The sequence below is a fragment of the Tachypleus tridentatus genome, chromosome 11, assembly GCF_004210375.1.
Source record: "Tachypleus tridentatus isolate NWPU-2018 chromosome 11, ASM421037v1, whole genome shotgun sequence".
Taxonomy (NCBI): Eukaryota; Metazoa; Arthropoda; class Merostomata; order Xiphosura; family Limulidae; genus Tachypleus; species Tachypleus tridentatus.
In genome coordinates, this window is record NC_134835.1 from 61,191,112 (window position 1) to 61,292,290 (window position 101,179).

Sequence of the window (101,179 nt, forward strand, 5' to 3'; positions counted from 1 at the left end):
GTTATTAGAAAGCACTATCTTTAAATTAAAAACTTAAAGATAAAAAACAGTTCATTCAACTGTCACTATTTTGATAAAATAAACAATCTAAATTTAGTTTTAATATTAATCTATTCTTACATTTCTCAACAAACGTAATAATCCAATAACTTAATGTTTTATACAATAATAAACTCACCAAAGAATTGTACAGAACAACACTTTATTTCTCTCTTATTTACAGTCAATGTTCCTGTTTATTTACGTAGAATATAAAATCCATATATTTAATAATATATTTTTATTATGGAACTTTCTTCCTTTCACTGGACGTTTTCGTAACACTTACATTTTATTAGATAAATATTCTACCACAATAATAAACAATGCTCGACACTTTACATTAACTAAATATATAACTGAAAAGTTAAATTTCCACATTTTCATTAAAACAAATGCTCGCCCTCGTTAGTTCTTCAGATATTATAATTTTTGGATAAATTATGATTATTTATACCTTTGCTATATCAAAAATGCTATTCTGGTACCTACTTATTCAGTATTAACAATACAAAATAAACATTTGGGACATCTGATATTCGAGAGCACAAATTAATCAATTAGTAATCACTCTCTTATAGCAACTGACGTGTCTGGTTTTTCCTTCTTGACATTGGTCTTTTATCTTCTTGACAGTTTTACAAACATCAGGTTGCGATAACAAAAGGCTTATCTATCAGCTTTTTGATATAAATAAATATAACACTTTTCATAACTCACTATACAAAAATGTACTTGCAAGTTCAACACGTAGAACGTGAGAATTTAATAACATTCGCTAAAAAGACAATTTTCATAACTCTTTCATCATATTGTGGCAAATAAATATGAAAAAAAAACTTATTTGATGTTGTATACATATTGTCAAAACTAAAATTTGAATTATAATTTTCAAGCAACTAGTTATTAACTTCTGAGCCAATCATAGGCTGGTTTCTGCATGATATTACCAACAGTTGGATAAGAAAGCGTATTTGATATTTGAAAAAAAACAAACAAACAACTTTCTACTGGTAACCAAAGGCGTTTCCTAAAATTAAAAAAAAATCTGCAAAGAGAGAACAGGAGACATCTTGCTAAAGCGAAAGAAATGAAGTGATATTAGATAGTTTTGCTGTTGTATTTCAAAACTGTAATTTTCCTTTCAAGATCTGTTGAGAGAGAAAATTTAAGAATTTCACTCTATCATTTAACGATATGCCTGAGGCCTAAACGAGATTAAAATACTACTAAAACAGTGTTCAGTACATTATTAGAATTGAGAACAAACTTACTATTTCAGTTAAAATGATAAGCTGAGTTAAGCTGGTGAAGTATTCACTTTTGTCTAACTGGAACAAGAACTTGTGATGTCAGTTAATTTTGTATTAAAGTGAATTCAAACATGGTGATAGATAGATTAAACGAATTTTCCCATTTGTACGGTTGTTTTCGTCATTATTATTCAGTTAACAGCCAACTAGTGTTAGAAATAATACACGTAATCTTTTAAATAAATCACCTAGTGGTTTATTCATAAGAACAGTAACGTTAAAGCATTTTCATTCATTTATTATAATATATTTCTAAAATATCGATAACTTGTTTTGTTCTTTCCTATTTTTTCTATCACGTCTATTTATTTATATATTTTTAACTGTAATTATGTAAACAAACATGAACAAGCAGTAATGAGAGAAGAAACTGAAACAATTATAAATATGTACATAAGTAAATACCCATTAATGAAAGATATTCTGTTTTTGTCGTAAAGTATATTTATACAACTTGTGTTAGTGTATGACTTGTTTCTTTTATAATAAAATAAATACTTATATAAAAATCACAAAATATTTGTAAATAAATATAAAGTTTAACTCTATTTTTCTCTCATCTTTAATGTTACTTGTTTACATTACACAGCAACGTATTTCAGCATATTCATAGAATTATTATATAGTTTTGGCTTACATCCAACCAACCAGGTTAACTTCTTGTTTCTTCATTTTTCTCCAAAGTTTTCAAGCTTCAACGTTTTAAAATTCAACATTTGCTTTGTTTTCTCAGCGTGAATGACATACAAACGTCAGAGAAAAAGAACCATATTAATACATAAAAAAATTAATGAGAGTGAACTTACTACAGAGTAAAGTTAGTGACAGTGAACTTATTAGAGAATGAACATACTTGATATTGAACTTATTAGAGGATGAACTTAGTAATAGTGAACTTATTAGGCAATGTACTTAGTGATAGTGAACTTACTAGAGACTGAACTTAGTGATAATGAACTTACTATATAGTGAACGTACTAGAGGGAACTTACTGAACTTTCTTGAAAGTGGATAATTATTAGAGAATGAATTTACTTCACGGTGAACTTATTAGAGAATGAATTAGTGATAGTGAACTCTTTAGACAATGAATTTAGTGGTAGTGAACTTAGACAATGAACTTACTAGAGAGTGAACTTAGTGAATTTACTTCATAGTGATCTTATTAGAAAGTGAATTTAGTGATAGTGAACTTATTAGAGAGTGAAGTTACTAAGAGTAAACGTAGTGAACTTACTTGATAGTGGACTTACTAGAGAACGAACTTAATGATAGCGAACTTACTGGAAAGTTAATTTAGTGATAGTGAACTTAATGAACTTACTTGATAGTAAACTTATTAGAGAATGAATTTAGTGATAGTAAACTTAGTAGAGAGTGAACTTTGTGAACCTACTTGATAGTGAACTTAGTGAATTTACTTGATAGTGAACTTATTGAGAGTGAACTTAGTTGATAGAGAACTTACTAGAGAATGAACTTACTAATAGTGAACTTAGTGCGGTTGTTATGTGTACTCTGTTGTACATCATCAACAGTTTAAGCATGTTTTTAGAAATGAGAGTTCAATTTCGTTCTACACCCCACGTTTTTTCGAAATGGCATCACTGTCTTAGTGTATAGTGATTCAATTTCAGTTGTAAAAACCTTTAAATCTTGCACTAAAAGATCAAATTCAAAACAGTCTTTATGATGTGGTTGTCCACTAGAATAAAAAGCACAAAACATTGCAACTATGAAGATTGTTTACAGTAGTTACACTTCTGTGATTAGAGTGTTCCAGTCAAATTTGTTATTTTGACACTACTAATAAAGCTGTATATAAGAAACATTCAACAAGTCGTGAAAACCCAATGTTTGTCACCTGAAGTTAGTTTAACTTACTTTCAATTGGTCAACTCTTTTCTCCTGAAATTATGTTTATTCAGCGCATTACTCTTCATTTTTATAGTGAAGCATCAATATTTCCTTCATCATATTTTCATATCGAAACGAAATCGAGAAATTATAAAAAAATTGATTTAGAGAAATTCTGTTGGTAATATAACAAAGTGTTCTATGGTAAAGTGAAACAAAATTTAAGGGCTACTCAATAATTAAACGCATTTTAAAACTTATTTGATACGTTTTCAGTAGATATTAACCAGGGACTGAAGCTAGCACAAAATGTTCTTTAGCCTCATAACAATTCTTATCGTTAAAGATGGTTCACTTACTAAATCTTATCACAACATTAGCAAAAATTAATTCCTCATCATAGTCATATTTTAAATTTCAAACTTGGGCTCATTTTTAAGCCTAGAAGATTAAAAAAAGTTTTAATTATAAGAACAGAACCAATTAATTAAAATACAATAAAAACTAGAACTAAACAGTTTTCTAACGTAGCCATATTGGTTGTAAACTTTTGAACTGAATAACAAGCGTCATCAAGCAGTTCTTAGTTTAGAGGTGGCGTTTCAAAGTGCTTGTGTACATCTTCATTAGTTCTACTGCGCGAACATTTCGAAATATTGTCTGCAATCTAGAACAGGTTGATGACGCTCGTTGAAACGTTTCAAATAGAATTATATTAATCATCAATGTATCGACTAATTATTATAAATAAATAATACGAGTATCATAACTGCCTGATGGGATAAATATTATAACATAATATTCAGCAGATATGTGCTACAGGTTTGAATACATCAATTTATCGTTGTAAAGCTACATAAAGACGTCCTCCAGTTTCCACCGTCTTTTTAAGAACGTTGGCGAGAAAACTCGTTGTAGTCAATTTCCAAATTGAAATGGAATTTCCGTCTAAATTTATAAGATATGTAAAGAGTAAGCCAACAAAATAATTTTATAAGGATGGACTGATTGTATGACACGCACAACATGCAACATGAACTTAATCTGCACCAATTCCAAATCACAATATTAGTTGTTGCTGTTTTTCAATATGCTGATTTAGTCGTATCTTGACGAAGACAAATGCTACGAAACCATTTTTGGAACTTCGACAGCTTTGACTGGTTCATATATAGTTCTGCTTATAGTTATGTGTATATGTGTTTTTTTATAGCAAAGCCACATCAGGCTATTTGCCGTGTCCACCGAGGGGTATCGAACCCCTGATTTTAGATATGTAAATCCGTAGACTTAACGCCGTCCCAGCATGTTCACAATAATAGCATGGCTGTTACAACTGATCCATAATCAGTATTAGTTGTTGTTTTTTATTTACATCCGTCGTCATGTTCCACAATTATTGAGAAAACAGACTTGGTAGAGTTCTGTATTAGCTAACTCTTTCTATAAAACTTTGTTCTAAGACAGATTTTGTTGCTAAACAAACCATATTATAGTATTATCTATCGCTAATATTAATCTATGTCTCTAATTTCGTTCCTTTTTTCACACCTACTGAATTAAACTTAATGTTTGTTTTGTTTGTTTGTTTCTGAATTTCGCACAAAGCTACTCGAGGGCTATCTGCGGTAGCCGTCCCCAATTTAGCAGTGTAAGACTAGAGGGAAGGCAGCTAGTCTTCACCACCCACCGCCAACTCTTGGGCTACTCTTTTACCAACGAATAGTGGGATTGATCGTCAAATTATAACGCCCCCACGGCTGAAAGGGCGAGCATGTTTGGCGCAACCAGGATGCAAACCCGCGACTCTCAGATTAGGAGTCGCACGCCTTAACACGCTTGGCCATGCCGAGCCATAGATCAACGGATAAACTCTTACACTGACACTATAATTAAATTAAAAAAATGAACCTTCAATTAAGAAATAGATCAGTTAGATAACTGATAAACATAAATTCATGTTCAAATTTGAGTATATGAACGATATATAACGTTGCAATACGTGAATAAGGCGAAACTGTTTACCTTTAAAAATAGAAAGTTCATATGTTTGTGTATATATATATATACATACATACATAATGTTAAAAACAAATTGATTTTTCGACATGTCTTACTTGACTAACATAAATGACCGTCGTTCCATTTCAAATCGGAGTTAAAAGTGTTTCGTATATCTCTTGATTTTTCACATAACACAAAACCTGGGTTGTGGACCGGAAATGCTTATATAAATGCTAACATCTAATCATTTAAAAATAAAAAAGGAGTTAGACAACGGTAGGATTTTTTAATGTAAGTTAAAGAAAACTAGGACAAGTTTGATGTAATCAGTTCTTGACGTCACCCGACAAGTTCCTTATTATAAGTAAGTCATGTCAATTGGAAATTCGTCTGCAGGTTATTTTGGCGAAGAATTTTGTCGCTTTCCTTTATATAAACTTCACACACACACACACATTAAAAATTATTGTTCTGCTAAGTGGGTTCTCTTATATGGAAACCCGTTTTTTTTCTTTTCAGTCGTTTTATCGTCAGCTACCATACAATGTATAGGTAGAAAGAAATACGAGAACACATATACTACAAAAAGCAGTAGAGCTGAAACAACACAAAACTTGGAGCCACTTATCGTACTACAAGAGGACATAACCTGTGCTTTCAGGGAGGAGTTCAGAGTGGACACAGAATAATTTGTTTTCAGAGACTCTAACAGGTCAGATACTTTACACGATGAATGACCTGTGTCCAGAGATAAGTGACAAGGCTCGTAACAACTCCCAGGTTGGCCATAAGGTGAGTCAGGAGTTATGGCAGGAATGTCTGGGACATTTGGATCTAAAACAATCAAATTTAAAATACCTGTTAAGAAACGCAAATCAAATGCAGTCTAAATTTAAAAAAATAATCTGACAAAACAGCATGAAATGAAGGTTGTCATTAAATTACAATCACACAATAACAGTAAAACTACATATAACAATAAAACTACACATAACTCCTAATCTAAATTAAGAAAACGAAGAAGTTCATAATCGATTATTAATGTATTAAGCTTCAAATCCTTTGAAACGAGTATAAGCAGAACTCAATTATTGTAAATCAGAGAAATAGTGATACAATTTGTGCTTTTGGGTATTGTATAAACTTTATAGAACTACGATAATGTAAAAATATATTTCGTATTTATGGAAAAGCCAATAAGAATATGTGTTGACGTTCGTAATTATCGAACAGAGAGAAAGCAGCCAATCAGCAACACCTTCCCACTATACACTATTGCCACTCTTATTACACCTTTACAGCTTAAAGTATGGGAAATAGTTTGTGGTACAACAGATTCAAATATGGCGTACCTAAAATTAAGACTTCTACTACAAGAATAATTCGCACTATTAAAAAAGTTCTCTATCTTCAGATGATTTCAATGAAATAATTCACAACTGTAGGTTACCAGACAGTAGCATTAAAATTTACAATAACCGTGCCCTTTTAAAACTACGTCCCCTGGTGACTCGATGATGACTTTGATGGCTTATAAAGCAGTAAAATTGGGGGTTTTAGTTTTTGAGTAAGACACAACCCATTGAGTAGCTTTGCACTAAAACACAAATAAAATTATAAAAGTATACCACTACTAAGTACCAACACATTACAGGAGGATAAAATCAAATAATTTGTAATCAAACACATCAGTTTTCATTTACAATATTTAATCCATTTATACCGCCGCTAGGTTTCATCTCCTGTATCAGATTCAAATATACCACCGCTTTATCTCATCTCCTGTATCAGATTCAAATATACCACCGCTGTATCTCGTCTTCTGTATCAGATTCAAATATACCACTGTTGTGTATCATCTCCTGTATAAGATTCAAGTATACCACTTCTGTGTATCATCTCCTGTCTCAAATTCAAACACACCACTTCTGTGTATCATCTCCTGTATCAGATTCAAGTATACCACTGCTGTGTATCATCTCCTGTATCAAATTCAAATAAATATTTGCTTATATACCCTTTCAATATACATATGTTCAGCGCTCTTGTTTCTCAAGACGACTGGTATGGGTTATCAAAACTTTTATTAAAATAAAGTAGAGAACAACGTAACGACCTTCTTAGGTCATCTTCAGGTTAATCTGAAAATGACCTTAAAAGATCGAACCGTTGTTCTCTACTTTATTTTAATAAAAGTTTTGATACCCATACTAGCCGTCTTGAGGTACATTTTTATTTGAAGTGGGTTTCTGATCATCACGAAGCGCTCGTTTTTATTCTGAATTTTGTTCGAATACTGTTTGTTCAAATGCTATTTTCTTACGCGCCTTTTCTGAAACATCTTCATATTCTGAGTACGAATAACCATCTGGATTTACGCAAGTTGCTGACGTATACGATCCACAATGGTACTATATCAAAGATCACAGTTTCTCGGTATGATTAACTTTATTTGTCAATTTGGTAAAATGCTTACGTGCTTGCTATAAATGACCATTTGTATCTTATATCTCGAGGATAATTTATATACTCTTGATGTATGACCAATGATGTTTGCTGTATATCTTTTGTGTATAACACTCTGGTTATCATAAATTTAGCTTGGGTAAACTCCGAGTACACAGTTACTGGTCACATTTTTTTGCTTATAATTTTCGCCCAAAGCTATGTGTACAATGGATATATGCGCATAACCGTCCCTAATTATTAACTGTTAGACTGTAGGCGAGGAAGTTACTCAGTAGTACCCGACGCGAAATCTTGGTCTACTCTAGTCTGACCGATTAATGATATTTGACTGTCACAAGTATAGTACATCCCCGACCCCAAAGTGTAACAACAGCATTTTTTGCGTTAATGAAATGCCAACTTTAAACCTTCGATTTCACAGTACAGGCACGCTAGCTACTACTTTAAACACCCAGTATACCCTGAGTAAGACTAAGCAAAACAAGCACTTATTTAGAATCTAGCATTTTGCTATCAAAGTTTGTTCAGTGATTTCCGATACATCGAAAAATCTTCGTATTCCCTGTGATTATGATTAGTGATATTCATTTATTTATTTGAGCTGAGTAACACATCTTTTTAATGTAACAACTAAAGCATCTTGAAATTGAGTTACTAAATCAGTGGCACGTATTTCTTCGTGAAAATGTATGTACAAAGTAGAACAGAATTAGATAAATTTCGGTTTCGTATGTGGCAGTACCGAAGTAGGACGTAAGAAACCGTGTCTTATTTCAAAGTATCCTGGAGAAGATACAGGTCTAATCGTGTTAAAGTAATTATGTCTTATTTCAAAGTGCTCTGGAGAAGATACAGATCTAATCGTGTTAAACAGTAAACCATGTATCAAAACGCTGCAGATTAAAATATTCTTTCACCAGTTTCAAAAGTTTGATCAGGAAACTCTAAGTTATAGTTAAAGTTTATTACTCACACCATGAAAATGGTGTTAAATTCATAGCTATCTGCCAAAATAAACCAAAGCATATTTTTACATGCTTATTACGGTACACATTCAGTTTTTTTCAATCATTTTACAAAATGTTACAGCTGTAAAATAAAAAATAATGTCAGTTTTTAAACTAACGTTACAATGGAGTGAGTAACTGTTAATGGGTTAAACAAATTTCAAATTACTACATTAGTGACTTAAACATTATTCAAAAATACAAATGTTGAAGAAAATAGTACTCTGATAATACGTATTTTAAGATAAACCCTATTATCGTGTTTCTAGTTCTGTTTTTGATGCTTCGCTGTTAAATGTCAATATACAAGGTTATTAAAACAACACTAAAAACTGGTTAATGTTTCATGATAAAATGTCAACAACGTAGTATTATCTAACGTCTAAACAATATTAAACATATCCGATCGAAAGTATAATGTCATGAATAAATATGTGAATAGTGTTTTTTTATCTAAACGAACGTTAATATGTTTCACCATACATTATCTCAAGATAAAATGCCATCAAAATACAGATATTTAAACACAACTGAACCTGCTAGCAGGTATTATGTTCCAAGGTAAAATGTCAACAACATACAGATATCTGCTGGGAAGACTTGTTTGCTTGTTTTTGAATTTTGCGCGAAGCTGCACGAGGGCTATCGGCGCTAGCCGTCCCTAATTTAGCAGTGTAAGACTAGAGGAAAAGTAGCTAATCACCACTACCCACCGCCAACTCTTGGGCTACTCTTTTACCAACGAATAATGGATTGACCGTCATAATAGAATGCCCCCACGGCTGAAAGGACAAGCATGTTTGGTGTGACAGAAACTCGAAACCGCGACCCTCGGATTACAAGTCAAGCGTCTAAATCACCTGGCCGTGCAGGGCCTGAGAAGACTTGAGAAGATCTGTGTAACGATCAGCATCCAACAGTTTGTTCTTTCACAGACACAAAAACAAAAAGAACATAGAATTATCTTAAGCAAATTAAACCTACATTGTATCTAGATACCTTGTGTATGATTGTTATAATGTATATTTTTGAAGTAGTGACAAAATACTTACATATCTGTGGAAATTATTGTTCAGAAACAGGTCTAAGTTCTATTCTTTTTAATTCCCATATGTTAATCTTTATCTCTTTAATTGGCTAAGAGCTTCGTCTGCTATTTTATGAGATATTTCTATTGTATTCTACGCCAGCCTAAGTGTGGGGTTATTTTATGACTATCAAACTGGACATTGCAGCTGGGATCTACTGATCAAACTCGTGACTGGCCAGCCCAAAAGGGAACGAGAAATGTGAGAATTCTTATAGTTTCAGGCACATCCAATTATAGTTTCTTGGATACAAGCTAATTTGCTTTGGACCACATCTATGCGTATGTTAACAAAATATTTGCTTTACTTTGCCTTTGTACAGAGATTTGTTTTCCATTCAATAGGAGACAAGATCACAACTATTGTCTTGTTACATACTAGGTTCTCGACCCTCTGTTTCTTCGATAGTTTGGTGAGTGTATAATTTTATTCTTATATCACCTTGAGCAGTAACATAATTTTGTGCTAGCAATGATGATGTAGTTTTTGTGGAAATGACAGCCGACATATACTCCGTTTCTTTTCAGTTGTTTTCTCTGTCTTTTTTCTTTCACAGAATGTATTCTGAAAAAATGCCACATGGAAGAAAAAACTTATACTTATCTGAGAAAAATATCTGAGAATCCTTAATGAATTCTGAGAAATCGTCTTTTAAATACTAAGTGCTCTCCTGCCCACAAACAAAGACAACTGAACCATGACAAGAGAAATGTTTTGTCACTTATAGTGTCAGCATATTTCAGGTAAGGTCAGTGAAAAGTTACCATGGAGGCTGCCAAATGCATACATGTTGAAAGAAGCTATATCATTCACCCTCTAACACTCCTAAAACCCCACATTAGGTATATGTTCCAATAAACAATTTGTCGTGGCTCGCTCATGCACTTGACATTTTATGAACCACCCAGACCTTCCTTTCTTCGAATAAGAAAAAAACTGTTGATGTATTGTGTATATATAAGGATCTCGTAGTTCAGCAACTCCAGATGAGGATGTTATTACCACTATAACACATCATTAAAGTGTATGTGAGAGATATCCTAATGCTCAGAAGAGCGTTAAGGTGGCAGAAATGTGGAATCCGTATCTTTGTTGACATTAATTTTACAATATGAATGTGGTTAACAATGGACAGATACACTTGCTGCATCAGGAAATAAAAACAAAATGAAGTATATAACACCAGCATAATTTAAATTTATGGAAAACAACATTAAAATTCCTTTTCAAGTAAAAGGTCAAGAACTTGATACCATTGAATATTAGAAGCCTTACCAAATCTAAAGCTTATAAGTGCATCATTACGTGGAACTAAGAAAAGAGGAAAACTCTCATAGCAAGAAAAATTCTAGGCTCATAAATGTGCACCAACAAAACTTTATCGTACATGTTAAAGTGATGCGACGTTTACATGGTAAACATGGTGACAATCCATAGAAAATCTATCCTTGTTGATACGCTTGTGAATGGACTTCCTAATAAATCCAGGTGGCACCATTAGTATGCTAAAGATAGAATTTCTGAAAACGTGTCTGTGTTTGTAGTGACAGAGATAAAGTGATTACTTCTGCCAAGCTATCAAAATAGAGAAAGCCTTCAGTAGTTTCTGATGCAGTTCCGCCAAAGGTGCCAGCACCACTTTACATGAGGCTCCATCAGTTGGAACTGGATTTTCATAATTATGCGTGTCTTAATGAAGTTAAAAAGGCACTCTGAATTTGTTACTCCATGTGTGTTGATATTGCAAATAAAGAAATCCGGGTCTTTATGGATATTAATAAATAATAGATGTGTGATACAGTTTGGGTTTCAGTGGTGCAGGTGTCACTTTCATCTAAGTAACTACACAAGACGCCATGAATCAACCACATTAACTGAATGGCAAATAAGAATTTATGCAAGACAAGTGTACAAGCTTCAGATCAAATAGAGCCAAGTACAAATCGTCATTTGAGTACTACCTTTGTAGGTTTAGATTGTCCCGCAGACGTCATCTACTACTATTATATCTTGTTCACAAGGTTAATTGTAACCCTAGTGTGAAACGTAACTGTTGAGTGAAAATACAAGAAAAATGGACTGCACGATTTTAGATAGGTGATAACAGTACAATTATGTATAATAAATAAATTGTTTTATGTTAATGAACAACACTAACCGTTTTGACATGTACTCTAAATGATTGCAAATAAAAACACTATTAAAAGTTATCTGAGCATATCCAAACCTTTACAGACATAATTTTTACGTAAAAATACTTTCTAAATGTATTTGTCTAAACAATGTAAGGCCCGGCAGGGCCAGGTGGGTTAAAGCGCTCGACTCGTAATCCGAGGGTCGCGGGTTTGAATCCCCGTCACACCAAACATGCTCGCCCTTTCAGCTGTAAGGGCGTTATAATGTTACGGTCAGTCCCACTATTCGTTGGTAAAAGAGTAGCCCAAGAGTTGGCGGTGGGTGGTGATGACTAGTTGCCTTCCCTCTAGTCTTACACTGCTACATTAGGGACGGCTAGCGCAGATAACCCTCGTGTAGTTTTGCGCTAAATTCCAAAACAAGCAAACGAAACAATGTAAACGTTTAATAAGTATAATTTCGATGTTTTAGAAATAAAAAACAATTGAACAGAAATATACACGTTCACAGTTTCATATATTCCAAGACAAAATCAGTTACTCCAATGCATTGTCGTAATTTCATTTATTTCAGATAAATATACGAATACACGTGGAACGAACAGACAAGGCACAGATTAACGAAGAAGCAATAAATCTGTATTTTTTTAAAAATTGACAGTAATCCATATACGTTATGGCTAACTGTGGAGTAACAAGTTTTCAAAACACTATATATTACAGTTTTATTTCCAAAAACAACTTAAACTGTTTCTTTATTTTCATGACGTAAACTCAATTTCTGACAATATTCTGTTGTTTAAAACATCCTTATGTGTGAAGATGAACTGTAAACTTACCTGTACAAAAGAATACTGGTTCTCCAGCGTATTGTTCGAAGACAAAAGGATGGAAATACGGACACTGTCGCTCGACTCGGTGACAAAAGCTACGGCAGGGCTTCACGAACTGGTCTTCAACATGAAAAGGAACCATCATAGCACATATCCATTCCCGATACACTTTCTGAAGAGGAAACACTAAAACTGAAATTTTACCTTCTAATTGAAAGTATTCGTTTTTGTTTCATATCTTAGAACCAGAAATTAAATTACATTAATCATTAATGGACACTGACCAGTATCGGTGCCGGCTTCTTTACGGGCAAAGAAGGTATGGGCACTTCAGTTGTGTATTTATCTTGTGATAGTCGCACAAAGCTATTATATAGCTATACGCGCTAGTCATTTTTAATTTTCATCTGACAGAGTAGAAGGTAAGCTACTAGTCAATAACACCCACCACCAATTCTTGTCTGACTAGATAATTTTCCAACTGTGGAAAAGATATTTCCAACTTCATGAGCAAGTAATTGAAAACAAGAAGTAATCCTCAATAGCTAAGGCACTTGACATGATTTTAGACAGGATTAGAGTAAATTAATTTATGAGAACTTTCTTTCCTCTTTATTTGCTATTATGCACCAACAATACCAAGTGTGGGACGCGTGTTTATTCCATTCGATTTCATTACTCATCAGCATTTCTATTAACCTATTTTCGAATTAAAATTATATTAGGCAAGATTAGAGTAAATTAATCTATGAGACCTTGGGCTTGTTCAAATAATCAATCGAAATATTTTGACCTTTTGAGTCGGAAACTGTAATTAGATCTCAAATCATCGGTCAAAAGATGACGGAGCTGAGAGCTGAAAGTTTGTACTTGAGAAAACCAAGAAACCTCAGAGTCATTCTATCATCCGATATGCCACAATTAATAAGAGGAAATCCTCAATAGCCGCGCACTTGAAATAACTTTAGGCAGAATTAGAATAAGTTTATGATACTAATTTTCCTTTTTAGGAACTAATTTTGAAACTTATGATCAAATCCCTTGTTTTATAAGCTTCAATATACGACATTATTCTAATATGAAATGAGCTCTCTAAATAATTTTGTTTAAACCAGCTGATTTGAACCAAAAGCTTTTAATCTTAATTAGCAAACTACGTCTTAGATGGCGAAAGAGTTAAGTGTTCAGTTCAGAGTAATCCGTGAAATCTTTTGACTGTTCAAGCCAAGTTGACGGTGAGATTAATCAGGAATTTGTTTGTTTGTTTTAGAGCAAAGCCACATTAGGCTATCTGTTGTGTTAACCGCGGGAAATCGAACTCCAAATATTAGCATCTTAAGTTTGGAGAGTTGCCGTTGTCACTTATTCTACTGAAATTAATTATGAGAAACTACTGAAGAGGGCACTTACGGTCAATAGTTAGCAAAATTGTAACACGTGTCTAAAATGCCAAATTCATTAGAGTGACTGCTTGATTTGATTTCAGTTGCAACAATAATAGCATTTCCAGTGTCCGAATTGGTAGTAAGGGATGTAAAGATGGCGCATACTTTTTGTCACGATTGTCTGGGAAAAGTACCAAAAAATTATAATTATGAGTGTTAAATAGTTAATCAGAGATACAGTAAATAACGCTTGCTATTTATCAATATATCTATATGTGTGCATAGTCACTGATAAAGGGGTTAAACAAGAATTACCCAGGCCCGTGGTAATCAGAAGGCCCGTACAAAAGCTCGCCATTTTGACTTTTGACAATGCACTAAAACTTTGCAATGAAAAAGGCTAGAAAGTTGTATTTTATAGTTAACTAATATTATGGCAACCTATATATACATGATTACCTCTAGGTCTGGATAACTCTCGGTGGCGCTGTGTGTGTGCGTGCGTATCTATAGCGAGCTGCTAAACTGTAATATTATGTATAGCGCATACCTGCAGATATATCCTAGTATGTTCTACTGTGTAAACAGACATCTTAATTTGAAAAAATACACAAAGATTACCTTACCTTAGAAAAGATAACAAATTATAATTTTGATTCTAAGATTGCAATCCCTCCTTTTCATCAACTGACTACCAGCCACGCTTAGAATTAGCAACAAAACTGTTAATTTTCTTCAACAGCAACGAGAAATGTAATAATACATAAGAAACGTCTTTTAATTTGCAAAAGTTAAAATAAATGATAAACGAAAAGCGACACTTATCTTTACACAAATCATTATGTTTAACATTAGATTTGAACACTTAATACAAAACTTGTATAAAGTAGCGTCCAATACCTGACTTGAACATTCCTCTTAAAGTGCTTGCGCACATAAAAAATGGTACTCAATATCAAATTTCAATACTTTTATGCAGTGTTTATATAAACATGTAAAGCGGCGTCTAACGCAAGATATTACCATCTTCACACAGGTGTTGTACAACACATACAAAAGAGAAGTAGGATTAATACCAGGTATCGACATGGTGATGTAATTCATGTTTAGAGGAGAAACATGACGTCTAACATCAAATCTTAACAACTTTCATGCAATACGTACATATAAGATTAGATTTGAACGTCTTCAAGTAACGCAAACAGAAAAGACGTCGTTTAAATATTAGATATTAATATATTTATACAGATTTCAATAGATGCTGTAAATATTAGGTTTTCCATTGTCACACAATATGTATATATTGGTTAAGAAAAAACATTCTCTATCGTCAGGTGGTTAGGGCGTTTGACTCGTAATCTGAGGGTCGCGGGTTCGAATCCAAGTCACACCAAACATGTTCGTTCTTTCAGTCGTAGGGCGTTATAATGTGACAATCAATCCCACTACTTGTTGATAAAAGAGTAGTCCAACAGTTGGTAGTGGGTAGTGATGACTAGCTTCCTTCTCTCTTGTCTTACACTGCTAAATTAGGGACAGATAACCCTGATGTAGATTTGGCAAAATTAAAAAAGCAAACAAACAGTCGCAATAGTAATACAGTTTATTGTAAGTTCTTAATATAATAATTATTTCTTGCTACTCCTCTCGTAGTTTGAAGCCCATAGTTCATGTTCTGTAAGACTTTCCTACCGTATAAACCAAATTCGACTTTGGTTTCGAATTTGCATTATTTTATAAATAATAATTAAAAGATAAGTGTGCGTTTAACTGAGTTAAACGTAATAAGGAGTTTGAAGCAAAGGCGATTTTTTTTTCTCTAAGCTATCGACACAGAGACAATTTTCTTATCTGATTAACTGGCGTGATTATTTCAAATTGAGAGTTTGCATAACAAATACATTCATAGTCAACTTGTATATCGAGATATATTTTGTGATTTGATGCATTTTTTCCTTTGCAGATATTAAAACCAAGGATCTTATTAATATCACCAATATTTAAATTTGTGTAACAAATAACTGTATATTACTAGTTATGAATGTGGTGTGTTGAGTTTCTGCGAATTTTTTGCATCAACAATATCAAAACAGATAACAGGTCTTCCGTTTTCCTTTGCTTGATTGTTTCAGAATTTAGCGCAAAGGCTACCTCTCGTATAGATGTTTTTAATTTAAAGCTGACAAACGAGATAGAAGGCAGCTATCAACAAAACTCTTTGCTAATTCTTTGGTTACTCCTGTTTGGTAGAATAATGAGATTTTATTGTCACTATTATAACGCATCTATGGTCATAAAGTGCAGAGTACGTTTTTGCAGTCATGGATCGCGAATCGTGAATCTTCGGATTTACATTCCGGGCACATTAATCACTAGGCCATACCTGGTCCTCATCCTTCTCTTTTTTTATATAAAATGAAAAAAATGGCAAATATCAAAACCTTTATCTTTCTTATAATCCCAAATTTTGTAAAGGCTAGAATGCCAAGTTACAGATGGTTCTCTAGTCTCTCAATGTTTTGGAATGGTAGCCTTTGATTTAATGTCGGATGTGGCCAAATACTGAATATTTAAATAACTGTTCTCATATAATGTTTGTTTGTATAAACTGAATTTATATTAAACATTCAGTATTTGATCACATGCAATATCAAATCAAAGGCTACCATTGATTCCAAGGAATTGAGTGATTAGAGTGCCATCTGTAACTTGACATGCTAGCCTTCACATATTTATAAATAATCTTACAAACACCTCTGACAAAAGAAAAGAGTTTGTGTACAAAAAAAAGTAAAATTTATGGAAGAGACTGTTTTATTAATAAAAACATTGAAATCTTTGTATGAATAGATATATGATCTAATTTCCGTGGCTTTTAGAATTCAAACTCTGAAATATATTAATATCAAATAAACACGGTACTTTGTTAAACAAATATTCACTTTTTGTATTTAACTACAAGCAATGATTTTGTTAACTATTGTGAAATTTATTTAAAACGTAAATTTTTAAATTAACTTCCAATTAGCCGCTATTTAAATCGCTCTTTCTTTAACACTGAAATATTATCCCCTATCATTTTGGAAGTGGCTTCATAATTTTTGTATTTAAAATGGGCAAAGTTCGGCTTATATTTTTTACAGACATTATTTCTTTGAAGGTAAAATAAGTTATTCCGTACAAATTCTTTCTTTATATATATATATATTTATGCAAAGATATATTTACTAATTAACAGTCGATAGCTCAGTTTGTCGAATTGTATTTACAAATAATTTTCTTTTTAATATTTAGTTTACCTTTATTACATAACCTAAGCTACTGTTGGCGTACATATGATCGACATGTTTGTTTGAATATTCGAGTTTGATCCATTGTTGTTATTTTCATCTCTACTGGACCCGGCATGGCCTAGCGCGTAAGGCGTGCGACTCGTAATTCGCGGGTTCGCGCCCGCATCGCGTCAAACATGCTCGCCCTCCCAGCCGTGGGGGCGTTATAATATGACGGTCAATCCCACTATTCGTTGGTAAAAGAGTAGCCCAAGAGTTGGCGGTGGGTGGTGATGACTAGCTGCCTTCCCTCTAGTCTTACACTGTTAAATGAGGGACGGCTAGCACAAATAGCCCTCGAGTAGCTTTGTGCGAAATTCCAAAACAAAATTCATCTCTGTTTTGATGTAGGCCTAAGGTCGAAACGTAACACTCATTTAAAATATTGAAAATGAATGAATGTATTTATGTGCCATAATATTTTTTTCATGAAGTAATACTTTCAAGTTTGTAGTTGAACACAAAGACATATGCTCTCCACGCTCCTAAATACTTATGATTAATCGTTTATTACTTATACTACATGGGGAACCACTCTGATTTTACGAACATGTTTTATTATGATTATTGGTCAATAATTAATTATATCACAGAGGGAAAGGGATGCTACTTTAAATTTACGAATAGATTTTTGTAACTATTAATCAAAAATTAGTTATATAACACGAGGATGGTACTTTAATTTGTCTAATATGTTTACTGTATATTTTGCAACAAAGATAAAATGAACATATTCTGCCAAATAATTTTCGCAGAAGTTTTAAGTTTTTTTCACATTCCCTGCTCTGTCTTTCAATTGAAAACTGTAACGCGATTATAATTAATGCTTGCCTTTGAACTGAACTTCTTGTTTTTACTATGATATATAAACATAGCATAATCTACCCTCTATAATAATTAATGTAAAAAGTTCAAAACTTATTTATAATAAATTTAGTTCAAAATTATGTTATATAATTTCAAATGTTTTTGCAAACTTCTTGCTAACTATTAATAGAATAATGCAAAAGGAAAAAAACAACTAATAACTAATTTTTCATGGATATTGAACACAATTATTGGTCTTTAATGGTAATAATTGTGCGTTTTCTGTATTTACGTTTTCTTGTTTTCTAAACAAATTAAACAACAATAAATTTAAAAAACTTTGCAAAATAATGCAAATATTTCGATCGGGGTTAAACAACAAAAATGTTGCAGTCACAGTTCCACTTTAAAGCAGGTCCATCGTCTCATTTTAAATGAGTCGCAATTTTAATTCAAGAGTAGAGCAGTATCTTGATATTTCTATCACAAATTTGATTTTACTTAAATTTATGAAATTTGAAAATTAGCAAATTGTTGATGAAATTTATAAGATGATTGTTCAACACTTTGAGCTTGAAATTGTGAATAGGTTCGAAAATACCCTTTCCCTCATTTAAAAATTTCACTAAATTCGTTTACCCTTAAATTAATCAATTTAGTGACAAAATCTTGGTATGTATTCAACTTTCGAACAAGAAATAATCTCGATTACAAGGAATAGGGCGATTAGAGCGCTATCTAACTTCACAAACTATGGAGTCAACACTGGAGTTTTAAATGCATTTTATTAAAATATTTATTTATTAAGTAGCTTTTAGATCAATAACTTTGTTGGCTACAGAATCCAATATAACAAAAATGTAAACAAAACATTATTCCTACATTTAAACATGAAATATTCGCAACAGAAAAGCTTAAATTAGATGTATGTATAACGCACTTTCAAGTCTTTAAAAAAAACATTTCTGTTTAAAGTTAGATGTTGAAAGTTAACAGAACAATGTTTATTTATTCTAATAATGGATGCCTGTTAAGGTGTCGTTTTAACGTTTTAGATTGCGGTTAGGATTGATAAGTGTTACCTAAATCTTGAAGAACGTGAAGAAATGTTTTCAGCATCTTCTGCTTACTTTTTGGTTGGAGACAAAAGGAAAAAGACTGATAGCAATTAGTGCATGACTTATCAAAATCGTAAAACGACTATAAACGAGATGCGTAAAATTACGAAACGAAAGTACACACGTTAAAGGCCGAAACGTTGTGTACTTTTAATCTTCGAGTCTCCGTATCTCGTTGATGGCAGTTTTATGATTTTAATTACAGTTTACTTGAGACTTAGCTCTTCAGAATTTTCGTGAATCACTATTTTATTTCATTGTCGTTTGGAAAATGTTTTGAAAATAATTTCATCGTGTGAGTAAATATGCAGTATGTTTTAAAAATGAAAGTTTATGATATTACTTCTATAATTATATGTTTCGATACGTCTTTATCGGCGTGTGGTCTGGATCTGTTACATTGGTTAATTAATAAAGGGAGAATCGTGTAACTGATAAGACACAAAACTAACTAAATTCTTGTATTTGTGAATAAGTGACAGCGATTCTGATCTGCATTTTATTCAGACTGTCTATGGTTTTAAATATAACAGGTCTTATTTTAAGATATATTGTAAACGAATGAAAAATTGGTAAGAGAGGCATACATAAGCCCTTGTGATAAAAATACCTGAATCAATATAATAAAGTGAGGTATTATATAAACGTGAATATTATTGTATGAAGAAAAGCGTGCAGTTAAAAAAATATGTGAAGATAAACGCAGGAATAAAGATAATAAAAGCGTCTGAAGAAATTTGTACAGATGCTTCAAAATATCTGAAGAAAGAAGGAAAATGGACCACTCGGAAGAAAGAAACGTGTAAATAGAGTAAAAGGCCCACAGCTAGAAAACAACCCTACTTTAATTAAGGACGTTGCACCAGTTTACTCTAGAATCACAACAATAATTGTTCCTAGACGACAACAGTATCTATTTTTAATATTTTGACTTGGTATTTCTCTGTCAATATTGCGTTTAGTTTGTTTTTTAATTTTCGTGCCCTTTAAAACAATCAGGCACATTTAAATCAATAACGATTTTAGCTACAGGGTTTATAATAACAAAAATGTAAATAAAAGCGTCATCAATATTGTGATTAATCTCATGGGTTATGGTTCGGGTTTCATATATATTTGACATAGAAAGTTATTCATTTTAGCTCATTTCATATTGGTAGAAACATAGAATTACTTAGCATGATTTAATGCATGAAGTAATGACTATATAAATAAGTCAGTACGATTAAGTTTACAGGTAGGGTTTTTTTGTTTGTGTTTTGAATTTCACACAAAACTACACCTGGGCTGTCGCGCTAGCCGTCCCTAATTTAGCAGTGTAAGACTAGAGGGAAGGCAACTAGTCATCACCAGCCATCACAAACTATTGGGCTGCTCTTTTATGAAAGAATAGTGGGATCGACGGTTTATAACGCCCAACGGCTGAACGGGTGAGCATAATTCGTGTGACGAGGATTTGAACCCACGATTCGAATCCTAAGAGTCGAGTGTATTAATCACCTCACCACATCGTTTGTGCACTAGATAGACATCATTTATGGAACATATCTATGTACCCTGGACATAATTTATGAAAAATATATACGTCCACAACATATATATCATTTAGGAACATATCTCTGCACATTAGACGTCATTTATAGAGCATATCTACTTGTGCTAGGTGTCATTCATCGAACATATTTACATTCAATCAACATCATTTATCGAACATACCTACTTGCACTAGACATCAGTTATGGAACATATTTATGTATACTAGACGGCATTTATGGAATTCCTTTTCTTTCAAACCACAATAACTGTTCCTAGACGACAATAGTATCTAGTTTTAATATTTGAACCTGGTATTTCTCTGACAATTTTGCATTTTTTAAAATTCTCATGTAATTTAAAATAGACACATACATTATTTGTAAAACGCTATAAAAATAATGTATTATTTTTTTACGCTATTAAACATCTAAATATGAGATCAATTAAGGTTTGGCTTTTATTAAAGTTATTTGCATTATTAAGACGCTATTACAAACTATGTCTGTCACTCTCATTAAAATTAATAATATTTTGATTTTGTCTTGGAAATACTTTAAGGAATTTATGAGTTATCAAATTCCTGTTTATTTTGCCTTCCAGTGGCATAGCGCAAAATCTAAGGGTTTATCATGTTGTTGAGCTCCTTAGCGGAAATCAATGTGCACTGTTGAAAAAACAGAAACTGCACATTGCTCTATATTTCCTTAGGCTACTGTAGCTTAGAGTTACTCACCAGGTTATGAGCTTCTTATAGCTGCCTGGTTTTCGTTTCAACATATCTTTGTCTTTCTATCACAATTAAAAGACACGAAGGTAAAAAAATACACAGATAAATCATAGAAACAATTAATGATTCTCATGATTAATAGAATATAAAGAATTTCTCCAAATTTAACTTTTCAACGGTATCTGAATTATCTATCCTCAGTTGCTAATAAGAGGAACACGGTTCCTTACCTAAATGAAAATATACAACTTTAACAGTGTCTCTATCACCGTTCCTTAATTACAAATAAATAAAAAAAAATATTTACTAACTGAAAACATTTAACTTTAGCAATTTTGTTACTGCTGTTCCTTAATAACTTATCAAGACGATTAAAACCCTTTTTCTATATTAAGACGCTTAAGTTTAACAATACATGTTTCACTGTTTTGAAATAAATTATTAAGAGTATAAAATCTCATTTTCAATTCAAGATTTAAAATTTTTTCATGTACTCGTATTTCCATTCCTTAGTAATCAAACAAGGAAATAAAAACATTTTTTTGTAATTCAAGATGTTTAACTTTGAGCAGTATTTGTATTTCTATTTCTTAATAAGTAATCACTAAGCTTCTTTTCTAATAGTCGGGCATGTATAATAGGTCTGCCTGCACCCCACCCATGATCCTCTGAAACCAACTTTTTATGAAAGTTTTTAGGATACTTTTGAAGATTAAATATGTCTCCGGTTGCGCTTTTATGGTATAAGGGGGTTTTCTGGCCCTTTTCAAAATGGCCGCCACCGAAAATCGTAAAATTACACAATATATATGAAATGATCATTATTTGCATCCACTTGGCCTATAATATTTAAAATTGTTGTTATTCACTTATGTATAAAGCACAAATTGGACTAAAATATGGAATTTTGAAATTTTGTGACATGGCAGAAATCCAAGATGGCGTCCAAATTTTGGTGCATTTTCGCAAAATCGCTCATAACTTTTGAACTAGTTAACGTATAAAGTTTATTTTGGTGTCTAACCATATGTTTTGCCACATAAGGAATTCAATAGAACCATAATTAGAATGATTCATCCAACCCTAGCCATATTAGCAACATATTAACTGTGCACAATGAGTGCAAAGTGATTCATGCCATTTTCCGAAAAACGCCCTATTATTCCACTCTATACTCAATGCCTTGTACATTTGATTTCCAACATTTTTCTGAACTAGGTACATAACAAATGACCTTATTCAGCAATTTTTAGAAATATTTTGTACAAGTCTATACTGAATAAACACTTGTTAAATAATATTTATTTCTTGTCACATATGGCACACGTATATACTACACATCAGTAAAACATATAAAAATAACATAGTAATCAAATAAGATATATAAGTTGCAATATATACATGTATAGTAAAAACACTATAAACATGACGAATAATGCATTGTAACATGTCATTTTAAAATATCTTTTTTTGTTATAGGTGGCATAATTACCAATCGACGGTGGTTAACAAGACTCACAGACTGAGAGCTTTCCCTATTCCTAGCGGTGCCGGTGATCTAATATTGTAGTTGTAGAGACACTTTAACATATGTCTTCATTACTATGCCCAAATCAAAATCTAAAACTTGTGGTGGTGGCACTGACTCTGGTGATGGTCCAGCTAAAAAACAATCACGCCTGCCAGTTTGTATTATACACACTGATGGCATTAAAAATGCAGGGAACCTGACTTTGATTTCCAGCCTTTCAGATCCACAAAGAAGGTACAATGAAATTTGTAACATAAGGGACAGGCGATTGTTGCTACCAAAAGATTCACCAAAAAGGAGAGAGTTGGCATGTTCCCTCATCCCAGAAATTTTTCAAGATCACCATGGGTATCACAGAAATTACTACCAGCGATTCATTAATCATCTGGACCAGCTTCCCTTGCTTGATCCTACCAGTGTATCACAAAACACCGCACGCCAAGACTCTGTGCAAGGCACATCAAATCCTTCTCGTAGATCCTTCACACAGGGAGATCACATTCTGTTCAAGAAAGACTGTATATTCTGCAACAAAGTTGGGCGTATCAAAGTCAAGATTGCAGGAAATTGGGAACAGCGGTCCACGTCAACGTTCGAGTGTGGTGGCGGTCAAACTGTTATTGATGTTGCCACAAGCCGCAATGATGACAGACTTCTAACACTTCTAACTTTGCTTGTGAAGCCCAGTATCACCTGAATTGCAGAAAGAAGTATACATCAAACCCTGCTTTATGGAACAGCAAAGACCCTGAGAACATCAAACAATAAGCAGGTCTGGAGGAGGCACATCAGAATGCCCTGCAGAAAGTTGTCGATTATGTTTCCAACACCATAGTATGGAGCAAAATGTTGTCATGTTATCGCACCTTCGACGTTTATATGCTACTGAATCGCAGCAAACACGCTATGACAATCCACACTACAGAGCTGAGAAACTCAAGGAGAAAGATGGGGTGATTCCACATGTACTTCAACGGTTTCTGGGTCTGGTTTTGACAGGTAGCGAAACGGTTAAGACATCACGAGCTGAACGCATCATGCTCTCCATTGGCCAGGACATACGCTGAGCCGTAACTAATGGAGAGTGGAAGCTGCCTAAACACCATTGAGTCCTTCTCCTCAAACGACGACTTGGACAATGAAGTATAAAGAAACAGTGTGGTTTCATGATATTGTTTTTTTGTTTGTCCATGTTCAAATGGTTATTCTTGTAACAATATAAAGTTTGATTACATTGATTAAAGTTTTATGAATACTTACTTGGTTTTTCTTTGTATGCAGTGATATTAATACCATATAAAATAGCGATATTACCTTATACAATAGAAGAATAAGGTCATTTGTTATGTACGTAGTTCAGAAAAATGTTGGAAATCAAATGTACGAAGCATTGAGTATAGAGTGGAATAATAGGGCGTTTTTCGGAAAATGGCATGAATCACTTTGCACTCATTGTGCACAGTTAATATGTTGCTAATATGGCTAGGGTTGGATGAATCATTCTAATTATGGTTCTATTGAATTCCTTATGTGGCAAAACATATGGTTAGACACCAAAATAAACTTTATACGTTAACTAGTTCAAAAGTTATGAGCGATTTTGCGAAAATGCACCAAAATTTGGCCGCCATCTTGGATTTCTGCCATGTCACAAAATTTCAAAATTCCATATTTTAGTCCAATTTGTGCTTTATACATAAGTGAATAACAACAATTTAAATATTATAGGCCAAGTGGATGCAAATAATTATCATTTCATATATATTGTGTAATTTTACGATTTTCGGTGGCGGCCATTTTGAAAAGGGCCAGAAAACCCCCTTATACCATAAAAGCGCAACCGGAGACATATTTAATCTTCAAAAGTATCCTAAAAACTTTCAAAAAAAGTTGGTTTCAGAGGATCATTGGTGGGGTGCAGGCAGACCTATTATACATGCCCGACTATAATATCTGATCACTATTACTCGCTAATAAATAAAATATAACAATGATCAGTAGATAAATTATAATTTCTCTCTAAGTGTTCAATCGATCAAAAACAATTTATTCTAAATCATTTATTTTAACAGTATTATAATTATAATTAATTTTCTAGTATCTTATAAATAGGTGCAGGTTTTTTTCCTTTCTCAGTTTTTGTTTCTTATCATAACCTCATCAACGTTACCACTAATCATTCTATGATTTTATCAGCTACATAAAGAAGTTCCCTTCCTTAGTCAGATTGTTTAATTTTATCGACTTTATTGTTCCCCATAAATTGATATAAAAATCAAGAAACCTATCTATAAATTTGGTAATATTTTCAGTTCATTACTATCTCTTCAATTCCACTAACTGGTGTAGTAGAGAATATAAAGTTTATTTCATAAGTAAGATAATTTTTTTATTGAACACTGAAGTTTATTTCCAGTTGAGCGTTTTCTTTCCTGTATTGAAAAACAAGTTTAATCAATCACTGGTTTTTCCACAGTATTATAGTAGTGTCAGAGAGAGAAAGTTGTCAATGATTTCTTTACTTTAATTACTTTTAGAAAATAGCTGAAAGTTCTACAGCTAGTACTTCTTTTGACAGTTTTAGTCAATAAACAGTAAATTCTCACAAACGCGTGACATAAAACGTGGTGTATGTCCCCTCTTTTTGTTTTCGCAGCTGTACTTCTTCCGTGTGTCTGTTTTTAAAGTTACACATTGTGCCGAAAGATCTGTTCCTTCTGGAAATCTTCCTGGTGTTGTTGAAACGACAATTTGACGTATATAAACATGTTGATTTAAAGCATTACCTTTACATGTATCAGACTTTGTGATACAAAGCTTAGCCCTTTTCGTGCTACTATCTGGCTCTTCAATGGTTCTAAAAAGATCCACAAAGTACCAGGTCTTATGTATGGAAGATGATACAAGTACATTAATCTACGTATATATGATATGCTATGTCCAATAAATAATTCCGGTTATTTTCTTGATAATAACTTTAGAAATAATTTTTATTGTGCGTATCATAATTTTGTTTAAATCACTATTTCAACTTCATATGAATACTTTTCATGTTTATTATAAAATAAATTCAAACCATAAGGATATAAAGTGTTGTATTTAAGAATGTCAAATGTTTTTTGATAATCTGTTTACGTCTGTATTAACGATTTCTAAAATTGTAATTACTACTGAAGCAAAGTGATTAATCCTGAAATGTTCCAATTCAACTGTATTTACCACATTATTTTAACTTTTATATCTATGCAAATTCATGCGACTATGTATAGGAATAAAAGTTTTTCACACATTTTGCATAATAAATATATCACATGTTAATAAATAAATTACGTTTCTTACCTTCAAAAAGAAATAGTAATGAGTAATCGGATAAAAGCGGCCTGGCATGGCCAAGCGCGTAAGGAGTGCGACTCGTAATCCGAAGGTTGCGGGTTCGTGCCCGCGTCGCGCCAAACATGCTCGCCCTCCCAGCCGTGGGGGCGTTATAATATTACGATCAATCCCACTATTAGCTGGTTAAAAGTAGCCCAAGAGTTGGCGGTGGGTAGTGATGACTAGTTGCCTTTCCTCTAGTCTTACACTGCTAAATTAGGGAGGGCTCGGAGCAGTGGGCTAACAACCTACTCACTTAAATACTTGTTGAAGAATCCGCAAGCGATTGCGACCCTATGTTTTTAGATGGAATCTAATGGTAATAACTAACTAACTAATCGGATCAAAAGAACTAAGTGAAAGACACGTGTGATATCGTTTACTACCACATTTTATGACACTTATAGCTAGAATAAGGGGAAAAAGCACAAACAACAAGATAGGCTTAATATATATATATTTCTTAAGCATGTGAGGCCGGCGCATTTGAGATTAAACTAGATAATGTTACATATTATAATTTATTTCGAACGAGTCTCCGCTTTATTATGTTACGTACTCAAATTCTAATTTCAATCTAGTAGTTAATTAACCATTAATATGTATCAAATTTATATTATTTGCTAACTAGATTGATACACAAAATTTCCCTTTTTAAAACAAATATATTTTAATATACGAATATAAAACAATACAATTTATAATAACGGTTATTACTAATAGTTATTTCAAATGATTGTTCATACACGACAGTTTTACAAGCTTACAAAGTATAAATAATCTTATATTTGGTCTAGAATTGAATATTTTATCCATTGCCCAGGTCCACGACGAGCAAATTTATCCTTAATTGATACTGTTATTATTGTTACACCTCGCCTAAGCTAGCCCTGTCTTTTCTTGGCTGGCCTCACACTCTTAGAAGCTGACTTTTTACCGACAAATATGTTTAATGTCATCGCAAAAGTACTAATGTCAGAAGTAATTCAATGAAGTTGAACGATTTATAATGCTCGAAATCTATAAAAAGTTCCTGGTCCAGTTCTGTAGTTTTCCGATTAATAGGCGTTAATCACAATTATAGCTTCCTGGGTCTACAGCACACTGATTGTAGTTGTCCAATAATATTCTCTTTTTTGTCTCTATGCTAGCCACTTTTTATAGGAATCAAGCGAGTTTGTAGAAATCTCGACAATATTCTTACACGCTTTTGTCAAACGAATATTGTCGATTTTTTTACCCTCAAGAACGTTCTACACATTTCGATGGCAGGCGAGACTTGCGCAATATACAGTTACGAATAAATGTCTCAAAACAAAAAGAAAACTATATAGAAACAAATGTATAACAGTAAATGTTTTTATAATACACAGTGTGCTTCCAACAGAATTTGGGTCTTACTTTTGCTAGTACGTAAACAAACCAGTCCATATTACATATGGATCCTCCTTATGATTTGTGCCCTGGTGTTGAATATTTGTAATGGAGGAGCAATTGTTTTCCCTATAACATAACGTTTAATTGTATTTTATCTAAGGTTTGGACATGCTACATAAACTTCGCTCTAACCTTCGCTTTGAGGCCCGTCATGGCCTGATGGTTAGGGCGCTCGACTAACAATCTAAGTCGCGGGGACATTATAAAGTGATGATCAATATCGCTATTCGCGAAATTAAAAAAACAACAACACAATAAATCTTCTTTTTGATGTGTGTGTGAGTAAGGAAGGTACTTAAAGTTAGATTAATTATGCTGAATATCCCGGTCGACTATATAGGCATATTTTCCTACTGAATCGTATACAAATGTTTGCACGATCACCCATGTTAAATTATTTCTTTATTCCCTCCTGTGATTCTGAAACATTTGCACAACCTTCTTTTTTTTCATTAAAATTTGTTTAGTTGTCACCAATATTAATTGTTTAAATTCGAAAAAATATATTTTCATGTTTTTATTTATTCTCTCAGTTAAATTAATTAAGAGTGTTTGTTTTTGAATTTCGCGTAAAGCTACACGAGGGCTATCTGCGCTGGCCATCCCTAATTTAGCAGTGTAAGACTAGAGGGAAGCAGCTAGTTATCACCACTCACCACTAACTCTTGGGCTACTCTTTTACCAACAAATAGTGGGATTGACCGTAAAATTATAAAGCTCCCACTGCTGAAAGTGTAAGTATGTTTGGTGTGACAGGGATTCGAACCAGCTACACTCAGAATACGAATTGAGCGTCTGAACCATCTGGCAATGCCGGGCCAGTTAAGAGGGCTATTTATTTGAATGTGGAAAATGTTTATTCACTAATTTATTCGTATTATTTTTATTTACCGTTTCTAAACAGTTTCGCCCACCTGTGGCACATCGGTATGTCAGTGGACTTACACCGCTATAAACTGAGTTTCGATACCTATGGTGGGCAATTTACAGGTAGTCCATTGTGTAATTTTGTGTAGGAACAAACAAAACAGTTTAAAAGTTAACCATTACATGAATATCTGTTAGTGTAATAACTTTGCAAATTCTACAATAAGATTTACTATTTCCCAATCTTACTGAAGTTAAATTAGGTCTTCACCTTTTATTTTTAGAAACAAAATAATCTGTATTTTTGTTAAAAGATATTCGTTTGATACAAATTTGTTTTGTTTTTTATCTAAACACAAAACTATAAAATCGACTATTAGCGCTGTGCTCATTGCTGGTTTTAAACCCCAGTATTTAGCGTTATAAGCCTTAAATCTTACCACTGAGTGATCCAGCTTTAAAAACTTGCAGGAAGGCTTACGTTGAAAATTATAATAATTTCTTTGTCGATATTATTGGTGTTAATTTTCATATGTTCGACATAGATTATGCTGGTCATTTCGAAAGGTCAAGCACCTAGAGAAACATCTAAGGTGTAAAGCTTTTACTATAAGAAACTGTTTCAATCGTCAGAATCAGATGAAGAAAAAGAACAAGTCCTCTATTGTATTAATACGCCGAGGTTTACACATTACATGTTAGTAAGTAGCACACGATCTGCACCACCAAATTGAAAATAGTAAACAAATCCAACATCCAATGTCCTATTATGTCGGATTTATACATTATATATCAGTAACTTACAATCTGCACCACCAGGTTAAGAAGCTTGTTTATTTGTTGTTTGTTTTTTTAATTTCACACAAAGCTACTCGAGGGCTATCTGTGCTAGTCGTCCCTAATTTAGCAGTGTAAGACTAGAGGGAAGGCAGCTAGTCATCACCACCCAACGCCAACTCTTGGGCTTCCCTTTTACCAACGAATAGTGGGATTGACAGTCACATTATAACGCCCCCACGGCTGAAAGGGCGAGCATGTTTGGGGCGACGGGGATGCGAACCCGCGACCATCAGATTTCGAGTCGCACGCCTAAACACGCTTGGCCATGCCAGGCCAGTTAAGAAGCATTGTTTGTTTGTTTGTTTTGGAATTTCGCACAAAGCTTCTCGAGGGCTATCTGTGCTAGCCGTCCCTAATTTAGCAGTGTAAGACTAGAGGAAAGGCAGCTAGTCATCACCACCCACCGCTAACTCTTGGGCTACTCTTTTACCAACGAATAGTGGGATTGACCGTCACATTATAACGCCCCCACGGCTGGGAGGGCGAGCATGTTTAGCGCGACTCGGGCGCGAACCCGCGACCCTCAGATTACGAAGCGCACGCCTTAACACACTTGGCCATGCCAGGCCGGTTAAGAAGCAGCAAAAACAAACTAGTTTTTCAAGGTCTCACCATACCGACGTTTACACGACTGTAATTAGTATAATTAGAAAAAACAGTATACATATTGCATTGTCAGAATGGTTGTATCTTTTGTCAGTGCATACCGAAGTCCTAATGGAAAGCGTTTCATCATTATCAACAATTGCAAGTCTGATCCAAAACGATTTTGTTTGTTTCTAAGCCCGTGTAACGAGTCCACAGACGAAGCGATTGTTTAATTTCTAACAATATACATTTAACTTGATTAAAAGTAATAAATACTTTCTAACAAAATACAGAAGTCCTGATAAAAATTATTTTATTATTTGTTGTAGACTACACGTATCAGTTAAAACCATTCCATCTTTTCTAATAATGTAGGAATGTCCTAATTAAAGTTATCGTGTAATTATACAATAACAATGTTCGTATGTTTGAATTAACGTCGTTGTATCATTTCCAACAGTAATCGCATATTGTAATTAAAATCGCTGTATTATTTCATACTAGCGAAAATAACCGGCTTCGCACGGGTTATCAGGTTGATATATTTAGCAAGTACATAAAATTTATCATGGAAGTAAAAATATAGATCCTATTTCAAATATAAATCGTTTTTGAATTAAGGTATTTTCTGTTCTATCATCAGTGTTTTTTAATAAAAGACAAAGTTCTTTAACAAACGGAGACTTACATTAAGGAAACAACAAATATCATTCCAGTTTTGTTGTCTGTACATTTCATTTTATACTTTCAGTACTACATAGAGCATCAACTGAATTAGGTTCTATTTTTGTTGCTTTAACATGACACAAAAGCCATTGTTGGAACACATTGTAACTAAAAGGCACTGATTTTTATTTAAATATCTATAATACGTAGCACAAGGAATCACTTATTTTCTAGATTTTTTTTAACTATCTTACTTCATGAAAAAGATGCACACGAACGTAGAAAAATAATAATATCCAGGTGCAAACTTCATCAGAGTCTACATAGTATGGGTGTAAAATTCCAGGTTTTAGGTTCTTTCCTCTTAGAGTTATAGTGGTCATAGATACACAGACACGCACTCGTGTGTCTGTCTGTCAGTCTGTGGTTTCTATTTGTAATATGAGGAACCATTTATTTTTTATATAATTTGTCTTCAATTTGTCTCATTAAAAATATACGCATACGTGCTCGCATGTAAATAAGTAATAATACCCAGGTGCACAACCTCAGAACTCATTTAGTATGGGTGCAAAATTTTACGTTTCTAGGTTCTTTTCTCTGGTAGATATGGCAGGCATATTTCTATATTGTTTTTCGCATATAAAACATGAGCACGCACACGCTCGCACTCTCATAGATAAGTAATGATACCCAGATACACACCCTCAGAGTTCACATAGTATGAAAACAAAATTTCTGATTTCTATGTTCTTTGCTCTTGGTGCTATGGTGGTCACATATATTTTCCTATGTAGTTTTTCAGTAGCTAGCATCACATAAAAAGATGAGCTCGCGCACGCACGTGGATAAGAAATAATACCCAGGTGTACACGTCCTTTTATTATTATAGAATATCCTCTAATTTAAAAAGCTTCAACATGTCTTGGTGGTTAAAACATTCGATAAGTATATGGGCCACAAGTTGGAATCTTTACGTCTAACCTGCTCCTCCTTTGAAACAAAGAGGTGCTATCATGTACGGATCAATTCCAATAGAAAGTTAGCGTTGAGTAGTGTTGAGTAGCAGCCTTACCTCTAGTCTATCTCTTTTAAATTAGGGATGACTAGAGCAGATAAGCACAAGTAGGTTTGCTCGAAATTCAACAAACAAATTAAAATATTTTATAACAACGTACGCATGTTCAAATAGAAATTACTGCATCATTTAATAACTTTCTTAATATTTCCGAATGATAATCATTCTACCATTACTGACAATGTATGTACACTTAAACAAAACACAGCATGTTATTCATAATGTCATAACTGAACTCAATGTATTATTTCAAACAGTGTACCTGAATTTTAACTAGCTGATTATATTAATTTTATAATGAAACATATCACATAACAGAATTGTGTCAATTCCAACAACGTACACAGTTTTACGTTAAAATACAAACTGTAACTGACAGAATGGAACACCTAGAAGTTAGAGGCATTTCCTAATATAGATAACTATTATTTTAATGGTGTATTTATTATGTAATTTAGATTATTCTATCACATTTCAATAGTATATTCATTTCTGTAAATATGTTGTTGTTTATAATTAAACACAAAGCTACACAATGGGCTGTCTATGTAAGTCTGCAGACATTGCGCTGTGCTACGACGGGGGGAATGTTAGTATGCTAAGTTTCTCATTTAAAATAATCATATTTTGTTTTAAGATATTTGTATTTTATTAAACTTTGTCATATTGAATACCTGTAATACTTTTTGACGTTGTTTAATAAACTTAACACTTAACTTTTAGTATGAGATTGAGGCGATAAATATTCAGCAGTTTAATAGCTTATATGTATTCAATAACCTTGTGGTCCAGAAAATTATCACCAAATACAGATAATATATTCTCTACTAACACAAGTTGCGCATGCAAGTGTTGCTTAATTACGTATAAAGACCTGATAGCCAATGTTTCAAAAACGTAGGCTTGTTTACTGCTGTGTCCGTTATTTCGAATTTTTTCTAATATAGTATAACAAGTAACAGACTGATGCTTATGAGCGATTAATTTGTAATTATAAGCGTTCATAAACTATATATCAAAAACATATAAAAATTTATAGAAAATATTTGTTTCCATGTTTTCAATCTACATTTATGTGAAATAGTAGGAACAAAAACTGATTTTATATTGTATTAGAAATATATGCTTTGATTAAAGTAACTCATTTATATATCATTATCTGTGGTTGGTGGGTGTATTTTATTATAGCAAAGCCACATCGGGCTATCTGCTGATTCCATCGAAGGAAATCGAACCCCTGATTTTAGCGTTATAAGTCCGTACACGTACCGCTGTACCAGTGTGATACTGTGGTAGGTTAACAATAAATTTATAGACTTATAGCGCTAAAATTCGGGTTTCGATTTAGAGGCAAACTGGCCACTGGTCCTGTCCAATGGGAAAATTTTGTTACCGAGCAGCTTTCTCTGGCAATTCTAGTTTGACTGTTTACCGACTTACAATATTACAAGTGTTCGATTCTCAGTGATTAACACAGCATACAGCCCAATGTGGTTTTGATCTAAAACATACACAAGCCTATCAATTTTATGATAAAAAGAGCATTTTGTTATTAAAATACCACAGACACACCAATTACAGTTTTATAAAAAAACGACTGGATAGATTTACGTATTTTAGACACAATAAATAAGATCTAAACTCTAAAATGATAGGAATTATTTTTTTTAAAAATTGTAAATCGTTTCACAACAAGACTTCCCAAAACTGACAAGTAAAATATTATATAATTTTCTTTTTCAAGCACAAATAGCTAATCGTATAGAAAGTGTGCACTAAACTTCATGCTATTTAGTTAACATTTTAAGTTTGTAAACAAACACACAAAAGCGTAGCACAGCGATGTCTAAGTGCTTATAACGCCAAAAATCATGTTTCGACGTTAGTGGTGGGCAAAAAACGGATAAACAATCGTGTAGCATTGTATTTAAAAACAAATAAACAAACAAAATACGAAGTGGCGTTGGTAGTCGGTAAAACACAGAAATGCGTGACCTTATTTCACAATAGCTAGTGAACGATAGAGTTCATAGATGTCAATAAACTTCAACTTGAATACGTTCGTAAGTGACATTTTGTTTTTAGTCTTGTGTCTGAATACAAACAATCAGGATAAAGTGATTGTACATAGTTTTAGAAAAGTTGTAACTTGACACGTAGTAAATAGTAAGTAGTGCCTTCTTGTTGTTATATATCAGATATATAACATATTGTATATGTTAATGGAGAGACTACACTAAAACGATTGTGTTTATTGTTGCAGTATATTTCATCACATCCAGTCATGCTCTCTCTGGTTATCGTGAATCTTGACAATAGCTCTGCAGTGTAGTTTCCATTCCAAAAGTTTCTCATAAAGCTGTTATGTGAAAAGCACATTGCTACCCGTACGAGTCTTTCGTAACCCTTTTAATATACGAAGACAACGGTTTCCAAGTGTCTTTTTCTATTGTCCCGATCGCACAGATACCCATAGATGCTGTGGCGAGCGAGTTGGTCAGTGTGTCTTTGTATGAAGTAGCATGGATGCTATTGCATTTTCTAGCTACTTGAGATATGCGACAGTTGAACGAATATGTCGTGAAGGAATCTTTTTCAGACAAAGTTTATGACACTTAATGTTGTGTGGGGCACGTGAATGGCTTTTGCCCCTAATCTTTTAGTTCATGAGGTCTCATCTATTTCAAAATACCACATGTTTCTTACTGTGATTAAGGTACGATTTGTTGTAGATCTTTTCCTGAATGGTCCGGTTCCCCAATGTGATATTTTTTTTTCACCGTCAGTGTACGAAGTTATATCCATCACTATTTTGAAGATTTTAAATCCTCAATCTGAACATATCTTTATGATCTGAGTGTATTAAAGTTTAGCGTCAATAAGGGCTGTTACACACCATTCCCAAAAAGAGATCAGTTTTTGATGGCGTTACAGTACCTAGATAACAAAACAATGTCAATATAGCCCTGATATAATTCATTGGTTGGTTTGGTGTTTTATGGCGCAAAGCAACTAGGCTATCTGCGCCGATATACTTCGTTCTACCACGACTTTATGTCAAATGTTTGTCACATAACTTATGATTTGCATATTCAAAATCGTTTGAACATAATAAAATTGAGGAAAACAATGACAGTATTACATATCACGTAGATAAATTTATTACCACCATGGTTTGCCTGTAAAGGAATCGTCATGTGCAGATTGAAACAAATATTTCAATATAACATACTCTGTAGCTCTGCTTCTGGTTTGTGCATGCAATGAAATGGTTGTGTAGATTCTCGTTCGTATTTCTTGTCCTGATTAAATGACCACTTATGAAGGATGTGACTAAAGGTATCAAGAACATAAATTAACAAAATCAGTCTGAGGCTTTCGGTGGTTTCACCACGTGAAGGATTTCAGTGTTTGTCTTGACAGGAGGTAGGATTTGTTGGATTGAATATAGTGTTTTAAGCCGGGCATTTTTTTTAAAATAAAATCTCTACCATGCCTAATTATGACATTCTAAAACATGTTCTTACTTAAACCAGTTTCACCTATATGAGCGCTTACGTACACAAAACCTGGTATCAGGTCTTTCGTGTTAAGTACAGAAGATTTTAAAGGATGTAATACAAAAAATCTTTCTAAACGTCGTCCTCTACAGTTGTGTTTTTTACACTAGGTAGTTGTTATCCATTTCAGTTTATTCGTCATGAATATTCTGCCTAAACAGTTTATCCAACAACTTTGTAAGTTGTTTGAGTTTGACTTTTACTGTCATGGCAAAAGTGATACAATGAAAAATAGCCCTAAGACTTGTTTTCTTTTATATTAAACACAAAGCCACACGATGAGTTATTTAAAAATGAAAATGTTTATACATGAAAGTCAGTAAGTAACTAATAAACAACTGTAGCGTAGAAAGTGGTGTTAACACGTGTAAATCTCTCTCTGTGATAAATGTTACAATGAATATATTCTCTTACTAAAGACATATAGAATGTAAACTGCATACAACAGCCGTGGGGAAACAAACACGAGGTAATATTTCACCTGCGTTTAAATATTGTCTGTAACGTTTTTGAATAAATAACTTTATGGCTGAAAAGTTATTTGGTACAGTCTCCGTGGCGATTCTCTAAGATTTAAATTTAATACACACTGGGAAACAACGTACGTCTTTTCTGTCGTCTAGCAACACGGAGTTGCAAGCGTGTTGATCGAGCTAAAATAATGAAATACAAATATCGAAGTGTAGGAGGTGCACGTGGACTCGTGAAGATGCGTTTGTTTTATTTTTTGTATAAAATACAGTTTAATGTGCTTGTTACTGGTACGTTAAAACAAATAAACAAACAGTGATAACTTGGAAAATATACCAGTCTGTTGAACATATCGTAGAAATAGAATAATTTGTTCACTTGTTTGTTTGTTTTAACGCAAAATCTATATAATAGACCAGCTACACTTTATCTGGTATCGTGAATCGAATCCTCGGAGTTTAGTGCTGTGCATCCGTAAACTTACTTCGTACGGCTCGGCATGGCCAGGTTGTTAAAGCGCTCAACTCGTAATCCGAGAGTCGCGGGTTCGAATCCCCGTTACACCAAACATGCTCACCCTTTCAGCCGGTCAATCCCACTATTCGTTGGTAAGAGATGGCGGGGGGTGATGATGAATAGCTACCTTCCCTCTAGTCTTACACTGCTAATTTAGGGACGGCTAGCGCAGATAACCCTCGTGTAGTTTTGTACGAAATGAAAACCCAACCTTGTTGTTAACAATAAAGCTACAAAAGAGACTATCTGTGCAATGTTATTCATTGTCAACTTATAAGCATAACGTTATTGTATTTTATGAAAGTCTCATAATTAAAGAGCATTTAGCGTCACGTGATATTAGTTTGATCAATTAACATAAATAATGGTGCTTCACACGTGTTTACCGAGTATATGCGAGTGATGATAAGAAATTGCTAATCTAGTTTCCATGACGGTGTCGTAAAGTATGTGTGCTTCATACAGCAAAGCCACACGGACTACCTGCTATGTCCACCGAAAGGAATCGGACATCTGATTTTAGCATTGTAAATCCGAAGATTTACCGCTGTTCCACCGTGGGATGACAACAAGGAAAGATAACGTAGGCATAATTTTGAGTTTCTATTCGATTATATAGTTTATGATATATGTATATAACTTTTCACCTCACTGGAATTCTGAAGCTTAATAACAACTTTACCCTTAATATATACAATAATACCTCGGATATTGACCCACACACAAACATGGATGTGTAGTAAGCACAAATGTCTCAATAACCAGTTTTTTCTCAGCGCGACAATGATCGTCTCGTATATAACCCACTCTTCATGATCGACCAGACCGTAGTATTGTGCCGTTATATAGAGATATATAATAAAGCATTCTGCATGTACAAAAACAGCTAAGTTAGAGTGTATGGGTCAGCCATATAAAAAAATAATGTGATATCAAACAAGAGCTGAATTATATAAAGGGGCAAATCCTGTAAAGATGCAATTTCAAAGCGGGTACTTAAAGAAAAGTAACAGGAAACTTTGTCAAATTCTAGTAATTTTTATTTATTATCAAAATCTAATTTGTTATCACAGTTCCATAAAACCAGATTTGAGATCTCAACAGAATACACTCACATTAGACCACCGTGATAGATAAATTACTTAGAGGTCAATGATAACAGTAGAACCTTTTTAATGTCACTTCTTAATACCTACAATTTTGATATCATATCTCGAGGATCAAACAGGATGGATTATTTACCTTTACTGTTATCAAATGATAAAGAGAATGGGATTGTTTACTTAGCCATTTTGCCTATCATTAACAATTTAATACATGTTTGTTTTACTAATGGACAGTAGTACTAGGAGATGCTTTTTTAAAAATTATATTTATCTTGCAACTTAACTGAAAGAGGGCTGCTTGTAGAGCCACATAAAATTTACGAGCTCAGCGTTATTTTTTAATTTTTAAATTTCAAATTCCCAAAACCTATTTTTTCAACTTCGAAATAAACAACAAAATGGGCAAATAATTACTATAAAACAAAACTATAAAAAAATTTAATGGAGAGACAAAAGTGTGAGTTTATTAGTATCAGCTGTACCAAAGCCGTGCACAGATTTTCATGGAATATGTTGAAAGTTTTGAGCTAAACCGACATTTTGTCAGCATATTTCCTTAAACACTAATTACATTTCTGAAAGTTCTCCAATATTCTGTTACATTACAATATGCTAATGATGAAAAAAACAGTCACTATTTTCTCTTTCTATTTTTGTTTTTCTTACAAATTAAATGATATCTTTATAAACCTCGAAGAATAATGCACTGGAACATATTATGTAGCAACTGTAGAGTTAGTAATTTAACTCACGTGGAGCTCCAGTGTTAAAATACGTTGTGCAGGAGTTGAAGACTAGTATGTTCGTTTTTTGAATTTCGCACAAAGCTACTCAAAGGCTATCTGCGCTGGCCATCCCTAATTTAGCAGTGTAAGACTAGAGGGAAGGCAGCTAGTCATCACCACCCACCGCCAACTCTTGGGCTACTCTTTTACCAACGAATAGTGGGATTGACCGCACATAATAACGCCCCCACGGCTGAAAGGGCGAACATGTTTGGCGCGACGGGGATGCGAACCGCGACCCTCAGATTATGAGTCACACGCCTTAACACGCTTGGCCATGCCTGGCCTCAAAGACTAGTCACGACTGCGCTTCATGTTTGTCTTAGTTTTAGAACGTATTTTGCTAAGAATTATTTCCATTGCGTAATATAGTTTTTGTTGTTTTTTTTCTGTAAACACGCGCACTTACAAGATATCAAAGTTGCACGCAATGCCATTTTAAAGAGATCTTAAACATGAATGAAGTTCTACGTATTAGTAACAATGTACCAATTAAATCATTTTAATGTAAACCAGTATTGTAACTACTATTACATTTATATTCCTGAAGGACCGCATATATAACGTAATCTTGCATAGGGATGCGGTCTTTGAATTTCATGGTTTTGCAACCTTTACATCATATACATCTGTAAACGTTACACTCTATGTACTGTTATGGATCAATGAAAGGACACTTTCTAATATAATATTTTAAGTGAAAAGATATTCTGGAATAGTGACTTGAAGTTAGGAACCCTGTGCAACAGAGTCAGTGCTCTGCACATAAGCTTTCCAAGAGCTCAAATAAGCTTTACACATGATATCTTAAATCCCGACCTAAAAACTGAAAGTTAAATTTGGTTTTGTGAAACACCGAGCTCTTACTGTTTTGAAATTTAAATGAAAATTTTATATTTTTCGTATCGTCTAAGAAACTGAAAGCCTTTGCACATATTTATTTGTTCAGGTGATATATTAATATATAAGATCGTACATTCTAATTATACACAAACAGGTTCCAGAAAGTTGCTAAGTAATTTGAAATAATATTGTTATGTATACACGATTGTACCAGTTTCATTTTAATGCGAATGTAAAATTTATTTATTTTTAGAAGCGGTAATTTATCGCAAGTTTGTTTACGTAACTGTTTATTAATCATACATTGTATAGTTCGATAGTTATGAACTGGTGATTTTTATATTATTGCACTATGTTACAAGAACATTTTGAATTGTTCTCATTATTTTAATCCAGTATTATTGCAATGTAATATCGAGTTGTATGTTGAGCATTCTTGACGTTCGTCGGGGTCTAAATACGCATCTAAAATATAGTTCGATAGATAGATCACAATTGAATGTTTGTGAATTTAGCCATAGATAGCGTATAGTGGTGGTTGTTAAAGAGAAGTTATCAAAGATTGTATGATAATAATAGAGTAAAGAAGGAATACTTTGTCTTGTCAAATTGTTTTCTAGAGTATTTAAGCCAGCCTATGTGGACTTTGACAACAAAAGAAAGAGACAATTATTTAAAATTCTGGATACAAATGTGATAACCAACACTGTAATAAATATTTGTATATATGTTTGATTTGTTTTAATATATTATTTTAAAACAAGTGGATTATGTGCTGTTTGCTTATTGTTGAGATTTTTCCCCAACAAGTAACAGATGCCTATTGTAAGGAATCCGGCATATACGAAAATGTGACAAATATACACTTCATTTCCGTTTAACAAAGAGTCAAAATACTCCCGAGAGTCATTTTTATTGATGACTCACTACCTCAAAGTGTTGAACTCCCGTTGGACCAAGGAGTTTTGATCCTTGAACACTCGGATTCACAGTTCAGGCATGTCAACGATAAGTCTTAAGTGTACATAAGTAAAAATATGTAAAGGCTATAAATAATACTAGATATATTGTTATACCAATTTGGTGTTTAAAACTGGTGGCTTACTCGTTAACCCTGAAATACTAAATCCAAATCATTGGGGATTCAAATATCTAAATTGATAATTTTCATCTAGAATAAAATACTTTAAATTACCATGTTTTCTTTGTAGTTAAGCTCAAGCCTTCTCAATGGGTTACCTGTGCTCTGCTCATCACAGGTATATAAGTCCAGTTTCTGGCGTTGTAATTCTGCAAACATACCGCTGTACTACTGGGGGGCTACTTTTTTAACATGTAATAAGACGTGTTCTTTCAAACTAACGTTATTTTGGCTAAATCAAACTGTTCTTCAGATTACAAGAACACATAAATGTTTATAATATATATATATATCATTTGGTCTTTAATAGATTTTAATACTAGGAACATATTAGCTTAAGTAATGAAAAGTAATACATTTGGTTAGGTTCCTTGAGTATTTCAATAAGAGGAGCATATAACCAAAATATTAAAATATTTACTAGATTTCGAAAAATTGATCATTTAATATGAAGAATAGAAATAATACAACTGATCGAATGTTTAGTTGCTTTGAAACGTAAGCTATGTCAGCTAAAACATGTAAAATATTTATAAGTTGGTGAAATGGCATATTTCAAGAAGTGTGCTATGTGTGCGGTAGTAATGGACAATGTTTACAACTAGCTGGGGTCTTAATATGTTTAATATGTTCTTCATCAAAGGCCTTTGATAAGTTGTTTGTTTGTTTTATTTCTGAATTTCGTGCAAGGTCAGTAGATGGCTATCTGTGGTAGCCGTCCCTACTTTAGCAGGAATAAACTAGAGGGAAGGCAGCTATTCGACACCACCTATAGCGAACTTTTGAACTACCCTTTAACCAACGAATATTTGGATTGACCTTCACAATATAACGCCTACACGGCTGAAAGGGCGAATAGGTTTGGAGATGTAGATTAAACTCGCAACCAACAGGTTGTGAGTCGAGCGTCCCAACCACTAGGCCATGCTAGGCACATCCTTGATGAAAAAAAGTCTACCTTTCTAAAACACTTGAGCTATAGGATTTTATATGTTTGTAACTAATTGACTTTTTAAACCTACATGTTTTCTTAACTATTGCAATTGGAAATATATCCAGCAAACAGGGTTCTTATTAAATCTCAATATGTGGACTATATCAGAATAAGCAATGGAAAATATTCGTGTGGTTGAGTGTTTAGATGTTAGGAAGCGGATTATGTGGTCATTATATAATTATGCGCACACAGCATATCCATTGTGGCGGTAGTTTCACTTAGTCCATTGTTGTGTGAGCATACTTAAAGATTATATGTAGAAGGTAAGTCATTCATTATAAAGATAGTCACAGACTGATAATATTTGAGATGGGAGGCACATGCCTTGTACGGGTATGCAAAGATTCTGATTATGGAAGGTAAACATAGCCGCAAAAATGCTTTAATTTTTACTGTGTGTGTTTTTGTTATAGCAAACATTTGGCAATCTGTTACGTCCACCGATGGGAATCGAATCCCTGATTTTATCATTGCAAACCCGAAGAATTACCGCTGTCCCAGCGGGTGGCAATACCTGCTGAACGACACGTTTGTATAAAATGTTTTATAAACAGAAATATAATTAAATCAATTACAATAATTCAATTTAACATTTTACAGATGTAACCCAACATTTAAACATCTTTTTGAAACTCGTAAGATGCCATCTATCTTATAATTGCTAATTAAAACAACATATAAAACAAATTAAAAGTTGAAGTCCATCAAATAACTTGCTTTTAGTTTCGCAGTGAAATAAGAGTAAAGACGTAATGACTGTTAACATAATGATTAACTGATTAAAAGCAGACATAATATGATACTGTGACGAAACTTGCATCATTGTTAAACAACAAGCGTTATTTAAACTGTTGAAAGAAATATTTTTGTTTTTTTTTGTTTTTCAAAGGCCCGACATTGCCAAGTGTGTTAAGGCGTAAGACTCGTGATCTGAGGGTCACGGTGTGAATCCTCGTCACATCAAATATGCTTGCCCTTTCATCTGTGGGGGCATTATAATGTTACGGTCAATCCCACTATGCGTTGGTAAAAGAATAGTTTAAGAGTTAGCAGTGGACGGTGATGACTAGCTGCCTTCCCTCTAGTCTTACACTGCTAAATTAGGGACGATTAGCGCAGATAGCCCGCGAGTAGCTTTACGCGAAATTCAAAACACTTGTTTTTTAAACAAAAGCTTCCTAGTACGGCGATTCCTTATCTACTCGAAGTATTTGAGAAATGTTAAGAAAAAATAACAGAATCTGGTTGGACTTTATTTCCAAAAATTATAGATATGCATTCCTCGAAATTCCTTCAGGTGCTTATGATATACGATCCTAGGTGTTGAAAGTAGAGCATCCTCGAAAGACGAATAATGTAGAAACATTAATATAAAGAGAAAAAGAAATTCTGCATCAAAACCCCAATAAATGTTTTAAATAAATCATTTTTATAGGAAGAGGCATTCAGATTGTTCACGGATATGGCATATAAAGAATATCCATGGTGATAAACCAATGATCTCAGGGGAAGGAAAAGTTAAAGATTCCTTACGTGTGACAAGCACTATAGCGAGAACGTCAACAGATAGAAGATATATACGTCATTTGGAAAGACTAAAAAGAGTATTTTCAAAAGATAACATGAATACAGATTGTTTAAAATTTCAGAAAAGCTCTAAAACAATCAGAATACTATCAACTGAAGCAAATTCACGATATTAATGAAAAACAGACAACATAGCCATAAATGGATGGACTAAAGAGCCTCTATTGATGAATAAACATGCGACATCTTTAGAGATGGAGTAAATCTATTTATTCATGCTTTAACACAGAACGGAAGAAGTTTCGTCAGACGGCGTTTATAACATTCTTTTAAATAAATAAATAAATATAATTTTAGTGAAAGATAAAGGCAAATATTTCAGGAGAGTGAATTAGTCAGTCAGTATTCCAAAGAATTTGTTTTGTTTTGAATTTCGCGCAAAGCCACTCAAAGGCTATCTGCGCTGGCTATCCCTAATTTAGCAGTGTAAGACTAGAAGGAAAGCAGCTAGTCATCACCACCGACCGCCAACTCTTGGGCTACTCTTTTACCAGCGAATAGTGGTATTGACCGTCACATTATAACGCCCCCACGGCTGAAAGGGCGAGCCTGTTTGGTGCGACCGGAATTCGAACCCGCGACCCTCGGATTACGAGTCGAACGCGTTTACACACTTGGCCATACCGGGCCATTCCAAAGAAAGAAAGGTACATAAAATCACTTGATGGCCTGGCATTGCCTTGTGGTTAGTGTACTCGACTTGCAATTTGAGGATTAATGGTTCGAGCCTCGTCATTGATCACGCTCGCTCTTTGAAACATGGAGCATTTATAATGTAACTGTTAATCATACTTTTCTTTGGTAAAGAATAGTCCAAGAGCTGACGGTGGGTAATGTTGACTATCTGTTTCCTCTGTTGTATACCACTTATACAAGAGGGATAGCTGACACATACGACTCTTCAGTAGTTTTGCGCGAAATCTAACAAAAACAATAAAAACTTTCCTAAAGTTCATAAAGATAATTGCAACAAATCAAATAAATACAAGAGCTTCACAAGAGACGTCGTGATTAAAAATAATAGAGCTTTCAGTGAAAATAATAAATTCATCATTTTTAAGAGAAGCAAAGTGCCAAAATTTTAACTGAACAAGATCTGTGTTTGTTTGTTTAGATTTAAGCACAAAGCTACACACAATGGGCTATTTGTGCTTTGCCCACAATGGGTATCGAAACTCGGTTTTTGGCAGTGGGAATCTGCAGACATACCGTTGTGTCACTAGAGGGCTAAAAGAATATTAAAGGAAAACTCAGCTATTACAGAATTACATAATATTCAAGAAATAAACAGCCAGAATATCAAAGGATAGAGTGAGAATTAATCTTAAGAAAGTCTTTGAATGACATAATGGTATGTCTGTGGACTCACACCGCTAGAAACCGGTTTCAATATCCTTGGTGGACAGAGCACAGATAACCCATTGTGCAGCTTTGTACTTAATTCCAAACATATAATCTTAAGAAGTATAGAAAATATAGCTCTCAACCCATTGTCGAAATACAGAATCTTTATTAGAAACTAATAGCGATATAGTGAATGTCTAGTCTTCATTAGGAACTAATATACTGAACAGAAAATCTTCATCAGGAAGTAATGGAATGAAGAGGGAGTCTTCATTAGGAACTAATAGCGTGAATAGAGAAACTTCATTACATGCTAATATAGTGAACAGAGAATCTTTATCAGGAAAGAATGGAGTGGAGAGAGAATCTTCATTGAGAAGTAAAACAGAGATGGAGTGAATAGAGAAACTTCATTGGGAACTAATGTGGTAAATAGAGAGCCTTCATTAGAAACGAACAGAGTGAGTATAGTAACCTCATTATGAACCAGCAGAGACGAGTAATTTCAATAGACTGAACAAATACGTTTACATTACCTACTGACGGAGAACGAGGATTTCAACAGATAATGCGAATTACAACATTCAACTGTACACAAACACTTAGGTGTTTCCATGGAAGTAAAGCCAAGACAATCGAACTACCAAGAAATTGTAAAACTATAAAATCTTCATTTTAAGCAGATGTAATGAAAAAAAGAAAACAACATTCATTCAGTTACAATATTGCTGGATGGAAAAGTTTACTTTATTTAAATACATTGATAATTATTACTAAAAGTGTGGATTGAATTTTTTCCAAACAAGCCATATTTAAAGAATTCAAGAAATAATCTGAAAAGTTTGTTTGTTGGTTTGTTTTGAATTTCGCGCAAAGTTACTCGAGGGCTATCTTCGCTAGCCGTCCCAAATTTAGTAGTGTAAGACTAGAGGGAAGACAGCTAGTCATCACCATCCACCGCCAACTCTTGGGCTACTCTTTAACCAACGAATAGTGGGATTGACCGTCACATTATAACGCTCCCACGGCTGAAAGGGCGGGCATGTTTGGTGCGACCTGGATTCGAACCCGCGACCCTCGGATTACAAGTCGAACACCTTAACACGCTTGGCTATGCCGGACCCAATTTGAAGAGTAAGTATCTTACTTTGCACAGGGACACTTATCATACAGTGTCCATGTACGTAGGTTTTCTCTTGTCAAAGTAACATAAGTGTTATATTACATATGTAAAAAGCGGCTGGTATGTATAAAGAAAGCACTATGTAAAGGAGCGAACAACGTTTTGACCTTCTTCGGTTATCGTCAGGTTCACAAAGTAAGAAAGAGGTAACTGACCGATAGATGACCACATGTTTAAAGGCGGTTTTCTAATTATACACCTGGAAATCAGTAAAATGAAGGAAAAACAACTTAGTGACAGAAGTGTATTTCTTCTTTTTTACATGAAAAGATAGCACAGAGTAAAATGTCCCTAATTACAGCAGTATTTAAACTAGTTTTTAATAAAAGCGACTAATCACTGAAACAGCGATGAATTTATGAACTTACAACATTAAAATCCGGGGTTAATGTGTAACCATAACCTATTAATCTTCGATGATCCACTTTAAGATAGTTTTTTTCTGTTTGTTTTGTAATTTTATTTTTGCACAAAGTTACACAACAACTGTCTGCATATGTTCGCCTCTAATTCTCAAGTGATAGACTTGAGGGAAGGCAGCTGGTCAACAGTGCCCACCAACAACTCTAGGGCAACTCTAGTCTGACTGAGCTCATGGATTTGATTGTTATTTTTATTATGCATACACGTCTCCAAAGTGTGCTGTTGAGGCAACGGAATGCAAAATTCAAACTCTAAGATTCCCGTCTGAGCATGCTAACTATTAGGAACCCGAGTTTGATCGCTAATGTGAAACTATAACCAATGACGCTGGATTTAAACCTATCAAACTATTACCGTCTTTACGATACGTTTTATCTTTAATTTGCAGTTATGGACAATTATCTGCGCATAAACTCAATATATTAAATCCCTACTATATTCTTCATGACGTGCTGCACGAATAGTTGCCAACTCTACTTACCAATTTTTTACTCTGTTATAAAAAAAGGGTAAATACACAATACCATGTAATTTACAGTAAACTGTAAATCCACACTGAATTTGCTATTGTTCCATTAGTGTATATTTACATTTTATTCTGTTACGTTATTCATGACACGTTTGTCACAACAATAAAGTTGTCGACAATTAGTGCCAATAAAATCAACCGATTAAATTTCGATTGCCCTCTTTATGATATGTTTGTCACTAATGCGTAATTATGACCAATTACAGTTGCATATAAATTTAATATATAGTAATCCCCAAATGCTCAACGTTTAAAAGGTTCACATAATATGCAGGTTTATTGTCTTGTTCGTAAAGTACTGGTGAAACAGTCGTGTTAACGTTTAACATCTGCATTGTTACCGTTCAGTTTCCATGGTTGTAGAGGTTTAATCAACACTTGTTTAAAGTGTTACAACCTCACCGAGGAAGCCTATGACGAGAAAGTTGACATATAGTATTACCTACTCGAACAAGTTAAAATGTTCTGGAACTTTACGCTTGCCTCAGACTTTCGAAAAATCAGCAATGTAAATGCATGAACTGTAAGACATTGCGAGGAAACAATGAGTCTTCAGGAATAGCTACAGTATCTAAAAATTGTTTTTGTAGACAGAAACAAAGAAATCAAGCATAAATATTGTAATAAATTATTAGTGAAAGTTGTTACGAGCCTCCGATTTATTAGGTGACGTATTACGATTGCAAATACAAGGAAATTTGAGTATGAATTTACAAGTTAATTGAATGTTGATATGTATCAATTTTATATTTGCCAACAAAACTGACGTACATAATTTTATTTCTTAACACAATTATATTTTAATGGACAAACAATAATACCATATGTAATAACGGTTATTAAAAACAGTTATTGCAATTAATAATTTATATACGAAAGTTTTACAAACTTCCAAATAATAGTGAGTTTTTATTCAGTCTGGAACTGAATATTTTATCGACGGTTCAAGACGAACGAATTAAGTCTATGTTGATATCAATACAGTTCACTTTACAGTTAAGCTATTTCTCTCTTCTCACAAATGAGTTTTTACACACGATGGAACGTAATGTCCTCGTAAAAATATTAATGTCCGAAGCTAATTCACTGAAGATAAACGGTTTGTAATGTTCGAAATCTATAAACAATTTTGGTTGAATATCTGTAGTTTTCCGATTTATAAGCGTTTATCACAGTTGTACTGGTTGTAGCAAACCAGCAATGCAAACTGTCTCTTCTCGTGTTGCGAAGGCTACCTTTTATAATGACTACGCGATGTTCTCGAAAGCTCAGTTGGCAATAATACTGGCAATCTATAGATAGTATGTTACATACATACATAATCCACTGTTGATTCTTACATTCGAGAATCTTCTACAAATTTAGAGAAGAGTCAGGACTTTCGCAATACACGTTTAACAATACAAATTACATGCATTTCTAAATATAAATTAAACAGAAACAAACATAGATATTAAAGTAAATATATAATAATAAATCCATTACAAAGTAAAGAAGAATATATAACAATATTTTAATCATGAAATATTTGCTATAGACAGCGCCGCCGAGGTCTTTCGTCAGATACTAAGGCTCATCAGGCCAACTAGGATACGGTAGATACAATGGTAGTTGTGACGCTATTTATTATTACCAAGGCGCACGAACAACAACTGTTGTGGTGTAAACTAGATTAAGTTAGTGAAATGTACTATTTGTCTCTTAACAGTACAGCAATGGTACGTTTGCGGACTTACAACGCTAGAAACCAGTTTTCGAAACCCGAGATAAACAGAGGACAAATAGCCAACTGTGTAGCTTTGTGATTAGCTACCAACAAAACAAAGTGTAATTTTTATTGCGCAGTATCATACCCATAGCAATCAGACTTCTTTTGACATAGACCAATACTTGAATTTTGACTTAGTTACAAATTTACGAATTTAAAAAGTTGTATTAAGGTCGACGTTTTAATATACATCAAGAGTAACTTAATGTGGACTGTTTTGTCTAAATATTAACAAATGTGTTCAGAATACGTGTTTAAAGTTCAAGTTGAAAAAATTTATCAATCTCTAACGTAAAAAATTAAAAAAATACACGATTGGGATGTTTTATCCGTCTTTAAGCAACAAAACAAGGGTTCTATAAATCACCACACACACAACTACATTGAACCAAATTTAGTTGGGATACAGTAAAAAGTGCCACAGCTTCTAACACATTTATCAGAGTTTTCCTAAAATAGCATTTACAGAAATACTATCGTAATCACTCACTACATAGGAATAAAAAAATCACCGTATAAGTTTGTTTGTTTTTGAAACACGCTTGGCCATGCCGGGCCACACCGTATAAGACCCATGTATGGCCATATTTATTTAACATTGGTCATAACTTATATCTCTAAAGTTTTATCTTTACAATTGTTTAAAACTAAAAGTCATAAAACTTTTTTCAAAAAATATACTAAACAAGAATTACGTTGGAAACTATTAACAGTTTCCTTAAACAAGAATTTATGTTATTTCGTATATAATTTATTTCGGACGGGTCTCTGAATTTTGTACAATGTAAGTTATGTATTAAGATTTCAAGAACCGGAAATTTTAATTTTCACCTAGAAGTTAATTAAATGTCAATGTCTATCAAATTTATGATATTTGCTAACAAGATTGATACCCACAACTTTCTTTCTGAACACATAATGTATATTTTAACATGCAAATAATTATATAATTTATAATAACGGTTACTACAAATATTGGGTTGTATAGAATAATTTTACAAATTTACAAACTGTAGTGAATCATCTGTATGGTCTAGAACTTAATATTTTTTCGACGGTCGAGGTCCACGACGAGCCCCCCACTAGTACAGCGGTATGTCTCCGGATTTACAACGCTAAAATCAGGGGTTTGATTCCCCTCGGTGGGCTGAGCAGGTAGCCCTTTGTGGCTTTGCTATAAGAAAAACACGAAACACACACTCCACGACGAGCAAATTTATTCTAAGTTGATATTGTTACATCTCGACTAAGTTAGTCTCGTTGTTTTTCTCGGCTGGCTTCATGCCACTTATAAGCTGACTATTTACCGACGAAGATATTTAATGTCCTCCTAGAATTACTAACGTCTGAACTTAATTCACGGAAGTTGAATGGTTCGTAATGTTCGAAATCTAGAAACGTTCCTGGTCCAATTCTGTAGTTTTTCGATTAATAAGCGTTAATCACAATTATAGCTTCCGTAGCTTATAGTATACTGGCTGTAGCTGACAGATAAAAACTAATCAGAAATGCGCCAAGTAAGTGTGTGTTTCTCTTATATCTGATGTGTCCACGGCGGAGGACATCAAACAAGCGTTATATAAAAACTATTGAAAAAAAGATAATGAAGAATAATGTAAAAAACACACTTTAAAATGCGCTGAGTAAGAATTATGAAACCAAATTGTTCAAAAATATAATGAATAAAACTTATGTATAAAACTGTAAAAGATACACGGAATAATAAATACGTACAAAGTTATGTAAAAAATACGCCAAACAAAAATCTATACAAAACAGAAACTAATATACTAAATGATATGATTTCAGGTAACTTTATCTGTGCTATGATTTGTCCTTGATAAGTTATCATGAATCTTCAGCTATGATATGTTTTCATCTTTTAAACCGTCAAGATTATTTTACATTTTGCTTGAGCGTCTGTGTGAATAAGTTTATTCATTTTAGTATTTAGCGCTAACTATCCTTAATTAAGAAGCGAGAGACTAAAAAGAAGCCACCTAGTCAATATTGTCCACCGCTAACTCTTAAACTACTATTTTATGGACGAAAAGTGAGATTGACTGTTACCTTATAACGCCCCCACGACTGAAAAGGCGAGAAAGTTTGGTAACGGAATTTGAATTCGTAAGATACAAAGTGTAAGTCAAGCGCTTCGACCACCAAGCCATGTGAATATAAGTAGTAAGTTTGCACCATCAATATGTAACAGATGCAATTTCTTATTTAATAACTAGGTTTTTAGATTGATAGGTTTGATTTATAGTTTTAATGTCCAGCAACATTTACAGACAAAATAATTAGGTTTTATATGTTATTTGTTATTTGGAGGGTTTTAATTGGTCTCATTTAGTTCCTGCCATTAACGAATGTACCCACAGTAAAACTGAAAAATCGTGTTAGCAAGGCTAAATACAACAATTCACAGTATTTTGAATTTCTAAGCAATAAGAGGGGACGAGAAACAAGTGATATAACATCTTTCCAGGAAACCATCTTGCTAGTCTTGAGTGTGTTGTTTTATAGCAAAGCCACATAGGGCTATCTGCCGAGTCCACCAAATGGAATCGAACCCCTGATTATAGCCTTGTAAATTCATAGACTTACCACTGTACCACTTTTAGTCTTGAGAGAGTGTAATATAGATATTTCCGAAGACTGAGTTAAAATTGTCCTTATAATACACTTATTTTAAATAGCACGTAAATTAATAATAAAGATCTTCCTGAACAAAATTATTCCTCACAACAATACTTAAATCTACACATTATTTCAGAGAAACAGAAACTTAATGGACGTCAGTATTGTTGTATATTCCGCATGTTAAGAATAGTCTAATAATTGTCGTGTTTTCCCATGTTTTGATAACAAATATCGACCAGTTCTTAAAACTATTTTCTGATGGTCATTCTAATAACCTTTTTATAAGTCTTTGTTTTAGGGGAACGTTTATAGACTCTTACGTTATTTAAATAAAACTTGTTTTATAAATTTGTCTTGACAGTTTGTTTATTCTTATCAACGTCCAAACTACAAAATTGTTTTTGTACTGTTTTCTTCTTCTGAGGTTCACATATTAAATCATATTGAATATTTATGTTTTAACCTGATATGATATTTGTAACGGATTTATCATTTTATTGTTTTACCAATATTCAGATATTATTTGTTGATTTATAAAAGTGGGTTTTACTTATATTCAGATATTACTTGTTAATAATTTATGAAAGTGGTTTAGTTGTTTTTTGTTGTTGTTTTTTACCAGTTATCATACACTATCAAAACTCAATAGAAATTCATTTGCAGTTGGAATATCGAATTACTATGTGTTTTAATAACTTAATAAACTGCTGTTACGTCTTAAATACAGTTAATTAATGCGACAAGTGCACGTCCAATGTAGAGTTTATTGTTGATTTTCGAGATTTCTTACTAGATCCCCGCTAGTACAGCGGTGTCTTCGGATTTACAACGCTAAAATCAGGGGTTCAATTCCCCTCTGTGGGCTCAGCAGATAGCCCGATGTGGCTTTGTTATAAGAAAACACACACACACACTTACGACAAAAAGCACGAAGAAATTCACAATACTTTTAAAACTAAACCCGTCAAACGGAATTTTAGGACTATTCAATTATATTTCATTTGTTATTCAAAACCTCGTTGCTAAGAAACACGCTGATATAGAAACACAATTCTTACTCTATGCCCCTTGAAACCATACTTCATAAAAACAGTCACACAACACACTGAATTAAGTTTGTACAAACGAACGAGAAAATCGATGAAGTTAATAGAGACTTGTTGATCTTCTGCTCGAGGTTAGTGGGAGGAAGACCAGAAAAGTGAAAAACAATAGAGCCAGCTAAACAAAACGAAACGTTGGCACTGACAAAAGAAAAAAAAAACACCTTAGAAGAGAACACATACAGTGAAAAATTGTTGATTTTTGTAATTTTTGTTCGCAGCAATTTTAGTTTGTTCGTTTTTTAATACGTATTTTGTTTTTAAAAACGATTATCTCATTCCCGAACAAAGACAATGATTTTTGCAGCATCATCAGCCGTTACCTTGAAAGATGGTTGTCTAATATAATACGAAAAGCACGTTAATTATTTATTATCTAAGAGAAAATGCTCAATCCTTTGGCTGTATTCGTCGCACAATTGATCAAAAATTAAAGGGGAGTTATTTAAGCACTTTGTTCTTGGGTAGCCTAGAAACATGGTACAAAACTTAATGTGCATGATTAACCTAGGTATTCATTTCACTGTGATTCTATAAACTCTGATAAACATGCCCTTAAACTCGGTGTAATTGAGACGTAACACGGAGAATTAGCATTTATGTTTTACACAATACTAGACACTTTGTGTTTATTTCAGTGCGAGTGAGTTAAGCACATACTGAAACTTATCTTATTAGGTAGGACGGGCGTAACATGGTGATTTGCGTACCAGAGTATCGATCCCAGGGATCAGTGGTTCGTGTCTCCTCACGGATTTCATGACTTAAATACACTCTGAAAACTTGGTGTTTTATTTCATGTTCATGTTTTAACCACAGTCTGAAAGCCTAGCGTTTTATTTGGTGTTTATGTTTTAACACAGTCTGAAAGCCTGGCAAATTTCTTAATGTTCGTGTTTAAACTACAGTCTAAAAGCCTGGCAGATTCCTTGGTATTTGTGCTTTAACCACAATGTGAAAACCTGGCGCTTATCTCAGGCATGATCTAACGACTTGATTTTCATCTCTCAAAATATTTGTCAAGCATGTTTTCAATATGTTTTTATTATTCTGTATCATAAGTTACTCTTAATAATTAATCTCATCATAGAGCAGCATTTGTCTCTTTATCCTACTCTTCTATATACTCGTTTATCTGAACTTTAAAATGCTCTATGTACCGAGTTCTGTTTTCCTCTAAACATCCCGCAGCACCTTTAACTATGAAGTAATTGCCTCGAACGCGACGCCAGTATTCACGTTTACAGTTTAGTTGAAATAATATTTCTTCTGGGTCAGTTTGCTGTTCAGAGAATAATTTCATGTCAAATATAAATAGGATTTTCATCGTGGGTTTCTTAAAACATCAAGTTTTTACTTTTGACATTTGAGTCACTGTGTCCGCATCATCTTATTCGTTGTTGTTTTCTTTTCTAGAGTTCCTCATTCTTCCTGTGGTGTTAGAAGACAAATAATTAAAACTACAAATATGTTACCATAAAATAATTTACTTTTATGAACCAAGTGTTTTTGTGTATGTGTGTGATAATTTACTATGGTGAAATAATATCTCTTAGGTGTATTTGTTTGAGGTTTAACTGAAAGCTACACCACGGTTTATGTGTGCTGTGTTTATCACGAGCATCGAGACCTTCGTTTTTAGAGTTTTTTTTTACCTTCAGACTTATTTCTGAACTGCATGTATGTTAAGCAATTTCAAAATGTAAGTAAAAATCGAAAAATAAGTCATAAACTTATTTGAAAAATAGAAAGAGTTTAAAAACTCACAACTATTTTTTGTTAGAATTAATGGCAACTATAAAGATTAACAGCAATCTATTTTGTCAAATTAATCTTATGCTAAAGTTTAAAAACAAACGTATGATTATTTAGAGGCATCTAACTCTTGGAGACGCTCTTTCCAATTACTAATATATGAGCAGTTGACTGCTTAGTAAAAAGGATGTTCTGTAGCATTAAATCTGTTTTAAAGTATATTTAAAACTGCCATGAATATATACGGTTATTACTGGTTCAGCTTTAAAATTTATAAACTACAAGTGGCTTAAAAAAGTCTTAAGTAAACTCTGTGACGAAATACGAGTCACCCGAAGCTTTGCCACGTTTCTGCCTTGTGCTGTGTTGTTTTTAGTTAAAAGGTAAAAAGTAATAACTTTTAAAGTCAATTCTTAACATAACGAAAAAAAATTCTTCGAGTATTGAACTTTTAAATGTAGTACTCTGTATAAAATTATAAATACAAAAATTATTCTAATAGTAGTTAAATACACCGCATCGTGTAATCTAAAATAAGATCCACAGTTACAGAAAAAGAAATGTAAAGCGAAACGTTTCGACACTGGCGTGTACTCTTTATTCCAACAAAACAACACAATTCTACCTGCCTAAGAGATTTAGACTGTAGGTTCATATCTCAACACTATTGTGAAATCGTTATTGAAAAAATTTGAGAAACAGCGTTTAACTTATTTTTTAGTGGGGCACCCTGTACATGTATTAATTAATTAGTTTGTTATTAGGCACAAAGTTGCATAATAAGCTAACTGTGCTGTGCCGACCAGTTTTTAAGCCCTCCAACCTGCTGCTGAGCCAATGAGAAGCAGACCCACAGTTACATAACGCAGATTTTCGACAATTCATTAACAGATGAGCTTTATAATATAATTGTAAGTCATGCAGAAGAGTACTGCTTCACTTTTTGTGCTCATAGTAGTATGGTTACGAACTCGAAGTTGACCTGCGCTTCGCTGTTATATCCTTTCTCCTAGTTGTTTCAGTGTATGTGATTGTACCAGGTGTTAAATGAGGGTGAACCTGAACTGGACTGGCACTCCGTCCAGGCAGATAGTATTACTGTTCTCATTCTATTCCGCCAATTAAGCGGGAGTTTAACACCTAATTTTGTGAGCCACCATCACATGAGATGGACTTGACCATGGCCATCATATAGGGATGAAAATCAAAACAACGATATTTATCTTTAGTTGGTGAATGTTATCTCCATTTGTGGAAGTATATAAAAGTTTGACTGTAAAGGTCACATGAAAGTGTCGAAGTTGTTGTTCCGTAACAGTTGACCTCAGATTTGTTTTACAAAAGTTACTGGTTTTGTTTTTAACTGATTGTGCACTATATTTGATATTTGTTTTATAATTTTATTAAGCTTGAAGAGATATTTTGTTCAAATTTTTCATCTTACATCGAACTGAAATCATACAGCCTACTCATATCTGATAGGAACGATTATAATTCAACAGTATTTCTTTGTGTTCGAAAAAATATACATATATATAAACTTGCAATAAGTATGTTTTCACACAGAAAACAAATTTTAGAACATAAAAAAGTGTTAGGTTGAGATTTTGAAACATTTATTTCGTTTAACTTTTTTTCGTCCTATCACAGGTTATCTCTGCACAAATACCATTTTTGTTTCTGGCTAGAAGGTTTTGATTTCCCCGTCAACTTGCTAGTGTCAGGCTCTCAGATTGTTACATTAATGGTTTAATTCTGTATGAGAGAACGTTTTCAAGTTACGTTACAAATACATACAAAAACGACATAGGCGTTATATGACTGTTACTTCTTCCGCACGATGGCCCGGCATGGCCAAGCGTGTTAAGGCGTGCGACTCGTAATCTGCGGGTCGCGGGTTCGCATTCCCGTTGCGCCAAACATGCTCGCCCTTTCAGCCGTGGGGGCGTTATAATGTGACGGTGAATCCCACTATTCATTGGTAAAAGAGTAGCCCAAGAGTTGGCGGTGGGTGGTGATGAGCCATTCCTTTAGTCTTACACTGCTAAATTAGGGACGGCTAGCACAGATAGCCCTCGAGTAGCTTTGTGCGAAATTCAAAAACAAACAAACAAAATCTTCCGCACGAGACTAGTTTCAGGTTGTTTGGTCTCCTGGTAACCAGCCCGAGACCTAAGATTCACGCAGTCGCTTTCTTATTGTTGATCGAATTTCTACAACTTTAAATACGCCATTCATACATTCATACATATACTATGATTTTATATATACATATTTTCATTATTGGCTTAAACGTTTCTTACAAACACAGCCAATTTAAGGATAATATTGTTTGTTTTAGATCAAAGGAGTTGCGTATCAGGTCACATGACCTGCATCAAATGCCTAATTTGCATAACAATGAACTAGGCTTGATTGACGACATTTTATCAAACTGATTTTATTTTGTTATAACTTCAATATTACGTTGTTATAACTGTTATATTACGCACATTATTTTCCGCATTGTGAATGATTGTATCACGACAATCGAGACAACAAAGTAGTTTACCCAAATGGTTTTACATGCATCAACACGTCATCTCACCCGATGCTATCTTTGGTATCATACTGGGTTTCAATAACTTGCTTCATTTGATGTTCAATGTTGTATAATAAGATATGAATGCTTATTAGATACCTCCGGGTAGTACAGCGGTAAGCCTCCGGATTTACAACGCTAAGATGAGGGGTTCGATTCCCCCGGTGGACTTAGCAAATTCCCTGATGTGGCTTTGCTATAAGAAAACACACACTTATTAGATGTTATTACATATGTTAACGTATTACTATTTCAAATAACGGGAAATTTGAATTTAGAAGCTGATATCTATTAAATGTATGTTATTTGCCAACAAGATTCATACATACAAATTTCTTTTTTAACACAAATATATTTTAATATATAAACAATGTAATTTATATTAACGGTTATTACAAATGTCGGTTTATATACAACAGTTTACAAACAATACTGAGTTTTATATCCGGTCTGGAACTGAATATTTTGTCGACGGTCCAGGTCAACAACGAGCATATTAATTCTGAGTTGATATTGTTGCACCTCGCTTAAGCTAACTGGGCTTGATTGGCCTCACATCGCTTACAAATTCACTTCAGGCCGATGAAGATATTTAATGTCCTCTTAGAAATATTAACGTCTGAAGTTATTCACTGAAGTTGAACGGCGTGTAATATTCGATATATGTAAACGCTCCCGATCAAATTCTGTAATTTTACGATTAATAGACATTAATCACAACAATAGATTCCAAGGCTAATGGCACATTGACCGTAGCTGTCCAATAATAATAATGTCTCTCGGCGCGTTGGTTTTATATTCATTCACGCGAAGCTCTGGAACATTCACCAAAGTTCGCTTACGACAATATTGTCAATCACTAGTATTACATATCAAGGGCGTAGATTTTTTACACCCGATGGGGGGATGATTTTTGCAACCACTTATGTGGACTGTTCAATTTGCAAATTGGTAATCTCTGATTACGTGAATCTGAAAGCTGTAAACATGCAGTCAGAGTAATCTTGTTGCCACAATACTTGGATGCATACTTAGGCCCACTGACTGATACTTACGAAGTGACGAACTATAACTTAGATCGAAAAGCTTAGAAGCACGCCTATGTTAAAGATGTACATTTCGGCTACTGAAAAAGCCTACACCTAGGCCTAATTATGTAATCCGATTGGTAAGAACACGAGAATCACAAGAACAAACAAACAATTTGTAGGCCTGTGATGCAATAAAACAATTCAACAGACCAAACTGTAGGAGGAGATGATTGTATGCACCATACCCCCACCTAAAATGAAGGGGGGATGTATACCTTCCATCCCCCAGGATCTACGCTCCTGTTACATACACGCGTAATATATTGTTGATCCTTACGCACAAGAACGTTCTACAAATTTCGAGAACAGGCGTAACTTGCGTAACACAAAAGTCAAGAATATACATCACATACAAAAAATAAAACTATATACAAGCAAACGTAAGCAGTAAAATAAATGTACAACAGTAAATCTGTCATAATATATACATATATTATGCGTGTATGCAGTTGCGTGGGGGTTTGGCTTAACTCCCTATCTTTGCGATGTAAACAAATTATGCTTTTATGGTTCTGGTGCAGCTGCGCATCGCACTTAATGTTTTCCACGTAGTTTACATTCTTCTGTGGAAGCACTAGCACTTTTTGAATTGAAATAATTGCATGCCCTCCAGACTCCGTAATATCAGTATGTCTTGCATCAGATTGTACTTTGCAAAATATGTGTTGGCTTTTAATTTCACAAATCACAACCCCTCCTCTTTCAAACATTCTGCATACGGGCCTGTATATAGTATTTGTTATTTGTAGTTGTGTCTTAATTAGTGGCTCTTTGGTATTGATTAATACAACCTAATGAAGGAATTGTTATTGTTTCTTGAACAAAAGCTACACGTTAGATAATCTGCGCTCTTTACACCGCAAGAATTAAAACCCGAACTTTAGAGTTTTAAGGTCGTAAGCTAACTCCTGACTAACCGGGGAACAAGTGAAGAAATAAAGAATTACTTATAAATAAGGCAAACTTAGGAAGCCATAATTTCTGAAGCTATTTCACTAGGAAGATTAACAACTTTATCAGATACAAAATGATTAAACCCTATAACCCGATCGTTTTCGAAAAGTAGTCTCTGGGAAGAAGAAAGGTCCACCTTTCGAAAGTGTTCGCGTTATAAGGTTTTTAATTATGTTGTATTAAGTCTTCTTAAACCTACGTGTTTTTCTTACATGAATAATTGCATTATCAGATAGCCGTTCTGAATGTGTAATATATTTTATTTCATGGTAAGAAAAAGTGGCGCTTCTAATCAGCTGACAAAAACTTTGAAACAAAAACGTATCTATTCTTGGTACTTGTCCTAAATATGACACAAAGCGTCAAAGCTAAATTATAATATCAGCACGTATAAACGTTGGGTAATGCCTCCATTAAGAGAGCTGACAACGCAGCTTTTCGACAGCTGAACTAGCGGTTCGCAATATTATCTAAACCTCTGGATTATAGTGGTAGTTGATGGTAAGATTTAGTCACGTGCACATTGTGATTGGTTCCCCAAGTCAATCTGGATATATTGCGTACATCGGCCAAGTAGGTCAATGTTCTTCACCACATGAAAAAGAAAAAAAGGATTACACTTCAGAAGAAAAGCATCGAAAGTTGTCAAAGGTGTGTCCAACGGATAAATGAAATTTAGAATAACATTATAGATTTGTTTATTAATACTATTACGTACAATAAAGTTCCGAAATCAATTTAAAGCATAAAACGTACACACGGTATAGTGTTAATTTGTCTCCTCATCGAAGACAGGTAGAATTTAACAAAGGCTTAAGTATTGTTAGGCAAGACAAGTGGACTTACATATTTTGGTGTCTGCGGTTGTAAATCTTTTATATTATTCTAGAAATCCTATATCTAAAGAAATACTATTAGGATAAAAATATTAATTTGACTGAAAATATTTAGCGGGTCTCTGCTAGGACGAAACATTCGTGAAGGTGAAGATAAAAAATATAAAGGATTAGTTTAATTGTGACACGTACTTCTAATTTAAATAACAACTTACGTGAAGAAAAGGGAAGTCATTCTATCACATTCAACACCAGTAGTACGTTTTTATTATAAGCTAGTTTACCTTTAGAATCAAACAGGCGTTGGCGTTTCCTTTAAGCAAAGTCACATCGGGCTATTTGCTGAATCCACCGAGGGGAGTCGAATCCCTGATTTTAGCGTTATAAATCCGTAGACTTACCGTTGTACTAGCGGGGGGCAGATTCAAACAGAAGTCAACGCTAATTGTGCACTGAAATAGTATTGTTTGTTTGTTTTCGAATTTCGCGCAAAGCTACACGAGGGCTATCTGTGCTAGCCGTCCCTAATTTAGCAGTTTAAGACTACAGGGAAGGCAGCTAGTCATCACCACCCACTGTCAATTCTTGGGCTACTCTTTTACTAACGAATAGTTGGATTGACCGTCACATTATAATAACTTCACAGCTGAAAGGGCGAGCATGTTTGGTGTGACAGGGATTCGAAACGCGAACCACGGATTACAAGCCAAGTGCCTTAACCACATGGTCATGCTGGGCCTACTAAAATAGTAATCGAAGGCTATATTATCACAGAACATATAGAAACTACCTGTAATCCCTTACTTTTAGGCCCGGCATGGCCAGGTGGGTTAAGGCGTACGACTCGTAATCTGAGGGTCGCAGGTGAGTTTTTGTTGTAGTTGTTTGTTTTAATTGATGTCAATCACAAAAACTACACAATGCGTTATCTGTGCTCAGCTCATACGGGTATTGAAACCATAATTTTAGTGTCGTAAGCCTTCAGAGTTACCCCTGAGCCATTGAGCGGCAATTTGGAAATTCAGAAGTAATACGCTTAAAAACAGAATAATAATTAACAGAAAAATTACCAAAATCGTGTGGTCCAGATTGCTTTTCAAAGGTTCCTGGAAAATGTGCTTGTTTGGCAGAGCTTCAATATGGGCTACGTGCGTTGAGTCAACTGCAGATACAAAACCATGAATTTCAGAGTTATAAGCCCTTGCATTTTCCGTTCAGCCTTTCGGAAGTATGAAAGGAGTGAATAGTTTGAAATAATTATTAGAAAACTACCGCAGTTTAAGGAGTGATAAATATGGTGTAGATAAACAGTTGGAGACAAATATGAAATAATATGGTAACTTCGGTAGTAATAATTAAACCAGGAATAAATAGCTTAAAATAATGAACAAAGCCATGTGGTAACTTCAGTAGTAATAATTAAACCAGGAATAAATAGCTTAAAATAATGAACAAAGCCATGTGGTAACTTCAGGAGTTGTGTTTTTAATGTAGGCCTTTTATTATTCTTTCAGCATTGGGTTTTTACGTAGCATGATAGGTTGGTTGGCTTAATTGCTAAAACTTTCTTGAATTTTTTTTATAAAATAATTTGATTAGTATCAAAATCAATGTTAGGCTAGAGTATATTTATGATGGATGTTACAGAGTCTGCTGCAGTAGATTGACTGACTATAGAATTAGTGTTTAGTTAATGAGTTTGTTTGTTGTTTCCAATCATGTCAATTTGATTAATATGGAGATTGTGTTTCGATGAAATAAAATAAGATAGGAAAGAAAATTTTATAAACACCAGAGAATTTATCAGAGAAGCGAAACTGTTCTGCAAGCGTCCACTTAAGCCTATCAGTTAGCACTAGCAAAGTATCTATGTTCTGTTAGCATAATCTTTAAGCCTATCAGTGAAAGTTAGTAAACTAGCGGAAGAGATTGTAGTAAAATAAAACGTTTTTTTTTCTGGTTTTGCAATATTTTACCCGAATAACGCAAAATAATCTCTCAACAACACAAAAGAAACAGTAAAAATAAATAGCTGAAAACCATTAACAAAACCGTGTGGCAAATTCAGGAGCAACGTGCTTAATAGAAATAAATAAATTTAGTTTATTTTAAAGAAAATTAAAGCTAGTTGCTAAAGAAAAGTCCAAATAACAAATAAATATTTATGAATGTGATTAAGTTAACAGAGCCACCCAAAATAAATAGGCAAAAACACAATGACGTTAATTTAAGATTATTTCATCAGTAATTTTTTTAGCATTTTAAAACATCTACATAAGAATAACAATCTTATTAAGAGTTTTGTTTATGTATGCTATATTAACCCATCTTTTGTACAAGCTAGCTATTGAAAATTACTGTTGATGGATAATAACTTATACGATTTCAATTCGAAATTTCGTGAATGTAAGATATATTCTATATTAACCTAACATAGTTACACACCGCCTAGTGTTCTTTTTTCCTAAGGTACAAACAAGAATGTTTGAGATTTCCTTAATTTTGTGTTCCAAACGTTCAGACATCATGGTTAAATAAAGATGTCTCATGAATGATGTATGAAAACTCTTTCCGAGAACGTTCGTTGACAGATGTAAGTGCTTAATCCGAGTATGAGGATCGTTGTGAGTAAAACAATAATAACGTGATGAGGTTCTTGTACCATTTAACCATCAACTCTCACATCAGTCCAAGAAGGCCAAAGTAAACATTCTAACACTAGTCGTGCATCACGACTTTTCCGCTTGTCATGGAAACAGCTGATAACTGTGGTACAGAGAAGATGAATGTTGGTGCATGAAATATGTTAACTATGTATCGTATTTCTTATACCGAATTGACGTAAAACGAAAAGTTTATTTTTGAAGTACATTGTTATTTATTTTGGAGAAAATAAACTACACTTCATACCTCAAAAATCTTGCAGCGATCAAGTAAACAAAAAACATTTAAGTAAATTACCTTAGAAACGACAACAAATTAATTGAATGTAATATATATTTTGCTTTGAATTTTATCAGGGTTTTTCTGTCACATTACTGGGAAACTGCATAGTTCATAGAACTGATACTGAATATTCCTTTCCCTTTCAAACATTTCGTAAATATTAGTATTTACAAGATGCATCGAAACTAAGTTGTTTTCCATGTAACATCTTTAGAGTGATATATAGTTGGCGGAAAATTGATTTTTGCTGGCTTATTGTTTACTGCACAAATACTTGTTTGCATATGAAAAATGTGAATTCATTCTTGTTAATCTGATACGATAAATCAAAATGCACGTTTTCCTGGTAAAATTAAATTGTGGTGTCTTCAAATGAACTAATCCGTGTTTCTGTTACTAATTAAATACATATTTTAGCACACATTACAGTTCGACCTCCTGATGCTTTTTCCATTGAAAATCACACTCAAAAATAAGTTCGAGGACATTGACAGCGAAAGTCAGTTATGCATTTTTTTCTTTATATAATTAGTATAACGTCCGAAAACATTGTTAACTGAATTAATGAAATAATACATTCTAATCTTCAAAAGTAAGACCATAAGCAAATAATTTAATTAGTTACACTCATTACCGGGTTGGTTTTTAGTTTTGATCTAAGCAGATTGTTAGATTACTTTTATCACAAGGTAATATTAATGAGAAGATATTTTTTCCGCTCCAGTAACTAGCTAACTTGTATCCTATTCAAATTAAGCATAAAAAACAAAAAAATGCAGGCAACATTCTATGTTCAGCTTCATGTGCATTGTTGGTAAACACACGCTTTCCTCGTGTAAATAGTCCTTCGTATTTATTAACTTTATCTGAATATAAGTAGTTTCTTAATTCGACACACTTATTTCGATCGTTTGATTTCTTTATGAGCTTTGTTTGTTTAAGTTGCCCCCTAGTGGTACAGCGCTATGTCTTCGGACTTACAATGCCAGAAAACTATATATTATCAATATTTCTTTTTATTGACTTAAATACGACTTTTATTTCACTCTAAAAAATTATAATACTACCGTAAGATCCATGTTGATTCCTTTTTCACATAAAATAACAACCACAAATAAAGATGTTCGACAGAAACTGTATTGCAGACTGAATCTGTTTTATTTTACTATGAGTGAGTTGAAGTAAGTAGTTAAACCTGATATCAAAATATAGCGAGTGGTAATCATTACTAAACAAGAACTAAATCAAAGTTAACAAGTGCACAGGACAAGAGACAGTACTTTTCTTACTCAGAACTTCGCAATATTCGGATTGTCTTCATGTCTCGGCCAGGTCTGTCTGGATACAAAAACTAACATGGTGTCATCTCTCCCAAAGTGCACGTGCTACCCTCGTTACTGTGGGTCATTTTAATAGAAAATGAGGAATGGTTTTACGTTCACAAGGTATCATCTGAACTGTCAATAGAAAATATCGCTTTCTACGTCTAAGAAATTTCATGTGAAATCTACCGAGACCGTTTTTTTGTTCATTTTATTGAATTTCGTGAAAATCTATTGGAGAACTATTTGCGCTAGCCATACATAATTTATAAGTGATAACCTACAGTTAAAAACACCAACTCGCAAAACCTTGGTTACTCTTTTTCAATAAATTGTGAGAATGGTCGAACATTATAACATCTACACAGCTAACAGGACGAGCGTGTTCGCTCACACGATTCGAACCCACAACCTGCGAATTTCGAGTGGAGTGATCTAACCATCAGGCCATACACAGCTAAACGCCACATAATTCAGAACAATAAGTACTTAGATCGAAAGTAATTTAGCCACATTCTATGATTAGCGCTCAATCATTTAAACTACGCGTACACACACGCTAGAATTGTGTATGTAAGAAACTATTTCAAAAGTCTTGATAAAAAGAAATGTTTCTTTGCCTGCAGTAAGAAAGAGAGGAAGTATTTGATATGCCCTACACACCATATTGTTACAGGTTCGATTTCTTCAAACTATCACTACAAAGATGTGTTGATTTATTACATCAAATATTTCTAGCCACCTTGTTTGACAGGATTGTTTTCATTAATTTAGGGTGTGTGTGTTTTTTTTCTGATAGCAAAGCCACATCAGGCTATCTGCTGAGCCCACCGAGGGGAATCAAACTCCTGATTTTGGCGTTATAAATCCGTAGACTTACTGCTGTACTAGCGGGGGCATTAATTTAGGGGTAAACTTTTAGTCCTGATATATATATACACATGGATACCTTATTTGTGATCAGAATTTGTTAATGACGTAACACAAAGTTATGCATACATTTCGTAATACTTTGAATAATCAGTGACATGTGTAGTACGCATTAACTGGATATACGGTTATTCTCATTACTTAATGATACTTTAAATAGTCGCTGACATATGTAGTACGCATTAACTGGATATACTGTTATTCTCATTACTTGATGATACTTTCAATAGTAACTGACATATGTAGTACGCATTAACTGGATATACTGTTATTCTCATTACTTAATGATACTTTAAATAGTCACTGACATATGTAGTACACATTAACTGGATATACTGTTATTCTCATTACTTAATGATACTTTCAATAGTAACTGACATATGTAGTACACATTAACTGGATATACTGTTATTCTCATTACTTGATGATACTTTAAATAGTCGCTGACATATGTAGTACACATTAACTGGATATACTGTTATTCTCATTACTTAATGATACTTTAAATTGTCACTGACATATGTAGTACACATTAACTGGATATACTGTTATTCTCATTACTTAATGATACTTTAAATTGTCACTGACATATGTAGTACACATTAACTGGATATACTGTTATTCTCATTACTTAATGATACTTTAAATAGTCACTGACATATGTAGTACACATTAACTGAATATATTGTTATTCTCATTACTTGATGATACTTTAAATAGTAACTGACATATGTAGTACACACTAATAAGGTATATTGCTATTCTCATTACCTAACCATCAACTTGGTTAGTGCAAAAAATCATAATGAACAGTGTTTTATCCTTACGTAAATATTTTATATGGTGGCATGTGTTAAATTCAACCACTTTTTTATAATGTTATAATGTGTCTAATCAGTTTTCTTAACAAAATACGTCAGCTGTATTTAATAAATCATCTATCTCCGATTTCATTAGACATCTTTAAAAATTAAAATTTACATGTGTACAGTTTATGCATTCCTACTAAATATCCTTGTATCAATGTGTGGTATATCATGTCTTCTAAGCGATGACTGTAACAGCAAACAACGTCAATTGTTTTTATGAAAACACGAATCTGTGATTATTGCTTAATATTGGTAAATATAAAAATTACACTTTTTTTACACATTTTCTTGTGTAGTAATAAATTGGTCTAAGGTATATTCCTCGAAAATGGACCGAAGACCTCCTGTAGGGGTCACTTGTTTTAACCATTCGCTTCATTCTGTCAGTCAGTCAGTAAATATTAAAATTATATCACATGAAGGACTCTAAACTTTGTAATTTCTACTGTCATGACGTCAATAAAACTTGCGCACACCACGAATCAGGAAAAGAATCATGTACTCTGTAAGCTATAACATGACATATGAACTTCAAAAGCAAGAAATAAACATATTTGTAATTCTTTATTGTCGTTTTATTTACTCTTGAAACAGAACACTTTCTAGAACCCTGCTGATGTACATCTAGTTATGTACGTTGGCCCTGTATAGCATTTGTGGGTCTAATTTAGCAGTATATGAGTTTTATATAGTATAGAATATATTTATATTCTACATAATTACGAAAGGAATTCATGTTAGCAATATTTCTGTAATTAGTTATTGCTATCATCAAGGACTTTTAATATTTTTCTCAGAACTTATAACACCTTACATATACATATATACATATAACACCTTACATATACATATATCGTGACAAAATTTAGTATTACATTGACTCGTGAGGGTGTCATATGTAATTCTGTGGGGCCGGGGTGTCATGTTTTATTAGTTCGTGGTACTTGTTTCCCCCGACCACGGTTCTCGTCTCTATACTTTGTAGGATATAATATAATTGTATATAAGACCACTGAAGTTTTCTTAACAAAGAATAAAAGAAGCAGTTTTTCAATATCATTTTAACCCTATAAAAAATTAAAAACTCGCAGTCAAAAAAGGTGCGTAATGTTTTAAGTATTTTATCAACAAATCACGTTAAATTTCTATATTATTAGGTAATTTCAACGTTTTTATGAGTTAGGTGTTGTTAATTATTAAGTATTATCAGCGTATTAAAAGCTGATCTGTTTAAATTGACTGAAAATTCTAGTTTCAATATGTGGTTACGTTGTCAGGTTATTTTAGCTTGTGTTATAAGTTCTTTTCAACTCTCTTTTTATTATCTTTAATAAATCATCATATTACATTCACTTTATGACAAGCTGATGCGAGAACTTTTTCAAATAATTTTAGTTTCATTATAATTTGCCCCTCCACCGGTGACTCAAGGGTAGATCTCACAGCAACAACGCTAAAATTCGTGTTTCGATACTCGCGGAAGGTAAGTAGCAGATAACCAATTACGTAGCTTTATGGTTAATTGTTTGTTTGTTTTTTGAATTTCGCGCAAAGCTACTCGAGGTCTATCTGCGCTAGCCGTCCCTAATTTAGCAGTGTAAGACTAAAGGGAAGGCAGCTAGTCATCACCACCCACCGCCAACTCTTTGGGCTACTCTTTTACCAATGAATAGTGGGATTGACCGTGACATTATAACGCCCCCACGGCTATAAGGGTGAGCATGTTTGGCGCGACAGGGAGTCGAACGCCTTAACACGCTTGGTCATGCTGGGCCCAGCTTTATGGTTAATAAAACAACAAACAATAATTGTATGTTGATCTGGTTAAATGTATCGTTAAGTATGTTATGAAGCCCCGCATGGCTCATGCTCGACTCATAATCTGAAGGTCGCGGTTTTGAATCCCAGTACTACCAAACGTTATAACTGTACTCTCAATCCCACTATTCATTGGTAAAAGATAGCCCAAGAGTTAGCGGTGGGTAGTGATGACTAGCTGCCCTCCTTTTAGTGTTGCACTGTTAAATTAGGGACGGCTAGCGCAAATGACCCTGCTGCAGCTTTGCGCTTAATTCAAAAACCGAACAAACAAACCTTGTTTTGATTTCTTTATAATACATTGCCTGTTATATCCATCTCTGGTATGATCTGTCTTTGGTAAATTATCGGGTATTATCAAAGTCATTTTAAGTACATCTAGTGAAATTTTCAAGTCATTTTACTGTCATTATAAATTTGTCTGGGGATATTCTCTCTTGTAATTTCATTTTTATTACGAGTTGATTAGGAACGTTTTCAGATAGTATCAGCTTTGACGTGTTTTGTCTTAGCAAATTTCTGAGATTATTTCGTGCCTTGCAAGAACGTTCTTGTGAACATACGTATTAAGTTTACAACAATAGTTCGTAACGGACATAAGATTTCCACTAATAAAATGATTTATTTTTAGTCCAGAACTCAAATAACAACAATAACACAATAACAAAGGCATTGCTAAGAATGAAAGAAATGTTAATTTTAATATTAACTGTGAACATAACGATAAAATGAAGTCAAAATTTACTGGAGAACAAGCTTAAGATAGCTTGACTAACTCGCTGTAAGAAAACATGTACGAACAATAGGTTCTATTAGGTTCCAATAGAAAGAAAAATAGCAAACAAGATTTACAAAAAAGTCTTTACTCTATCTAGTTAGAAAAGAATCTAGCTAAAAAGTTCAAAAATATTCTCAAAGTTCATATTTTTTAGGCAACTGCCAAGCAGAAAACTGGAAGATTAGTATTAAGGAGTATCAATGCTCCGCACGACAGCTGTAAATTGCTTCCATGGCTGCATACGATACAGAAAATAACACCGATGATTGAACTGGTACAGAACCTCGACTGTATTTGGCATTTTTCAAATTAGAATTTAAAAAGGAAACCTGCGTAAATATAAGACATTTACTACAGAGGGGTGACATGTGTTTGTATACCACAACCCCCTTCTCCGTTACCTTGAACTTGGCCTGAAGCCAACTTTAATTTATGTAGAACACCAACCTTAAAATCAAAATGTGGTGTTGTGGCTTTGTGTGCAAGTTAAAACCTTTTGTCAAACTGGACACTGATGTAACAAAATGGCATGAAACACATAGTATGATAATATATTGTACGAACTAAGTGGGCCCGGCATAGACAGGATTTTCCATGGTCGCGGGTTCGAATCCCCGTCGCACCATACATGCTCGCCCTTTCAGCCATCGGAGCGTTATAATGTCACGGTCACTCCCACTACTCGTTGGTAAAAGAGTAGCTCAAGAGTTGGCGGTGGGTGGTGATGACTAGCTGCTTTCCCTCTAGTCTTACACTGCTAAATTAGGGACGGCTAGCACAGATAGCCCTCGAGTAACTTTATGCGAAATTAAAAAACAAACAAACAAACTAAGTGCATAACATGGTAACATATTCCACGAACTAAGTGCATAGTTTATTTCTTAGTTGTTCATTTGAGGTATGAATAATAATAAAGAATAAAATACAAATAAAAAAGAGAGTTAAGTCAAAATTCAAAACTAAATAGTTTTAGTAAAAGTAGAACCTAAAACATTACAATGCAAAAACTAAAGCCCTCAAATGTAAAACAACGATGTGTGTGTGTATTTTCTTTTAGCAAAGCCACAAAGGTTATCTGCTCAGCCCACCGAGGGGAATCGAACGCCTGATTTTAGCGTTGTAAATCCGGAGACATACCGCTGTACTAGCGGGGGGCTAAAACAACGATATAGAATGAACTCATTAAACACATAACATTCGTGAACAAACAAACATTAATTAAAAATAAAAAAGAAAGTCATAATTACGTAATTAAATACATATGTCCATGACTACTTTGCTCAATTCGGCTACGGCCTGGCATGGCCAAGCTCGTAAGGCGTGCGACTCGTAATCCGAGGTCGCGGGTTCGAGCCCGCGTCGCGCTAAACATGCTCACCCTCCCAGCCGTGGGGGCGTATAATGTGACGATCAATCCCACTATTCGTTGGTAAAAGAGTAGCCCAAGAGTTGGCGGTGGGTGGTGATGACTAGCTGCCTTGCCTCTAGTCTTACACTGCTAAATTAGGGACGGCTAGCACAGATAGCCCTCGAGTAGCTTTGTGCGAAATTCCAAAACGAACAAACAAACAATTCGGCTAATAAAATCCGATTTTTAGCACAAAACGCCCTCAGAATTACCGCTACGCCATCAGGGGCCCATAGCTAATTAACAAATGATGTATTTATTCAGGTGTGATATATAAATTACAATCACATGGGAGTGATTGTTTGTTTTTTGGAATTTCACACAAAGCTACTCGAGGGCTATCTGTGCTAGCCGTCCCTAATTTAGTTGTGTAAGACTAGAGGGAAGGCAGCTAGTCATCACCGCCAACTCTTGGGCTTCTCTTTTACCAACGAATAGTGGGATTGACCGTCACATTATAACGCCCCCACGGCTGGGAGGGCGGCATGTTTGGCGCGACGGGGATGCGAACCCGCGACCCTCAGATTACGAGTCGCACGCCTTAACACGCTTGGCCATGCCAGGCCCATGGGAGTGAACAAACAAGTTTTGTGTTATCTTACAAGACACTTTTCTTTCTTGAAGTGAGTGTTTAAACTGTTTCTTTCCTGATTTATACAGTGTTTATAAAGTTGAACGACAGATTATTTTAGACAATGAAAACCAAAGTTACGAGTTCCTCTCAAGATGCAAGTTTTCATTACATTAATGTTTGTATTCTTAAGTGAATAAACTTATTTACTTGACATAAAAATGTGAGCTGAAAAAAAATTCCCCTCCGTCAACTTATGGCTTACCCTATAATCATGCATAAATGGAACTTTTAAAATACAAAAACAATACAATAATTCTTTAAATAAAATTAAAAAGGAAAGTTATATACAACATTTATAATACATAACACAATAATGTTCTGGGACTGCAATCGAAAATAGATCTACAGAGACAAATGTTTGAAAATAGCTATACGAAATACAGTGATAAAAAGGTTACTAAAACGAATATAAAAAGTACATTTATCTTCATCTCCATAGCTCCAGTTGGTTTGCTTTCAAATGGTTAAAAGACAATTCAGAGACGTCCTCTCTAATGGCATACATTGGATCACATTTAACTTTACCTTAGTTCCCGTTACTTCCTGTTTAAACCAACATTTATATTCTGTTATCATAACCAGTACTGCACAGTGATGCGATATCTAAAGATCGTCAAAAACTTCACTTAGGCACGTGTACTTGTATACTGTTCTAGTACATGTCGTTTAATATTTCATGGTTTCACCACAGAACTACAGTTCACTTGGTACAGAAGCTATATTCAGAATTAACTTCTTTTGAACATCTCAACCTAAAATGCTGACATTCGAGCCAAGATCAGTGATAACCAATCTTAGAACAGTAATTTAGAGTTAAGCTATTCCATTCACTGCAAAGCTATCACCATTTGTGAGGGAAAATTCTGGTCAAGGTGGTGATTTGCAAGATAGAGAGAGGCTAATGCAGTGCAGAATTAAGTGAGTTCTGTACTAAGTTCCTTGTATTAACTAAAACCTCTAACACACGCCCACGTACGTTTACAAAAGTTATGCTCAGTCCGTAGATATTAAACTAATCACCATATCCAAAGGGTCAAACAAATGTCTGATCTTTTCGTAATCCATTAACAGATGTGATTCAGATCTACCTAGTTTAAAGTAACAACAGTTACACTCTGTTTACTTTTATTCAGTGTATTCGATGATAGGCTTCCTTGTAGTCTTAGGGAAAAAAACATGTATGTCAACAATGGCTAAACTGTCACCAGTTGTAGCAAACACGTCTCATTTCTATCTTTTTATCTCTCTGTGGATCAAGATGTTCCATCTAAATCATTGTCATTGCTAAATCAGCAGATTCAATCTATCTTTACTAGTCTAACGGCATCCATTCAGATTCAACTGAGTAATCATATTGTGTCTATTGGTTGATGCTGTCTCTTATAATAAGGGGTTAACTCATTGGCTGAGAAGGATTGTTATACTCAAGTATCTTAGTATTAGTACTTTATACCTTGTTGTTGCTGTCCTACGTTCACTTAAAGCGTTATGTCTTTAATGACCGAGCTTATCAATCAGCATATTTTCAGAGTCATCTGCTGCCATTCTGGGTGAATTTTATAGTGTAAGCATTACAGTTCTTCTATATATATAGTTAAATTAGTATGGGCATCACGTTTATGAACCTTACATTTCACGTGGTAGATAGTCCTATTCTTTACCATATTGAAACGCTGATGAAACAGTTATAATGGCCTCCCAACTGCAGAATTTATCAGGTTCTCTAATTCATGGCTTCTAATGATGGATTACCAAAATTAAGGAGCAATGTCTGGGCTACTTGGTTTTCAGACAACTAGCTGGAGGAAACTACTTAAAGAAATAATCAAAATCTTCGTTTACTAAACCCTGAAAGGTGGAAGTACTCAACCATCCGCCATTAATGTCATCCAGTGTCAATAATTGTAGAGCCAGTATTAACACAGACACCGATACCTCACTAATAGCTGGAATTTGCGTGTTCTAACGTACAGCTAGTTTTCTTTCATGTTGCTGTGGCAGCTCCCACCCTGGTAACTCAAACACAGGTTCATTTTGATGTAAGAAACTAACAAAGCACTCCTCTTCACCAAAAGATTTTTCCATGATTCAGAGGTGAGACACAATAGAAAACTCACTACCAGAAAGTGGTTAGGAGCACATTTAGCTGTTTACAAGGGCCTGTCTAGCATGGCGCTACAGGACTTTTTGATGCTCAGTCTACATATTATTCCATGAAGTGGTCTCATTGTAACCATGGTTAGCTACCCCTTATTTGAAGAGGTCTCATTGTAACCATGGTTGGTTATCCCTTATTGGAAGAGGTCTCACTGTAACCATGGTTGGCTACCCCTTCTTGACGAAGTTTCATCAAAGTTCTCGGGCTTGGTTCGTCTGCCTAGTAATAATTGTTACTGTTGGTAAGTCTGGATATGCTGAGTAAAAAATCTAATTTTTGATGTACCATGTAGGACTCGCCATTCAATATAGAACTTCTGTGAGTCAACTGGAGGCTCTATAATCACATCTTCAGATCCCTCTGGATTTAAGTCTTAAGTGTTATAAGATTGCAAACATCTCTTGGATCTTACCTCACCATGAGTACACGAGGAAAATAATTTAAGATCAATAGCACAATTCACCTACCAGCTCTGCAATAACTATACTCTAGTCAGAACACCAAGTTCTTCCTCAGTTGAATTAAGCTGTGGTGTATCAAAGATGAATCAAACATGCGCAGTTTGCTAATTTTCCCACCAAAAAGATGTTTATGACTTACGTATTTGGAAGGATTGGTTTACTGATTTGTTGTAGATGATTTTAATAAAACAAGACATGATATAAAGCTGAAATAAAAACACACCCTTAATATTCTGTAGAAAGAAAAATAGTGAATGGCCAGTCATATTAATGGACAAATAGTTGGTTTGCTATTTAAGGGCTGTGGATTTGAAACATGTTCGCCCTTTCAGACGTGAGGATGTTAAAATTTGACGGCCAGTCATTGGTAAAATAGTAGCCTAAAAGATAGCAGTGGATGTTTCTTACTAACTGCCTTCCCTCTTGTCTATCACTGCTAAATTAGGGATAACTGGTGCGGATAACTCTCATATGGTTTTGCGCGAAATTTCAAACTGACCAAACCTCTCAAGTCAGAAACAAATGTGGCAGAATATACGAAAACTGTTCTCACAGTTTAAATTCTATCTGTAGCTGGCTGAACAGAATATGTAATCACAGTATTCATAATTATTTCTGCTTCATACAACAGCCGTAGAGCAGTCTCAATATACAAGACACACAAACTATTCTGCAAAAGAGTAAATAGCTTCAATGACTAAAACTTGCTACTGAAAATAACTCCGATAAAATCGATACAGAAACTCGATCTAATTTAGGATATTCCTAATTAGAACTTCAGATGAACTATAAGAAAGTACCACACACAAATACATACTATAGGAGAATGACATACTAAGTATTTGCGTACCACAAATGAGCAAGTGCAGATCCTAACCCTTGGTCACAATCAGGGAGGGCCTCAGTCATTCTTTAGCACCAGGAAGACTTTAGTAAATGGTACCTCATAACGATAAGAAAACTCAGAACATCAGGGGCCATTCTATGTATGATACCCAGGATGACTGCTCAGTTTGTCCAAGAGGTAGGACAGCCAATTATCACAAAACGCCTTTTAGCTTTCACCTGTCCAGATACGGTTGCCATCGCGACAGAAAGTAATCTGTTGTTGTACGACATGAGGGTTCTTATAGAATGGACAGTCAGGGTATTTAAATTATACCTTTTACAGCTTTAAATTTTATTTTATCTTGAATAATGCTATCCTGTAATTTGATCAAGATGCTATCATGCCCGATAGTAAAGTATTTGTAATGTATTTTTAAGAATTTTAAACCATATTGACCTTATATATTGTTCCTTGAATAGAAAAACAAACACTTATGAACAGTTTATGTTTGGAAATATAAAATCCAATTTTTATATCGGTATGAAGTAAAACACTCAACATTATTTTCTTTTACAAGCACGAATATTCCTGAACATTTTGAACAATAAACCTAACTTTTCTTACTCGAACTTATTTAAACAGAACAGGAAGGGACTTGTGTGCCAAGTGATAATGTTCCATTTATTGCTGTGAAGTAAACTTAAAGTTATCAGACACATCATAAAGGTTAACACTGATTGTACTTAAACTCTTAATCTTAAAACCAGCTTTATTACTTCTAATACTTTTCATCACATTTTAGATCAAGTAAAAAATAATCTTAAACCTAGATAGAAATTAAAATTCATTAATATAATCGATAATTAACAACGAAAATTTGTTGTTCAGTCCAGAGTTACACAATGGGCTATCTTGGCTGTGCCCACCACGACTACCAGATTCAAGTTTTAGCGTTTAGACGCTGAGGAAGGGAGTAAAACCGTGTTTTGTCACATAGTGTGCAATTTTCTGAAATTTAAATTAGTTTCTAAAAATTGTATAAAATGTTCATGAGGTAAAGAACTGGATGTTTGTTTTAGAATTTCGTAGAGAACTACAGTTATCTAATTTTAATCTATAAACCAGAGGAAAGATATCCAGTCAACAACACTCTCCGTCAATTATTGAATATTTCTTGTTTCATTAGAAAGTGGAATTTTACTGCCACCCTGAAAACGCACTCATAGCTCTAAAGTGTGGAGCACATTTTCGAGTTGCGAACCACTAATCCTCCTAGCATGTTAACCCTGGGATATTTTACATGATTTGTGTTTTGCTTTGAAAGTCAATTCAACTACTTGTTGAAGAGTAGTTTTGTGGATGGTAAGTGTTGCTGACTGTCTGATCTCTCTCTCTGGTCAGTTTCTCAAAACTATGAACGAATGTGACAAGGTCTTGTGGGATATGTTTAGTTCATATGCCGCACAAGAACTTGGTGTATCTGACTACACTGTTTAACCCTTTTGTCGCGTAAGGTGCTTTTAGGCTAGCAATTCCAAAAACCAACTTTTCAGTTTATTTCTTCTAAGGTTTATACTAAGCTAATAAAACAAAACAAATCATTCTAGCACAATTAAAAAATAACTAGAATGAGTGATAGCTGAACAAAACATGTTAATTGTTAAAAGATTTAACTTCCTGTTACTTTTCTGGTTTCTTAGGCTTAAGTACTAACGTTGGTTTAATTCATATATCTTTTATAAAAAAAAACACTTGATTCTTTCTTTCTGTGAAATTTTTATTAAAAACCTTTCGGTTTTGAAACTCTAACCAATTCTGAAACATAAACATTTACTTAAGATATATTTGCCAGAGGAAGCAGTGTTTGTTTTCCACTCGGTCAGCTCTCTTGTCAGTCCGGGTTAATGTTCAGTGATTCCTACTTAGAGTATTAAAACAACATTTAATTATTAAAGATTTCAAACAATCTAGAGAAATTCAAAATTTATATTAGTTGCTCGATACAACTCGCAATATTTTTCTAGTTTAAAATAAAACACCAAATGATGTAGTTTTATTTAATATTCTCTGGTTCAGTTGTAATCTTGAAGACTTCTAACCCTAAAATCTATGATTCAATCCGCTTGTGATAGGCACAAACACAAACGGCCCATTGTGCAGCGTTGTACTCAGCAGCAAACAAATAAATCCCCTGATAAATATTTTGTTGTTACAACAAACAATGGTAAAATCGCACCTTTATATCACAACATAGAAAAATAATTAATTCTTTGGTATCATTTTCCCACTATCAACTGACACAACCCGAATTTGTCTTTGTCTTTCACTTTCTAACCCACAGCCAGAAGATTGCACCAGTAATATTTTGTTTCCAGTGATTGACAGATACATAATTTCTCCCAGTGTATTCGTTAGAAAGTGATTAAGCATGGAAATAAGAAGAGACACTGATGGAATTGTTTTTATTTGTTATTTTCTTTCTCATTGTTTTAAGGCGTTCGACTCGTAATCTGAGGGTCGCGGGTTCGAATCTCCGTTGCACCAAACATGTTCGCCCTTTCAGCCGCGGGAGCGTTATAAAGTGACGATGAGTCCCACTATTCGTTGGAAAAAGAGTAGCCCAAGAGTTGGCGGTGGGTGATGAAGACTAGCTGCCTTACCTCTAGTTTTACACTGCTAAATTATGGACGGCCAGCGCAGATAGCCCTTGTGTAGTTTTGCGCGAAATTCAAAACAAACCAAACTCACTGTTTCAAATAAGTCAAAGTAAAGCTTGTTTCAATGCATTTCAACTCGTGTAACCAGAGTCTTGGTTGATTCTGGTTTTGATTATTCCAAAGTTAATCTTGGTTTGCTCCAGCTGTGGTTATTCCAGAGTTAGTCATGGTTGGCTCTAGCGTTGGTTATTCCAGAGCTAGTACTGATCAGCTCAGGCTTTGTTTTATTCCAAAGTTAGTATTGGTTGACTAGCTCTTTCGTTATTCCAGAGTTAATCTTGTTTGGTTCTGGTTTTGTTTACTTCAAAGTTAAAATTGGTTGTCTCTGGTTTTGTTTACTTCAAAGTCAAAATTGGTTGTCTCTGGTTTTGTTTGTTACAAAGTTAATATTGGTTGGCTGCGGCTTTGTTTATTTCAAAGTTAATATTTTTGTTTCTGGCTTTGTTTATTCCAAAGTTAGGCTTGTTTCTCTTTGTTTGTTCCACCTGTTGAATCTCAGATCAATTCATAATTAGATTTCAACACATTTTTATTCTTGACAATATGGCAACATAATTTGGTCTCTTTAACTCTAAGTGCCTGAATATTTACATTCTAGAATCTTAATAATCAAACAATTTTGATTTACTTCGAGGTTAATGTTATTATATTCTCAACTGGTTTGGGTAAGGAAGTTTATTTCTTATCTCTGATTGGCTTCTATGTAATAACATCCGTAACTGTCAAAAAATGGTGATTGAAAAGGAACTTTAGGATTGCACCTTCAACAGGCAACTCCTTATAAAAGTCACTTACACACTAAAAAGTTGTTGTTGGACGAAAGTATTGTTTTTTATTTATTTTATTTTCGGTGACATAGGGTAATATTTTGTGGGTATATAAAATAACATTTGTCATTAGAGTAACATGCCAACTGAAAAAAAAAAGACAATATATAATTCCCACGACTTTTCTGTTTACTGTTGTCTTTATTTCACAAACGGTCCCTCAGGGGTATAGTGAAGCAAAGAAAAGGCCGTAGAGTAACATACTCGAGCAAGCAAGCACACATTCACACTTACAGCCAACTTTTATCTTCACCATCGCAGTCAATATTTCACCGATCGATTGCTTTTCTGGTTTTCACTGAGAAGCCGTCAACACGGTGCGCGTGTTTGACATCATACTATTGCTCCCCTGTAAATAACTTACACTGACCTCTCTGGCCTCTTAAGAGGCCCAAAATGTAAGTAAACTAATGATATTGTCTGTTAGTTTTATAAACAATTGAATGCTGTTGTAGTTGTTTACACCTAGTGGTTAACTGTGATGTTTTAGTTTAATTATGTACAGAGTTTTAAAATTTAACACGAATACTAAACTGATGGAGTATGTTTGTTTGTTTGTTTTGAATTTCGCGCAAACCTACTCGAGGGCTATCTGCGCTAGCTGCCCCTAATTTAGCAGTGTAAGACTAGAGGGAAGGTAGCTAGTCATCACCACCCACCGCCAACTCTTGGGCTACTCTTTTACCAACGAATAGTGGGATTGACCGTCACATTATATCGCCCCCGCGGCTGAAAGGACGAGCATGTTTGGTGAGACCGGGATTCGAACCCGCGACCATCGGATTACGATTAACGCGCTTGGCCATGCCGGGCCCTCTGATGGAGTAAAGATCGCATTACTGAAGGCGTGACCACATACTCCATCTTCCCTTAGAGCAGCTCTGGCCATTTCGTTATATTTTATAATAATATACCAAAGACTGTTTCTAGTTTAAAACTTTATTGCACGAATTAAAAAGCAGAAATCTCCAAATTTCTCTCCCATATCTACCTTCAATATTTTGACCAAACACGAGATAAGTAAGAAATATAATAATTTACTTCCATTAAGTAAATGTAAACTTGTAAATTAAATAATACGTTTTAAAAAAATAATATTTGACATAAAATACATGTGAAATTAAATTAATTGTAAATATCACAATACTATAAATAGTGAAACTGATAAAGTAATCTTTACCGTTACTTAAAAAGTCATGCACATTTATAATACAGTATAAATGGAAATTAAAATCTGAAAACTATTCTGAACATATTATTTTGACATTTTCTATACACTAGTAAAGGTTTCGTATTATTTCGCGTGCATCGTAGTAACAGCAAGTTGTTGCTATTGTTTTAACAAATATAAAACAGTGTCATCGCGTCCGTTACAAGTAGTAAGTATTCCAGTCAATTCACATAATATAAATATATTTTCAGCCTTTATGTGTTTACCATAGTACATATCCAACATTCACAATGGCGTAATCTCACGACTGCAAAGTATTTCGGCTGATACACATGATATAAACACGTTTATAAACGTTCATTTATTTGCGAACGTGCACATCCAACATCCCAAAACGGGGAGAGATTAAAAATAACGATCCAAATTAACAAACAAAAGCGCACGAGCTGCATTTTCGGTGAATTACACCGATAAAAAACCTATCAAATTTAATAGCCAAACCGTTGACGTTCGTTTATCACGAAAAATGGGAAATAAATAATGAAATTATCTTAACACTCCTACGAAAAGTGGCCTAATAGGCCCCAGAGCAACTTGAAAGGTTATTAATATTAGGCTAATAAATTTGTATTTAAATGAAATTGTCATTTCATTTGATTTCATTTCATATTAGGCCCCACTTTTCGTAGGAGTGTTAAAGTGTAGAAGTCCTAACATGTAGTGTTACATTAAAGTGTAGAAAGCCTAATATACAGTGTTATCTTGAAGTGTAGAAAGCCTAATATACAGTGTTATCTTAAAGTGTAGAAAGCGTAACATGCAGTGTTATCTTAAAATGTAGAGCCCGGCATGGCCAAGCGTGTTAAGGCGTGCGACTCGTAATCTGAGGGTCGCGGGTTTGCATCCCCATCGCGCCAAACATGCTCGCCCTTTCAGCCGTGGGGGCGTTATAATGTGACGGTCAATCCCACTTTTCGTTGGTAAAAGAGTAGCCCAAGAGTTGGCGGTGGGTGGTGATGACTAGCTGCCTTCCCTCTAGTGTTACACTGTTAAATTAGGGACGGCTAGCACAGATAGCCCTCGAGTAGCTTTGTGTGAATTTCAAAAACAAACAAACAAACTTAAAGTGTAGAAAGCCCAACGTGCAGTGTTATCTTAAAGTATAGAAAACCCAGCGTGCAATATTATCTTAAAATTTAGAAAGCCCAACATGCGTTATTATTTCAGAAAATCTAATGCACGGTGTTGTTCTCATAGTATGAATTAAAAGGTTGTGTTGTCTTAAGGTGATAAAAATGTGACACACGTGCTTTTTTCTTGAAGTTTAGAAAATCTAATTCATAGATTTGTTCTCTTAACAAAAAGATCTACATGTGAAGCTTATGTGGATGTATTCATTTTAACGGGTAAAAATCTGGCAGGACATCCTCATCTTAAAGTGAAGACGCGCTAGAAGATGAAGGTAAGCCGACTTAGGGTGGTTGAATATCATTTTCACTCTGACAATCGCGTGACCCTCTTGAAACCTTAATTGTGTTACGTCTTTAGGTCTTCTCGTTATAGCTAAGTTATCTGCTTCATTGTAGCGAGATGTACTTAGCGTGTGTCCTGCAATGTTGGCAAATGTTACACCTAATTCTTATACACATGTAACCTTGTCTACAACGAATGACTGCTTAATCTTGGGAACTAATTCTTTATATCTAAAAACAGGAAACAAGAATGTTCTCAATAAAATTAAAAGCAGAATGTATAACGTATCAAAAATATTTTATTCCACAAAGAGACTCTGAGATATGTGTTAGCTAACACTGAATGGTGTAAGGTGTAAGGTAAAATAACGACAGTTGGGACAGTAACATGTAAAAAAATGTATTCGGCGATTATAGTGACGAAATAGTTTAGTTTCGGTGCGTTTTTAATCCTCATTATTGTTTCATGTAATAAAATATAAGCCATAACAACTATCGAACGCTTTTACTAAAATGTTATTTAAACAAATACTTACCAAACTGTCAAAATGAACAAACTTTTTTTATTTCAGAATTTCTGCGCAAAACTGCAGAGAAAAGGACGCCTTCTCATAGTTGTTTCTAATCTTTAACTGATAGACTAGAAGGAAGAAATGTGATCAGCACCACCTACAGTCAACTTTTGGCTACTTATGTATTAATAAACACTGGGATTTGATCGTTACACGGATGCAAAGTGCGTTTTTTTGCAGGGAAAACTACAAACCATAAACACTTGGATTCATATTACGAGCACTTTAACCACTAGACAAAGCCGTACCATATAAATATAGAAATAAGAGAACAGGAAGTTACAAAGAGAAATATATTTAGCGTATCTTCTAATTTGGTAACGTAAGTTTCATTATCTTTGTGGACAACACATTCGTGAAAGTTATTTATAGAACACACTACGAACAACACATTCGTCAAATGGAAAAACCAATTAGGCCACTCAACACAGACAATACATCTACCAAATAAAAACATACTTAGATATCATACTACAGACAATACATCCACTCAACAGAGTTATTTAGACAGTTCACCTCCGACAATACATCCATCAATCAAAGACCCATGTAGACAATACACAATTGACAAATATATTTTCTTTGGTAGGTTGTGCTTTAGATAACTCCATTTGATAAAATTATTGACTGGTGTGAAATTTCTATATGAATAAATGATTAAAGGAAATACATCGTTATGTTAAACTTAAAACTACTTTATTGTTGGACTTATAAGAGGATAATACTTATAGTTACAACGCTTCTCCAGATTAACCTATCATAATCAGTACAACAAAAGTTGTACTTGATGTTCCTAGGTTAACCTAGTGAAACGTTGTAACTATAAATATTATATTTTGTATTTCCAAACTTTAAATCTTCAGATGAATATTTCAGGAATCCGTTTTGTGTGGTGATTTGTCTAGTGATTTGTATTTCTGAGGTAGTTTTCCAGAACAATTAGGCTACTGGTCTGTTAGTTGTTTAAAGAATACGTGATTTCACGGAAACTTTTTATTTTTGTATTTTGTGTATTTTAAGTGTAACATTTTGGTTCAGGTGCCGGAAATCGTTAAGGAAATTTATCCAGAAATAGGAAAATCTATTTATGGCAAGTTATAAATAGGAATATTAACATGTTTTAGAATTTAGCAGTTGGTAGCTGTAGTGGCAGATATTCATTACTTCATTTAAAGAAACGAAAAAGGAAATTAGTAGAACTTACGTCATTTGTCTCTTTTCTAAATATTGCTATTTCTGTAAGGTTTCGCAAGGAAGATTTTTTCATCTATTAATCATATCGTATACTATGCTTATTCAATAACAGTCTTTCAACTAATCAGACACTACATTCCCTGTGAATAACGTTCATGTTCTAAAATCTTTTTACTTGCATGGGGGCAGAATGGTTTGGTTTTGAATTTTGCGCAAAGCTATACGAAGGCTATATGTGCTAGTCGTCCCTAATTTAGCAGTGTAAGACTAAAGGGAAGGCAGCTAGTCATCACTACCCACCGCCAAATCTTGGGCTACTCCTTCCCAAAGAATAGTAGAATTGACCGTCACAATATAACTCCCCCACGGCTGAAAGGGCGAAAATGTCTGATATGACAGGGATTCAAAACCACGACTCTAAGATTACGAGTCAAGCGCCCTAACCACCTGGCCATGCAGGGCTCCATGAGATTTACTCAGAGATCTAAGATGACCATGCAATTAAGTGGACAATCCCTCCTGAACATTTAAGATATCAGTAATAATTATTTTTCTGGTAAAATATTGATCCTTAAATCACTAATTTATTTATCATTCATTGCCAATTTAGTTTACGTCATATCGACTAGATTTGTACTTCCATTTACCTATCACTTCACTCACCGTAACCAACTGAGCAAAATCATTATATGAATTCTCTCATTTTTTGAGCATAAATACGCAAGAAACCTCAGCCATAATAAGTGAGCTTAACTACAATACATATGGTATACATGTTTAAACGTACCATTACGAACCCTGTAGCTAACAAAGTAATAGTTAATCTAGACTGATCATTTGATTGACAGGCCTGACATAGCCTGGTGGTTAGGGCATTCGTCTAGCAATCTGCAGGTCGCTGGCTCGAATCCTATCACCGAACATGTTCATTCTATTAGCCATAGGAACGTTATAATACGAAGATTGGTAGTGTTGATTAGTTGTCTTTCCTCTATTACTTGAAAATTAAGAACGATTAGCACGTATCGCTCTCGAGTTGCTTTGGGCGAAATTTATTAAAAGAAACAATATGTTTGGCTGTATATCAACTATATGTAATCAATATCATATATTTGTATTAGCATTTAAATCAGGATGTCACTGGATTGGTTACTGACAAATTATGAATCTGTCTTTATCGAATAAAAAAACCCTGTGATTATTCTGACTACGTCTGGTTCTTAAATTGACTTTAGTTGTTTCCGTTATGAGCTTTCCCACATTAAAGTAATTACTAAATACTAAGTTGGTGAACAGCAATGTTCAATTATTACATTCCTTCTGAAAAGAATACATTGTACTTATCAAGTTTCACTAAATTAACCTCGTATATATATGTGCCATCTATATATATATATCATTCAGCCGGTCCTGCTACCTAAAACTTTACGTAAAACAAATATTTGATGTTCTCTACGCTTCTGACAGCACAAACTAGAATAATACACTTTCTGTTTCCTCAGCTATCATCAGTTATCATTTAAACATTATTTTGTAAGTGTCGTGTTTTATTTTGGAATACGTTAGGCTTTAATGGAATTTCTTAAATTTTGGTAGGATTTTCAAATAAATTTTTATTTTTATTTTATGCACTCAATTCGACTCTTTGAATATCATATTTACAGATAACAACAATAATAAGTTTATTTTTTTACACACACAGAAAAAAATAGACACTTATCTGAAGTGCCCCGGTGAGGCAGAGGTAAGTTTTCGGGCTTACAAAGCTAAAAGCAGCGTTTCAATTCCCCTGGGTGGATATGTGTAAGAAAACATACACATACACACTTATCTGAAACTGTGGAAATTTGAAAAAGAAAATGCTTTTTTTTTTTTTTTTTCACGTCGGTACAAAGTTCCAAACGCCCATGGGAATGTTATGTAGAAAGAAATATATGTTGTTATAGTGATGAAAGAGGTAGGATTTTATTTTTGACAAATTATCCTAATAAAAGTAAAGAAACTCTCCCAGCCAATGTTGAACGTCAGCTTAATACAATAACACACACACTCACAAAATGGTTATTGTGTGATAACTCTGTCCCTGTCCACAACCTACAAACTTGCTTCTCTCTAGTGATAAACAGCTTGATAAAAAAAAATAACAAGGTTGTTTACTAGCGATTTGTCTTAAACTGTTTATTGACAAGCACCTGGTGACGTTCTCCTGAAACACATTGATCACGAGCCTTTTATTAACACGTATTGAAATGTGTTTTTGCCATTAATTGTGATTGAGAATTACTTCTGCTATTTGTGTGTTTTATAAACGATAGTACGACGTAAAGTGGAATAAAATTATTTTATTACGATTTACAGCGTTTACAGGAAGGGAGAATGTTGTTAAAACAGTACAACGTTACGACCAGTGATCAAAACTTTGTACTGTTTAAAAAGTTATTTGTTTTGTTGCTGTAAAACTGTAACTTGTAACACGTTGTATTTATAATCGGTAAGCTCAAAGCGGAAGTACTAAGTGAAATAAACTTAAAGTATATTATCATGGTTTCACGTGATCGAGTGAGAAGTTGTCATACTTTTTCCTTAATTGATCTAAGGATCTAATATTTACATGACTTTTAGAAACACTACGTTAATTTTGATTATTACAAGTTTAAATTTTTCAAACGAGGTCATTATAAACTTAGATTAAAACTTTTTTTTTGTTTTAGAAATACGGCACAGTTTACAAGGCATGATTATAAAAGGTTTTCTTCGTTCACTTTATCATAATTAAATATGCTACTAGGTAATCTACAATAACTGCTACTGCATGTGCGTGAAAGACGTACAGGTGTTCTTGAAACACGTGGCATTGCAATCTTCCAGATGCTTCTGTATCCTCATGTAACACACGTAGTAAAGGTGTGGAAATCAGTATATTTTGTGCACTTACTAGTATATTTTTCTATGTTATTATCTAAACCTTAGATGTCACAGTAACCGTTTACTCTCAATATTGCCACTACTTAAATAACAATAGTTAGTTGTTGTTGTTTTTTCATAATATGGCTAATGTTCTCTACAACAAGTGCTCATAAATTAGCTTTAAAAACTTTAATGCGTATTTACTGTCTCTTGTCGTCTGTCAGTTATTATAAGTCAGTGCAGTGGCAACAATACCCTTTAAGAAAACAAAGTCGCCTATGAAGAGAATAATTACTAAGTTAACTATAAAGACGTGAAGTTTTCATTTATTTGTATTGCAGAGTCATATCTTTAAAACAGGTATTGAAATGAAAGTGCCCATCTGAGACAATTTTCAAATCATGTCCAGTTGAAATACTTGAAAAATAATGTAGTAGGTAAAACGGGAGCACTTTTTTTTCTTATAGTCTTCGAAAAAGGCTGACCTTAGCCAAGTGGTTAGCGTGTCGACCTGCGGGTGGGAAAGTCTAAGGTTTAAAATAAGATATGCCGCTAAACATGTCCTGTGAGGACGTTGTAGCTGTTACAGTCACTCATACTGTTGTTAATATGTTAACGACGGATGCTGTTAACTGATTACCCTCTCTTGTATCAGCAGTCGTAAATTAGATATGGCTATGCCTGAACCTTGGATTCTCTAACCTGGCTGTTTACCAGTTGCCTCATATGGTGTAGTTGAAGTCGAAAATACCAATTATCAAATTTTGATTAAGATATTCTCTCAAGCTGATCACAGTTTTCATAGCTATATTTTCGATTCAAAATGATTGGAAATCAATAAGTTAGTTAACAACGATGTGCCTTGTATCACTAGTAAAGCCACTGTTTTCTGATAAAAAATCACCAAATCTGTTCACGTCTTTTAATCACGACTGTTTGCAAATCCAGCTGGCGCTGTTTTACTCAGTTTGTTGTCCTAACAACAATTCCTAACAGCTTGTCTATGTTGTTTTAATAGAACTTATAATTAATAAATTCTACATGGTTTTAAAGCTATAGCCTAAGTTCAGATTGTTTAAGTGAGAATTATCTTAAATTCAAATTCATATTATTTCAAGAAAAACGACCAACAGCTGCTTCAAGTTATTTTATTCAGAACCGTTTTCAACTTTCATTCGTATTATTTTAATTAGGCTAGTTTAAAAACGCAGTTTAAACCAAAATGTATTCAAAACTTCAGTTCAAGTTGTTCTAAACATAATTACCTTATCACCAGTTTACAATTTTCGATGATTCAGCAAAACAAAAACTTACATCAAGAACCGTCTACAAATTGAAATGTTTTAGTATAAAAAAGTTTCATTTTGATTTTTAACCAAAACTATCTACATATTTAATTAATGTTAATTAATAGTTAATTAATTAACTATCTACGTCTCCAGTACATGTAGTTTTAAACTCCAGTTTACCATATCTGAAATATCTAAAGCTCAAGCAATTCAGTTTTAACTTGAATTACCTAAAACTTCACTCCTTCTGGCTTACTTACAGTTCCGACTGCATTTATTTTACTCCATATTATTTATAGTTTAAAGTCATGTTGTTTTAATAATAGAAATACTTAAATCTCTATGCATATTTTTAGAGTCATGTAATTTAACACACTTCGGCCATCACAATCGGCACTTCAAACCAGGCACTTAAACTTCATCTCAAAGAAAAACCATTACATTTCTAAAATAATTTTAACACAACCAACATAAGACTAACATATAATTTAATCCAAAACCTCCGTCTGCAAAGATTTTAATCCATAAAATTAATTTCACTGAATAAACGGTTTTGTTTTTCGTATAGGAGTTCGTAGAATGCTATTTTTTGAATAAAATCTTTATTATAGTTTCGAGCTCAGAAGGCAAAAGAAAACCTACAAAATTATCGTCATTGAAATTTCATTTGATAATAATTAATTAGACGAACTTATAATAATTAAGATGAATTATTTAAGTTTTAATAGTTTTTAAGAAACTAACAAAATGACAATATTTCAAGCATATGGGGGAAACATGTTAATGTGTGTGCAACACACGGTATTCCATACGAATTGGCCAGGTGATTAGGGCGCTCGACAAGCAATCTGAAGCTCGCGGGGTCAAGTCCCAATCCCACCAAACATGCTTGCCCTATCAGCCGTGTAGGAGTTATCATGTTCGGTCAATCACCTTATTCGTTGGTAAAAAAGTATTCCAAGAGTTAGCGGTGGGTGGCGATGTCTAGCTGCCTTCCCCTTGTTTTACACAAGAATCATATTACGCAGGACTAGAGCAGAGGGAGAGGTTGTGACATTTACCTGTTTGTTTTACAAAATTTTTAACATGATAATGCAATTAACTGTGGACTTCGACTAGAACGTGTGACGTATTAAACATAGCCTAATTACTCATTTTGGATTACTTTGAATTTCGCATATGAAGACTATATGAGCTAGCTGTCCGTAATTTAGCAGTGACAACTAGGGAAAAAGCAACTAGTCAACTCTTGAGCTACTCCTTTACAAAGAATAACGGTATTGACCGTTACAATATAACGTCCCTACGGTTGAAAGGGTAAGTATGTTTCTAATTACCATCCTGACGTAATTTATTTGTATAGCAAACTTTAGAAGCATATGTATATAAAGTCGTGTAATGTGCGAAGCAGCTAAGTTAACGTTGCCTCAGTAGATGATACATCTGTGAGTGAGATCGAAAACAAACATATATATATATATATACCACGAACATAAATAGCTAAATATTTCATTTACGAATTATATTTTTGACATTTTAATTTTTGTATGTAAATCTGGCAGTCAAAGTCTGGATAATTTACAGTTTCTTTTAATATTTATGGTTCCTTTCCTGATTAGGTTTTTAACACGTAACTGTTTTTGAGCAACGATTTTAATTTCCTTTTCGTTGTTTCTAACAATTTTCTACTTAAATTTTGCTGTATTTGCATCTTGGTATCTGCTTTGTAAAATAAATACATGCGTAGAAGAATTAGTCCGGCACTTACTGTTTCAAAACCAAAAATATTCGTAGCAGGTGTTCGTAGATCCATAGTTTTGTGTTGAATTTGGATTGGTTTATCGTTGAGAAATATGGCCGTAACCATGAGTCATTTATTTTATCATAATAGATCATAAACATAACCTCATTTATTGTGACTTTACAAAACAACTGACGTAACCTCGAGTCACTTATTGTGATATAATGAGCAGAAACGCAATTATGAGTTATTAATTGCAGCATGGTATACACGTAAGACGCGATTATTCACACGGATCAAAAGGTTTCGAAACCACATTTACTGTTCTGGAATTTTGTAATTTAAACTTACTGGCAAGATCGTGAAAAACACTGCCTGCTTACCAGGAAGTAAGGAAGATCACTCGATAAAAACTTATTTGTTTAAAGTTTTAGGAAACATATATGTAAAACAATAAGACAAATATTTGTTTACAGGTATAAGAAACGTAAATATTAGAATTTGTTGGTAAATGTAAGAAAAAAATCGTTGAAAAAATAATATTATTAATTAGTGAACACTTTAATCATTTTACGTTAATAAACCAACATTTTTAAAAGCCCTAATGTAGAGTGTTTACTCCAATTAAAGACTGATTACTGAATTTAAAGAAGAGCATTCTACGCTCTGAAACTATTTATCCACCGCTGGGACAGCGGTGAGTCTTCGGATTTACAACGCTAAAATCAGGGGTTAGATTCCCCTCGGTGGAATCAGCAGATAGCCCGATGTGGCTTTGCTATAAGAAAAACACAAACACACTCAAACTATCTAATTTTACTTGATTTCTTAAGCTATACATTTTACCATTAGCTTACAAGCTCACGATGAGTACAAAAAACTAAGTCGCTTTCACTTTTGTTCAAGAAAAAATTACATCAATGTCCTTAAAACTCGAACAACTTTATTTATGTATTAAAGATGCATGATTGGTATATATAGATGTTTATAATTTTTTTAAATTATATCTTTCTTTAGCCACGATGAGCAGTTCATAGAACGGTTCTGTATTTCTGTTTTGTTTGTTTTTTAAGTACAAACAACGTCATGTCTTCTCCGATTTATGATCTAATTACAGATTTCGAATGAGGAGGTAAACCCTTAAACGAATTTCAAGGCCGAAGCTATTGAGGATTTCCTCTTGTTTACTTTATAATAATCACTATATTTAACAGTATAAACTACGTATCGCTATTTCACGTATAACAATAAAGATATACACCAGTATATCTTGAAGGTTAGTTTTATTATATCATTGCTTATGATGCTTGATAAACAAATGTATTTATTAAGTTATAAAATGAGTTTACGTTGTTAGATTAATATGTGGATTTGGGACTAACCTCAATTATTAAGCTGGCTGAATCCCCTGACACATTTTTGAGATGAAGAAGAAATTATCGAAACAACGAATGTTCCCAACCAATTAATCATTGAATTCTAACACTTGTATGTTTTTGTGTTGCATTACATGTCCCTGGTTTCTACATAGTGTAAAAGTAGCTACATTTCATCTTATTTTGTTAGTTTTGACATATGGAGTTAGTTTGTTTTCATCGTAAGTTGTTAATAATATGGTAGTGGTGAACCAAACATTATATTTTCAGTATAGACGAAAATACTGTTACCCACCTCACAATCTTCACATTTAAAGTTGACCGAAAAACCCGCTTGACAATCATATCGAGCAAGTACATCTTCCACCTCACACATCACCCTCTTGGCTATGTTGTCCAAACTGACCACGTCATGAAGAGTCGTCCTGCAGTGGTCAACGTCATCACCCTTAATATACTGCCAACCTTGTGAGTCAAGCACAGATTTTAGGGCGTAATTAGAGCAAAAATCAAGATGAAGTTGCCCCAGCCGCTGCTCCCGCTTCGTACTCGGCAGCAAACTGCATAAGTCCTCTTCTAAATGAAGGCACTGTGATTGGCGCGGCTCCTGTGGCCCATGGCAGGTGCGAATCACCTCAGTGTTAAACGTGTAGTCATTCATAAAGTCGTAAGGAATCCAAGGATTTCGAAACTGAGAACGGACAGTGTTTACATGACAAGCTGCCACGTTATCGACTAAGACGATGGCAAAGAAGACGAGAGATGCCAGGCACAGCCGCCACTTCTGTAATATTTCACGGTAGGGCTTTTCCAAGTTTGGTGTGCAGGTCTCATAGTTAAACACAAATTTCATATTTCATCGGATTAGGAACTGTGGCCAATCAAGTTGACGGAAGCAAAAGCCAGCGAGGGGCCTCATGACAGGCTGACCGTGCCATGTGTGGCCCCATGCCTGCCACAGGGTGTTACCAGTGACCGTAAGCACGTCCGTCTTTTTCGGGGATAACAGTAGAGAAACGGGAGTGACACTGTATCTGTACCGGATGTTCATTCTCTTCATCCCAAGTGCCACACCTCTTTTCTTGACGTCATATTACTGGGAAAGTTTCTCTCTAGTTTTCCCAAGATAAGACAGCACATGACCATGTGAATATCATTGAACGTAAACCGTTAAACCTCGACTTTTAGCGGACTTGGTAAAACCTACACCAGTGTTTTGCTTCTCGGAAACCTCTATCTAGCCTTTTATTGATGCAGGCACCACGGTCTGTGGAGAAGTGAGACGCGCCTGCGCGATTTCTCTCCTGGCTTTCGACAATGCAGGGATGCAGTCTAGCTGTAACCTAGCGACAAGTGGGAAAGAGAAAAAGAACCCACAAGTGTTAATCTTGTTCTAGTAGAAGCGATAGTATATATACTACACAATCACAAACAACGTTAGCGACTTCGTGAAATAAAATTTGTTTGACCATTATATTCATTGATAATATGAAACAGTCAAAAGAGAAGTTTCAAAACTTATGTTATCATATTAGAATTATTGACATTGTGATTTGTAAATCATCTTCGGGTGCTTACGTCATATCAATGAAAGAAGAACATCTAAAGAGCACTCTATATACTGCTGGCCAAAATCTTAAGGCCAATGAACATAAAGAAAAAATATGCATTTTGCGTTGTTAGACTCAACCACTTATTTGAGTAGAGCTTCGAAAGATGAAAATAAGAAAAGGGAAAATAAAAAAAAACTTTTTTAGCATTTAATAGGGAAAATGTGAACACTGTGAAATTAGCCTAAATACTAGCTGGTCTAAAGTTTAAGACCACACTGAAACGAAGCGTTAATTGGTAAACACGTATCGAAATCTAGTTATTTGTGTTCAAGCATTAGCGTTGTCAACATCTCCCACTAACATCTCCTGTGTTACATTGGGCAAAAACATGGCAAAGGCTAAAAAGTTGGCAGAGTTTGAACGTGGCAGAATTGTTGAGCTGCAAAAGCATGGTCTCTCTCAACGTGCCATCGCTGGTGAGATTGGGCGTAGTAAAACTGTTGTTGCAAATTTCTTAAAAGACCCTGGGGGATACGGAACGAGAATTTCAGGTGGTCGGCCCAAGAAAATATCACCAACGTTGAGCAGGAAGATTCGACGGATTGTTCGGCAAGACACCAGCCGCTCGTCGAACCAGATTAAGGCCCTTACGGACGCAGAATGCAGCTTAATAAAAATAAGACGGCATCTACAAGAGAAAGGCTTTAAAAACCGTAAATTCTTCAAAGGCCACGTCTCCTCTCACACCATGAAACAGTTCGGTTAAACTTTGCTGAGAAGCACCAAACATGGGACGTAGAAAAGTGGACGAAGGTTTTGTTCTCTGATGAGAAAAATTTTAACTTGGATGGTCCAGATGGCTTCCAACGTTACTGGCACGATAAGGATATCCCACCGGAGACATTTTCTACACGACACAGTGGAGGAGGTTCCATCATGATCTGGGGTGCTTTCTCCTTCCATGGAACAATGGAGCTTCAGGTAATACAAGGGCATCAAACAACAGCTGGCTACATTGACGTGTTAGAGAGAGCATCCTTATTGACTGCAGGCCCTTGCTGATGTGGAAATGACTGGATCTTTTAGCAGGACAACGCTGCAATCCACAATGCCCGCAGGACAAAGGACTGTTTCATCACGAATGACGTGATTCTTTTGAACCCTCTAGCGTGTTCGCCCGAACTGAACACCATTAAAAATGTTTGGGAGTGGATGACAAGGGAAGTCTATAACATGGACAAGAATTCCAAACAGTGCATGATCTTCGTGAAGCCATCTTCGCCACTTGTAATAACATTCCAGCCAACCTTCTGCAAACGCTTATATCGACCATGCCAAAGCGAATGTTTGAAGTTATTCGCAATGACGGCCGTGCAGCTCACTACTGAAACCTCTTGTTGGGCATTTCCTACCCTGTTTAGGACTTCCTTTTGGTATGGTCTTAAACTTTTGACCAGCTAGTATTTAGGCTAATTTTATAATATTCACATTTTCCCTATTAAATGCTTTAAAATGTTTTATTTTTATTTTCCCTTTTCTTATTTTCATCTTTCAAAGCTCTACTCAAATAAGTGGTTGATTCTAACAACGTAAAATGCATATTTTTTCTTTATGTTCATTGGCCTTAAGATATTGGCCAGCAGTGTATAAGACAAACATTCTTTTTAATCGGCTTTGAACGAGAACAACTGATTCTTACCCCGTTACTCCTTTATTAGTTTATGAGATCACGGCTTAGACTGGTATTAGTTAAAGATCAAAGTACCAAATGTAATTTAATAATTGAATAAAATAAATGTGTATCAATACAGCAAACACGTTTATAAACAATAACTGTATTATTCAACGACAGAGGGTGTTAAGGAGATGTATAGTTGTTTTTAGTGTTGGTAAAGAAAAAAGAGGAAATAAAAGTAGATTTCTGATAGTTTTATTTTATTTTCCTTTCTATACCTCAGCTGTAACAGTTACTTATACCACAGCTACACCGTTTACTTATTCCATAGCTATACCAGTTATGTATGCCACAGCTATACCGGTTACTTGTACCACAGCGAAACACAAGGTTGAAGTAAAATGTTGATGGGTTTGTTTGTTTGAAATTAAGCACAAAGCTACACACCGAGCTATCTGTGCTTTGCCCACCATAGGTATCGAAACCCGGTTTCTAGTGGTATAAGTCCATAGACATGCCGTTATGCTAATGGGGGTCAAACGTTGATGTTAATATAGTGATACCATAGTTTAACGTAATGTAGATAAACTTTAAATTTTAAAATGTCACTTTTGACTTATAACGTAAGTTACATTCAGATGTATAGCCAAGCGTGTTAAGGCGTGCGACTCGTAATCCGAGGGTCGCGGGTTCGCATCCCCGTCGCACCAAAGATGCTCACTCTTTCAGCCGTGGGAGCGGGCGTTATAATGGGACGGTCAATCCCACTATTCGTTGGTAAAAGAGTAGCCCAAGAGTTGGCAGTGGATGGTGATGACTAGCTGCCTTCCCTCTAGTCTTACACTGCTAAATTAGGGACGGCTAGCACAGATAGCCCTCGAGTAGCTTTGTGCGAAATACAAAAACAAACAATACATTCAGATGCAATCCGATTATTCCAAATTGGGTTGGGTAGACTGGTCATAACCAAACTTTAAGAAGGAACCTTATTGATACTTTTGTGGAAACTTCTTGTAGGATCTAGAGGCAATGCTTGTATTACTCAGGGTTATACAAACATTTTAGCTAATTCGTGATAGATGTTGAAGAGAAAGTTGTTTGTTATTCACTATTTGAAATATAACCTGTTTCCAGTTGCTGAATGATCCTGTGAAAATATAAATGTTCAATCTTTTTTTATTAATTGACGCACTTCTCTCTACTCTCCGTAGTTTTTGTGTAGCTTGACTTTAAAGTATTTTTATTAAAAATAAATTGCATTTTCAAGAACCGAAGGACTATAAGTAAATGAAGGGCAATGTCACTGACAGTAGGAAATTGTTAAAACAGTAGTAATATCTAGAAGAAATCCTCCACTGGAAGTAGTGCTTTTACTTATTCTGTGAAGGTTCATGTCTATAGTATCATTACAGCCATAAACTCAGGAAGGGAAATCACAGCTTGAATTATCCAGAGCTATTGAACAGATTCATTTCTGAGACGGGACCTCAAAGTTCAAAAACCACAGATTACTAAGGACTGATATGGTGACATGTGCGTTGGTGGTCCTGAAATTGAGTAATGCAATCTGGTTAAGACAGACAAACCTAAATTCTGTTTGTTGTTATTCAGGACCAGCCAAAAGGTGTCACTGATTAATGATATTTGTCAGCCAAAGTTCTCTTGTTGGCCTCAAAGAGTGAAGATGGAGACCCATAGGCTGACATTAGCTTTTCCGTGATGGGATGCATACTGCTACTACTAGTATTGGTCATGGATAACTTTGGAGTCATGAAGAGCCAGAAGACAAGCTGCTTTTAGCAAATTATTGTTCTGCTACACAGGAGCAGGTACCAAATGCTCATTCAAATGTAGAGGTACCTGAAACCTTGATGTTTTTGGAGTCTCAGCTTTGTGTTTGCTAAAGAGACTCTAGAATTACTTTATTTTTACACAGACAATTTTCTTATTGCAAATTAAAACAAATATTTCCCTCAAGTGCTCAAGGATACAGCCGAAACGAACTGGACCACTTAATTAAATGTTTAAAGCAGGTGCGACTTGAGGTACAATGACAAATGTTAAGTTTAGGGTCTGACATGTTATTTTATTGAGCATTTTAGTAAGGAAAAACTTATTGATACAATCATGGCTGAGTTGTTTAGACGTTTCGACCTGGAAAGGAATTGAGCTATCTGTCTAATGAGTCCAAGACTTAAAATAAATGTTCCGTGGGCCACTTACATGGATGACTTACTTCACTAGTTAGGAAGGCATCTTCAGCTATTACAACTATGTATCATTAGGATGTTATCATGGACAATTTCATGAGAGGCTATACACTCTTGCTCATAAAGGTTGTTACATGTGATATTTTGAGCTTGTTTGTCCCTTATTTGTTATTTTTCTTGTGTTTTTAATATATGTAATGTCTTTCCTTTGGTAATTATTGGTAAGTATGTTTATAACACGAACATTCGTGTAACATTTCATGATTATGTCATTTTTATGGAAATTTCGATAGAGCGTAAGATCTGTACCACCAGAAATGGGCTTTTTCTCCATTTCTAAGTCAAAACAAATAAGACCGTCATTTTGTGAAAATATTTAGTATCAATTTGAAACTTTCAGTAAACGTGCAACCATTACATCCACATCAGAATATTTAACTCAATAACGTATGTAGTTCCAAGTGCTGCAATAATGTCCGCTAGGCGGCGGGGCATACTCTCAACTAACGTTACGAGTCTTTGATTTGGAATTCTGTTCCTATCTTCAGTTATTACTTGGCGTAACTGCTGTAGGATTGTAAGGGGATCGTTGCTATTCTTGACTGCACGGCCAAGTTCATCCCAGAGATGCTCTTATCGGTTTGGTATCTGGGCTTACAAGTGGTTGCTCATGAACCAACACATCACGTTTTTGCAAGAAATCTTGCACATTACGAGCATTATAGGCCTGTACATTGTCCTGTTGCAGCTGGAAATTGTCCTGGAAAATGTCCTGGGCAAATAGCACTAAGTTGCGATCCAGGATATCGTAATATACAGCACCAGTGACGTTTTGATCCGAATGACCAACTGGCTGACAGCCGCAGAACAGAATGCATCCCAAACGTACACTAAACCCCCGTCTCCTGCGACATTGGGTTGAGCATTTTCATCATTCAGCTGTTCTCCAGGAAGCCTGTGCACTCGTAATCGTTCTTCAGTTAGATAAAGCAGAAATCTGGATTCGTCAGCAAAAACTAGATGATTCCAGTGTGCGATCTTCAGATTACAGTATCGCTGAGCCCACTGCAACCTGTTGTTGCGATGTCTACCTGTCAGTTTAAGTTTTTTGACCATCCGTTCTGCTCTGTATCCAACTTGCACCAATCGTAGGTTAGCCATCTGGCGTGAAATCCGGATCAATTGTTGCGCACGTAACTCAGAAGCAATCGACCTGGAAGACATCGTACGGTTTCAACGAACAATGGTGAGAATCCGGCAATTATCGCGTGTTGTAATGGCACTGCTGGGACCCACACTTCCGGTTGCAGCTCTTCTTTTGAAAACTCTGTTGACGGTCTACCTGGATACACTAAGTCGTCTTGCAATATCGCCTTGTTTCAACCCAGCGTTGTCGTAGGCAACCATCTGATTTCTCAAACCTACGCTAGTAGGACCTGACATAATGTCTAAAATATTTACAGAGTTAAAAATGCGTCGCCAATAGGTAGGGTACAAAAGTAACACCAAAATTCCTAGCTTTTATACCTCACCACAGACATTGCGTTTGGAACAAGTCTCAGAACACTCCCATGTTCAAGGATTAAATCGACTCAAGATGAACTCAGGTAATGTAGAATACTAGAGAAATAAAACTTGAAAGTTTAAGGGCAACGGACAAAGTGGATTTAGTTTTAAAATGATACAAATGACCAAAAATCACATTTTTCGAATATGTAGCAACCTTTTTGAGCAAGAATGTATAGCATGAGAATGTAACAATACCGGGTGTGAAAAGTGTCTTCACCCTAATTGAATAATTATCAGTTTTTGGTGATCAGAGTCGAGATAGTAATTATGGATGAATTGTAAGAGGAGAGAATCAAACAGCAACTACTGTATTTGTTTGTTTTTTACTAGACCATTCCCTTGAGGTGCATCACAGAATTTTTGTGTTCCTCAAGGAGCAACCAAACTGCAAACACATCTAAGCAGTGATTACCAATGAGAGGGTAGGTTTTTCATGATGATTGCATTATTTGTTTGTTTGTTTGTTTTGAATTTCGCACAAAGCTACTTGAAGGCTATCTGTGCTAGCCATCTCTAATTTAACAGTGTAAGACTAGAGGGAAGGCAGCTAGTAATCACCACACACCGCCAACTCTTGGGCTACTCTTTTACCAACGAACAGTGGGATTGACCGTAACTTTATAACGCCCCCACGGCTGAAAGGGCGATGCATGTTTGGCGCGACGGGGATGCGAACTCAGATAACGAGTTGCACGCCTTAACACGCTTGGCCATGCCGATCCTGATTGCATTATAACAAATGCTGCCAATTCCTGTCTCCAGTGGGCTGAGCAGATAACCCGATGTGACTTTGCTATAGGAAAAACACACACACACTTCTGTCTCCAGATGCCACTCTAGACATGAGGACCAAAATGTTTACATTTGTTCTGGTCTGGTAGGTCAATATCGAGTAAGCTACCAGCATCTTGTTACCTAACAAGATTGGCTTCAAATCCAGAAAACTAATAGAATCCATATGAAGTTTGATCACGACCATTAGAAGGCGTAATATTCAGCTAAACCGAAATGTTTGGTGGCGAGCCCAGTTTTTTCACAGTTGTGTGGTGCTTGGTATGCGTTAATTGTATACAAAGATGAGGTATATTTCCTGGATGAAGAAGGAGTCACCAGAAAACTGATCGATTCTGCAGTGTATCAGGCACTCTGAGTGGAGTGGAGTCACCATTCTGACCAGCTGTCATTCTGGTAATGGTGAAAAATTAAGCACGTATTTGACTATGACCATGAAATGCCACTCACAAGATAACTTAAATTGTCTCCATTCTTTGTTCTGATACTGAAACCTTAGGGATGAACATACTATATAAAATATCAGTTAGCTTCATAGGTTAAACAGCTGAATTGTCTTTTAATGAAAAAAAAAACACAATGTCAGCCAAATAGAGTCCAAGAACTGTAGGCCCTAAACAAATGGGAGACGGACCTATGTAGGGTTCAGAGTAATTTTGACCTGTCTATGGTTGAACGAGAACTTCATCAAATCTTGCACAAATTTGATAAACCAAGAAGAACCTGCCAAAGGACATGGAGATAATTTAGCAAATGGACCATCTTTATCAACAAAAAGTCAAAAGCTGACCTGGAAGATGTAGCGTTAAAATTCTAAAATCAAACACAAGATCATTAATGCACGGTATGTTCTTTCTTTCTTTTTTTGTCGTATCTTAACTAATTTCTATTCATTATACTTTTCATTCACTTGTTTTAACTGGAAACAAAGGAAAATACTGAATAAATATGAGATTTTGAATATAAATTAATAAAAACTAAAAAACTTTCCTTCATCTGAAAACAGAAGTATTTATCGTCGTTTCCATTTTGAAATATTTATATGTGAATGTTATGTTCATAACATGAAACATTACTCGTCTTTAAGTAGTAGCTATTATCATCCTCATTTTAATGTTACTGTTTGTGAGTTATGTAGATGTAAATATGTCAGGAACGTAACATGCATTTTGCTGATAATTTAAATAGTTGTCACTTTCTGAAGTCTTTGGTGTTTTGTTTTAAGAAACGATGTTAAAAAGAGTTTTTACTGTATATTGTAAATATGTTATATTTATAAAGTGTTGTTGTGTTGTAGTATTGTATGATGCGCAGTCTTTGTTAAATGATTATTTTATTTAGCTATTTGTTGTATTTAATACTTTATTTCGTATAATTGTATCAAAAAGGTTTTATGACATATCTATTGTATTTTATAATAAGCTGTAGTGTAACATCCCTAAACTGTTGTAATGTTTGTTGTGTGTACTTACTTTGTTGAACGAAGTTTATGCAAATTCATGTTTAACGAAAGATTATCTGAGAATACGAAAAGTTGTTTCCCTTACACGTAAGTGTAAAAAATGCCCACAAGAACTGCAAAACACAAAATGTGAAGTCACAAATTTGCATGTATCTCTGCATGGACTCAACAAACCTTCATGCCAAATTTAGGGAAGATCCACCTAAAGGAGGGGATATAGTGGTAAAAAATGCAAAAACTCTCATGTGAACCGCAAAACGCAAAATACAACACTGAAACTTTGTATGCATCTTTCTATGGACCCAGTAAACCTCTATATCAAACTTGGTGAAGATCTATCTAAAGGGGATGAAACAGTGGTAAAAAACACAAAAACTAAAATACTTAAAGTACAAAACTAAAAATATGTATGTTTCTTTCCATGGAACCGATGAACCTCCATACCAAATTTGATGAAGACCCATTTACACCCTGGTAAGTAACTAGTTAAACATAGAACAGACTAAAGATGGTACTATTATATTTATATAGACTCGCCTTTTCTTTTATGAAAAAATCTTAAAATTATATACAAAAGTCAGCTTCCTAACAAGCCTGAGAAAAAGAAAAGGGGAAACAATATCCCAGGCTTAAAAGGTGTTCCTTTCTTTTTAATTTAAGGGGGGCTCTTGTTATAGTAAGGGAGCTCTTGTTATAGTTCTTTTAAATTTTCAATTCATTTTTCACACATACGTGTGTACGGATATTATTACTCTTAACAGTGTATATGGACGGATAATATGGACACTTGCAGTTGCTTTGGTTACTTATTGTATTGGGACATTCATTCAGGTGTCACTTTTTTTTATGGAAGAGGCCACTTCACAATTATATAGATTCCTATACTTTTACTTTCTTCAACACTTCAGCTATGTGACAGGTTTTGTGACATCATAAATATATCCTTCCTGCATTTGTTTCTGGAATTATCAATGATGTAGTGAATGCACCCTGAGAGAAATAATGTTAATTCTTTCTGGATTAAGTTTTTCTACTATCCTACGCTTACTCAGATTTCCACCAATTGCTTCAATTTCCACAGCTCCATAATTGGTACCAAACTGGGAGTTGCCCTACAACAGACTGGCACCCCCTCTAGGGGAAATAAACGTGTGTCTCCATTCTCATCTGCTTCTATTTCAGGAGTTAAGTATGAGCCTTAAGTACAACAACCCTTAAACATTGGTTTTAACATTTTTCTTTAAAGTTAGTCAGAGTCAGAAATCTGGATTCATTGATGTTATATTTTCTGTTATTCATCCTGTTATCTGCAGTTACTATCTCCACCGTAAAGTTAATCAGTTATTTGAGAATACATTCATAGGACAGTCTGGTTCTATGGTTATGAAGTGATATTCAGCTTTATATACAGATGTAAAGCACTGATGGAACTAAGGTCGTAAAGTGATATTCAGCTTTATATACAGATGCAAAGCACTGATGGAACTAAGGTCGTAAAGTGATATTCAGCTTTATATACAGATGTGAAGCACTGATGGAACTGAGGTCGTATGAAGGATGAGAAAAAGAAGATAACAGGGCAAACAAAATACTGCTTTAAATTTGTCATATCTTTCTAGAGATCTTTAGATCATCAGACATCGAGGTCTGAACTTAATTCATTGAGTCGTAAAATCCGATGAATAAGCTAGAACTGAGTGTGTTGGTTAGAAGTTTGAGGATGAACAGATGGATTTATCAAAAAAGTATGCTGGAGGATGGAATCTGCCAAGTCTAGGAGTGGTTAACTACCTCGTTAAAATTTAAGGGTTAATAACCCATAAGCTATTCAACAATTCTAAACAGCTCTTATTAGGTTGGATGGATAAACTTTTAATTCTATAAATAAACAGCCTTACAACACTAAATGTGTTATTTTTCTTTAATTTAACAGTCAACGTTCACTTAGTATAATATATTTTATACACCAATATGCACTACAAAATTTAAATATGACAGATGGAATTATAAACTAACTGAACAATCTTTTAAAATATGGGAATCAATCGAATGAAAAAATCTCGATATCATATATATATTATTATTAATTACACTACACAACGAAGTATTTGCATCTTGAACACTGTTGGGTGTTCCTTATAGATTGTTGGCTGCTGATCAAGAAATTCACATCCAAATTTGCCCATCACGTACCGTTTCATCGAAATCTTCAGTTTTGTCATGTTTTTTCTTATATTTGTGTCCAAAAATTTTCATTTCTGTTAGAGACCTATGAACAATGTTTTGTGCAGTCTGGACATGTCCAGGCATGAAATCAGGCCAGATTTGAAGCTGTTCTGTGGAAGTATGCAGCCCGGGCAGGCCGGATCCAGCTTGACACTGTCTCAGCAGGCTATAAAAGTGGCTTGCATACACAGATGCTGCTCATTGGATTAATATAGACCTTATAGTGTGTACGTATTGTTTCAGAATATAGCATTGCCTCAGGAGCACTGTAACAAGTAAGTTAGATATTGTAGATGTTTTACAGGACGATTGGTGTCGGTCAATATGTCTCGTCAATGTCGTAACAGCCGCGATATATTCTGCTATATTTGTGGCGAGTATACGCTTGTTCATCAGAGACACTCAATGACCGCTTTTGTGAAGAAAGTATATCATCTGTACTTCGACTGTAAAATTGGTGATCAAGACCAGTAATGAGCGCCTCACATTTGTTGTGCGACAGGTGTTGTCTGTCTGAGAGCTTGGCTCAGAGGCACTCGAAAGACAATGCCGTTTGCTGTCCCGATAATATGGCGAGAACAAAAGAACCATGTGACGGACTGTTACTTCTGTTTAACTAATGTGTCTGCCAAAAACAAGAAGTCAATTGAATACCCTAATCTGCCTTTAGCAATGAGACCCGTGCCACATGACGACAGTCTTCCAATTCTAAAACCACCAGAGGAATGGACCTCAGACGAACCAGATGAAGAAACTGCAATGCAGAGAACTGGCAGTGACATTGATCCGTATTTTGAACCGTGCTTCTCAGGCAATCCATACCTCATAACACAGTCATAATTAAACGATCTAGTTAGAGATTTGGGTCTATCAACAGCAAAAGCCGAATTGCTGGGTTCGAAACTGCAGGAATGGTGTTTGCTGTCACGAGGTACTAAAATTTCTGTTTTTCTAAGCCGCCAAGATGATATAAGCAAATTCTTTGCACAAGTTGACAGTCTCTGTTTCTGTGTTGACATCGAAGGATT

General features: G+C 34.4%; 1 protein-coding gene and 1 long non-coding RNA gene across 2 annotated transcripts; one reads left to right on the forward strand and one right to left on the reverse strand.

The window, feature by feature from the left end:
* Window positions 1-201: 201 nt before the first annotated feature.
* LOC143232270 (NALCN channel auxiliary factor 2-like) lies at window positions 202-89,876 on the reverse strand. Its single transcript, XM_076467458.1, has 3 exons — window positions 88,960-89,876; window positions 12,752-12,917; window positions 202-6,047 (listed from the first exon to the last, which is right to left on the reverse strand). Exons 1-3 carry the CDS (start codon window positions 89,515-89,517, stop codon window positions 5,677-5,679), a joined length of 1,095 nt encoding a protein of 364 aa, XP_076323573.1. The 5' UTR covers window positions 89,518-89,876; the 3' UTR covers window positions 202-5,676.
* Window positions 76,993-82,612, forward strand: LOC143232271 (uncharacterized). Its single transcript, XR_013017471.1, has 3 exons — window positions 76,993-77,340; window positions 79,479-79,575; window positions 80,158-82,612. It is a non-coding gene; the product is annotated as an uncharacterized LOC143232271 (long non-coding RNA).
* Window positions 89,877-101,179: the final 11,303 nt, after the last annotated feature.

Coding starts and splice junctions, on each gene's coding strand:
- LOC143232270 (XM_076467458.1), bottom strand. CDS start 89,517: ATGAAATTTGTGTTTAACTATGAGACCTGCACACCAAACTTGGAAAAG. Junction 12,918..88,959: donor TTAAATGTGAAGATTGTGAG/GTGGGTAACAGT, acceptor TTTCCTCTTCAG/AAAGTGTATCGGGAATGGAT. Junction 6,048..12,751: donor ACCAGTATTCTTTTGTACAG/GTAAGTTTACAG, acceptor TGATTGTTTTAG/ATCCAAATGTCCCAGACATT.